At 44.9% G+C, this 142613-nt stretch overlaps 3 protein-coding genes, 1 long non-coding RNA gene and 1 pseudogene across 15 annotated transcripts; 3 read left to right on the top strand and 2 right to left on the bottom strand.

Annotated features, from left to right (window-relative positions):
• Positions 1–18366: 18366 nt before the first annotated feature.
• Pigh (phosphatidylinositol glycan anchor biosynthesis class H) lies at positions 18367–26287 on the top strand. 3 transcript variants are annotated; one of them, XM_071607943.1, is made up of 5 exons: positions 18367–18621; positions 22066–22275; positions 23792–23875; positions 24497–24592; positions 25794–25871. In XM_071607943.1, the coding sequence occupies exons 1-4, from the start codon at positions 18442–18444 to the stop codon at positions 24587–24589; spliced, it is 567 nt and encodes a 188-aa protein (XP_071464044.1). In that variant the 5' UTR covers positions 18367–18441; the 3' UTR covers positions 24590–24592; positions 25794–25871. The 3 variants fall into 3 exon arrangements, with proteins under 3 accessions (XP_071464044.1, XP_071464045.1, XP_027785327.1); XM_071607944.1 differs by lacking the exon at positions 24497–24592 and having other exon boundaries at positions 18369–18621; positions 22071–22275; positions 25794–26287; XM_027929526.2 differs by lacking the exon at positions 24497–24592 and having other exon boundaries at positions 18370–18621; positions 25794–26287.
• On the bottom strand, positions 20846–21266 carry LOC114088060 (ATP synthase subunit g, mitochondrial pseudogene; annotated as a pseudogene).
• A 73-nt stretch (positions 26288–26360) lies between the features above and the next one.
• On the bottom strand, positions 26361–76121 carry Plekhh1 (pleckstrin homology, MyTH4 and FERM domain containing H1). 3 transcript variants are annotated; one of them, XM_071607941.1, is made up of 30 exons: positions 75862–76121; positions 67553–67727; positions 58161–58223; positions 57220–57369; positions 53630–53713; positions 51160–51241; positions 50572–51074; positions 50323–50490; positions 46746–46824; positions 46204–46295; positions 44603–44753; positions 44248–44390; positions 42832–42942; positions 41669–41755; positions 41192–41353; positions 40023–40103; positions 39484–39666; positions 38875–38983; positions 37973–38085; positions 36817–36993; positions 36379–36476; positions 35736–35913; positions 35082–35237; positions 33913–34013; positions 33251–33392; positions 31993–32135; positions 31774–31903; positions 30063–30149; positions 29646–29792; positions 26361–28542 (listed from the first exon to the last, which is right to left on the bottom strand). In XM_071607941.1, exons 2-30 carry the CDS (start codon positions 67676–67678, stop codon positions 28432–28434), a joined length of 3957 nt encoding a protein of 1318 aa, XP_071464042.1. In that variant the 5' UTR covers positions 67679–67727; positions 75862–76121; the 3' UTR covers positions 26361–28431. The 3 variants fall into 3 exon arrangements, with proteins under 3 accessions (XP_071464042.1, XP_027785325.3, XP_071464043.1); XM_027929524.3 differs by having other exon boundaries at positions 50323–51074; XM_071607942.1 differs by lacking the exons at positions 67553–67727; positions 75862–76121 and adding an exon at positions 67014–67083 and having other exon boundaries at positions 50323–51074.
• On the top strand, positions 46504–62979 carry LOC139704698 (uncharacterized). Of its 2 annotated transcripts, none has more exons than XR_011706623.1 (3): positions 46504–46897; positions 48355–48417; positions 59813–62979. It is a non-coding gene; the product is annotated as an uncharacterized lncRNA (long non-coding RNA). The 2 variants fall into 2 exon arrangements; XR_011706622.1 differs by having other exon boundaries at positions 46504–46843.
• Positions 76122–124090: 47969 nt separating the features above from the next.
• Tmem229b (transmembrane protein 229B) lies at positions 124091–137965 on the top strand. Of its 7 annotated transcripts, none has more exons than XM_071607945.1 (3): positions 128457–128495; positions 130312–130390; positions 134456–137965. In XM_071607945.1, exons 2-3 carry the CDS (start codon positions 130349–130351, stop codon positions 134975–134977), a joined length of 564 nt encoding a protein of 187 aa, XP_071464046.1. In that variant the 5' UTR covers positions 128457–128495; positions 130312–130348; the 3' UTR covers positions 134978–137965. The 7 variants fall into 7 exon arrangements, with proteins under 7 accessions (XP_027785342.1, XP_071464049.1, XP_027785344.1 ...); XM_071607946.1 differs by lacking the exon at positions 128457–128495 and adding an exon at positions 129189–129249; XM_027929541.3 differs by lacking the exons at positions 128457–128495; positions 130312–130390 and adding an exon at positions 124091–124176.
• The last annotated feature ends 4648 nt before the right edge of the window (positions 137966–142613 follow it).

Genomic DNA, 142613 nt, shown 5'->3' on the forward strand with positions numbered 1-142613 from the left:
GCCAGAGACCTGAATGAGGAGAAGCCAGACATAAGATGTTCTAGGAAAAGAGCCTTCTAGGCTAAGGGAACAGCAAGATCAAAAGCCATGCACTGTGAGTCAGAGGAAGAACAAGAATGACAGTGTAGCCCAGGTGTGCAGAGCAAGGCAGGTATTGTAAAAAGAGGCAGATTTGGTAGGAGCCAAATCACAGAGAATTTTTTTTTTTTTTTTACATAAAGGCAGGAGAGTAATTGGTCTGAAGCAAGATTAGGAAGTTGGGAAATTTTGGTTCCTTCTTTCTTGTTCTTTCATACTAGGGATAGGGAGAATTAACACAACCCTAGGATAGGGTTAAGGCAAATGCTATCTATGGTCTGAATGTTTGTGTCCTCTCCAAAATTCATACTTTGAAATCTAACCCTTGAGGGATGATATTAGGAGGTGGGTCCTTTCAGGGGTGACTAGATCATGAGATTGGAGCCTTCATAATAGGATGAGTTTCTGTGATATTGTAAAATACAAGCATATTTGGTTTTCTTTCCTGGGTCATGGCTCCTATAACCCTGTAATTTCCTAAGTGGCTACAGCAATAAGAGTATCTTTTGTTAAAATATTTGGCCTTTGTCCTTGGTTCCTGATATATCTCCAAAACTGTTACCAGACCCAAGTTCCACCTGCTTGCGCTGATACAGGGCAATTAAATCAAGACACAGGTGTTAAGGCAAGGAAGGAGACTTTATTTGAAAAATCAGCTAGATGGAATCCCAGCAGCTCAAGCAGCTGAGGCAGGAGGATTGCAAGTTGAAAGACAGCCTCAGCAACTTAGCAAGGCCCTAAGCAACTTAGTGAGACTCTATCTTAAAATAAAACATTAGAAAAATAGGGCTAGGAATGTGGCTCAGAGACCATGAGTTCAATCCCCGGTACAAAAAGCAAAAAGCAAACGAACAAAACAACAAAAAACCCACAGCTAGATGAGATGTCATAAGCTCATCTTTCCAGAAATCAGAATGATTGAATGATTTAGGGGTAATTTTCCATTGACAGATGTTCCCAGACTGGTGGGGAGAGGTGGGCTAGATGATTCATATCTGATTTTTATCATTTAGTCCTGAGTTGCATTTCAGTTCTGCAAATCTTGAGAACAAGATCTTTATTTCCTCTAGTTATTCTTGTCACTGATTAGTTTGCCCAGTAGTAGTTACATATTACACAAAGGACAAGCTAGAGGGTGTAGGTGCCCTGAGGCCCTCTTGCTGTCTGTCAAACTCACTATATTGAACAAAAACAAAACAAAACAAACAAACAAACAAACAAAACCATCCTTAATGCTAGGCTTCAATTCCCCACTGTCAGATGGCCATTCAGTCTTGTTGGATTTGGGTTTATGCCTCAGATCTGGCTATGTACTACTGAATGGAGGCCTCATAAGGGGAAATTGAATGGAACAAATTGACTTTATGGGACTTAAATGCTGGTAGCTGTTTGGTGGAGAAAGTTTTCCATTTTAGTTATAAAATACTTTCACACAGACAGTGTGAGATCATTTGAATGATCCTAAGCACAGTTACACAGATCAAGGAGTCAATCCCAGGTGGTCTTGCTAGCAAGCACTTGGGCTACTTCCCACAGGAGCTACCAGAAGTTATCACAAGTGTTTCTGTTTAACTCCAGACATTTTGCTAATAATGAAAATTCACTCTCATTGGTAAAATAAACCCTAACATAAATGGTATTCATTGGTATAGACTTCATTTTTAAGACTTATACGTATTTCTCAAATAAATATACATATTATATATGTGATTACCTCTCCCATCTCCCATTACATTAAGGTTTCCTTGAAACTGTATGAAATTATTGTTACTTTATTCACCCACAGTTGTGATACACTCCAATCTGTTCTCCTAAACTTCACTTTAAAAAAAAAAATTTCTGTACTCATTCCCAGTTAAGTGGTCCTAACTAGTAGACCCTTTCATCCAATTTAATCAAAATATAAAGACCAAACTTTAAATTGAAAGATCATAGCTTATTTATATTTAGGTTATTTGGATCAGTTTGCAAGTAAATATAAAACATTTGCAGAACAATTTCTTGGACTTTTAAAAAATTCTCACATAAACACACTATATAATTTTTTTTCATGTCTCTCATAAATAATAGCCCCATTTTAACTATGTTGTTTAGCTTTGAGTTGATACCTGAGGATACCTAGATTTCAGTATCAAAACCTGGCAATGGTTTAAAATCCAGAATGAAGCATTATTTTTGCACAAATTAGGATAACCACATAAAACAAATTCCAAAATGGCTGGGATTGTGGCTCAGCGGTAGAGCGCTCGCCCAGCATGCGCGGGGCCCTGGGTCGATCCTCAGCACCACATAAAAATAAATGAATGGAATAAAAGTATTGTGTCCAACTACAACTAAAAAAAATAAATATTTAAAAAATCCAAAACATACTTTTATGGGGATCGAAGCTTAAAGTTATTTATCTCTCAGTTTTTGGAGGCAAATGGGTACAGAGATTTATGCAATGGAAATTTGGACCTAGAAAAAGCAAATTTTGTATACTATTAATTTTTTGCACCTTCTTCCTGGTGGGCAGTTTTGGTGCCATTGTCAATATTGTGAATTCCGCCTCAGTGCCAGCACCTGTTTAGTTGTTACCATGGCATAGCATAATGTCATTGGTGCCCTTGTGAAAAGGTCCTAGTCCGGTTGTTCTAGTAGTTGATCTACCAGATCAGGTCAGCTGTAATGTACTACACAATTTTTATACAATTATGGTTTAAAGCAGTAGTCACCTGAAGTTTACAGTAGCCTGATACTTTCCCATTCTATTAATAATTAGCCAATAGCTATTCTTCTGCTCTAAAAGAGTCATTACCTGGTAGTATGATCCAGGGTAAATTTTTCAGCATCAAGTAAAATGTTACAAGTGGCTCTCAAGACAGGGGCCATCCTTTTACAGTTTGTTCTAGCTGTGTGAATGAATTAATAAGCAATTGGTTGGGGAGCATCCCCGAGCATCTTGGGCAACACTCTGATCCCACTGCCTCCTCTCTCATCCTGCTGACAAGCATGAGCCCATTTTAAAGGATTGAAACCTACAAGGTTTAGGGATTGAAATCTGGCAAAACATAGGAACACCTAGAGAACCCCATAATTGTTGTTTAGTGGTGGGATTTTAGGACAGCAATAACCTTTTTCTTATTGGCAACAAATTTCTTAGGTTCATCTGAAGAAAACTAAGGTAAGCTACTTCTTGCAAATTTGAGCCTTTCTTTTCTTTCTTTCTTTTTTTTTTTTTTTTTTTTTTTTGTAAGATCTTACATCTGCTCTTAGCCGTGGTGTTTTTCAAGCTTTGCTGATAGGTGGGGCTTGTTAATTCGTAGATCATCTAAATTGTAATAACAACTATTCCTTTAGTTTTATCTGACTTGGCTCTGCCCAATCTCTTTCAAAAAAAAAAAACAAACAAACAAACAACAACAAAAAAAAAAACCTGGGAGAGTTTCTGCGAGTTCTTTCCAGGTTCTGTTTGCCAATACAAAGTGCCTTCAGAGTCAAGTCCCCTTCCTGACAGGTGATAAGGGGGTCTGGTTTTGTCTCCAGCATTCCCAAAATGCTGTCACCAACATTCAACTAAAAAGTTGATGAGTTTATTCCCCACTGTCAGTTGCACCCAGGGATCTTATGCAGAAATGTGGCCCTGTAAGGAAAGAACCCAATGAAGGAAATAGAGAGATAGGAGAGGTGTCTCTACTGTAACAGGCTTATTTGGGACAATCCTGCAGGGGTGGGGGTGGGGGATCAATCCAGCAGAGGCTGGAACCATCTTCCCCTTATAGCCTAGGGAAGTTATAGGGGAGTGAGGAAGTGGGGGAATTTTTGCAGTTTGGCCATTGCAGGGGGTTGCCAGGGAAGGTCCTTGTAGCCATCACCTTTATTCTTTATGGTGGTTTCTCTTCCATGTCAAACAAGGTGTTTCTCAGATTTTAGTCCCAGTGTGTGTAAAGCAAGCAAGAAGGACACCTCACCGTCTGCTGCTTTAGTCCCAGATGACAATTCCCTTTCTTGTGCAATGATGGAGTATTGTCTGGAATTTAGATCAGGCTGAGTCAGAGTAAATGTGGGGTGAATTTTTTTTTTTATTTTTTTGGTACCAGGGATTGAACCCAGGGGTTCTTAACCACTGAGTCACAGCCCTTTTTATTATTATTAAAAAAAAAGTTTTTTTAGTTGTAGATGAACACAACACCTGTATTTTATTTATTTATTTTTATGTGGTGCTTGTGATTAAACCCAGTGCCTCATACATACTAGGTAAGTGCTCTACCACTGAGGCACACCCCCAGCCCCCCAGCCCTTTTTTTGTATTTTATTTACAGACAGGGTCTTGCTAAGTTGCTTAGGGCCTCACTAAACTGCTGAGGCTGGCTTTGAATTTGCAATCCTCCTACCTCAGCCTCCTGAGTTGCTGGGATTATAGGCATGTGCCACTGTGCCTGGTGTGGGGTGACTCTACTTCTAAGAAGGAGGATATGTTTCAACATGGCACTGCCTATGTCAAGTTCTCCCTAAAAGCCTCAATTCCCCTGGGCCCCTTAAGTATTGTCCTGCTTTACAATATGAGAAGACTGATACCTTCCCACTCTTACAGGTAGTGTTTTGTTTGTTTTTATAGAACCTGCATTTTATTTAATGAAATGGTCTTCTAAAGCATAGTATAGTCTTAGATTGTCTAACAATGGGGACATGTTAGGTGATTTTTGTGACCAGAGAAGGGTCTGAGGAGTTCTTAGGGGGATCTCAACTCAGGACCAGTGGGGTTCTTAGCATTCATGACAGAAAAGAATTTCAGCATGAGCCGGACACAGGCACAGGCAAAGTTTTATTTAAGAAGGTAGATACACATTCAAGGGAGAATGTGCGCTGTCTCGAGTGTGAGAAGCAGCCCTGACTTGGGCTGAGAGTCCAATATTTAAAGGAGGGCTGTATCAGGTACAGGACCAGGGGCAGATCCAGGGTAGAGCTGCATAATTTCACACCAGTTCTTCTGTACTTGGAGTGTTTCCCTCATTTTACAAGGGTGTGGGGCAAGAGCATGTTGCTCAAGATTTACAACTGGGCTTTCTACATATCAATGTCTATCAGTGTTTTCTTTAAGATTCAGCTTTTCTCTCTCTTTATCCTAAATCTTTATCTCAATTTCATCATTGCGTATCATGGAGTATCCAGAACCAGGTTGACTATCTTGTTACTAGGCAATAAAATCTGTTGTGTTTGTGGTCTATCATTGACCAAAAATGTAATTATGTGGTGTATGACTGTATACATACAGAGAAATAATTTTTGCTGAAGCAGCAGAAAGTAAGGTGTCCTTCTTGCTTGCTTTACACACACTGGGTTTCAAAGTCACACCTGCCTAGATTAACTAGTTGATCTGCAGCCATCCATTGCATTTGATGCCCACATAACATGGACTGCCCATGCTGTGCAGTTGGGTCCCAATGAGAGGGTCAGGGTCCTCCTAAGATACTACTGACATCTCTCAGAGGAGCAAGGCTTCCATTGGTCCCCATTACCCCTACCAAAGCTCTGTGGAATCCTTTTCCTGTTTCCTGCTTTTTGGGTCAAAGCATGCTCTCCTGGATGTGTTGCTTCTTGTGTAAGTTTGTGCTAGAGCTTGATCAAAGTTCCACAACAGGTAATGTCTTTTTTTTTTTTTTGTACTGGGGATGGAACCACCCAGGGGCACTTAACAACTGAGCCACACACCCAGTCCCTTTTATATTTTATTTTGAGACAGGGTCTCTTAAGTTGCTTAGGCCCTCACTAAGTTGCTGAGGCTGGCTTTGAACTTTTGATCCTCCTGCCTCAGCCTCTGGAACAATTAGGATTACAGGTAGGCACCACCCTGCTGGGCAACAGGTAGTATCTTTTACATACAGCAGTATTAAATGCTTTTCAGTTCTCTACATCTAAAGAACAAAGATCATTATGTTACTAAAAGCTTGGTCCTTGTCCCTAATGCTAATCTGTAACAGTGGTCCACCTTATGCTTTGAATATAGCCCTTGCTGCTTGCCACGACAACTTATTTTTAAGACAGATATACTTCTTTCTCTTTCTCTTCCCCCCTCACTAATTGCAGAGAAAACAGGATTACCTACTCCATCATAGGCAGATTTGTCTGTCCTTGAGTACACACCCATCATAGGAACAAAGTAATCCAGACTTTGGGGATGGTACCAGAAGCTCTCCAAAATTACTATCTCCCAAATTAACAACTGAATTACAACTCCAACAGAGAACACATGCAATATAGCCTTTGAATCATCTCTTTACAAGCCCCCTGTTCCTATTGATGGGCAGAATCACAGCCTTTGGGATAGAAGTCCCCTCTTTTTCTCCTTTGCTAGCAAGGCAGTAAACCTTCTTTTTCCTTTTTCTCAAAACCGTGTCCTTATTATTGGATTGACATAAGGGACAAGGATGAACTTTTGGTAACAAATTTGGCAACCCAGATGGGACTCAAGATCAGCCCCTTCTCTGGCTTTTTTGGGCAGGCTTGGCTTTACAAGCAGCCCCACTTTCATGCTGAGGATGCAGGGTGACTGGAGATCTTGAGAGCCAACTCTGGGAGAGTTAGGAGATGGGTGAGTTTTCAGGTGAGTTTGCCTCAGATCGAACCAGGGGAGCTAGTCATGTGAGCAAAGGGAGGGACGGAGGGACCATCCTACCAGCTGCTGAAGTTCCTTTTGCTTTGGGTTATTCCCACCTCCTCTCCCTGAATGTTACAGGTTGCTCCAAGTGGTCCACTTTGAGAAAAAGGAAACCAAACTCAGTAAAGTTGCTATGCCCTTGGCCGTCTGGTAACTTCCCCAGTGTGCATGCTGAGACCCTTGATTCCACATATCTGGTTCCTCTTCATGGGACTATCTGGTCCCTTTTTGTGTGGATATCTGTGGTGCCGCTGGTTAAGCGGGACTTGAGAACCTAGGGATATTTATTCATTTCTGGTCTGTTCTAGGTTCTCATTTGTTTATTGGCTTTGGGTTCAGGAATTCCCTCGGGTTGTCAGTCTGTATTTTTGTTTGAATCTGTTATTTTCCCCTTTTTAAGACATGGGCAATACCACATTGACCTTATAGGTAGTCTCTTGGGGAAGATCTTGGCTGGTATGTTTTAAAGGTTTCTTTCTGTTGGCCATGGTTTTGAGGCTCCTCTCTGGTTGTCTGTCTCTATTCTTTTTTGTACAATCTTGCAATTGGTCTGTCAGAGGTAAAGTAAGTTGAAGGGCCACCTACAGATATAAGCCTGTCTAAGAGAAAGACGTTTTATCATAACACAGTCTGGCCTTTGAATGTTTTTTCTGGATTATTATACAATCTTGCAGTTAAAGTTTGTCAGGGGTAAAGTATATGGAAGAGATTCTGTATGTACAGGCATTTATTCAGTTGCATGACTAGATGTCTGAACAGTCAGGAACTAAGTTGAAGGTGCCAAAAGGCACTGCTTCTTGTGTGCAAGGATAGCAGGACATCAGAAGAAAGGGTTAAAAAAGATTTAAATCCTTTAAACCCAGTTTTGACACTGCCAGCATTGTTTCTCAGCCTGGCCCCAGACAGATGCAGATCATCTCACGTAGGAAAAAAAATCCCAGAAAAGCTGCCTGGGCTATAGAAAAGAACACCTGGCCTCTGCCCTGCCTCCTAGCCCCTTTTGCCCCTGGAGATTGGAGTCTGCTGGCTATAAAATATATTTCCATACCTATAACTTTCTCTTATCTTTTCTATTTTCAGACCCTTTCTTAAATTTATATTCTGAAACAATCCTTATTAATGTTATCAGTGCATTTAATTTACACAATAAATTTCATCCCAGAACTGTATCTAGCTGAGCCTTGTGTAAGTATTATGTAAGAGTTTATAAAACAAAAGTTTATCTAGGCAAGGTAACCAATAAGTGCTCTCTTTTATACATTGTATCTGACATAGAAGGGCCACACTTTCATTTGAAGATCTGTCTTTCATCTGTTTGCTTTGACTAAGTCAAATTCTGATCATTAGCACTGTTTCCTAAATGTATAAGAGATTTAAGGGTATCCTTTGATTTTTGCTAGTACTACTAATCCATGGAGACCTGTGATTATTGTTACAGTACACTATAAATTCTAAATTGTACTTTAGAAGTCAAGCTTGTTAAATGTAAAGCTTAGGAGGGTATTTTATCAGTTTGATGTTCTCCAAACTAAAATTATCTGAAGCAATGGTCTCCTTCAGATTTATATAGAAATAACAAATTTGGTTGGTATTTATTCATGTCATTTGATGTTTTATAGCTGGATAAATGTAACCTGTTGCCAACAAGTGATATATACAATTTTGTGTTATTCTTTATACTGGAATAGAAATTTAAATGTACTTTTGGAAGGTAATAAGGAGGGCCTAGGGCTGGGGATGTGGCTCAAGCGGTAGCGCGCTTGCCTGGCATGCGTGCGGCCCGGGTTCGATCCTCAGCACCACATACAAACAAAGATGTTGTGTCTGCCGAGAACTAAAAAATAAATATTAAAAAAATTCTCTCTCTCTCTCCCCCCCCCCAACTCTATCTTAAAAAAAAAAAAAAAAAAGGAGGGCCTAATCTGTTTAGAGGTCATACTGTAAAACATCAAAGCATTTTGCCACTTTTTCCACAAAAAGAAAGTTAAAAGCTCTCTTAGCCTTTGTTTGATTCGTGTTTCAGATATAATATTGTATTATGTTATTTTTCAAGAGCCCTGCCTTACCTGAAATAAAGCTCTGCCTCCCACCTTACTCCATGTTAAAATGGCTCCAAAATAGGCTAGACTTGAATTCATTGAAAGTTGTGTTCAAAAGATCAATTTTTGTTGTAAATATTACTGTGATATCAAATGGGATACAATACATAACCAAATACAGGTTTATGATTATAAAAACCATGTTTCATGGATCATAGCTATTATACAAACTAAATATGTTTTTGCTCTGTTGATTTTATAACTGTTATAAACTTTATAACTGTTGCCTGTTAGTGTTTTGCAGAGGTACTGCTTCTAACAAATCAACCTGAGTTAATTTGAGATAATCAGCCATCACCTATAGGACAGATAGGAATAATGCTGACTTCCAGTACTAATATTGACCCCAATTAAAGAAAGAGGTAACTGTAAAATTATAGATTTTGAAGTTGTAATCTGTTACTCCCATCGTAAGACTGGTGGAACTGGCCTGCTGGATGTTTAAAACCCAAAACTTGAAGACCAAAGTCAAGGAAATAAAAGGGCCAAGAAAAAAGAAGCCAACATTTTGGCTCTTGTCCTCTAAGGAGATCAAGACAACTCCTTAGAACAGGAAGATAACTAGTGCACGTTCTTCAAAGAGGAGGAAAATTGGAGAGGGAAATGTCCCTGATGCTTCCAAGAGAAGCCACATATGGTCATCAAGACTCTGATCCATACTGGCAGATGGCCCCATTGGTAGAGGAAAGCTTCCAACACTTTCCCAAGAGTGATCTCTGAGCCATCTCAGCTGACTCTTAAGAGTAGCTAGGAACAAGGTCAGTTTTAATCAACTTGGTCTTAAACACCTGGCAGAAGAGTATAGCCTAAGTACAGTCCTACATGGACATTTAAAAATAAAATAATTTTTTTTGTGAACTGTTCTTTTTTTATTATTAGTTACATATGACAGTACAATGATCTTGACAATTCATACATTTGAATCAAATGAGGTATAATTTCTTATTTTTCTGATTGTACAGGTTGCAGAAGATGCACACTTGTGTCAGCCCTACCAAAAGTAAGTAAAGCTGGAGGCTATAAAGAAAGGGTTCTTGTGTGGGAGTGCCTAATAATAATGATCACAAAGGACTAGAGTCCCAAGTTTGTCCTGAGTTAATTTGAGCCTGATCTCATAGATCTACAAATCTTCCTAACCTCCTACATTGATAAACTCCATCTGTTTTTCATTAATATGATTATGAGTTAATGTCTTCATGGTTTTCAGAGACTAGCTAAAATAATATTTGCTTTTCTGCTAGTTTTTACAAAAAAGTAATGATGTGCTGTCTTGTGTATTATTATCTTAGCATGATCCCTGCCCTATGTGTACATTGTCCAGTCACCTGCCATCTGCCACTGTGGACCTCTGGACTGCTTTGATGCTGAATGTCCTTTACTGTCCATGATAGAGGACTTTGGGTTACATCCCCCACCTACACACTCTTTCAACAGGAAGCGGCTTGGAGATGTTGTCGCCCATTTTTCCATAGAAATGGAATGTAGAAATTGACAGTGGAGAAATGTAACAGTAGTCCACTTTATGCTCTGAAAACAGCCCTTGCTGTTCTTCCATTGCAACTTATTTTTAAAATGGACATGTTTATTTGTATTCCTTTCTCTCTCCTCTTTCCTTACCTCTCTCCCTCTCTAATCTCAGGGGAAACAAGATTACCTTTCTTCTCCATCCTGGCAAGGACTGAACTTTCAGTAACAAATTTAATAAGGAGGACACGGTTTTGAGAAAAAGGAAAAAGAAGTTTTATTTCTTTGCTAGCAAAGAAGAAACATATGGGACTCCTGTCCCAGAGGTTGGGATTCTGCCCATCCAGGGATCAGGGGGCTTTTTTTTTTGTTTTTAATCAATATCTTTATAGTATTTTATGTGGTGCTGAGAATTAAACCCAGTGCCTCATGCGTGCTAGGCGAGAGCGCTCTACCGCTGAGCCACAACCCCAGCCTGGTCAGGGGGCTTTTAAAGAGGTGATGATTCAAAGTCTACATTCCACACGTTCTCTGTCAGAATTGTAATTCACGTGTTAATTTTTGGAGTTAGTAATTTCTGAGATCTTCTGGTACCATCCCCAAAGTCTGAATTTCTTTGTTCCTAAGACAGGTTTGTCTTCAAAGACAGATAAATCTGCCCAAAGTGGAAAAGATAATCCTTTTCCCTGAGATTAGGGAGGGGGAGAGATTAGGGAAGAGGAGAGAGAAAGGAAGGGAAAGAAACATGTTCATTTTAAAAATAAGTCACAGTGGCAGAGCAGCAAGGGCTATGTTCAAAACATAAAGTAGACCATTGTTACAATTATTTCCTCAAGCTACTTTTGTCCCAGATTAATTTGACAACTTGAGTTACATATTACACAAAGGACAGGCTGGAGGGGGTAGCTTGCCTTCTTGCTGATTCCCAAACTCACGGTAATGAAGGTAATGAAGAAAATATCCTTGGGCTGAGGTTGTGGCTCAATGGTGGAGCACTTGCCTAGCATGTGTGAGGTACTGGGTTTGATCCTCAGCACCACATAAAAATAAATAAAATAAAGGTATTGGGTTTATCTACAACAACAATAAAAATCCTTAATGCTGGCTTTAGAACACCTCCAGAGTGATAAAAGTGAAAGATAGTCCTTTGTTATTTATAACAAGCCCCTTTCTCTACACCCGAGTTAATGAAGTGATTTTCAGTAAGTCCCTGGTGCTCAGCATGCTGTAACTCCAAACCACACCTCTCTCTTCAGGGAAGGGAAAGGGGCTAAAGGGGATGAAGGTTGTGTTGCTCACTAATGACCAACAATTTTTTGGTAGTGGTGATTGAATCCAGGAGTGCTTTACTGCTGAGATACAGCCCAGTCCTTTCTATTTTGAGACAATGTCTCACTAAGTTGCTGACCAATGACTAGCAATTTAATTATGAAACTTACAAGATGAAGACTCTTAGAACCTCTGAAAAGAATGATTTCAGGGTGCTTTCAGAGGATGAATAATGTAAGCAAAGAAGCAAACAAAGGAAATAGAGAGGAGAAGTGGCTCAACACTAGTAGCACAGGTTTGTTTGGGACAAACCTGCAGAGGTGGGCTTTTGTGGTGTGACCAGCACCCCACCACCGTAATTACCTGCTCAGGAGGTATGAGCTGCCTGGGAAGTAAAAAATCTGAGGTAATTAGTAAGAAATAAAGACAGAGCCAGAAATTAGATAAAAAGGGGAGCGCCTGATAGGTCTTCCAGTCCTGATAGGAGCTGGAACTGAACAACTGAACAAAGGTCCCTGATTCTTTATTTAAGGGGGAGTACATCAAAGGCAAGGATAAGGTTTCAGCGGGAGGAGTCTAGGGTGCTTGCTTCTCGGTGTAGCAAGCGTCTTGCAGTAAACAGGTTGATAGGCATTTTGGCAAGCCACACCCATCGCCAAGAGTCTGTGTGGCTCTGAAGGGTCACCCCATCTCCAATGCTGTGCTGAACTTGTGATGGAGCGAGGTAGGAAATCACGTGAACCAGGCGTTCTCAAATCAGGGTTGCTGCTGGGAGTTCACAATACCACGCTTTCCTGCTTAATGGCTTCAACATGCTCTCAGTTCATACACAGTTCATGAATGGCTTCCCACAGGGGACCTACTAGGAATGGGAACTGTCTTTCACCTACAGCTTGGGGTAGATATAGCAGAATGAGGGAGGGGGGATTAGGCTGTTACTAAGGGGTTTTCAGGGAAGGATCCTTGTGGTGTCATCTTCATAAGGAACTAGGTGCTTTAAGGATTTCAGTCTCAGATAACAATTTCCTTTCATATGATGATGGAGTGTTTGAGGATTCTTCCTATGATGATGGAATAATATCTAGGGGTTTGGGTCAGGCTGAGTCAGAGTGACCTTGAGGTAACTGTGGTTCTAAGATGGAGTATATGTTTCAAAATGGTATTGCCTGTGTCAAATTCTACCTAACAAGAACATATCCAGCATGCATCTGTAATCCCAGTAACTCAGGAGGCTGAGGCAGAGGATAGCAAGTTTGGGGCCAGCCTCAGCAATTTAGGGAGGCCCTAAGGAGCTTAGCAAGACCCTGACTCAAATTAAAAAATAAAAAGGGCTGGGGATATGGTTTAGTGGTTAAGCTGTTCAATATCTAGTACCAAATAAAAAATATATACATGCCAGGAGGGTAGTACACCCTAACTCCGTGTGGTGTGGATGGAAGCTCCTACACTTGGGACTGTTCCAGATGTTTCTTTGCCCTGTATATCTGTCAGTCTGGCTGTTCATTTGCATTGTGAACTTTAAGAAAAAGGAAATCTCCAAAAATGGTCGCAAGTGACTATTTGGACCTAAGTTCAAAATGCAGTCTGGTAGTCATTGCCAGCTAGGAGTCATAAACATACAGTGTGTTCTTGACTTTATGGCCCTTGCCCAGGCATGTTCCTGTTCCATTCGCCAAAATAAACAGCCTCAAGGAAGTTTCTTTTGCCATCTGTAAATTTATTTATTATTATTATTATTTTTAATTTTTTAGTTGTAAATGGACACAATACCTTTATTTTGTTTTTATGTGGTACTAAGGATCCAACCCGGTGCTTCACACATGCTAAGCAGGTGCTTTACCTGTAAGCTACAATCTCAGTCCTCTTTACTATTTTTCTATTTTGTGGTAATGGGTATCAGACTCAGGTCCTGGTGCATGGTAGGTGAGTGCTCCACCACTGAGCCACATCCCCAGCCTTTGCATTCAAATTTAAATATCAACCAATCAGGAGTAAGGGCTTCCTGGCTTGGATACCTCATTTTCATAGAGGACCAGAGTGGGAACCTGGGCTGGAACATTCTCTGTATAAGCCAGCCCCTATCTTTGTTTCTTGGGAGCACATTTTCGTACTGAAGACAACTTCACTCTGGTTTGCAAATTATTATTTTTTTAAATAAGTCTTCCTTTTTTGTCTTAAATTCTTTCTTTGTGAAATTTTGTTGACGTTATCCTTTAAAATATAGCTGGGTATGCTGGTGCATACCTATAGTCCCAGCTACTTGACAGGCTGAGGCAGGAAGATCATTTGATCCAGGAGTTCAAGACCAGTATGGGCAACATAGCAAAACCCCATCTCAAAAAAAAAAAAAAATATATATATATATATATAACATACATGCATGCATATATACATACGCATATATGCATAAATACATATAAATGTATCCTTTATTTTAAACAAGTATATATAATAAAGTATCTTGTTTTGTAAAATACTCTAGCAAATTAATCAAACCTGAGTAGATAGTCAAGGTGAGACAGGGATTTAGGATAATATATAGAGAGAAATACCGAATCTTTAAGGTAATGCCCACAAGCCATTAAGATGCACAAAGCATAGTTGTAAATCTTGAGCAACATGCCCTTGGCCCATGACCTTGTGAAATGAGGGAAATATGCAAGTGCAGGAAAAACTGCCATAAAATTGGGCTGCTCCATCCTGGATCCACCTGCCCCTCATACAGCCCTTCTATAAATATTGGACCCCTAGTCCAAGTCAGGGCTGCTTCTCACTGTTCTTTTTTTTTGAACCAGGGATTGAACCCAGGGATGCTTAATCACTGAGCCACTTCCCCAGCCCCTTCCTTTTTTTAAATATTATATTTAGAGACAGGGTCTTGCTGAGTTGCTTAGGGCCTTGTTAACTTGCTGAGGCTGACTTTGAACTCACCATCAGAGCCACTGGGATTACAGGTGTGTACCACCAAGCCTGGCTGCTTCTCACTCTTGAGACCGTTCACATTCTCCCTTGAATGTGTATCTACCTTCCTAAATAAACTTCTGTCTACGCCTCTGTCTGGCTCATACTGAAATTCTTTTTCATCATGAATGTTAAGAATCCCGCTGTTCCTGAGTTGAATTTCCCCTCTCCCTGGGAGCTCCTCAGACCTGTCTCTGGAAACATCTCTTTTCCTGTGACAGGGAAACTTAGTTTATTGCTGGTCAGTGAAAAGTTTCAGAAGCCCACATATGAGACTGATATCTTGGATATCATCAGTTCAAAGCCAGCCTCAGCAACTTAGCAAGGCTCTAAGCAACTTAGTGAGACCCTGTCTCAGAATTTAAAAAATAAAATAAAATAAAAAGGGCTAGGGATGTGTTTCAGTAGTTAAGCACCCCTGGTTCAATCCCTGGTAACTAACACACACACACACACACACACACACACACACACACACACTCACACAACTTTGAAAGGAGTAGAGAAGACAGACTGGCAAGGGACCCTAGAACCTGAGGAACAAACAGGAGTGCATCCCATGGTTTTTGCTTTTGTCTCATACATCCCAGATTGGATGCTGGAGAAGAGAGCAACCCAGAAATGTCAATAGGCACATACACAAATATGCTCTAAGGAAAGGCTGCTCTTTCTTGTCAAAAATAAGAAATAGCCAAGCAAGATGGGAAACTTTTAAACAGTAACTAGTCCAGTCAAACACCACAGAAAAAAACGGGCTCTGCCCTCATTTCTGCCAGCAAAGGCCAAAACTGAGAAACCTAGACTTGCACTTTCACCAGACAGTAAGGAAGCACCCCACCTTGTCACTGGGGTGCAGCAGGGACTTTCATTCCTGGGAGTGGTAAGGAGCCTCTCCCAGCCCCACCCTGCAGTGTCAGTGGAGAACATGTGGGCCGCCCCAACTTCCACTCCACCCAGAGGTTACCAGGTCTGCCCAGCAGGTGTCAGTGGAGGTCAAGTGGGGAGCCTGGATTTTCACCTGGCAGTTAATGCGCTGGGATTCCTTTTTTCCGGGTGGGGCATGGCAGAGGAGGCCTGATATAAAACAAGATTTATAAGACCTACAGTCACATAGTAAACTAAATGCCCAGGTATCAAATGAAAATAACTCATCATTCTAAGAACCAGAAAAATCTCAATTTGAATGAAAAAAGGCAACAGATGCCAATACTGAAATGACATCAATGTGAGAATTCTCTGGCAGGGATTTTTAAAATGCCATCATAAAAACACTTCAACAAGCAATTACAAACATGCTTCAAACAAATGAAAAAAATAAAGTCTCAGCAAAGAAGATACAAAGATCCAAATGGAAAAATTTTAAAAATATGTATATTTTTTGGGCTGGGCTGTATGAAGCTCAGTGGCAGAGCGCTTGCCTGGCATGTGTAAGGCACTGGGTTTGATCCTTAGCACCACGTAAAAATAATAAAGGGCTGGGTTGTGGCTCAGCGGTAGAGTGCTCACCTTGCATGTGCAAGGCCCTGGGTTCTATCCTCAGCACCATAAATAAATAAATAAATAAATAAATAAATAAATAAATAAATAAAATAAAATAAAATAAAGGTATTGTGTCCAACTACAACTAAATAATAATTTTTAAAAATAAATAAAGGCATTCTGTCCATCTTAAGTACAAAAACTTTTTTAAATATATATATATATTTTTTCTTTCTTATCTGAAATAAGAATCCAATAGGTCCTTTACTACTAAGCTATATCCCCAGTCCTTTTTATTTTGAGACAGGGTCTCACTAAGTTACTGAGGCTGACCTTGAATCTATGATCCTTTTGCCTCATCCTCCCAAGTTGCTGGCATTTGCTACTGCAGCTAACTCCAAACAGAAATTTAGAATTAAAAAACATAATAAGTAAAATAAAAAATCTCAACCTATGAGCTCAGAGACATAATGCAGAGGACACTGGAAAGATTCATTGAGCTTGAATATAGGATAATAAGAATTATCTAATTTAACCAACAGAGGAAAACAGACTGGGGTGGGGGCGGAAATGAGGCCTGCATGGTGGTGTTATGCCTGTAATCCCAGCGATTCAGTAGGCCAATGCAGGAGAATCCCAAGTTTGAGGCCAGCCTCAGTAACTTGGCGAGGCCCTCAGGAATTTAGTGAGACCGTCTCAAAAAATAAAAAAGTCCAGGATGTAGTTCAGTGGTAAAAATCTGGTGAAGTTAATGAAGTTAAAAAGAGTTAATTTTTTAAATGCATAATTAAAATACATAGGATTTCAACAAAAACTAACTGAATTAAAACATAGTTATTAGCTGCGCACAGTGGTACACACCTGTAATTCCAGCAACTCATGAGGCTGAGGCAGGAGGATCCAAGTTCAAAGCCAGCCTCAGGAATTTAGCAAGGCCCTAAGCAACTTAGTGAGACCCTGTTTCAAAATAAAAAATAAAAGGGTTGGGGATGTGTGACCCTAGGTTCAACCCCTACCAACACAAAGTGTATATGCATACATATATGTGTGTGTATACAGTTATTAAAACATCGTTTTAAATGCTATAGTAATGTTTCTTTTTATTGACACATTAAATAACAAGGTCTAGTGGTGCCTCTAATAATTAGTGTTGTTTTACTCTTCTCCATTTATAATAGTATTAAATGTTTTCTCTGCATTCATCAAGAGCCACATCAGAGAGTGGCATAATTTTCACTTCAACCGTCAAATATAACATAGGAAACTCAAGAGAAGAAAAGTCTATCGTGTTTATTCATATTTTTGGTTTTTCACTGTTTCTTCTTGATGTTCCAGGATTCCTTTTTTTATCATTTCCTTCCTGTTTAGAGAGATTCCATTAGCCTTTTTTTTCCAGGTAGATCTGTTGGTGACAAATTCTCTTAGTTTTTCTTCATCTGAGGATGGGTTTATCTCCCCTTCACACATTTGTAGGAGTCATCAATAAGATACCATAAAAAAAAAAAAATCAAATAAAGGAGGTGGGTGCGATGGCATGCCCCTATAATCCCAGCTACTCAGGAGGCTGAGGTGGGAGGACAGTTTAAGCCCAAGAGTTCGAGGCTAGCCCGGGCAAGATGGTATTGTAATACCTTCTGCATCTCCCACTCCTGTTTTCTTTCCAGCCAGGATTTGTTTGCTTACTCCATGTTCCAAGATATGATCCAGAGGAGACAACTCCCAGACTCCTTACTAGGTCTTCAACTACCTCCTGGGTCTTATCCCTACCTACCTCCCCAACTTCCAAGTGTTCTTCTGGCATGCTGACCTTTTCATTCCTCCAGTTAAGTCAACCTTGTTTCTGCTTCATAGCTTTGTTTTTCCTGGTCCTTCTTTCAGGGAAATTATTCCTCCAGAGCGGCCTTGGCAGACCAGGGTGAGGCCTCCTCCTTCTAAGTCCCGTGTCATCAGAGACCCTTCTTGACTGCCTTAATAAAGTCCCCATTCCACCCCTGCCGGTTAGCACATTATTGCCAACATAATTATCTGAAGTTATTTCCATATCGATTCTCCTACAAGAAGCGAAGCTATTTGGGGGCAGAGACCTTGTCAATACCCTCAGCACCTTAAAACTACCTGGCACAGCAATGAATGAGCGGATGAATTTATTCCTGCGGACCCTCTCTTTGGGGCTCACTCTGGCTTATAATGGAAACCAGTCTGTCGAGTGAAAGTACGTTATGATAGGTTTTGATCTGTCCGCAATTGTTGGATCCCTAGGAATTTCTAGAAGGCGACAATTACAGAACAGAATCCCAGCCGAACCAACCCCAACCGGTGAGCAACTGCGGCTGCGCGGAGTTCGGGGTGGGGCGGGGCGGGGCTGATCCGCTCCCGGAAGCGGCTCCTGCGCCGGCGAGACTGCGCGGAACCGCGGGTGGGCTAGAGCGGCGCTGCGGCGTGGAGCCAGCGGCGATGGAGGATGAGAGGACTTTCTCGGACATCTGTGGCGGCCGCCTGGCCCTGCAGCGCCGCTACTACTCGCCGTTCTGCCGGGAGTTTTGCCTCAACTGCCCTCGGCTCTCGCTGCGGTCGCTCACTGCTGTCACCTGCACCGTGTGGCTGGCGGCCTACGGACTCTTCACCCTCTGGGAGGTAATGGCCGGTCGGCTCCTGCCTGCGCCTGGAGGTGGTGTCTGGGCTTTGGAAGGGTCTTGGTCTAGCCCAGAATTCGGGTGGGAACCTCCCACCGTCCTAGGGTCGGAAGTCGGGGACCCACTGGTTCTGGGGACGCCGCTCCGTGCTGGACAGCTCTTTCATTGAGTTTAATGAAGTCTGTGCTCCTGCACATTCTTCTCCCGTGGGCTGCTGCGCCGCTCTGTGGAGTGACCCAGCATTTGTCTAGTTCTTGCACGAAAGCCTAAAACGTTCACACCATGTGTTTTATGTGGCACATGCTCTTAGTACTTTCTTTAAAATTTTTTTTGTAGTTATAGATGGACAGAATACTTTCATTTATAAGTGGTGCTGAGGATCGAACCCAGGGCCTCACACATGCTAGGCAAGCGCTCTGCCACTGAGCTACAGCCCCAGCCCTCATAGTACTTTAATTCCATGAATTCAGAGAACTGTAAGGTGGATTGTCCTCATCCATATCTTTTACTCCTCAGAAGCACATTGCTAATTCCTTACGTGTGGTCTTCCAGAAACTGCCTTTGCTTCCACGTGTGTATGTATATAGAGTTTTATTTGTCTTAACTTCTGTTTTTCAAGGCAATTTAACCCTCCCTCTAACTCCAATTTTCAGGCGTACTTTCTAAAGAATTTAGAAAGTGCAGACATGAATGGTTTCCTATGCTGTTTTCAGACATATTTCTGTTTTCTCTGAGCCTCAGTTTTCACATCTTCAAAATGGAATTAATACCTGCTTTACAATATTGTGAGGGTCAAAAGCATAGCTGTGTAACCGTTCTCAAATTAAAGGAATAATCTGAGTCATGCCCCCTCCCACCTTTTTTTTCCCTCCAAGTACTGAGGATTGAACCCAGGGGGATTATGACTGATATTGGTATATCCCTATACCTTTTTATTTTTTATTTTGAGGAATGGTCTTGCTAATTGCCTGGGCTGGCCTTTAACTTGGGATCCTCTTGCCTCAGCCTTCTGAGTTTCTGGGATTACAGGCTTGTGTTACTGTTCCCTGCCTGAATCTTCCTCCACCCTTACCTGACTATCAGGGATTGAACCGAGGAATGCTTAACATTGAGCCACATCCCCAGCCCTTTTTGTGTTTTCTTTTTTTTTTTTATTATTGGTTGTTCAAAACATTACAAAGCTCTTGACATATCATATTTCATACATTTGAGACCCATCTTGCTAAATTGCTTAGGGCCTCACTTGCTAAATTGCTTAGGGCCAGCTTTGAATTTGCAGTCCTCCTGCCTCAGTCTCTTGAGACGCTGGGATTATAGGCATGCACAATTGTGCCTGGCTGAATCATCTTTTTAAAGTATGTGTTCTTGTTTCAAATATAGTCCTCTTAAATGAGTATATTATTTCAGGAGTGATCTGACTAGAGCTAAGTCCAGCAGGGCTATTTATGTAATTTACATATAGTTTCCATTGCTGCATCCATTAGCTCTTGCCATCAAAGCATATTGCAGAACATAGTAATTTAGCATAGAAATAAGCAGAATTAAGACTGTCTTAACATGTATTTAATTGTAGCTAAAAGTTTCTTCATGGATCAACTAAAATTATGATTAAATTAACTTGAAAGTCCCTCTTAAATTTAATTTATAATATAGTTGAATAATTATTATTATTTTTATTTGCAGTGCTGAGAATTGAACCTTAGGTTTCTAGCATGTTTAGTAAGCCCTCTACCACTACATCCCTACTGCAATAATTTAGTTTTAATACTACCCTGAATTCTAATCATACATATGGTAGGAGCAGATATTCATTAAATACCCACTGAGTACCAGGTGCTTTACTGAATTCCTTACTTCAGCCTTAGAAGAAAGTCAAGCAAAACCCTAACCATAACCCTCAACAATTTTGCCAGGCACTGAGCAACTCAATGAGACCCTGTCTCAAAAAATTTTTTTTAAAAAAGGACTGGGGTGTGGCTCAGAGGTTAAGTGCCCTTGGGTTTAATCCCTGATAAAAAAACAAAACAAAACAAAAAAAAAAAACAAACATGAGGTAGGAAGCCTACAGAGTTTATATGAGAGGCTCATTTGACTCTGGCTCTTTTCATCTTCCTGCTCTTCCAACTTCAGTGTACTCCACTAGACCTTACCATTGCTCTCCACTTTGTTTTGCAGAGGTTATAAAAGTTTCAGGCATCTACACCTCATAACAAGGGGATCTTTATTCCTTAGATTGCTCTTTTTTTTTTAATCTGACACATTTTATTGAGATAGCAATTTGATCACATATGGTCCAAGAATACTGAAACAATAAATAAAATATAATCAGATGTTGGCTATTGATCTTCAACATTATAGCTAATGATGCCATGCTTGTCTATGATCTCTCTAGTATAAAACCACATCCACACTTCATTGGCCATCAAACCATTCAGCACAGCTTCTTTAACTGTGAGCTGTTTAAAGCAACCAGTTTAAGCACTATTGACTTATTTTCAGGCTCTGAATAGCTAGCTGTAGGGATCTCAGCAAGGGTTGGAGAAACGGAGCTCAGCTTTGGCATACTGTCAAAATGGGGCCAGTCGAGGCTTTGAGTGACAGCAGCACTGGGGCCTTCTCTGTGAGGCTGCACATGAACTGGGCCATGGTTCTAGGGTAGAAGGTCCATCACCCCAAAAGACTTAGATTTCTTTTTAAGATGAACTAAGTTTGTCACTCCTCTCAGCAAACCCTCTCTCCAACATTTCATTGGTTAGAGTTGTATCACATGCACATTTCTAGGCTAATCATGATTCAGTCCAAATTTAAGAAGGATGAATGGCTGTTAATCAGGTGAGGAGTGTACTGCTGCTGTGATGAGCATTCTATAGTTGTTCAGTCCATAATTTTGTACTGTATGTTCTGCTGAGGGAGCACATGAGGAAAACATTTGGTCCTTAAGATGCAGTTTTGGAAGTTTTTTTTTTTCTTTTTTGGGGTTGGGGATCAAACTTAGGGGCACTCCACCTCTAAGCTACCTCCAAACCCTTTTTATTTTACTTTGAGACAGGGGCTCACCAAATATAGTGAGGATCTCACTAAAATTCCTAGGCAGGCCTTGAACTTCTACTCCTGCCTTAGCCTCCCAAATTGCTGGGATTATAGGCATGTGTCATTGTGCCTGATAGAATAATTTCTGAGGCTAGTATGATGGGGACATTTTGCTGAAAGTTCTCCATAGACTTAGTCATTAGTAATCTGGATTCATTTCACTATATACCTTTATAGCACTTCAGAGTCTGAATAAAAGTGATTTCCTCTTCTTCCGTGCATGTTCTTCTCATCTTTTTAGCTCACAGCAGAGCAAAGCCTTTTTTCTCAATGCCCAATTGACTTGTCTTATGGCACAGATATACGCAGAGGACCTCTTGGTAATTTTACTGCCTGTGTCTGGCTCTCTCTTCAGAATAGCATGATCCTCTCTGCTGCCATCTCCATCACCCTCTTAGGCTTGCTTGGGTACCTCCATTTTGTGAAGATTGATCAAGAGACTTTGTTAATCATTGATTCCCTTGGCATCCAGATGACTTCATCCTATGCTTCAGGCAAAGAAAGCACTACCTTCATAGAGATGGGCAAAGTCAAGGATGTTGTCATTAACGAGGCTATTTACATGGTAAGTGTTTAAGTAATGAGTATTACAGGTTTCTCTGGAGGAGATAGTCAGTTCATGGGATGTTCCTTCATCTAAACTTGAGTCTTATTACCTAAAGCATTTGATCACACAGAATTATACTTGAGGACCCTCTGGTCCAAATCTTCAGTGTTTCCTTTTTAGCTGGCATGAATATAAACTACAAAAGGGAAACAAACTTCCATTGAAAAGATAACTATCTTTACAGTTGTACTTTTTTTAGTGATGGGATATATTATGAGAAATGCATTGTTAGCCAGTTTCCTCACTGAGCAGACATCATGAAGTATATTTACACAGACTTACACAGTGTGTGTCATTGAATCATAACCGCTGTTTTTTTTTTTTTTTCTTGGTACCAGGGATTGAACCCAAGGGGCGCTTTACCACTGAGCCACATCCCCCAGCCTGTTTTGTTTTTTATTTTGAGACAGGGTCTCAATAAGTTGTTTAGGGCCTTGCTAAATTGCTGAGGCCAGCTTTGAACTTGTAATTGTCTTGCCTCAGCCTCCTGAGTTGCTGGGATTATAGGCATGCGCCACTGTGCCTGGCTAACCATAGCCTCTTGGTGTAATCAAGAGATGTAGTGAACATGAGGTATTGGAGGCTGCTGCCAGCATAACATGGCATATCGCTTTATAGTAAATGTTTTTGTAAGTAGCAATACTCTATAACAACAGAAAGTTAATATAGTAAATACATAAACCAATACCATTTGTTTATTATCATTATTAAGTATTATGTACTTTATATACTTCATATCTACTTTTATATGGCAGCACATATTTGTCTATACCCACATCATCACAAACATATAAGAAATACATTGCACTAAAAAAAAAAAATACATTGCACTATGACATAATGCCACTATGCAATAGGGATTTTTCAGCTCCATTATAATCTTAAAGTCTCACCATCATTGACTGAAACATTGTTATGCAGTGCATGAATGTTTTTAGAGACACAGCAGATTTTCATGGAATCAGCATTTTAACTTTATCTTCTAGCCCAACTTTAAAAATCATCTCTGCTTTTTTTTTTTTGAGACAAAATTTCACTGTGTTGTTCCGCTGGTCTCCAATTTCTAGACACAGTTGGAACTTCAGGTATGCGCTAAGTGCCCAGCTTTTATTAATTTATTTTTGTACTGGGGATTTAACCCAGGGCACTTTACCTGAGCTATATCCCCAGCCTTTTTGTTTTTTATTTTGAATCAGGGTCTCACTAAGTTACTTAGGGCCTCACTAAGTTGCTGAGTTTAGCTTTGTACTTGTGATCTTCCCGTTTCAGCCTCCTGAGCTATTGCTGGGATAGTAAGTACGTGCCATTGTGCCCAGCTTTGTTTTGTTTTTTTAAGGAATGAAAATATACTTCTCCCTCACTTTAGAAGCTATCAAGCATTCTGCTACTTAGAGATAACCATTTATGACAGTTTTGAGCCTTCCCTTGAAGAAAGAAGAACACAAAGTGAGTTATTTGGTTTATTTTCTTACAGCAGAAGGTGATTTACTACCTCTGCATTTTATTGAAGGATCCAGTGGAACCACATATGATATCCCAAGTAGTACCTGTCTTCCAGGTGAGCACAGAACACTTTCCTTTCTCCAATGAAATCCTTTACTTTTCTGCATATCTACTGCCACTTAAGTTCGGTAGGAATGTAAACATCTATTGTCAGAGTATTGGAAGATACCTGATAACTAATTTTAGTGAAAATGAGGATTTTAGTTATTTTTAAAGTTCCCCTCTGAGGTAAAATATTAGGAATTCGTACAAATTATATAGAAGAGAATAATCAAACATATAACAACTCCTGCATACAAATCACCATTCATTAACTTTAACCCTGTCAGTTTAACTAATGTACACTTTTACATAGATGTTAATGATCATCTAACATTCATTTTTTTTTTTACAAAGGCCATTATGCTTATTATTTTAAATAATTTTATTGCATTCTAGCATATTGGAATGTCAATTTACTTAGCCATTTTATTGTTAACTTTTTAAGTTATATCTAGGTAATTTTTTGTTTTATTCTTATAACAACAACACTATGCAACCATGATTATAATAAATTACTTTGTAGGTAAATAATATTAAATCTATATAAATATATGTTGGTATTGAGGAATGAACCCAGGGATGCTTTACTACTGAGCTACATTCTCAGATCTTATTATTTTTTATTTTGAGACAGGGTCTCATTAAGTTGCTGAGGCTGGCCTCAAACTTGCAATCCTCCTGCCTCAGCCTTCCTAGTTCCTGGGATTACATGTGTGTGCCATCATGACTGGTAGTAGTTATATATAATAATTTGCTCTCACTGCCCTTCCCTTTTTATGAAAGATTTAAGAAAGCTGCACAAAATCATTTTGCATAAAAGTTCAAAATTATTTTATTAAACTTTAGTCTTATAGATTTTTTTTAAAAAAATTTATTTTTTAGTTGTAGGTGGACATAGTATCTTTATTTCATTTTTATGTGGTGCTGAGGTTTGAACCCAGTACCTCACATGTGCTAGGTGAGCACTCTACCACTGAGCTACAATCTCAGCCCAATCTTATAGATTTTTATATTTGAAATTGGGCTCTAGAGACTGAACAACTTTACTACTCTGGAATTTGAACTTGTTTTTCTAAAGTCTTGGCAAACAGTGGCTTACCTGTTTTTTAATTTAATGTGTAAGTAGAGGCATTTTAAAGTTATTAAATTTGTATTGCTTTAAAGATATTTTTCATATTTTCTTATAAGTGTGATCACCTATTAGCTCTTATTTTAAACTGTGCATCTCTTCTAAAATCTAGATATTGACTATGCATTCATAACAATTCTTTGTATATTTTGAGCAGCAAACTTTTATTAAATACACTTTCCATATATATATTTTTCACATTCTGTGGCTTTTCTTTTAATTTTGGTTGTTTTCCATTTCATAGTATAAAACGATTTTCTGAATTTACTTATTAAACTGTCCTGCTTGTCTCTGAGGTCTATTTCACAACTTGTGACATTTTTTAAGGTCCATCCTTGTTATTCCTCTTGCTGTCCTGAAATTTAGAGATTTAAAAAACCATCCCTTTTTTTGGTACTGGAGATTGAACCCAGGGGTGCACTACCACTGAACCGCATCCCTACCTGTTTTTACTTTTTTATTTTGAGATAGGGTCTTGCTAAGTTGCTGAGGCTGGCTTTGAATTTGTTCCCCTCCGGCCTCCGTCTCCCGGACTGCTGGAATTATAGGCGTGTACCACCATGGATTAAAATGCTGTCTTTTGATGTGTGCCTTGTACAATCTCAGGCTGGTCTGTGGGGCTAGCTGGGAATTTTCCCAACAAGATGCTCTGAGGTTTCAATTTCTTGCCTCTCTGAGCTCACACCTGTGCAAGTTAGAACCCTTAATGTGGGTGAGAGGTTGAGCTTGCATGTGGATGCAGAACCACTAAGAACTCTCTTATGTTCACCTGACTCTGCATTTCTCCCCTTTGGAATTCAAGAGTGCCAAGCCCCGGCTGGACTGCTTGATTGAAGTGTACAGGAGCTGCCAGGAGATTCTGGCGCACCAGAAAGCCACATCAACAAGCCCATGAGTCCCAGCATTAAGAAGGCCAGTATTATCTTCCATGGGAAATGACTGCTAAGCCATAGTGGCTGGTTTGATTTCTGTACTATAAACCATCAGGTGGACACTGTCTTAGGAACCAGAATGAATGCAGTGAATCTCAGAATTTTGCCTGTTTTACCAGAGGGGAAATTAAGAATTTTGACATGATGTATCAAAAGCATTGTCAGCAAAGAGCATTTTGTAAAATTCCTAATAAGCACATTCAAGTTTAAATTTTGTGTTGAAATTTGTGGAGCAAGATATTGAGAAACTGGTATCAGAATTCACATGAAAGGCATTATTTCTCTCTGCGTAGTATCTCTGTCTGAAAGTTAAGGAAAACCATGAAGCTCTTAAGGTATGGAATAAATGTCCTACAAAAGCCTATTCTCTGCCTACCTAGCTTCTGTGTTCTGTATGGGTTATTTATGATGACTTTCTTAATAAACAACTCTCCTTCCAAAACATACACAGTAATTGCCTGATGTGCAGACAGCTATTTTTTTTATTGACAAACACGATCATGACATTTCAGTCATGGGTGTCAAACACATTGATACTTTTCTGTTATTCAGCATTTTCTACCACTTTTCAGCTACTTTTGCCAAGAGGGAGGAGACAAAATGTAAGACAGAAAATTTGACTTTTGTTTCCAGACATGGTACTCCCAAGTTAAAGAAGAATAAACAAACTCTAGCAGCCTTTGTTTCTAGGACAGTTTCTTGTCTATAAAATTAATAAACTAAAGGAAGATTCCTAAGAGTCAGGAAGTAGGAAAGATGGTGAGGGAAGTAGTTTGACTCCTAGATTCAATATGAACATAATGGCACTTACACTTTCTTTAGAGCTCTATTTTTTTTTTTTAAATGCGCTAGTTAGCTAATATCTTCATTGGCCTTAGAGACACTCAGGATATAAAAGCAGAGATAACTCAGCCTTGGAAGAGTTATCCAAGAGCCTACGTCAGGTGATTTTTTTCGAGGTAGAAATGTCTCAGCTAGACCCCCACCCAAATCCTGGGAGGTGGTGGTGGGTGGAGGGATAGAAATAGCTATAAAACTGTCTGCCTTGCAAAGTCAAATTAAAAAGAGACAGACTCTCATGCCTCTTTTTTTCTTCCTTCTTCACTGTGCTTTGTTAGTTTAAAGGTTGAGAGGGAAAGCATAACAACAGCTGAAGTGATCAGATAAATTAGTTCCAGTCTCATGGTTTTTGCATGTGCAATACCCACATCACTGGGGCTAAAAGCTTGGTTCTTGGGTTGTTTCTGCTAGCCACATTTTTCAGCATTTTGTGAAAAAAATGTTAAGACTACCTTAGAGTTATAAAATAAAACTTCATTTCTCAGATGTTGGAAAATCAGAGTATGAACTCCCCCACCCCAGTGGAAAAGATGTAGACAAAAAACCATTCCCCTGCACTCAATTAGAATGTTTGCGTTGAGGGGGATTATGATGTTCTCAAGAAGGCAAAAGGTGAAAAAATTTTCTACTTTTTATACCTAATGCTTTTAGGCTAAGACAGACATTACATACATGCCCTGAGTCTCCAACTAATTTCCAGCAGAAGTTTGCCAGAAGTCTCAAGCACACCCAGGCCCTGGAGGAGACTGAGGGTCTTCTTTGTTCCTGATTCGCCTTCAGTGCCTCACACAGTAGCTAAAAGTGGAGAGCATTTGCTTGGTCTTTCAAAGAGTGGGGAATAATGGCTACCTTTCCTTCAGTAGTGAGCACAACCTTCACTGAGTCCCTTCCAGGTGCTGAAGTGAGACAGAAGTCAGACTGGACCCACCTTTTCCTGTCCTTGCTTGGACAGTGTGTAGTACTCAGTTCAGTTTATAGTCCAGTGTACATAAAACATGAAATGCAGCAGGGTTAGTGTTTCATTCTGCAAAATTTGGAGCTGCTGCCTCAGAAGGAGCACTGTGGATCCTACTCATCAGTAGAGGGGAAGATAGTCTATTTGTTTTTCTCTAGTCCTGCCAACACCATTTCCATCTGGAAAAGGAAGTCCAGTTTTAATTCTTGGCTTTTGTCAGAATTCAGGTAAATTGGAAATTTTTATCCTATTCTTTTCAGAAAACTTCAAGTATAATTCTCCACACAAAGATCACATACAATATAACAATGATCTTCCCTGAAGGAATCAGTGCAGAAGCCCCAAATACAGCACTGTGACCCTCAGTAACATTGGGACAGTGGGCCATCCCTGTCTATGTTTAGAATCAGATAGCATCCAGAGTCAGTATTCTTATGGGTGGTGGTGGTGGGGAATAAGTGGTTTCTATACTGGGTCTGGATTTGTAAAAGCTGGGCTCTGAAATATTATAAGGCATCTAGAGAGTAGTCTTCATAGACACTGAAATACACATTTCACAGAACTGTGTGCAGGGAGTTCTATTAGACCCATCACAGTAGTACCATATCCTAGGATATAAATCTCTAATCCCAGAGGTGGTGGGGAGAGGGTAGGAGAAATATTCACAGCAATGTTGGCCCCTTGGTGGCACAGGAAACAGAAGCAAAGAACTGTCATCCATCTAGCTCCCATGGCTGGCGGGCTGCAGGTGAGTTGGCAGGTGGGTTCACAGTTGTAGAGCAGTGGTTCATGTAGCTGGCCATGATGAAGGTAGTTTCAGCAATCTAAGGGGGCCAAAGAAGCAAAAGAATTAAGCTAGCCTTTGAGTGCTGGCTTTCTCAATTGGCTGTTGTATTGAGTATATGACGTTCACAGGCTTCAGCTCATCTCTCTCAAACTACCCACCCAAAAGAAAGTGTCCAAAGGGGATCGTTATGAGATTCAGGGACCCAGTGAATGGTCTGGAGTTCCTCCAAGATGTGTGGTGCCCTCCTGAGAAGAGGGCTAATGTTCTGCTCTGGTTATCTCTACGGCCAGGGAAGAGGTCCTTCTTGGGGAAGAGGTCACACATCCTCTCATTCAGCAGGGATGATATCAGAAGGAGGTGGAATTTGGCAAACTACAACTTGAGGATTAAGAGTGGGATCAACAGGGTTTCTGGTTACTATCAGAAGGGTGTTAGGAATAATAAATCAGAACTTAAGTTTATGAGGGGCTGGGGTTGTGGCTCAGAGGTAGAGCACTCGCCTGGCATGCATGAGGCACTAGGTTCAATCCTCAGCACCACATCAATAAAATAAAGATATTGTGTTGACCTACAACTAAAAAATATTTTTTTAAAAAAAGAACTCAGGTTTATGAGCCTTTGTAACTGTTACTTTTGATGGTCAATATTTCCTGTACTGAGTAGGAATAGTGCCTTAAAGCAAAAGAGGTATTTTTGTTGCCTTAGAGATCACAAGGAAGAGGGTGCATAGCAGAGACTGTCCCACTTTGTGGCTAGTGTTGTGGCAGCAGAATGAGAACATGAAAGCACCTTCAAGAGGACACTGCCCTACCCCAGGGCCAGCTGTAGAAAAGACAGACAAATGAGCACCAACTCAGGCCTGCATGGTTCTGGTGTATGTGAAAATTACAAAAGTAAGAGCATAGTAGTGGCTGGATCATAGTTAGTTCCCTCCTGATAGCACCTCTACCTACTAGCTTACCAATGACAGTAAGATACAATGCTACCTAAACCCTCTGGGAAGCTGATTATATATAGGACCTGGAATTTTACCTGGGGCAGGGCCTTCTAGGTTCTATGGTGACCCCAGTTTCCTCTCTAAGCTCCAAGCTAAAACATCCCACAAGACCAGAGTAAAATTTTGTAGCCGCAGTCACTCACCTTAGGAGCAGTCATCCGGAAGATCAACTTCTCAATGTGTGCTTTTCCAGACCCCTGGTCTGGAATGGTTCTAATCACAAGCATGAAGTCATCCCTGTAGCCACCAAAGGTTGTCACTGAAGAGTAGGGGTAAGTGATGTGCACTTGCTGTGGAAAGGAGCCAGTGAGTTCTGGGGAACCTTCACCTGTCTCTTCTAGGCACAGATAGACTTAAACAGGAAGGAAGAACTTTGAAGTGGTCATGATTTGGAATTATACACCTTGAATATCTATAAGCTGTGTCTAGACTAAAGGACAGTGCTGCTTGGACAGGAGGTGAGAGTAAGGGAACCATGGTCATCTAACTCAGACCTTTGAATCCAGAGAGAAGACAAGAGGAAGAGGAAGGATCAAAGCCACCCTTTCCTCTTTCCATACCATAGTGTGGTGGTCCAGGATGCTGACACCATCTTCATTCACAGCAATCCATATCAGAGTGTTCTCCTTGGAAGACAGCTTGGCAGGCTGCAGATCAGAAAAATCCCATCAGACATAATATCCAGGGTTAGAGAATTTGAACCATTAAGTACTTTCTGAGGATAAAGGTACATCCAGGGATCTGCCAAGCAGTAATTTTCAACCTCATCTTGGAAAACACAGAAAACATAATTTGTATAGCATTCGTTAATAAACAGGCAAGAGTGTCTGTGGCATGAGGCATCTACTAACGATCCCAGAGGTGGATGGGATCACATCATCCTGCTGCAAAACACTGGACAGAAAGCTCTGGGCTGCAGAATAGAGGCCAGCCCTATCTTTTGCATGGGGAACAGGCTGTTTCAGATCTCAGAAACGTAGCATTCCGTTCACAGTGTTTCCCAGCTGAAGTGCATCTTGCTTTAACCAATTTCCTAAGGACTTTAAAAGAATGGAAAAACAAGGATGCAATCTTGTAGGCTTAAGCCTTACTAGTGAGAACATGACATGTAGTGGACATTTCCTGAATTTTTATTGCCAGGGCTGCAGTGGGATGATTCAGAAGGTTTTTCTTTCCTACTCAAAAGGCTAGGAGGAGAGGGAGAGATGGACAGGTCACCTTTTCTGAAGCTTTCCCCAACTTCCAAGATCAAGTGGGCCTCTTTATAGATGCCTTTATAACACCCCTATACTTTTCCTTCATATCCCTGTAACCGCTTGTAAAAAAAAATACATACATAAATTATATATATATCATCATATACATATGAAAATATATGAATTAATGATATATATGGATAGGGGTTGAGGGTGTAGCTCAGTGGTAGAATCTCTGCCTAGCATACTCAAGGCCCTGGTTCAATCCCTAGCCCCATAAAATTTAAATAAATAAATATACATGTGTGCATATGTACGATGCGGGAGAAGACAAAAAATGAATATATAGATGATTATTTGGTTAATTTGCATCTCCCCCATTATATGGGAAGCTTCATGAAGGCAAGGGCTGTCTGATTTGTTCAGTTCTTATAATCTTAAACAAGTAGCATTAGATATAGTAGGAACTTCATAATATTTGTTGGATAAATGAGTGAATATCCATTTTCTGAACTCTGGCTTCAGTGAGCAGAAACATGAGCAGCTTAATGTCTGATTATAATGTCTGGTTACAGGATAATATCTGTTTTCTATAAAATTCATGTACTCCAGATGCCTAGTGAGGAAAAGTTCCAACTAAAATTACTACTGGCCTCCTGGCCTTCATGCAGAGGTGAAATTAACTCTTGCCTATGTAGTCTGATTCCCCTGTGTGCCATGTTAAGCTAATAGAGATTTATTTAGGTTATACATGTTTCTTTCAAACTCCTTTAAAATGGAGTATTTTAAGTTGAAATCCTTGTGTGTGAATTCGTTGATCCTCTTCTCTTTCAGGAATAGCATTGACAAGTCTATAATAAACACTTTCATAAAGCTATGAATCACAACTGTGCTCTGGACCATGGTAACCTGGAGTAGGTCAGAAATAGGTGGAGAGAAAGTGACCCCTTGTGGTTGGTAGTGTGGAGGCAGGGGTTGTAGACTGGAGTGGCTCAAACATGACCAGATGGGGAGTGCAGCTCCAGGAGAAATTTAGGATATTCCTGAGGATGTGGCTCCTTCCACTGGCACTTACCTGAGCAGCAAAAAGCTTAGCACCAAAAAGAGGCCATTTCCGGGCCACAGTCAGGTAGATGCGGATGCATTCAGGAGGGGAGCAGCCTTGCAGTGCTGCCCACTTTGTGGTCAGCATATCTGTCAGATGCCTGTTGGGGTGTATGGAGAGAAATAGTGCCCATGAAGTCTCATCACAGCTCTGGGGCCTCCCCACAATACCTCCTTGCAGGCTACCTACCTCAGCTGTTCAGGGGGTGCCCCATGTCTGTAGCGCCTTGGGTAGAACCTATCTAGGACTTGCTGGAGAAGATGATGAGTCTTGGCAGGGGGTGTGCTCCCAGGGCCTGGCAGAATAGGCTTCTCCAAGTCCCCATATTCTACCTATAGCAAAAAAACATAGGAGTTAACAAGAGTCTGGAGGTAGATGGGGCCAGGTGGATGTTTTTGGAGAGGTGAACTAAACCACTGTTTATTTGTGGGGTGTGATTGGATATTAAAAAATACTTGTGAACAGAACCTTTATTTCAAGTTTCATAAACACTACAGAAATAACCTTAGAGTTCTAGAATACTGTAGATTGTCTAGACCAACTTTCATTTTGCAGCTGAGGTAATTACCTTATCCAAAGACAGTTAATTAGTGGCAGACATGGGAAATTATGTGGAAATTCTAGTTTCTAATCAAAGAATATGGGCCATAGAATTGACAATGCTACAGATCCTGAAAGACAGACTACCTAGCTCAAATCCCAGTTCTGTTATTTCGAGCTTTATGTCCTTGATCAAGTTAAACACTCTGAGCTTCAATTTCCTCAACTAAGTGGGAATGAGAACTATGTGGGAAAATACATACAAAATGCTTAGCATAGGGCCCACTATAGGATATCCATGTTGATGTTAATACTTATAAATATCAACAATTATTTCCCCTTCCTTTCCAGCATGTTGATCCAGCCTTTTTCTTATGGGGACCATGGAGGTATCCCACATACCTCTGGCAAGATGGCTCCTACAGGTAATAGGAAGGAGAGTCAAAGTTTGAATGTATGGTCTTCCTAATTCTACTTATAATGTTGGATGCTTTATACATTTTATCTCATACATTATGAGATATTTGTTATCTAAGCATCATACTTAGTAGTACAACCCTGTGGATGCAGGAAGGGAAGTATTTTGTTTTTAGTATACAGAGTAGGAAACTAAAGCATAGACAAATGACATGTCTTGGCCAACATTTCACATGGGAACATGGCTAGGACTCAAACCCCTGTTTTGAATTCCCAGTCCAGCATTCTGGACTGTAGTCCGTCTGCAGTGGGTAAGCTGTCTGTTGTCTGTACCCGGGACAGCATGCTGCCCTCTTCTGAGCACCTCCAGATCTGCAGAAATCTCTAATATTTCAGGCTGCATGGTGATTCCACCTGCCTTGGAGATTCCACCTGGGAGTCCCAAGATGGCCTCCTGACCCTTATATTTCCTGAACAGACAGAACCATACCTGGGCCATCAGGGCCGCCATCTCAAGAGCCAGTTCTTTATTGACAGGAAATCTCCCTGCCACTATCTCTCCACTGGTTTGGAAGGCAAGCAACAGTCGCTCTCGCTCTGTCTCCCCTTTGACTTGACTCCGAAAGTACAGCCTAGAGGGAAAAGAGTGAGAAGCCAAGTTTCAGCTGGGATCCCAATCAGGGATGAGGCTTTCTCTGGATCTTTTTATCTTGATTTCCAAAACAAACAAAACCCCCATAATTCTTTATACTATTTCCTATTGCCCCAGAAACGTAATCAGGTATGACAGAGCAGATACAGGACCATGCAGATCTTATAACCACAGCAGGATGTGGCTAATTCTGAATATACCATTAGACTTAATGGATTTGGTGACAGGAATCTAGCACCTGGAATCAGTGTTTATTAGGGTGTTGGATGAGTTAAGATTCCAGGAGACTAATGGAACTTATTTGCCTGGCTGACAAAGCCTGAGCTGCCCAATGTCTCAGGAGTAGGAGCAGCGCCGGCCTGCACCTCAGCTAATGCCCATCAGGCAGGGTTGGATCTGTGGGCCCGTCTGCCTGTCTAGGACAGGCCATCCAGCTGAGGAGGTGATGAGCTGGCCCCCACTGGCAGTCCTCATGTTTTCCCACAGGCAGTGCTCAGGACCTGTTCTTGTACATCAGCTTCACAACGCGTGTCCCACCCTCAGATTTTCCAGGGTGCAGCTCCTTCAGGGCTTGTTCCCACTTGGAGATGGCATCACAGATCTTGAAGAGGCAAAAGAGGAAAGTCAAAGAAGCCCCTTGTGAGGGCAAAAAGGTCCAGCCCTGGTTGCCTGTACTTAGGCAGAACTGTGAGTGCTCCCATCAGGTGACTGACCTGTGTGGGGCCTCATACTCCCAGGACCTGCAGTGCTGCCACTCCCTCACAAACGGATGGGGAGGTACAACGTGCCCTGGGCATGGTGAGCAGCAAAGCAAGGAACGCTGTCCCACTGCCTTCATAGTCGAGGGGGCTTCCTGGAGGCTACGCAGGGACCCTGAAACCTGTGGCCTCATCTCACTGGCTCCTTTTCCATTCCACGACTGCCATTCTTTTCAACAAATATACCCAATGGCCTTCAGACACTTATGAGGAAGATATCTGGCATATTTTTTTCCTGGAAGTGGTAAGATTAGAAGCCCTTGTCCTGCTGTTGTAAAGACAGATTCTGGAGCCAAATATACTCATCAAGTGCTGCAGCACATTCCCATACACACTAAGACTGTCATTCTAATTCTAGACCATAATACAGATTGGTCTTCAATCCCATTTAAGGGCCTCTAATAACACAGGTACAAGAAGGATCTACTTTGTTAAAACCTATAAGCTAGGGGCTGGGGATGTAGCTTAGTAGTAAAGCAATCCCTACTTATTTTAAATTAATTAATTATTTAATTTAAAATAAATAAATAAATAAAACAACTATAAGCATAGCATAGGTCCTGGTGCATAAGATGGCACACAGTGGGTCCAGGCATACAGTTCTCTGCCTATGAGTGGGCCGATGTAGGCTCAGCAGAGCTTTCCTGCCCCTTTACCAAGCTGAGAAGAGGCTCTTTCCCCTGGATGCTGCAGGGCCACTGGATGGAGGCAGGGTATGGAGATCTTGTCCCCAGAGATGAGGGTACATGCATTTTTGTTCTGCCCACACAGCTACATTTTAGACTAGCACAAAAATGCTGGCCCAGGAAGTACCTTGGGCTCAGCACCAAATGTGCTACTGAATAGTCGGGTGCCCACTGGATGGCACTAGTATTCCTGAGTCTGGGGTGGCTAAGTGGGGAGGCTGTCACCTTGACACTCCCCTGCAGGCAGTGTTCCAGATCCCTGCCAGAAGGATCATCGGTGAAGAGAGCAAAGCCAGAGTGGGATGATTTCCTCATGCCCGTCTCCTGATTCAGCCGCTGCAGGAACTCATCAACTGTGGAGGAGCCATCAAAACCAACCACCTGTGGAGGAGGGGAGGCACTCTGAGCTCAGTAGGCTTGTGGAGGCTTTCTATAGCAGGTGGAGAGGAGCAAGGGTGAATGCAAGAGAACCAGGCAAGATGGTTTCCATATTCAGACACAGAAGGTCAGGGGAAGGAAGCTGAGCCTGCCCACTGTAAACCAGAACAGACAAGCTTGGTCCCTTCTTTACTGTCACTCTTGGGGCTTCAGTCTCATGCCACTTTCCTAGTCATATGTCAGCTTCCCTGTTCATGTGATAGTTAAAGAGATCTACTTCCAGAGAACCGCACAATGAAGTGCTTCTGTGATTCAAACTCCTTTCTCCCTAAACACATGAATTAATGCCCCCTCCCGTGCCAAATTCTAAGCTCATCCTTTTTTCTGGTTTCCCTGTTAAGAATCTGAAAGCCCACAGAGGCTTGGCACTCACCTGGGCCAGAGATGTTTCCTCTAGACAGTAAGAACACTTGGGTCAGAAAGCTCAGCCAGTTTCCTCACCTGGTAAGTCCCGTTGGCAAAGTGCACAGGGATGCTGAAGGGCAAGGAGTGGTGGAAGGGGTTTCGCAGCAAGATGGACACCACTTCCATGCGTGATGGTCTGGCTTCCCGCTCCCCTGACTGCAGAGTTCGCTCCACTGCCCGCTGACAGTAGGTGGCATACTGGCCAGTTTCATTTCTAAAAAGCCAGGAGGATGAGAACACTAGGCACTCTGATCATCCCTGCCTCTGTGGCACCCAGGTGCCTACCCAATTTAGCTAGCAGGGGTAGGTTGTAGGAAAAGCCCTTAAGACTAGAGTATTAATTTGTCATTCATAACCTATCTGTGGTAGACTGCTAGCATGCATGTTTTCTTGCAGAAGCCAGAACAACATAGAAACAGTGAATATTTGGGGACAACTTAGGGGCAATATGGTTTCACATGAACTACCCTACAAAACACCCCAAAACACATGGACTGGTGTGCAGAGAAGCCTAAGCATGCCCAGATCTCCATGTGCCTGTTTGCACAAGATAATGGACAACATCTCTCAATCCTGAGCAAATCTTGGAGGGGAGGAACAATCTGCTCTATCTAGTCTCCCCATCATCCCTCTTAATCATACCGCAATCAGTAGTGGCAGCAGAAACACATCTACTCACCTGGGATCTGCATGGCGTTGGAGCTGCTGCTTAACATACCAGAGGAAATGATGCTGAGGCAGGAAAAGTGGGGCACACAGAGCCAGGAGCTGCCAACACTGCCAGGGGACACATAGGGTGGGCTGTGTGCTGGGTCTGCAGAGCCCCTGCCTTGCAGTTCCAAGCTGCAAAACGTTTGACACTCTTTCCCCACACCAGAACCCCCCAACCTTCTGTGGGAACCGGGTTGGCCAGCTTGGTCAGGCTTTGTTCAGAATGGTGATCACACAATCTGACAATGCACAGACAGATAAGCTGTACTGAGGCAGCTCAGAGCATGGAGGCTGTTTGCTCGCTTGGCACAGAGCACAATTTGCCCATCACCTTCCACTTTTTTTCTTCCTGGGCAGTCCTTGCCAGTGATTCTGTTCAGATGTTCCATCCCCAGGGAATGCTAACCTGCATGAGGGAGTACTTCTGAGGTGGGCGGCAGCTGGTCTGCTTCATGAGTTGGCAGTAGATCTCGCTCTGCAGCTCAGGGTGAACCAGGCACACCTGCAGTGCTGTCTGGGCCAGGGACACGTGGTAGTCCACTGAGGCAGCCTCTACGGGCACATTGATGAAGAGCTGGCAGGACTGGGAGGGGAACAACAGTGGTACAGGCAGAGACAGCACCATGATTATTGTTCTGACAGTGCAATGGTGTCTCTGACCCCAAGCAGAGCCCTAAGGGAGGCTCAAATTCACCACAGACAGCTCTTTCTAGGAAAGAGCATTATTACTGCTTACAAGCATCTATGCTGAAGTGGCTATTCTGGGATAGAATCATTCCTTTTTTTTTTTTTTTTTTTTGGTACTAGGGATTGAATCCAGGACTGCTTTTCCACTGAACTATATCCGCAAACCTTTTTATTTTTTACTTTTGAGACAGGGTCTCATTAAGTTGTTGAGGCTGGCCTTGAACTTATGATCCTTCTGCTTCAGCCTCCCAAATTGTTGGGATGACAGGTGTGTACCACTTCATCTCACGGAATGAATCTTTCCTTCTTTAAAGGTTTCCATTATACAAGCAAGACAAAGTTAGCTTACATAAGAAAATTCATTTAAAAATTCAGATAAGCGGGGCTGGGGTTGTGGCTCAGAGGTCGAGTGCTTGCCTAGCATGCATGGGGCACTGGGTTCGATCTTCAGCACCACACAAAGATAAAATAAAAGTATTGTGTACACCTATAACTAAAAAATAAATATTAAAAAAATTCAGATGAGCACAAAGAACATTTTTAAATAGGTCAAAGTCTCTGAAGTCCAGAAGCAATGTAAACCTGGCCCTTCCTACTGTGGACTATAGGAGGGAATCTTCATCAAGAGAGAGTTTTCACTGGCATTTCTCAAAGTCCTAGAGCTTCCCTCTGCCATAAAGGAAGGTTGCCGTAAAGGAAGCCATTGGGGGACCTTGTGGGACCTTCTTTCCCTTTCTCTCTGGATCCCCCTGTGGGCTACCCTATCTCCTCCACCCATGTTATCACAGCAGTAGGCTTAGGCTGCTCCAGGCCAAGCCTGGGCATGCAGTGTGGACACCACTGGTTGATGGGCCTGGGCTATGCTCTTACTTTACCTTGAAGAGCTTGAGAGCCTCTGTCTGCAGAGCCTCAGAGGGCAGGGTGGTGAGGGAGGTACACAGCCCATCTTTGCTATAGCACAGCATAGGGTGCCTCCAGAGTGGGGAATCTGTCCAAAGCACAGCACCAGAAAGCAGTACAGTTACTACTGAGGAAGGAACTCACCTCCCAGCCCCAACTTTAGTTTGTGAGGAAGACAATAATTTAACTCTCTGGGAAACATGGGTGGTTCTGAGTTTATCAGTCACAGACTACAGGGTATGCAGGGGTGCACTGCATTCACACACTCACAAGTGTGGCCATACAGGAAGGCAGTCAGCACTTTGCTACAGAACTGCAAGAAGGGTGAGTGTGCATGGCTGGGATGCACCTGAGGGTAAGTGTATGTGGGGGCAGGTCTCTGCCTTATGGTGCAGAATTGGCTGCAGGAGCACACACATTACACAAGCCTCACAGTAGCAGTAAAAGGCTGTGCGTGGTGTGTGCCTTGGTTAGTTCCTGAGGACCCTGAGACTCAGTAGCAAAATAAAGACCCCTAAACAGCCCCAGGCTTAGTTTTGCCTGATCAAATTTAGGCTCAAATTATTAATTAACAAAGTCTAACTATAGATTAACCAGCTCCCTCCTTTCCTCAGTCCTCTGCCCAGCCAGCAAAGCTGTGGTCTGAAGAGTGAAACATTTACCCAGATCACTGAACAGTCTGCTTCCCAGACAAACTGCCCCCGAGTGTCTTAGACAGAGACATAGGGGCACTGAAAAGTAGGATGGGGACTCCTGTTCTGAATTAGTTATATTTAGCACAGCTCCAGGGGACCACAGTGCTTTCTTTGGGTTCCTGACCAATAAGCACCTAGCCTCCACCCTCCAACCCACACCACAATGGCCACCCTTACCTTACCTGGGTCTCCCTCACCATCCATCAGTTTCCCAATGAGCTGCTCATAGGCAGTGCCTACCTTGGCACTGCTGCCACCTGCAGCCACTGTGAGGTGGTAAAGCCATGTATCCTGGAAGAAGGTGGGAAGCCATTGGATGTGGGGGAGTGAAAGAGTGGAGGTAAAAGTTCCAAAGAGGATTCCCACAGTGGGATTCAGCCACTGTGGTTGGCAAGAGTCAAGGTTACCAGTTTCTAAGGGGAAAGATTAGGGATCAGGTGAACAGGGACCTATTTCCAAGTTGGTTCTATCTCATGGCCCCAGGGAAGATACTGATCACTGGGAATGAATTCAATGGAAAGCTATATTCTCATTCAGAGAATATTAATTGCCAAAGTATTAAAAGAGGGAAATAAATTTAGGGAAGCTCAGGCGAAAGAGAAAGGAAGGGCTGAGGCTGTGGCTCAGTGGTAGAGTGCTTGCCTAGCATGTGTGAGGCACTGGGTTTGATTCTCAGCACCACATATAAATAAATGAATAAAATAAAGGTCCATACATTTAAAAAAAAAAGAGAAAGGAAGATCAAAATCACAAGTCCAAGTTTGGCCACAAAGGCCCAACTCCTACCTTACCTTTTCATGCTTGGTACCAATGAGCAGGTAGGTAGGACTGTGCTCTGGAGGATGGATCACCAGCGTACAGTGGGAGGAAAGTAACCGTCTGGTTCCTCCAGCCTCATAGTCCTCATCTGAGTCACAGGATCGATCTACTTCTTCTATGCGTGCATCCCGCACAGGCAGACGACCCAGGGGTCGCTGTAGACATGAGCCGTCCATGAGTGGGAGAACCAGGGGGATGAGGGAATTTCCTCTCTCTGAATACTTAAGCTCTAGAGGGTGGGAGTCTTGGATGTGGACAGACGACAGGATGGGAAGCTGGAAGCTATAGCATTGCAGCCAGGCTGGGAGCAGAATGAGGCTTATTTGAGAATAACCAATAGACCACACAGGTTATACATGCTGGCTGCATGCTCTGGAGAGATCTAGCCAGCTGGCTGTTGTACTAGTTGTGGGTTTGGTTGGGTACAGGGTAAAGATGGGGACTGACATCAGGACATGGAGCCACAGCAATGTGGCTTGGGGGAATAGTTGCTGTCAGGAAGTTGAGGTACCTTATCCTCATGGCTCCGGTAATAGTAGAAGGTTTTCCCAACAAGAGCACACCAGACTAGCTTGGAGTGGCCATGTTTTACCTGGAGGACAGAAATGAACTAGCATTATTAGAACCAGAGGGCCCCAGAAAAAAATCCAGGACTGGCAAAAAGAAGCCAAAGAGAAGACTCAGGTCCTTAGTGGAAATGCCAGTCAGACTCCCTACTAATAGAACCCCTTTCAGAGAAAAGACCATGATGTGTACACCAGCCTTCCTTGGGCTATTCAGTGACCTATGACCTACCATTAAAAGATGGATACCTAGGGGCTGGGGTTGTGGCACATGGCAGCGCGCTTGCCTAGCATGTGTGAGGTACTGGGTTCGATTCTCAGCACCACATATAAATAAATTAATAAAATAAAGGTCCATCAAAATCTTAAAGAAAAAAAAAAGATGGATACCAGGACAATCAGATATCCCTTCCAGGAATGTGAACACAGGAAGAACTTGCTAGTTGGCAGAGGCGAGGGTTGTTAGGATGCAAGGAAGGTAAGAGCCAAGGCAGGCTGAAACCCTTGGGTGACCACAGATCATGAGGGAACAGAAACTACCCAGATGCAGAGAATGGCATCAACACAGCCTGAAGGGGGAAGCAGAGGCTGAGAGCCCATAACCCCTGAGACTGCTGAGCACAGCTGCTCTGGCTCTGGGGTGTCTGTTGTCACTAAGTGCTACCTTGTTAACTTCCCTTTCCATGGGTTAGCAAATGGTTCTCTGTTCCCTGCAACCAGAAGAGCCCTAACTAAAATGTCTTTAGGGCAGGCCTAGGACACTGTAGTCTTTGGATGACTGGCTATTCCCAATCTGCCCAAGTCTCTTCTTGACACTGTTAATTCTGAGGCATGGTGGATACAATGTGGGGGCAACCCCTAATGACCTCAAAATGGGGTAAAACCATTGCTTTCCTTCCTGTATTGGGAATACTTGTTCTAACAATCCTTAGCTCTGCTTCCTAGATACCATCACCATCACCTTATGTTGTTAGACCATGTTTGAGGGTCAACCAGCTAGTTACATGAGAAGCCCCTGGATTTAGGAACTGTGGGAAAGGAGGGAGCCCACCACTCTTTGCCCCTCCCACTCCTGGCTCCCGGACTCAGGAGGTTCCTCCCCTCAGCTCCCTCATACCTTGGTCAGCCAGCCCTTCACAGTGGGCTTGGTGCCACCCTGAGGCAGGGCTGGAGGCCCGGTGGCCTGTACCTTCAACAAGTTCTGTAGGACCCGTATCCACTCCTCCAGCAGGCTGGGTGAATCTGCTGTCAGGTAGTAGGTCTTCTTCTCTGAGATAAGCTGTGGAGGGCAAAGGATTGGGGCCAGAGGCAGCAAGACAAGCTCTGAGATGACACAAGACCCTGAATTCACTGGATCTTCCTTATTCCTACCCTGTTGCTCCCTTCCTTCTTTTCCTCCCTATCTTTCCTACCTTCACTCCATTTCACATTGTCTCCTCTTCCTTCCTTATATTCACAATGTAGTACAACATCCTAATGTTGATGTTAAGTTTTTCATTCATGTTCTTTTTGCCCCATCTTTGTCTCAAACATAGTCATATCCAAACCTAGCATCTGATCTGCCTAAAATACCAACTGCTCTGATCAGGTTCACCTGGAATGTCTGTGCACCCTCCCCTCGAACAATTTGGCAATGGGAGTTCAGATCCACTTGACCTTGAGGTTTCCGAATGACATCACTCTGTAAAGAAAGGAACAGAGAGCAAAGCATTGGAGGCTTCTCAGAGCATCATTTACCCTCATATCTTACTCCAGGTCAAAGGCAACGGGAAAAGTTATTCCCAAGCTTTCCTGGTATGGTATGATGGGTAACTTGTTCTAGATTCTGGTTCTAGCTAAATGAAGCTATACTTAGAAGAATGGGTCTTTCCAATACAAGCCTCAATAAAGACTGAGTAAGCCTTTAAAATTGGGTCAGAAGTTACCAAATTATTATTCAATGAAAAAGTCCCTATAAATTCTTTTTGTTAAAGTGGGTGTGGTGGTGTAGACCTGTAGTCCCAGCTACTTGGGAGGCTGAGACAGGAGGATCTCTTAAACTTAAGTATTCAAGGCCAGATTTGGTAGCATAATAAGACCCCATCTTAAACAAAAACAAAACTTTTCACTATATTCTTATATGAAATATGGCAAATAAGTGGCATATATATCATTACTATTATTCTTTCCATTATCACTGCAGACATCAATCAATCAATCATGGAATGCTTATCATAGAGAAATATAGACCCAGAATCCTTAAAAGAGAGTATGGAGTTGGTGACAGCCACTACCAATCAAAGGGGATCTACACAAGAGCAAGGCCGATTTTCCCTCTTCAATAATTAAAATTAGTTCTCTAGGGAGGTTCTGTCAAACTAGTTCCCAACATCAAGGCTCCTTAATTCCAGACAATGGAAGGAAGAGGTGGAGAAGGTAATGGGTTGTCTGTTAGAATAATCCAGATGAAGTGAGGGCAGCCTAGGAACAAATCTTTATAGGACTAAACATGAGAAGCAATCAGCTTCTGAAGGAAGAAGAAATTCCCAAGCCAGCTGGCCAGGGGCTGCCTTGACTGTCTTGTGCCTTATTTCATTGTGAGAAGCCATGCCCAGCCTCATGGTCCCCTGTGTGTCTCAAAGCTTTGAGTGCCTCTCACTGCCTGTCAGATCTCTGTGCTCTGGCCTTGAACACACTGCCTTTCTTTCAGTCCTTATCATACAGTTCTGAGTCTGGACTGGGATCCTTCTACCTCCAGTGCTGGAGGAGGGGTCTCACCGGGGACTTGTAGTACAGAATTTGTCCCTGTCTCAGGACAAACCAGCGCCTCTTCCATGTCTTCACCCGGCTTCCCATTTTCAGCAGGTAGCCTGACTTCTCCAGTGACTCCTGAGGGGTGAGAGAGCAGAGAGGGAGAGGGAGACAGAAAGGGGAAATCACTTGGGGCTCTACATCACACAAGTCAAAATGGTCCAGCTGAATCACTGCTTTGCCATCAATTTTTTTAAAACTTTTTTTTTTTTTTTGGTACTGTGGATTGAACTCAGGGGCACTTGACCATTGAGCCACATCCCCAGCCCTTTTTGCAATTTATTTAGAGATAGGGTCTCACTGAGTTGCTTAACACCTCACTTTTTGCTGAGGTTGGCTTGGAATTCACCATCCTCCTGCCTCAGCTGATCTCCCAAGCCGCTGAGATTACAGGCGTGTGCCACTGCACCTGGCAATTTTTAAAAAACTTATTAGGTGCCTATTCCTTGTATTTATTTTCTGGGCACCATACCCTGTTGGGGGTTCAGAGAGGAGTAGAAAAGCCAGGATGGTCCTGCAGGGGAGGGCTCCCACATGGCTGGGGAAGATAACTCCTGGTCTGCCATGAGAAGGTGGCAGATCAGGGGCTCAGGCAAGAGGGCGGCTAGGAAGAGCTTCAGGAAAAAAACAGACCTGAACAGGTCTCTGGAAGAATGATGAAATTCTTCAAAGAATTTGGGAGGCTGAGAGGGCTGGGGTTGTGGCTCAGCAGTAGAGCCCTCACCTAGCACATTCGAGGCCCTGGGTTCGATCCTCAGCACTACATAAAAATAAATAAAATAAAGGTGCTGTGTCCAACTACAACTAAAAAATAAGTATTTAAAAAAAATGCTGAGGAGGAAGGTCATTCTAGGCGGCATGGCATGAGAGGTCAGGCTGGCCTGGGGAACAGTGGGCACAGGCCAGGGTAGAGGGTTTGTGGAGTAGAGTGGAGCCAGGGCTGGGGAATTAGGTCTGGATTCACTGCTGGCCCTGGCATGTAGTGCAAGTCGGAACCTTAAGTGTCTCATCCCTAAGACAGGGTAATAACCCCAAAACAGGGCACTAATCCCAAGAGGACTACAAGGACAAATGAGATGTGAAGTGCGAGCACTGAAGACTATGCCTGTAAAGCACAATCTGACAGCTCACGTCAGCATCCGAGGGTCAGTGTGGAGATAAAGCAACAGGTGCGAACCCCTCACAGGGTACCAAGGAGCTCTCTACGCTCCTCCTTCCTCCCTCCCCCGAGCCTGGGGTCTGTGTGCATCTGCTTTCATCAGTGGACACCCCCAGCCCACTCTCCAGGATTGCCTCCCTCTCTGTACCAACCCAGGGGCCTAACCCACTTAGCCCAGGCAGCCTCTGCTGTAGGTCTGTCCCACTGTGCCCTCTGTTGCTCACCCCGCCTAGGCCCAGCCCATCGGTGGAGTAGGACGAGGTGCGTTGAAGTTTGTGCTCAGGCTCTGAGTAGTCACTGTCCAGCGAACAGGCATCAGGGGGAATGGCGTAGTCACCCTCGGAGCTCAGTGAAGACATGGAGACCCCTGGCCACCAGAAGAGGAATCAAGGTCTGGGTCCTACACCTCCCAACTCACATGGCCCAGGGGCTACAGGGTCTTCATCACAGACCTGGGACCTCCAGTCTGGGGCTAAGGGTAGAGCTGTTGGGGATCCCAAGTACAGATCAAGTAAGGTCCCCCATGGACAAATCCCATGGAAAGGGGTGAGGGGACCCTCCTGCCCCCCTTCTCTGTACCTCTCTTGATGGCCCGGGGACTGCCTAGTCCGCTGGTCTTCCTACACTCAGAACAAGGGACTGATATTCGGAAACTGGCCTGAGAGCTGCAGTCATCATCAGACCCAGAGGAGTCGTCAGCGAAGGGCACATTGCTGATCTGCATGGCTTTCTGCAAGACAAGTCCCCTTCCCGACTGAAGCTCAGGCTACAAAACAAGCCTTTCTTACCCAACAGCTTATACTTGGATTCCAAGTGCCCAGGCATGGCCTTCACAGCCTGTCTGGGGCAACACAGGGGCCATTCGCTCATCACTGAAAAGACAACTGTCCCAAACAGTCAGGTTCCTTCCTGACTTCACTCATGTTCTTACCTCCATGACGTTCCTCCCTCCTATACACATCATCTTCTATGGTCCCCAAAGAGCTATCCCATCCAGACTGCACCCTGCCTGCTGTGTCCCTCGCTCCCTCCACCAGGGGGAGAGAAAGCCATGCCACAGGTCAGGTGGAGTGAGGAACAGGAGTGAGAGATCTTCTTGAAAGGCAAACATTTAAAAAGACTGATTATTTATCTCAATGTTGGTGAAAGTTTGGGGAAATAGCAGGAGGTTGGAATACTCCAGCGTGACAAAGTCTATTTGTGTGTGTGTGTGTGTGTGTGTGTGTGTGTGTGTGTGGTGCTAGGGATCAAACGCAGGGCTTTACACATGGCTGGGCAAGTGCTCTGTGGCACTCCCAGCCCATAAGGCATTTTTAAGAAAATAATGTAGCAGTACCTGTCAACACCTAAAACACTCATATAATCTGCCCAGAGATTCCACCTTTAGAATTCTGTATATTTAAGTACAAGGATATCTATGTCAAGAGAGCAATAGAGGCATAGAATGATGTGTATCATGTACCCTTTGTGAGCATATGTAGGCATGCATGTGTGAAAGAATGAGGAGAGAGGAAAAGAGGGAGAGAGAAAGAGAGGGCACGTACATATTTATAAGTGCATCTGTAAATAAATGCAGCAGAGGGCACAAAAGAATAAACACCAAACCATGAATGATAGTTCTCTCTAGGGTTAGGAATTAAAAATAACTATGACAGGAAACTTCATTTTTTTATTCTTCCATCAGAAGTTTTATCAAACTTTTTATTATGATTCAAAAACAAATAACAAAAAGACAAAATGTGTATGGAAGCATCCTGTTGCAGTACATCTGATTTTTGCTTAAAATGAGTAGCAATGTTAGCAGCGTCATGGGAGTGTGTGTAAACATATATAACCAGTTCTCGAAGGAGAACTGCCCTCTGGGACCACTGCCCTCTGGGACCTGGGAAGTGAGAAAGACACGAGAAAAGATGGGAGTGGAATTGGAGCAAGCAGAGGTCTAACCTTTAACTTCTTGTTTTGCCACATTCTTACTGGCTCAGATTTTTATAAATGCAGAATTCTTATAATCAGAATTATAAATAACAAATCAAAATGACATATGATGGGTTGAGTTCACTATTCAAGGTCACTGCATGCAGGTTTCTGGCCCTCAACACTCTCCCCCCCCAAGTCCCTGCATGCCAAGCCCAGGGGCTCTACTGATGGGGATGTCCCTTCTTTGCATAGTCCTTTCTTACCCCTTTCAGTGCTGTGTAGACAGGCACAGTGACATTCTTGTAGACAAGGCCAGAGAAAGACACAGGGGATGCAAGGGCAGGAGGGCTTGAAGCTGGGGGAAAAGAGGGATGGGATGAACTAAGGTGGCAGAGAGGTATGTTGGGGAGGCATCTTCCTCCTTTCCGTTCTCCTTGACTTCCTTTGGGGACCACACAGAAGAGGACCTACCACAATGAAATCCAAAATTCTTGCCCTTTAATCATTTACCCCTCCACATGGTTTGCACGTGTCCCACTCTTGCCATGTGTCCATGGCTCCGATCACTGTGGGCATGCTGGGGCTGGCCAGTAACTTTGGAGCCTGCAGTCAGGGCTGAACCTGCATAACTTCTTTTCCCTCTTGCACAGCCCGGGCCATGGGACCGCACCTGAACTGCTCCTGCCGGGGACGGGCACTGGCACCAGGCCATCCCGACCCTGGATATTGCTCAGTCTCCACCTCCCTACTTGCCCACTCTGCCCACCAGTGGCATTCAAGCCCTTTGAGCCTTGCTTGGACTCACCACAGCAGGCAACGTGACTCCGGGAAGACACATCTGACAGCTGCATGCCCGAAGTGGCCACTGCATAGATCCGGCTCTCCTGAAATGAGAGGTCCCAGGTCAGCGCCCAGGACAGTACCTGTCCCCGGCAAATGGAAAACATGGCTTTGGAGGTGGGCAGACCTGGGTGGGCCAGTTACTGTCTAGGGGATCTCAGCCAAGTTTCTTCATTTCTGAGCTTCATTTTCCTTGGCTCCAAAATGGAGACAATAATACCTCTTCCAGGAGGCTGGTGTGGAATCAAGTGATTTTTTTTTTTTTTTTTTTTTTTAATTATAGGAGAAGTTAGAAGTGTTGATAATGAGGAAGTCAGAGCTACACGGGGAGGGTATGCTCTTTGGAAAGCCAGCCATTTGGAACCTAGAACATGCTGGCTTCCTATAGCAACACAGTTAGGCCTTAGGGACAACCTATAAAGCCTATTTAGCCCAACAGGAATTCAAAACTCCAAAGTCAAAGACACTCATAGAGAATATGGGCCCTAAGGTCTCCCATCCCCTTGGGGCCTAAGGCAGGCCCCTGGGTCTTGGGAGGTTGGTTGTCCTAATAAACCACAAGGCCCTGCCCAGGCTATTCTAGAGCTGTTTGCTCTGCTTACCCCACAGGGAGAACAAAGGCCTGCTCAGGTGACATGAGTCACAGGGGCTGGAGAGGAAGGTCAGTCAGCTTTGGGAGGAATGCCAGCCTGGCCCAGGGAGGCAGCTGGGGGCCAGCTGGGCTGGGGACAGGGCTGGGAGGGAGTAGGATGCACACCGGGGTATAGCTCTAGAGGCAGGCAGTAGCATGGGGGCAACTAAGATGAGAGGCTAGTGATGCGGGAGGAGATGCGGAGGTAACTGGAGCCTTGGCAAGACAAGAGGTGGCGGGCAGTGAGAAGGACGACCACAGGGCGCTGAGGCAGGCAGGGGATTCCTGAGCTTGCACAGTGTAGATAAATCAGGTGTAAGCCATGAAATTAGGCAGAGAAAAGAGGATTTCTTCCAGCAGTGATCACGGAATCAAATCAAGTTTATTCTAACTTCACAAAGGAAATGAAACTCAAGCTTAAGGGATTGAGGTACTATTTGGCAAAAGTGTATCTAATGCCTACCTCACAAAGTTGTCACAAGGATTAAGAGAAAAAAGGCTCTACAGACTCCAAAGGCAAATAAATGTATTTGACTCCCTCAGAGTAAAAAATGTCCTCCTCTAATTCCCAGCCCCACCCCCTCAGATGGTCACTGCCCAGGTCCTGCCTTAGAGAGGGGCTAAGCCCTCTGGCGGTCATGGGACAGGGTGATCCTACCTCAGGGGTCTTGGATGAACTGACACGGTGGCATTAAGTCTTGTTTTCCTCAGGAGCAAGTTACAAAGAGGACTGACAACAGGAGACAAATTCTCCTTAAATTGCATTGGCCAACTCTTTGGGTCCCTGGGACCCAGCTGAGAGAGAGAGAAAGGTCTGCAGAAAGATTTGATGCTTCCCCTTAAGACCTGTACCCTAGAGTATAGCGATGTTCACTCAGGCAACAGGGTCTGAAGCATTTTATTGTTTTTGTTTTCTGAGACTGGGTCTTGCTATGTTGCCCAGGCTGGACCTGAACTCTGGGATTAAAGTGATCCTTCTGCCTCTGCCTCTGTCCTGGGACTACAGGTAGGTGCCATCAAAGCATTTTATATATTCTATCCTCTCCTTTCTCCCTTCCCCATCTCCACTCTCTTTCTCTCTTTCACACACATACACACACACTTAATATGAACAGGCAGAACACAAGAGCCACTCTTAGTCACCATGGTAGATGATATATGGCAAAATGATCAGTGTAAGCAACACTTTTCTGGGTTAACACCTGCTAAGCTCTCCTGCTCTATCCCTTCTCCGATGTTCCCTCGGCCCACCTGTGCTTTAGGGCTCCAGGGCAAGACAACAATGAACAAGAAGAGCATCAGCAGCCATGGCTTGAAGGATGGTCAGCCATGGGGCCATGGCACTTTCCCATCTCCTGACATTCTGTATAGCCTGCTTTCTGCTCAGCTTTGTCCCCAGTTTGCAGGTGCCACTGTAACCATCAGCAACTGGTCAGCGTTCGCTGCTAAGGGTGCAGGCAAAAAGCCTGGACAGGAGCCTCCCTGATCCAGCGCTCCTGAAATTAGGGATCTCCAAAGTAGTGGTGTGGGGAGACAATTCCATCCCAGGGCACCCCATTCCCTCTGCTGCCAGGAGCCAACACTCAGCTGTCCCTCATAGTGCTGCCTCACATGGTAGCATCTGGTCTGATCATGAGTAAGAGACTTGACAACTGCCCAGGCCATGTCCCCCGGACGCTGTACAGCTAGACTGCTGGTGCTGGGCTCTGAAGGCAGTCGACACTCAGTTCAAAGCCTGACTCTCTCACTGTCCCCATAGGACCATGGGCAAAAAACAAATGGAGGGGACAGCAGTTTCCAAGTGTGTCAAGGGGAGAAACAGCACCAATTCCTTGCACAGCTGAGAATCCCTCCCACATGCGAGGCCCTGTACTTAAGCCCTTTACAACTCATGCCATCCTCACCACTAACCTAAGAAATGTTAATAACACCCCACCTACTCTATTTTTACGTTAACATTTTATCACAGAAAATGTCAGACACAAAAGTAGGGAGAACAGTATAGATAATGACCTGGTACCCATTGCCCAGCTCAACTATGTACTCATACAAGGCCGGTCTTGTTTCATCCATGTCTCTAACTCCACCCAAGGTCATTGATTCTGAAGTGATTCCACCAGACATGGTGTAAGTTTATCTAATGTTACAAGTAAGGAAGCTAAGGCTCAGAAATGAAAATATCTAGATGGTATGGTGGTGCACCCCTGTAATCCCAACTATGCGGGAGGCTGAGGCAGGAGGATTCAAAATTTGAGGCCAGCCTGGGCAATTTAGCGAGACCTTGTCTCAAAAGAAAAAATAAAAAGGGCCAGGGATGCAGCTTAGTGGGAGAGAACTTGCCTAGCACATGTGAGGGCCTGGGTTCAACTCCCCAGTATGCCAAAAAAGTAAAAAAGGAAAAAAAAAAAAAAGAAAGAAATTAAAAAAGAAATAAAAATACTCAACACTTAATGTATCATTTACCACTTGCAAGGACTTATTAGATATCAACACATTTAATTATCAACACATTTAATCCTCACAACAGCCCTATAAAATAGTGACTATTATCCCCAATTATGTAGGGAAACTGAGACACAGAGTTTACTAACTTGCCCAAGGTCACACAGTTAGCATTTTAACCCTAGTGGTTTCTTCTTAGGACCTGTGCTCTTAAACCCACACTCAAAAAGTCACAAAGATGAAAAGAGAAAATGTGCACAAAGCACCCAGGTTGGCATGTGGCACTTAGTGAGGCTTGAGAAATGACTGCCAGCCACCATCCACATCACTTCAGATCTGGCTCTGCCCCCACCCCCCCAGCTGGGTTGGTTGGTGAGGCCCCTCAGAGTGCAGTAGGGATGCTCAGTGTGTGGACTGTGAGCCTATTGATGGCTCTGCCCCTCTGTCTGGCCCCAAGGTTGCCTCTTACCCATGATGGAAACCGGTGTAGTGGAGGTGTGGGTGGTTTATTCTCCAGTTCTTTCTCTAGCTCAGGTCTAGGGGCCTTCAGGTTCTCTCCTTCCTCCTTCCCTGCTGGAGGTGACGCCTCCATTTCCATCTTCTCTGGTTCTTCCCGGAGCTCAGCTGGGGGCTTCAGCTTAGAAAGGACAGAGGGGTGGAGTGCTGCCAGGGCTCCAACCTCAATGTTCACCACATGATCAAAGTGCCCAGGGCCTACCTGGGGCTGGCTGTGGTGCCTTTTGGCCACCTGGATGCTATTCCAGGGGGCACTGGAAGCCCGTGCCTTTGGTAGGGTTAGGCTGCTGCCAGGGCCACCTTCCCTGGCAGAGGTCTTGGTCCCAAAGAGTATCCCTCCACAACGAGCAGTGACCAGGCCCTCCCCCAAGGAGGCTGAGCCACATCTTGCGGAGCCAGGTATCACACCCAGCTGGCTGGGAGAGCCCTCTTTTCCCAGATGAGGTGGAAGGGTCTTGGCCTCTATTTCCTCGGGGTGGACCATGCTGCATCTAGAATCCTCCACTGGGCTTCTGGCTTCAGGCACAGAGCCCTTGCTCTGCAGGGCACCCAGATAAGGTCCAGGCAAAGCCACCTTCAAAGCCTGGGCCTGAGGACCACTATCTTGTGCCACAGGCTGAGCTCCTGGATCTGAAGGGACAGGATTCTCCTCTGGGGCTTCTTGGGGGGCCACCAGCAGCTTCCCTGAAGGTGTCATCTGAAGAGCTGTGATTGGGGCAAAAACAGGCGTATTGAGAGCTCCCTCAAATCAGCACCGTACTCCACAGCACACACACCCAGGCCTGCCTACCTTTCAGCGCATCTTGAAGGGCTCCCACCTGCTCCACCAGGCGCTGATTACAGTTTTTCAGATGCTGATTCTCCATCTCAAGCTGGAAAAAAAGAAAATGAAGATTTAGAGGGGGCAGGGATGTATCTCAGTAGTAAAGTGCATCCCTAGTATGCTCAAGGTCCTGGGTTCCATAGAAAGAAGGAAAGAAGGGAGGGAGGGAAGGGATAGGGGCAGGTGTAGGGAGAGAGGAAGAGAGGGGGTAGAGGGAAGAGGAAGAGAGGGGGAGAGGGAGAGAGGGAGAGATAAGGGAAGTTTAGAAAAGGGAGATTTAGGATACTCAGCTCCTATAGGTTCAGACATAGAACTCTAAATAAAATTAAAAGCCCAAATCTTTGAAAAAGAGCATCCGGTGTCCCACCAATCCAGTGCTGACCCTCTACTTTGACAGCCCCCATGCTTCCTTTTCTAGTTTTGTTTGTTTGTTGGTGCTGTGACTTGAAACTTTCACTATGTTTATCCTTCTGAAAAGTGTGAAATATAACCAGGCACAGTGGCACATGCCTGCAATCCCAGCTACTCAGGAGGCTAAGGCGGGAAGATGGAAAGTTTGAGGCTACCTGGGCAGCAACTTAGCAAGGCTCTGTGACAAAATAAAAGATAAAAAAAATGGGCTGAGGATGTAAAGTGTCTCTGGCTTCAATTGCCGTGCTGAAAATAAATAAATAGATAGATAAATAGATAAACAGTGAAATATAACATATACATAGACAATTGCATCCTGCATCAATGAACAGATTCACAAATAATTCTGAAATTCATATGCATGTGACAATTGCCCACTTAACAAATATAAGCTAACTGGCAGCACCCCAGGCAACTTCCTGACTCACCCCTTCACAATCACAAGCTCCTTATTTCCCTCCTAAAGGACACCACTCTTTTAAGTTTACTGAATTTGCTTCCTTGCTTTTTGGGACTTACCATCTCAGGATGCATCCCTTCACCTTGGTTTTCCATAGTTGTGCCCATTTCTGTACTTTAGATAAATGCAACTATACAGTATGTACTTCTGTGTGTCTGATTTGTTTTGTTCAACAAAACACATATGAGATCCAGCCTCATGGTAACTGCATTTTTTTTTCTTTGTTTTTGCAGGGGTGGGGGGCCGGTATGAGGGATTAAACTCAGGGGCACTTAACCACTGAGCCACATCCCCAGCCCTATTTTGTATTTTATGTAGAGACAGGGTCTCACTGAGTTGCTTAGTGCCTCACTTTTGCTGAGGCTGGCTTTGAACTCAAGATCCTCCTGTCTCGCCTCCTGAGCCACTGGGATTACAGGCATGCACCACTGTGCCCAGATGCATTTTCTTTATAAATTAAATCCAGCATACTTTCATGGAGCATCTCTTTGAAAGGATCAGCTGGGGCTATGGGAATATGGAGGTAAACCAGTCCTTAGTTCTGTCTCCAAGAACTTGCAGTCTATCATGTGACCTGAGATGAGCATCTAAAGAAGGGGAGGGGTGCAAAATGAGAAACATGCTCCCAAAGGAGGGACCATGTGTCTCTGGAGGACAAAGGAAGTTTGTTTGGACAAGGATGAACTCCAAAGATGGAGTTCATCCTTGTCCAAACTCCCTATTCTTTTCTTTAGAAGGAGGCTGGGTTTTGTTTGTATGCTAGCAGCACTGATAAGCTGTAGCACGTGATAACCACCAAAATGCATACCCAGAAAGGAAAAGGGGAGTAGAGGTTTCTAGCAGCTGGGGAAAGAGAGCATTTGGAGGGTACAGAATTTTGGGGGGTGATGAGAAGTTTTGGACACAGTGGTAATTGGCTACTCAACACTGTGTGTGTATTTAATGCCACTGAATGTACACTTAAAATAAGAATTTGGTAAATTTTACATGTTTCATCATAATTACTTTTTATTATTTATTAATGTTTGCCACAAATTTTTTTGGGGGGGGTATCCAGGATTGACCCAAGGGTGCTTAACCACTGAGCCACATCTGCAGCCTTTTTAAATATTTTGTTTAGAGCCAGGGTTTAGCTAAGTTGCTGAGGTGGGCTTTGAACTTGCGATCCTCCTGCCTTAGCCTCCTGAGGCACAGGCATGTGCCACCATACCTGGATTTTTAAAAGTTGAAAATGGAGGGGACAGAGAAGAAAAGACGGTGAGTGGAGGATGGTCTGAGTGTGCTCCTTAGAAGGAAACTGAGGGGACTTCTCAAAAGTGAGGTTCTTTCCTTCTTCCCAAACTTAAACACAGCACAAAGCTAGTAAGGAGCTCCAGGGAAACTGATCATGACAAAAGGAACAAGAGATAAAGCCAGGTGCTACAGAGTTTAATCTGAATGCAGGACAAATGGTTAACAAGATGAAGGTGAGCAAGCTGCCACCAAGCAGAGGAGGCAGGAACTTGGGAAAAGGCAACCCCAGCCTCACCCCCAGGCCAGGCCCGCCAACATGAGCTCTCCACTCACCTCTGCTAACTTTAGCGTCACCCACTCCTTGATCTTTGCAGCTTTTTCTTGAACAATTTTTGCTTCCTCAGCTCTTAGCTGCTTCTGCAGGAAAGACAGGGCCTTCAGTTCATTCCCAAAAGTGGAAGCTGGGAGAAGGGACAACGAGTGACTGGATGGGGGGGACCCAACAGAAAAAAATTTAATTCAGTTAGGATTTTTTAATATTTATTTTTTAGTTGTAGTTGAATACAATACCTTTATTTCACTTATTTATGTTTATGTGGTGCTGAGGATCAAACCCAGTGTCTCACGCATGCCAGGCGAGCGCGCTACCACTTGAGCCACATCCCCAGCCCCAGTTAGGATTTTTTTAAAAAACATTCTTAAAAAGTGGGAAGGGCCTTCCTAAGTATAATGGAAATCCCAAAAAGCTATGAAGGAAAGACTAATCAATCTATATCATCACTATCAATTACTATTATGACTAAAATAAGAATCCCTTATACAAAATCAAAAGACCAACTGGGGAAGGATTTGCAACACAGAAAGTCCACATACAAAGGGCTGTTTGAATTGAACAATCCAAAAAACACATGCAAAGGACATGAACAGGAAATCAACAGAAAAAGAAAGATAAAGCCATGAAAAGCTGCTCGACCTCACTCATAATTTCAAGTATGTAGATAAAAAGAAAACATTATTTTTCTCTAGCTGACTAACACAATTTAAAAGTCTGATATTACCCCCAAACCATCATGAATGCTGGGCATGACCTCTCTTATACAAATTGGCAAAGCCTGTGAGGTGGCAATTTGATAACATATGTCAACATTAAAAGTGTACATTGACCTAAGAAAGCCACAGCTCAGGAGTCATTTGCTGCAATATTACTTGAGAAAGTGAAACACCAACTAGAAAACTCAGAACTGGAAACAGTCTTAAGTGTCCACTACCAACAACACATTGTTTCAATACGTGGCACATCCACAGAATGAAAGCAAAATGCCATGCTTTGATACACAAAAAAACATTAACAGCTAGGAGTGGAAATAAAGGGTTGGGAATAAAGGAAAAATATTATTTGTCATTTTAGACCCTACTGGGTTTTTTATGTGTCTATTTTTTACTATAAGCACATATTACTTTTTTTTAAGTTATAGATGGACTCAATATCTTTGTTTTATCTATTTGTTTTTATGTGGTGACAAGGATTGAACCCAGTATCTCCTGCATGCAAGGCAAGCGCTCTACCACTGAGCTACAACTCCAGCCCAGCATGTATTACCTTTACAGTTAAAAAAACAAAACCAAGGGGGTTATAGCTTAGTTGGTAGAGTGCTTGCCTCACATGCACATGGCCCTGGGTTCAATCCCAGCACCACACACACACACACACAAAGTCTAAATTAGCATATCACTAAGGATAAAAAGGAAGTTTGTATCTAAAAAAAGCAGCCTAGAATAGAATGGAACATGGGCTTCCATCCTACATGTGAGCTTATTTGATATAATAACCTTCTGTGCCTACACTGGCACCTCTAAAATGGGGAATGTGGGCCACTCTGAGGATGGAGAGAGAAAGAAAGTACATAGCACCAGGTATCAGCCAGCTCTCCAAGACCTGGACCCCGATCTAAAAACCAAGGAGCAATAAGTGTCTACTGAGTAGCTGAGTGACCAGTAATAAGGACTTTGATTATGCATGTAGAGAAAGACTGCCAGACAACTATTAGGAGGACAGACATAAGCTCCAAACAAGGGAAATGAGATGAACCCGGTGTCTCACATGTGCTACGGAAGTGCTCTGCCACTGAGCTACAGCACCCCTGCCCATGCCGCCTATTTTTTGTAAACAAAGTTTTGCTGGAACTCAGCCATGCACGTTCATTTATGGATTGTTTCTAGTTGCTTTCATACCACAACAGCAGAGTTGAATAGTTGTTACAGAGACTCTGGGGCCCACAAAGCCTAAAATAGTTATTCTTGGGCCCTTTACAGAAACAGTGGACCCTAGGGGCTGGGATTGTGGCTCAGCGGTAGAGTGCTTGCCTAGCACCGGTGGGACCCGGGTTCGATCCTCAGCACCACATAAAAAAAAATAAATAAATAAAGGCATTGTGTTGAGTCCATCTACACCTAATAAATAAATATTAAAAAAAAAATGAAACAGTGGACCCCTGACCTAATTTAGTACCCTCTTTGTATAGCCATGGAAACTGAGGCCCAGGGATGAAATGACTGGCCTCTGTCAGTTTGTAGCAAAGCTAGGACTCAAACCAGGTCTCTTGACTCACAGAAAAGTATTCTTTCTCTTCTAATCTTGACCTATTGATTGTAATTGTAAAATATTTTTCTGACTTAAGGAACTTTAGCAGGAGTCATTTTGCCCATCAATCCCCAGAATGTTGCCACATCCATAATCCCACTGAAAGAGAAGCTAGGGTACCTCTAAACTTAATTAGACATTCCAAGTGTAAAAACTGTTTTCCCATGATTGTGCAGGAACACACGCTGCCCCACGGCATATAAAGGCACATCCAGTGAGGGAATGTTCAGTGAATGCTGATGAATGATTACAAATTTGCCCACGATGGTTGGAAGATACTGCCAGAATTAGCTGGAAACTTCATGGAGAATGCACATGCAGAAATTAAAGTCACCTGACCCTACTGTGGGGTCCACTGTTAGAAATAGATGGAGCTCTGACACCAGGGGGAAGTTGGCCACATAAAACCAATGGCCGAGGGAAGGGACAGAGCTGGGATGAAGTTCATGAGATTGACAAGGGGAGGAGGCTGGGTATAGGTACTGGTAGTGGGGCATTCCAGAAGTCCTCTGGGGAGCAAGGGTGCTCACTATAGCTGAAATGCTGAGCAGTGCCTCCCACATACTCAGGAAGGGAGGCCTTGATTTTCAGAGAAGGTAATAACTTAGGTCTCTGTTTATTCAGGTTAGCTGAGAAACTGGCTAAACAGCTCAACAAGGTTGACTGTCCAGCCATATGCTGTTCTGGTTACACTCCAGACAAGTATCGTGTAGCACATGTTGGCAAGACATGGGCCCGCGTGGAAAGGGAAAAGGTCTCCTTACCAAGCACTGACCATGTATCTGATACTATATAGAGATTACCTCCCCTAATCCTCCCAAAATCCCTATGAAGTATTATGACTCCTATTTTATAAATGTGTAAACTGAGAATCACCAACTTATGTAATTTGCTCACAGAGAACAGCAGGTACAGAGGTGAGATTCATACCCAGATCATCTGCCTCCAAAGTCCTTTTCCCTATCTCCTCTCCTGACTTCTAACAGTGTGGGAAGGAATCTTCCAATAATTAAATCTCCTTATAAAACAACAGGTTCATCATTATGGAACAAAGCATGGGTCTTTCTAAATATAATTTTAAAAATACTACATGTAATGTAACATCCCATTTATAATTATATATCTGTAGTAAATAAAATCACTATTTCAAAGAGAGAAAAAACAGGCTCATGAGGGAGTGAGTTTCCATCATTTCATGCCTCAAGCAGAGGGGCTCAGAAGCTGGGGGCCAGCTAGAGCAGATGTTGAGGGAACTGGTGCTCTGTTGCAAGTTAGCCCTTACCTGCTTCTCCAGTTGTGCCTCCAGGTGGCTGATAAGTTCATCTTTGCCCTGCATGACTTTCAGCAATTCTTGGTATTTTCGGTGCAGGCTCCCTGTGGAGTCCACATTCTTCAGATTGGACAGTTTTACCTTTTCTTCCATCACACCCACCTGAAAAGTACCAATGCTCTCATGAGGTCTCACATTATTCAAATCCACGACTCTCAGGCAGAGCCCTTACCCACAGCAGTCTGTTCCAATTAATTAAGTGGCCATTTATTAAGCCTTTATCTGGACAAAAGGAACTGACAAGCAAGACACTCAATTTGGCTACTTTGAAAAGACCAGCTAGGTTCTGGCCCATCTATCTCTGGGGACCCTACCAGGGATAAGCTGGATATGACAAATGGCCCTGAAGGGCACTGTTCCAAATCATGAGGAGAGGTACTTACTGTTCACTGAATACTGACATGCTTCTCCATATTTCCTAACCCTCTCTAGTTAGATGGGGCCACATAATTCATCCAGCCAATGGAGTAGACATGGCACATCATTTCTGGCCTGAAGCATTTAAGAGCTGGTGCATAAGCATCCAGCTCTTTCCCTGCCACACCGAACCAAGAGGAGCAGCTATAAGGCAGGGGAGGTACCTCCAGCCTGGACCCCTGAATGACTGTGGGAGCAGACTTGCTGGTGAACCCTCAATGGATGGGTTCTATACATGAGAGCTAAATGTGACAAATCACTGAGACTATAACTTAATTTATTCCCACAGCACAGCAAGGCCTATTGGACCAACTATACTGACCTTACCCAGACCACTTCATTCTCATACAACACTCCCTGCACCTTCACACGTTCAGGTCCAGCAGTTAGTTTTTTTTCATTTCCCCCTTGCAAAGAACTCAGTGTGATGATTGTGCCCACATTTCCATACTTGAGCTAATCCCCTTCCCCATTACCTGGGTCTCTGCATTCTCTGCTCTCTGCTCCGCCTCCAGCAGTCTCTGCTCCAGCTCCTGCATCTGTACAGCCAGACAGAAAGGGGAGATACAGGTGCTGTGACCCAACTGAAAATGGCACTGGGGCACTCAAGCAAAGTATACAGACGCCACCCTCAGGTCAGATCAGTCTTCAACTGCCATCTCAAGTGGCTCAAGGGTGTCAGAGTAAAGATTTTCCTGGCAACTCTGGATTCCCTGATCCTGAGTTTAGTGGGTAGGTAAAGGGGCATGGCTGCTGTCCTCACAGCTGAGGGAGCGAGCCTAGCTCTTTTTCCACTGTAAAGGGTGCTGAGGTAGCAGTGTTACATCTTTCTTCCTGAGCACTCCTGCCCCCATCCTTTCTTCAGTCCCCTCTTCCTCTCTGCACTGGGTCACAGGCAGGGCCATACCATTGCTCACCCACACGCCCAACTTGGCCATGATCCTACATAAGCCCACCTCAGTCATCAGGAAGAGACTGTCCTTCCCTACCCAGAATATCTCACTGGCTGGGTATAAATAACATTCATGACATTCTTAAATTTTAAAGAAATAGAAAGGCTCAAGTCCTTTTTTTGGTGCTGGGGATTATAATAAACCTAAGACTGTGTGCTTACTAAGCATATGCTCTACCACTGAACACCAGCCCCTACATTTTAAAAATTCTGTCTTTGGGCTAGGGATGTAGCTCAGTGGTAGAGAGCTTGCTAAACATGTTTGAGGCTCTGAGTTCAATCCCCAGCAATGCAAAATAAATAAAAAGAAAAAATGTCTATCTTGCTGCCAGGAAAAGCATGTCATTCGGGTCTGAGGAACTCAGTAATTCTACCAAGTGGCCCAAGCAAAGGAACTGATGGTCTTGCATACGGAAATTCATCAGGGACCAGATCAAAACTGCAGCCTAAAGAGTTGCTCATGAGCCCACGGCCATGGCAACATTCTTTGCAACTTCATGAGCCCAGACTGGCGAGAAGAATGTGGGTTGGACATCAGCTCCCACTCTCCCCATGCCAGGGCATCACCATGTGCTGCCCAAACTCACACTAGCACACAGAGGTCCTAGGAGGAACAGAAAATTCATACAGCCTACAGTCAAATGTCAAATGCCATGTGCCTGGGCCTGGCTAATTTCGCCCCAGGCCTGTCTTGCCCCAGGGCAACCTGTATTCATTACACACATACTTGATGCATATCCCTGCAGTCCTCCATGATGCTGGGCAGGATCAGGGTCCCTTACTTTTCATGCTCCAGACCAGCCCTCACTTACCTAATGTGCGGACCTCACCTTTTCTCTGGCTACTCCACTTCCTCCCCTTGACTTGAACTCTGGCTTGAAATTTACCAATGAACTGAGCAATTCCTCTCAGAGCCAGGCGCACTTTCCCAAACCAAATGGCCCTAGGGCCTGTCCTGAAGGAGCTCCATGACCCTTAGCCAATGGACAGACAATGGCACAACACAGATCTATACTATGGTTATAGGGGTGTTGCCCAATGTAAAAGGAATTCCACTTAGTGATATGGGAGACAAGGACTGGATGATACATAGTGGTGGCTCCCAGATCAGTACTAAATATCCCTTCCCCCTTCAGCATCAGACCTGAGCAGGCTGACCAGGTCCTTTCTCTCCAGGAATTTGAAACCTGCAATCAAGAGACCAGAAACTGGAGCCAGTGACCCACACAGGAAAAGGCACGCAAGTTTTACCAAGTCATGGATGTTGGACAGAAGTGGGGTTCTGTGAGGTACTCCAGGAGCCCCCGTTTGCTTGAGTTTTGCCCACGCAGGAAGAAAGTAACTAAGGCAATGACTGGGAGCATTTTCTTTTTAAAGAATACAATGAAATGTTAAATGAGAAGGCCTTGGACACTAAAGAGATTTCCTAGATTGACCTTCGGCTGGATCCCTTAGTTCTAATATCTGCTCTGCAGCTTAGAAAATGGCCTATGACTTCCGTAAGAAGGCCATACCCATGACCTTCTGCAATAATTGTCTGACTTTTTCTAATACATCCATTGGAATATTTGTCTTCCAATTTTGAGATGGAGACCAAGGTAGAATAAGGAACAAACTTGAGTCTTACCTCCCAGCTAGGCATTTTCATTTGGATCAAGAGTGAGTGGTCAATGATACTAATCAGAGCCAGAAATCACTTGTCATGGGCAATGCAGCAAGAATTTTTCCCCTCAAGATTTTGTTATCCATCCCTTTAAGGTATTTTATTATCCATCCCTTCAAGGTTTTGCTTTACCAAAGCAAAAGAAATGGCAAGGAACTGTCCAGGGCCAGGGTCTCCTCCCAGCCAGGGCTGCCTGCTTCAAGGCTGCCAGGTGGTCCCCACTGTTGCCAACCCTCCCAGTCATTCTTATCTTCCTGGCAAGGACACTTGACACTCAAAGCATTTTGTGTTTACCCTTTTATGCTGAGGCATTCTATTTCCTCTAAAACTAGTTTCTGAATATTGAAAACATTTTGAACAACCAGACTTTTTAAAAAGAGAAAGCATAATCCTATATTTATGCTGCTATACTCAACAATTACTAACATCCCACTGTTCTTGTTTGAAAATATCTTTAACATTTTGTTTCTATCTGTTTTTATGAAAGTATACTTTCTCTTTTGCCGCTGGAGTACTCGGTGTGTCATTTTGGGAGTTTATAGGCTTCCCTTTTAATCCCAGTATCAACACTTCATGCCTAGATCCTTCTTCTCCACATTTGCTTAAAGGGTCATACCTGGAGCTCTGGAAATCTGGCACTTTAGGTGGGCCTCCCTTTATTTGGGTTCTGTTCCTTCTCCCACAGGCCTTGCCAGGACAATGTCCTCAGCTGTCCTTAGTTTGCGGGTCTGGGGTGACACACCAACCAAGGAGGTGTCAGGTTTAGGTGGCTGACAGGGATCTACTTTCATCAGCTGCACGTAAGATGCATAAACTGTCCTAGAACTGGCTGCAATAACCTGACGAAATGCACTTGGCACCAATCTGGTATTCAAGCCCCATGTCCACCGTTCCTTATTCCATATGGCAATGCTGTGAAGCAGCCCCACGTGGCAGAAGCAATGAGCATTCTCCTGCAGCCCAGAGTAGTCCTGCCATGCCAAGCAGAGGCCTGAACTGAAAGCCACACCATCCTCAGTCTCCACTATTTCTCTGAAAAGGAAGTTTTAACTTTCCGGCCACCACCTTACATCCACTGTCACAGGTGAGAGCCAAGGCTCTGGAACCTGGCTGACTGTGCTATGGTGTAGTTTTAGAGAAGTTCCTTAACCCTGTGCCTCAGTTTCCTTACCAGCAAAACAGGAGAGCAGCAACAGCATCTCTCTGCTAGGGTTGTTAGAAAGATGACACAAAGTACCCCCATAGAGCATTTGCTGGTTTGTAGATAAAAGCTGCTTACTGGTGCTTTTCTGTACAAAGATGGCACTTAGGACCAGGGGGACCAGTTTGCTGGGGATAGTCTCACCTGCTATCCCAGCACAGTTACTAACAGAGCCTCCTTTCATTTCTCTTCAGAGTGTCCTGGTTAGATTATAGATTACATGTCATCCTATTTAGAATTCATCTACATAAAGAATGGGTTTAAGTCAAAACTTGCCAACTATGAGTCTAAAGAGTGCCTCCATGACATATATAGTGGTGTGGGTCTTTAGCCTACATGTACATAGCTAAACAGGGCCACTTGCTGTGCGTCTAGCACTGTTGTAAGTAGTCTTAACTCATTTCAATTTCTTTACAAAGTCAGGTACTATTCGTGTCCCTATTGTACAGGTCAGGAGACTGAAGCAGAGAGGTAAAGAAACTTGCCCAAGGTCACACAGGTATTAGATTCACAGCCAGGATTCAAACGCAAGTGGACTGGTTCCACAGTTCATACTGTCAGCCACCATGCTATATAGTCTCTCACATTCAAATCTCAAATGACACATAAAAGTCCAGACACCACAAACAATTCTCAATTTCCAGCTTCTATAAAAAAAAAAAAATCAGAAGATCTGGCCACACCAGGATGACGTTTTCTTATGGCAATATGTGGCTTAAGCCCATGTCCTTGAGTTCTCCCACAGCCCGCCTGGTGCTTTTCACTTTACCTTTATCAAAGTTACCTATGAGCATTTGGGTTTGCAATACCAGTTTAGTTATTAAACAGTTCTAACTCTGTTGTAATCTAAGACAACAGTTTTTTGCTTCTTTTTCATAGCTGCAGATTTTATGTTTGATTGAAATCATATACTTAGTCCCAAATATATAAAATATACAAGTGTGGAGCTGGGATAAGAAATAACTGTACAAAACCTGGAGAACTGTTTTGCTACTGTTTTGTTTTTTGCAGTGTTGAGGATTGAACCCAGGGCCTTGTGTATGCTGGACAAGTACTCTACCACTGAGCTGTATCCCCAGCCCTGAGATTTCTTTACAAAGGCAGGTACTATTCATGTTCCTATAGTAAAGGTCAGGAAACTGAAGCAGAGAGGTAAGGAAACTTGCCCAAGGTTACACAGGTATTAGATTAGGTATTAGAACACTTCTCGTAGTTTTTTTTTAATTACATAAACTATGTTGTACTCTTCTGATATTTTTTGTCCAATATTGGTTTTTGAGATTTGTTGATATTATATATGTAGCTCTACTTAAGACCTTTTTAAATGCAATGTAGTATTCCAGTGTATAAATATGCTCAATATATTGATCCAGCCCCCTACTAAGACATTTAGAATATTCACGATTTTTTATATGTCAGTACTGCAATATGTATTCTTATATGTGTCTCCTGTGACCAATATATTTGGAATTACTTCTACCACTGCATTTTGTTTCTTACTATATATTCTGTTTGTGTTGTTGTTGTTGATAGGTACCAGGGGCATTTAACCACTGAACGATATCTCCTGCCCCTTTTTGTATTTTGTTTAGAGACAGGGTCTCTCTGAGTTGCTTAGGCCTCACTAAATTACTGATGTTGGCTTTGAACTTGTGATCTCCCTGCCTCAGCCTCCCAAACCGCTAGAATTATAGGTGTGCACCACTGTGTCTGGCTTGTATTCCTTTTTCTATTCTTTTTTTTTCCTGTTCCCTATCTGGATTTAAGACTTTATTTCATTTTTCCACACTACTGATTTTAAAGTTATATGTACTATATTTCTATTTGATATGACTCTTATTATTGTATACTTAAAGACAGCTAGTTGTTTCCCATTATGTGTTCTCCTCTTCTCTTTTTTCTATCTTAGACTACTCAACTTTTAGCTGAGCACATGACTGGTGAGAATAAAGAATATTTCCTGGGGCTAAGTTGTAGCTCAGTGATAAAATGCTTGCCTAACGTGTGTGATTCCCTAGGTTCTATCCCCAGCACCACAAAAAAAAAAAAAAAAGAATATTTCTCAACCTTCCTTGAAGCTGGGTACAACCATGTGACAAAGATGTGGTCAGTGAAATATGAGCAGAAGGAACACAGGCACCTCTGGGAAAGGGAACTGGAAGGAATTTGGATACCATCTTTTTATTTTATTTTTTAGTTGTAGGTGGACATAATACCTCTATTTTTATTTATTTATTGTTATATAGTACTAAAGATCGAACCCAGTACCTCATCCATGCTAGGTGAGCACTGTACTTCTGAGCCACAACCCCAGCCCAGGAAACCATCTTTAAACACGTAGAAGACAGGATTGCTTATGTTTGAAATGCTACAGGAAAAAGAAAGAAACATCTGTCTAGTTTGAGCCATTGCTGTTTTGGGTTCCTTCTCACAGCTAAAATAGTATACACAGATTTTTAAAAATTTATACTGTTTAGGTTTCTGCTTTCTGAATCTGAGGCTTCAGATCTTTTATCAAGTTTGGAAACATTTTAGCCATTACCCCTTCAAGTAATGCCTCTCCTTCATTCTCTTCTCCATTTCTGGAATCCCGCCATCCTGGCATCCATATTTCAGCCTCTATATCTTTATTTCTCTGTACTACATTCTAGATGACTTCCTCAGGTCTATCTATTCACTAAGTCTCCCTTCTGGGCTGGGAGTGCATCTCAGTGATAGAGTGCTTGCCTAGCATGTGCAAGGCCCTGGCTTCAATCCCCAGTACCCCCAAAAGAAAACAAATTCAATTAAAATACTTTCTCTTCTAGAATTTCTATTTAATTTTCAAGTTGACCTGACCTTTTTGGATACTGCCTTGTTCTTGTCTCATGTTTCCAAGTTTCTGCATTATGTCTTCAATAGTTTTGAACTCGTTTATTTTATTGTCTCTTGCCAAGAATTCTATTATCAGAAGACTAATTGTTTGTCAGGTAGGTGAGTTCTCACTCATCGTAAATTATTCCTCAAGCATTAGTCATTTTAGATTATATACTCACCTTCATTGAGGCTCTTCTTCCTGTGAGGATCCTGTGTGATCTGGATTGAGGTCTTATTTCTTCAAAGAGGTTTTGTATCTGTTTTCTACAAACTTCCCCAGTGTTACCCCTGGCCCAGAACTTAGGCTTCTTCAACCACACTGGTGGTAGAAATCCTAACATTGAACTAGTATTATCATCAGGTTCTTAAAAACTTCTTTTTCTTTACTTTTGTTTTTTCTACCCAGAGCCTTACCTAAGTCTGAGAAGCTATTGCCATCTCCTTGTGCTGATGGATGATTTTCTTGTCATCTACCTTTTTATTTATGGTGAGCCCTTTGGTAGTCCTGACTCCATGAGGAAGACTCTATTTCAGCTTCAGATCCAACCAGCCAAACCTCATCTCTGTCTCCACAGAACTCAAACCTGAAACCTTACATTCCTAAAAGGAGGCCACCCTCTGCTCCCCTCCCTTCCCCTCCCCTCCCCTCACCTCTCCTCCCTTGTCCTCCCCTCTTCTCCCCACACCACTCAGCCACCAGAGGTGAGCTCCACCCTGGTTCTTCCCTCTTCTGCTCCCTAAGGAGTCCTTTTATTATTTTTTTTCCCAATGTTCATCTCTGTGTTTAGAAGGATATTTAAAATATTTCATCCAGCATTTTAGTTATTTCATAGTAAGAATTTTTAAAAGGTGCTGTGGTTGTGGCTCAGAGGTAGAGCGCTTGCCTAGCATGTGTGACGCACTAGGTTCGATTCTCAGCAGCGCATATAAATAAATAAAATAAAGGTCCATCAAAACTAATAAAAATATTTTTTAAAAAATTTAAAAGGTTATTTTGTGGCCCTAATTACTGGTAGAAACAGAAGTGTCCTTCCTCTGAGGTATTTCAGGCCACCTGGCTGAATGTATTCCTACCTACCCTTTCCTTGCCTCCTACATGCCCCTAACACTACAGCCTAAGGCAAGGTTCACCCACTTTATAGTACAAAGCCATTTTCTGGGAGCTTGTTAAACACAGAGATTACAGCACCCTGAAGACCTGGATCAAGAGGACTGGGGTGGGGCCGAGGACAGATATGCTTAACAAGTGCGTGCTTAACAAGTGATTCTGGCCAAACTTTGAAAACCACTGTCTAAGACCTGTTGTCCTTTTCCTGAAGGGGCTGAGTTCTTTCCTCTCCATTGGCACCACCTGGCAGGAACGTGCAGGGCCCCTGTTCTTCACAGTTTGAACTCAAGGACAGCAATGCCAATAGAGCCAATGTTCAAGAATTCTAGTCCAGACTAGCCCAGGGCACTCCCCCTGCTTTGGAAATGCAGACGTGAGGCCACTGACTTGCCTTCCTGGGCTCCAGGTTACAGGACTATCAATAAAACAGGTTGCTTACTCATCAAGACTTTGAATTACTTGAAGAGGGCTAAGCTGGATTTTACCTTTGTTCTATGAAAGAAAGGTTTCTGAGCTGGGGGCAGCAGCTCACACCTGTAATCCCAGAGGCTTGGGAGGATCCAGAGTACAAAGCCACCTCAGCAACTCAGTAAGGTCCTACGTGCCCCTGGGTTCAATCCCCAGTACAAAGGGGGGGGGGGGGAGGAAGAGAGAGAGAGAGAGAGAGATTTGCTAAACAGATTGATACTATATAATCAAAACTACAGAAAGAGTGATTGATTCACTTAAGATATATAAAGATATAGATATGCATATATGTATATGTATATATATGTGTATATATGTGTGTGTGTATATATATATATATATATATATATATATATATATATATATCCATCTGTTTACAAACCTGAAAAACCAGCTACTGGGGAGGCTAAAAAAGGAGGATTACAAGTTTGAGGCCAGCCTCAGAAACTTAAGGAGAATTGTCTCAAAATAAAAAATAAAAAGGGCTGAGCATGAGGATATAGCTGGGTTTGAACCCTTTAAGGCCAGTACTTCCCCTCCCCCACAATATATACAGAATGAATACATATGTAAGTTTGTATGTGTGTGTGTGTGTGTGTATGTATGTATGTGTATATATATATATATATATATATTTCTTCAGTGCAAGTCTCCACTCTCTACATGAGTTTTGCTGTACAATGCCTCTGGAGGTCAGCAGAAACATTATGAAAGGTGGTAAGTTTCCCACACCAGCCCACCAAAGCCTATAAAGATAAAATTGTTCCTATTTAAGACCCGTTCTATGCGAAGACCTCCATATATGTGAGGTAACTCTCAAACTAACGTCTGAGAGGTGGACATCTATCTCCCTGCATTAGTGGTGAAGGGGACCTGCTCAGGGTCACATAGCTAGAAATTGGTAGAGCCAGAAAGGTCTCCAGTGCCTGTGTCCTTGTCCCCAGAAAACCAGTGGCTCGTGTGCTTAACAAAAGGTGAGCGGTAGGATGGATACATTTGCATTCTTCTCCTAAAACAATATCCTGCCCACAGTGAAAAAGAAATGCTAAGGGGAACCTGGGCATGGTGGTAGGGCACACACCTGGAATCCCAGCTCTTCAGGAGGCTGAGGCAGGAGGATTCAAAGTTCAAGGCCAACCTCAGTAACTTAGTAAGATCCTATCTTGAAATAAAAAAAAATACAATAATAAAATAGAGAAATAATAAAAAATAATAAATAAAAAATTTAATAATTAAAAAAATATCTCAGTGGTAGAGTAGCCCTGTGTTCAGTCACCGTACCAAAAGAAAAGAAGAAATATTAAGGGATAATGGAACATAGGAGCCACAAGTAACCAAGAGGTTATAAAAGACCAAGAAGAATTCTATCATTTCTTTGGTGTACCTATGAAGAGGTAGAGCAGGGAGAAATGACAGGTGACAGGGTAGTAAACCGCTAAGTCTGGTCTTAAAATAAGAACAAAACCAAATAAACAAAAAGCTACCTTGGGTTTTATTTTGCACGTGTGAAAAGCATCTCTTTGAAAGTTTACTTTCACCAACTCTCCCCCTTTGACTCTGGCCCTCTCTGACAATGACCCCCGCAGTGAGGGGAGGCAGCCCCTGAACTCCAGGTCTCACCTTGTCAGCCAGCAGCTCCCTTATCTTGCTGGCCTGGAGGCGAAACCTGAAAAGCTGTGTTTCCAGGGCCAGGCAGCGCTTCTGCCAGTCAACACTGGCCCGGCTCTCCACCTTGAGTTCGGCCATGATGGAATCAACTTCTGGCTTTTTCCAGGGAACTCTAAGAACCAGCACACTGAGAGAAGAAAAGATAAATAAGTGTGTGAGGAGTGGATGTACGGAAAAAAGAGGAGGAAGAAGAGACCAAAAGAGAAGATGAAGTTGGGAAATGGAGGAAGTCATTGTTCACCTGTCCCATCCCATCTTCCTCAGCTCAGTGTATTCCACTCCACCATAAGCTGGCTGAGCAACTCTGGGAAGTCACAGAACCTGAGGAAACTTAAGGAGAATCTGGTCTAATTTTTACCAAACTGAGAAGTAAGGCTCTTTGGTGTTTATCCATTCAGCAACCATTTATGTGCCAGACCCTGTTCTAGGCAATGGAGATAAAAAAGTAAAGAGAGGTCCTTATCTTTAAGTTTTACAAGAAGCACTCAGGAAAGTCTAATTACAAAATTAAAAATGTCATCACAATTGCCAATTGATATTTGGATAAATGGGAGCAAAGAAAGGGGCAGACTGTGAGGGGATGGGAGAGGCTACACTGTAGGAAATGCTTCAAATGGGTAAGGTCACAGAGCAAACTAGAGGAAGAACCCTGGTTCCTAGTGTAGTTCTGATTCTACTACACATTACCGATGTTAGGTGGGAAAACTAAAAAGGTAACACCATGCTTTAAATTTCCCTGATGATTTTCTATTTAGCTGGGGGTCCTGTCTATTGTCATTAAATCATTCTGCCTTGGAACAGAGTCTTATTTCTTCTCCTTCAAATTGTAAGAATCTAATCAGAAAACTGCTAGATATTTTGCTCCAACCCTGGGAGAAAGCCACAAGTCTTTGGAAAAAAAACTGTGTACAAATCAAGTAGACACCTATAATCTCCCTGGCCAGGGGAATTTACCCAGAGACCTCTTGGGCAATTTTGAGAGAAGAAAAACTGGGTCAAGGATGAGCAAAGGAAGAGGCATGTATGAATCTACATGAGAGAAGAGATAGAGGCACAGTAAGCTGGCAGGAGAGAAGGCTAGAAGGCATAACCAACCACCAGGATCTGCAAATCCCCCTTTTAGGGCATTGTTAATAATTATTTTTGACAACAGCATAAATTTGGTCTGCCCCAAACCATGACATATGGTCACCCTAGTATTAGCTCATTTTAAAGAATGAGTGCTAATTTTTTAGGTTGATAATCTTTAAAATTTTTCATCTATTTGAGATACATATGATTTACAGGTGAAATGATATCATGTCTGGGATTTGCTTCAAAATACTCCATGGCAAGGGGTAAGGAAAAGGAGATTTATAAGATCTATTAAGATGTTGACTTTGGGAAAAGGGCAGTGCTGGTGACAGAACCCAGGGTCTCATGCATGCTAGGCAAGTGTTCTACACTAAAATACATCCCCAACCCCAAAATATTATAATTTTTAAAGCTGGTTGATAGGTTTATGGCAGTTCTTCATACTGGTCTCTCTACTTGACTATACACCTGGAATTTTCCATAATAAAAATATACTGTGTTTTTAAATCCCCTTTTCCTTCCTCAGAAACCTCAGGACTTCAGAAAACCCAGGCTAAGAAAACCCAGCCACCTCCTGTGCTGTTGCCAAAAATTACCTCGAGCAACAGTTTGTCTCTTTGGTGGTAAATCACCAATATTTCTTCTCTTACACCTGACTTTTCATGAGTACCTTTCTCCCATTACATACTATAAACAGCTATCATTTATGAGAAGACACTGAGGGACAGAGAGGCTAAGTAACTAAAATGGACAGTTCTACAGCTAGTAAATACTGAGGTGGGATTCTGGTTCTAAAGTCCTTGTTCTCAGCCACAGTGCTCTTAACACATCCAAAAAGTGGAAAGAGACTGGGGATGTGGCTCCTTGGTAATGTGCTTGCCTAGCTTTATGAGGCCCTTGGTTCAATCTCCAGCACAGCAGGGGTGAGAAGATGAAAGAATTCTGATTTTGGAGTGAAGTAAGTTGTTAAGAATAAGAGAAACAATTTATAAAATCTTTCATAGCCCTTAACACTAAGGTGAACCTATATCCCAGATTCTCCAAAGCATCCTGGCCTCAAATATTCTGCCAACACAATTTTCATAAGCATAGACACTTAATGTGTCCGCACTTTTCCTTGAAAAAATAGGGCCAGGGGCTGGAGTTGTAGCTCAGTGTAGAGCTCTTGCCTAGTACACGTGAGGTACTGAGCTTGATCCTAGCACCACATAAAAATAAATTAATTTATTAAAGGTATTGTGTCCATCTAAAACTAAAAAAAAAAAAAAAAAAAATTCAAGAAAAAATAGGGTCAGTAGACCTGGAGAGAAGAACTCAACAATTACACCACTGATGGGCCTAATGTCTGATTCTTGTGGTTGTCGGCTTCTCAGAATACTGGACACAGGACCTCAGCCCTGCTCTCCTAGAACTGTCATCCCAAACAATGGCACATTGTGACCTCCCAGCAATCCCCACCTCAAAAGACTGGGACCAACTGGAACGGGCAGGAAGACAAAAGACAAAAACAAAACATGACCTTCTCTGAGCTAAGATCACAGCTGAGAAGACAAAACAGAACCTTGGAGGGCCTCCAGGGAAGGCTGGGAGACTTCATGTTTGATTTTCTTTGTCCTTTAGGGGGATTTTGCTTTCCTTCCTATGAACAAAAAAGTGGCAGATGTGAGACTAGGATTTGGGAGTCTTGCAACCTAGCCCAGGGCTGAGAACAACCAATCAAAGCACCCAAGTAAAACCAAGGGTTGAGGAGCTTAAACTTCTGTGTAGCTGAAGGAGTCTGATTAATTTTAAATCCCTCTTGTTGATTTTCAGAACTACTACTTAGATTCTAAGGAGAGAGGGAAAACCCAAATTACCAAAGTCTCTGGGGACTCTGGAAATAAAATATCACTGGTCTCCACATACCCTTGAAGTCTGAGATTACATCCAGACTTTAGGGAGTGCTTTCTCTAATCAAGCAAACACCTCCATGACATGGTTTAGGAGTACCAAGTGGTCTGATTAATCTTCTCACTGCTTTGGGGATGCTGGCAAGTTCCCGAGAAGGCTGAGACTCGTGCTAGGCTTGCCTCGGCATGTGAGGAGAGCCAAGAGGTTTGGAAACAGATCTGGAGTAAGGTGCCTGCTGCCAAGCCCAAGGCCTGGAGGCTCTTCCGGCAGAGGCAGGTGGTCAATAACAGCTATAAAACAAGGGATGTTCAGGGAAGATACCAGTGAGTTAGACCTCGTCTGCTAAGTCACCTTGCATCTGTATTTCCCATAAAGAAATTCAAGAATCAGTAGCAATAAATTCTGCAGAAATCATTCTTAACTTTTCAAGGCATCGCAACAAGTGCATACACTTGTATCTCTGACACAGAGAACAAGTGCAAATACATTGACAATGAACAGATTAGATAAATCATCACATGTGTGACTGGTTTAGAGACCCAGAACTAAACGGTGGGTAGTGGAGATGGGTCAAGAATCCTGATCTCCCAATATCTAGAATTCTCTTTCCATCAGGATGTTCATAGACATCTCGTGCTACAAGGATTGCCTAACACAAATACATCATTAATGGTAAAATTAGATAGCCAGTGGGAGAAAGCTTGCCTAGCATAGGTTTGATCTCCAGCACTAAGGGGGAAAACAGATGGGAAAATAAAAAGGAGAAGTGAACTGGATACAAAACCCAGCTCAGTTGTTGTTTTCCTTTTGTTATGTTGGAAATTTGCAACATACATAAGAAGTAGTAGTAAGATAAATCCCTGGGTGCTCCCCACCCAGCAACAATTATCATAAGCTCATGGCCACTCCTGTGAAATCCAGTTCCCTTGATTCCATTAGCTTTTTAAGCCCAGAATGCTAAAAAGCTTGGCAGGTGGGTCAAATGATTGTCATGGTCTTGATAACTGTTTTGAAGCTCCCCCAAATCTTTCAGTCCTGGTTCAAAATGCCACAGAGGTCAAAGCCTTGTGGGTAAGACAAGTAGTGGGAAAAAGTCACAGAGAGTGACTTTATACTCAGGGCCTATATCAGAGAAAACACAAACTTGACCTGGGATCTCTCTGGCAAGTTTTGGGATTTGACTGGAAACTTACAAAACGAAGAGATTAAATGTAATGCAACCAACTTTTGTTAATACCATGTGCAAGCTTGAGGACATAGAATAAAGATCCTCTGGCTTGGAAACCTTAAGTCTGTTGCCATGGTATCTTCCTACAAAGGGAATCAATCAACACAGGAGCCTAAAAGAAAGAGGTCAGAAGTCACTGCAGGCACAGGACAGCAAATTGCTTCCTTAGAAGGTATAGGAAGTATCAGAAGATAATGGACTTCTAGCCAGGCATGGTGGCATGCAACTGTCATCCCATCAGCTCAGAGGCTAGGATAGGAGGTTCACAAGTTGGAGGCCAGAGTCAGCAACTCAGCAAGGCCCTAAGCATAAAAAATGGGTTGGGGATGTGGCTCAGTGGTTAAGTACCCCTGGGTTCAATCCCTGGTACCAAAAAAAGATAATGGGTGCCATGGCACATGACTGAAATCCCAGTCCCTCGGGAGGCTGTGGCAGGAGGACCATGCATTAAAGCCAGCCTCAGCAAAAGCGAGGCACTAAGCAACTCAGTGAGACCCTGTCTCTAAATGAAATACAACATGGGGCAGGGATGTGGCTCAGTGAGGTGCCCCTGAGTTCAATCCCCAGTATCAAAAAAAAAAAAAAAGAAAGAAAAATAATAATGGGCTTCTGTACAATTTCCATTGGGCTCCCTCATGTCATCTCACTATGGACCTTTTGTGACTTCCACTGGCTAGGATGAGCTATCACTATCTTCTCAAAATTGCTGTGCTAGACTAGGCTAACCACCTGCCCAACTATGGGAAAGGAAGAACTTTGTGCTTCCTTCTGGGATGAAGCTGGGGGAGGGTGTGAGCAGACACATAACGACCCCTTTGATCTCAGCACTGTCACCGGATCAAGTCAACAACATGCATCCTGCCTCTACTGGGTGTGAGCATCACATTCCACACACACAACCTTGATGGAGACAGAAGAAGGTGAGCATGTCCCAGGAACTGGGGATCTGATAACATAAGACAGGGACAATACAACTAGGTCCTCAATAACAAAAAACAGTACAGAAACAGAGCATAGTTCTTAAGATCCCTGTCTGGCGCCAAACAGGCCTGAGTTTGAATGTTGGCTTAGGCATTAAATTCTGTCACCCTAAATCATTTACTCACCTTCTGTGAGCCTCAGTTCCATTTTGAAATTGAGGGCAATTTTTTAAATGAAGGCAATAATATTAGGTCGAACCATACAAAATTGTCTACATTTAACCACTTTCCTAATCTTTAAAAATGGCAATTTCAAAACTGGTATGGGAGTACACACCTGTAACCCCAGCTACTCAGGAGGCTGAGACAGGAGGATTTCAAGTTTGAGGACTGTCTGGGTAGCTAGGGAGAATGTGTCTCAAAATAAAAAGAGCCAGGAGTAGCTCAGTGATAGAGTACTTGCCTAGCATGCAAGAGGCTTTGGGTTCAATCCCCAGCACCATGATAGCGGGGCACAATTTCGAGGTCAGGGGTGAAGGTCAGTGGGACAGCACTTGCCTAGTATGCATGAGGCCCTGGGTTCCATCTTTAGCACCAGGTGGAAAAAAGGCAACCTCAAAGATTACATCATGCAGGATTCCCTTAAGAATTAAAGGAGACGGAGGATACAGCACAGTTGGTAGAGGACTTGCCTTACGTGCACAAAGCCACGGGTTCAATCCCCAGCACAACAACAAAAGAATTAAAGAAGACACTACAAAAGCCTGGTCTCTATCTCTAGTAAGCATTCAGTGACAGCTATTGTTACTATCAACAAATACAAGGCAAGCCAGCTGGGCCCTGAATGTACAAGATGTGACTCATAGATGTGCTCCCTACCAGCACCACCTCAGAGAGGAGGTCATGTTCCTTTTAAAAATTATCTTATCTATTTGTTTTTGAAGATTGAACAAAATGATATAAGCTTCAAAATAAGACTCCTTCCCACCCCTATACTTCAGCCATAGTTCTCCCCAGAGGCAACTATTGTTAGGGTGTTTTGTGTTCTTTCAGGGAGATCCAGGACATATGCAAACATTCATGTACATTCTGCACACACAAATGGTGCCACACTATACACACCATACTTAACAATATAACTCTGAAGTCTTCATATATTAATATACATCTCTGCCACATTCTTCTTCCATACTGCACGACAGCTTTAATGTATTCTACTGGATAGCTATTACATGATCTTCTTTAAGGATCCTTTATTGATAGTCACTTGGGTTGTTTCCAACCTTTTGCTAAAATAAACAATGCTGTATTGAATATTCAATGAATATGCATCATTTCATATACATCAGGGTATATCTTCAAGGGCAGTCCCAGAAATGAAATTGTAGGGTTAAGTGATGTGCATTTTAAATTGCCAGATAGTCCAAAGTGCCCTCCCTTGAGGCTATCCTAATTCATACCTCAGCCAGCAATAAGTGCCTGTTTCCCCACAGAAGAGGGCAGTTCGAACTAGCTTGTTTTCTTTCTCTGTGTCTCTTCTCTTCTCTCTCTCTCTTTTTTTTTTCTTTCTTTCTTTTTCCCCCAGTACTGGGGCCTGAACCACTGAGCTAAAAAGCTGAGGCCTTCTTTAAAATTTTGAAACAGGATCTAATTAAGCTGCTAAGGCTGGCCTTGAACTTGCTATCCTGCCTCTGCCTCCTAATATAGCCTGAACTAGCTTTTGAAAGGGCAAGAAGGCACAGCTAGGCTTACCAGAGAACACAGGATGGTGGTTCAGCACAGCCTTCTGTGAAGTCACCCAAAGCAAGCATGAGGGAATCCCAGCACCTTAACATTCACCTCAATAAAGCATTCTCCAACCTCTATGGAGCACAGAGGTTTTCTTTTCTGCTTGGCTGACCTGCCCCCAGGAGTCAAACCTGACTCCCAAGAGAACATCCACAAATCACATTAGAAATAGCCTAGAGATAAGGAGAATAGCAAAGAAGAAAGCACCTTGGGGGAGTGGAACATTAACTGGAGGGACACACTTCTTTCCTGAAGAGGTGACTTCTGAAGAGGGCAGAAGGGGCACACTTGGGCACATTTTTTTTTTCAGCTGAGATATTAGTTTAAATGTGCTTGGGACAACAGGGTGCACCCTACCATAACCCAGCTCTGGGCAGTTCCCTCTGTAGCCTAGAGGGAGGACAATGGATAGTTAACCAATCCCCATATTTGGAATTTAGAAGGCTTAGGTCTAAGTCTTGCTTCTTCCACTCTAGTTGTATGACCTTGGGCAAGTCATAATTTACTTCTGAGTCCTAGTTTTCTCTTTTATGAAGTGGGGATAATAATATGCAGCAACACTGCAATAAATGATCTATAAAGTATCACTGCCATACATGTCTGGCATAGAAGAATCCAACAAATTTGATGATGGACCTGTCGACTGTCTCACTGAGAACTGTTTCAATGATTTTTCAAGTGTCTTCCTGGAACCAATATTGTTGGAAAGTTCCTGGTGAAAGCTTATGGAGGGGATAGCTGGCGGGGAGCAATACACCAGCGAGAGGATTCTACTTCCAGTTGAAGATCTTCAACTGCCTGTCACCCCAAAGGCCCCCTGATCCCTGGGGACTGATTACAAAGACGCCTAGGATACAAAGCCCTTGATGTAACTGGGCGCCCAGCCTGTTTTCTTTTCTGCTTGGCTGACCTGCCCCCAGGAGTTGAACCTGACCCCCAAGAGAACATCCAGAATCACATTAGAAATAGCCTAAAAAGAGGTGGGGAGGGGAGGGGATCCGGGGGTAGGGGGGGAGGCGAAAGCGCGCCGAGCACCAACCGACAAGGTAGATTGATGCCTGCACGTACGTCCGGAGGGCCCTTCCCGGGAGCAACTGGATCGAGCCGGTCCCAAACTACAAGTCCTCCAAGGAGGGCTAGCTCTGGCCTTGCGGCGAGGCTCTCCAGGGGCTCCTGGCTCTCCAAACCTGACCCGCGGCTCCCAGCGCAGCCCGCCGCTGGGAGTTCGCTTCCAGGTGGGGAGGCACCTGCTCCGGAATCGCAGTCCCGGTCGTGGGGAGCAGGTCCCCTCCGCCCGGCCAACCGCCCTCCCGGGTCCGCACACCCCAGCCCGTTCCTGGCCAGGGAGAGCCAAGCCTCACCTTCAGGTGGCCGGCGGGCGTCGGCGCCGCACCTCCGGCACTCGGGCGCCCTGGGCGCGTTGCCGCCGCTGACCTTGCGTCACTCTCGCCGGAGTCCCGAGCGGCTGCCGGGTCTCCGCTCCCCAGCAGCAGGGGTCGCGGTGGGCGGGGCGGAGCGAGGCCGGAGCCGGGAGGGTGCCCGCGGGCTGGCCGCACAAAGCCCGGCCGCGCCTCGCTGCGCCCCATTCAACGCTCCGCTGGGCTCCCTCCGCCCCCTGCTCCCTCCCGCTCCTTAAAGGCCGGGTGCCGGGCTCGGCTCCGCAGGCAGCTAGCGGAGAGGCACAGGAAATGACCTCAGCAGCCTCCAGCCTCCCACTTCTCCGCACCGCCGGGCTTGTCCCGGGCCGGCGGGGACCGGGGGGGGGGGGGGGGGGGGGGCGCTGGGGTCTGGGGGGCTGCGGTCCCGAGCTCCCTGTGGGGGCCACGCCAGCTCCTGCAAGGTGTGCTCCGCCCCCAGATAGAGTGGGACTCTCGCAGGACGGGGGACAAGACCTGACCCTCCCCCCGAAGAAGGTTCCAGCGTTTGTCTGGCCACCTGTGAGAATGTTACGCTCGGATATTTGGAACAGAAGTCCTAATTTCCAATGGTCTGCCTCCTGATTTGTAGTTTAGAGAAAGAGATAGAAAGCAAGTCACCACAGCCCGGAGGGTAACTTAATCGCTCACGGACGTTATTTATTTTAAAGGAGAAAGGCAAGCAGGACACTCAATCAATGAGACTTGGTCCCTCAGGCATTTGCAGTCCTTCAGTTATATGATCCCATACCCAGATGGATCTGGACACTAATATTTATTTAGGTGGGTATGGGATGAGGAAAATGGAAACGAACGAAAGAACAGCTGTCTTGGCTTGGGGTGTACTTCAGAGGTAGAGCGCATGCTTAGCATGCACAACCCCTGGGCTCCATCCCCAGCACCAACAAAACAAACAACAACAAAACCCACAGAGTTTTCTTCCCCAACCCTGTAGACTGTATCTCAGCAAGGCCTGAACAGAAGCAAACACCACCAGGACCTGTTTCTCCAAGTGGAAGAAAGTGAAAAGGCATTAGTGAAAAGTCCCTGGCCCCACCCCAGGTTTGAATGTGAATCCCCAGGGGTGGGACTGGTGAATTGCCCAAGAAACAAGCAGCGCAGGCCATTCTCACGCACAATTTTGAGAGTCCAAATACCAAGGAAAGTTGTCAAACTGGGCCAACAGGACTCAGAAGGGTGAACTTGCAAATGGCTTTATTGAGATAGATCAAGGCCCTATTTTGTGGGGAGAATGTCCTCTGCTGTCCCCTTCAACAGTTAAGAATTTGCTTCAGCTGAAAAGCAAGTCCTGTGGATTTGGGGAAGGGGAGATTCATTCATTTTTTTAGCTTTGCACATAGTATGAATTTCAAATAATACAGAAGGCTAAAAAAGAAAAAGTCTTTCTTCTATCTTGTCCCTTGTCTCTCAGATCACCCCTTTCCAGCAAGGCTACTGTTTTTGTTTTTGTACACATAAGATATTTTATGTGTACCTAAGTATTTTGTATTTATATGTGTGTGTGGATGTGTATTCCATATTTGTGTGTATATAAAACATTCGTGTATATGAATATATTTATGTATTCACATTCACCTTTTAACACTCAGGAAGAAGCAGCCCTTGTTTTTTGTCCCCTCATCATTATCATCTGTTGGCTATAAGGGTAGCACTGTAAGAGCTGCCTTGTTTTTTTGATGGTTTCCTAATATTTCTAATGAAGAATATTTAAGATGTTTCCAACTTTTAGGCTTTTATATACCTTGCTATGATGAACACCTTTGTACACACTTCCTGGTCATGTATATGACATTCTTTTTGGTTTAATACTTAGAAGTGAAATCACTGGCTCTAAACATAACATAAATTTTAAATTACAATAAGTGCTGTCGAATGGCCCTCAAAAAAACCTGCACCAATTTACACATCTATCAACATGTTCCAGTTCCTGTTTGTTCCCTCCAACCTGTGCCAATGAAGTGATTTATCACAAAGCACAAACTTTTCAAAAGGGAACATTAGATGAATTAGTGTATGTGAAGGGTTGTAAACAGTATTAGCCCATAGGAAGATTCAAGAAAGCCAGAGAGTCCACCATGTGACTTCCTCCTTGCTTTGAGCTCTTTTTATCTCAGCTCTGTAAACTTGGGCAAATACCTTACTCATTCTGGGACTCAGTTTCCTTATCTTTTTTTTTTCCCCAGTCAGTTGTTTTGTTTTGTTTTTTGTTTTGTTTTGTTTTGGTACTGGAGATTGAACCTAGCAGTGCTTTACCTCTGAGCTACATCCACAACCCTTTTTATTTTTAATTTTGAGACAGGGTCTCGCTAAGTTCCTTAAGGCTCCCTAAATTGCTAAGGTTAGTCTCAAAATTGTGATCCTCTTAGCCTCCCAAGTCCCTGGGATTTCAGGCATGTGATACTACTCTAGGCAGTTTCCTTTTTTTATTTGAAAATTTCAAACTTATAGAAGTTGCAAAAATGGTACATTAAATACTTATGTACCCTCATTGAGATTTACCAATTTTTAACATTTTGCCACATTTACTTTTACATATCTGTATATATGCAAATATATATATATACTTGTAAAAGGGATATATATATATATATATATACATATATACATACATATACATATATATGTGTGTGTGTATGTATGTGTGTGTGTGTGTGTGTGTATATATATATATATATATATATATATATATATATCCCTGAACTATTTGAGAGTTAGTTATACACATCATAATCCTTTACCTCTATTTCAGCATGTATCTCCTAGGAACAGGGATGATCCCCTAATATTATCATATTATCATATTCAGAAATTTTAATATTGATATAATCCTATCACATACTACATGGGCCATATTCAAATTTCCCCAGTAGTTCCAATAATATCCTCTATGGTGGTGTTTTGTAGCGTTAGTCCCTGCCTGGTCCTCACCAGAGTGAATGGATGTCTGCAGGAGAATGGGCTTGTCTCCTTTTCTGCTCCACAGGGAGAGAGACTCCAGAGGTCCACAGCCTGGACCCTGGCATAACAAGGCCAGCAGGGACACTTGAAGAATATTCTATTCCACCAGCCTTCTTTGCTGAGGTTGCCCCCTCTGCCTGACTCCAGCTACTCCATAATGGCATCCCAGAAATGTTCTGCCTGCCTCCCTCCCAAGGTCCTCTGGCTACCTCCCCCATTGTTGATCTGTAATCAGCAGAGGCAGCCATTCTGGCACTAGAAAGGTCTAGGGAACCCTCAATTACAGCCCCCCACCACCAGTGCACCCCAAGTATTCATCCCTGTGGACCTCTAAACTAGCCCACCTCTAACTTAACCCTGGAATTAAGAGTCTTTAGATTTATTATTTATTTGGTCTGGAGATCCAACCCAAGGGTGCTCTACCACTGAACTACTTCCCCAGCCATTTTCATTTTTTATTTTAAGACAGGGTCTCACTAAATTGCCAAGGCTGTCCTCAAACTTGTAATCCTCCTGCCTCAGCCTCCCAAATTGCTGAGATTTACAGGCATGCACCACAGTTCCTGGCTCAGACACTGTGTTAAAGCACATTTCATATAAGATTTCCATGAAACTGAGACTACTGGCCATATTGAGACAATAACATCAACTGACATTGATGTTTCTCTCTTATTCCCTCTCTTCCTTTCATTCATTGAGCTGGAAAAAACCACCTCCTTGCTTCCTGCCTGCTTTGTCTTTTAAAATGGAAAAATTATGTCCTGAGGTAGCTACCCTTGAGGGCAGAACATTTAAGAGTTGGAGATAGGGGCTGGGGATGTGGCTCAAGTGGTAGCACGCTCACCTGGCATTTGAGGGATGCTGGGTTCAATTCTCAGCACCACATAAAAATAAAGATGTTGTGTCCACCGAAAACTAAAAAATAAATAAATAAATATTTAAAAATTCTCTCTCTCTCTCTCTCTCTCAAAAAAAAAAAAAAAAAAGAGGTGGAGGTAAAGACAGGATTATGAGGGAGTCACCACAGCAGAGAGGGAATTTGCAAAGTCAAAATAAAGAAAAAGGCATCTTGAGTACCATCTTTGGTTGATGCTGTGGTAGGAGATGGAGGACAACAGGTACAGTTGGGGTGAGTGCCGGGGACCTCGGACATCTGTTGGAAAGGCCCCCAGAGCCTTCAAAGGATCCTTGGAGAAATGGTATTCACCACCACACCTGAAGCTCATTTCTGTTGGATGTTAGCTTATTACAAGTGACCTGCCAATGGAGATCAGAGAGATGGGAAGAATGTCCTTACTGCTCTGGTAAAAGGATCAGTTGGAGTGCTCTTGTGAGAGGGGGATGAGGCATCCAGTGCCAACAGGTCTGAACCAATCTGGCCCTTTGGTGATAATATAGTTCTTTCATTAGCAGTTACAGGAAATGAAAGGTGAGTGAAGGCCATTTGTTTTCTCTCCTCTTACCTCCTACAGGTGGGATATTAAAAATTTAAGTCTAAGGCCAAATTCTGCCAAATGTGCTTATATTGGTCCAATTCTTCAACTTTATTCTTCCAGGGCAGTAGAACCCAGATAATCTCCCTGGCCAACTCCATATTGTGGAAACCACTTATTTCACCAATGAAAGTTTATTTCTAGTATCAAGCATGTTAAGCTCTCGGGTATAGATGATGGCCTTTGAAGTGCTTATGTAACCAAGCTCTGGAGAGCAGATTTCTGATTAGGCCACTTCAGATGCTAACTCACCACTCTAGGGGTTAGAGGAGGAATCAGTTTATACACACACACATACACACACACACACACACACACACGGCTTAAGCTGGAACGTTAAAAAATAAATAAATTCCTACAGAGTCAATATAGCAGCATCCTAGTCTGGTCTGGTTTTGTGGACAGCACTGAAGGAAAGAAAGGGAACCAAGGAACTAGCCAGACCTCAGTTCAAGTCCCAGCTTCATCACATAGATTGTGATGTGACCTTGAGACAGTTGCTTAAATTTTCTTAATACGTAATTTGTAAACTGGTGATAGTAATAATTCTTGCTACTTAGGGTTGTTGAAAGAACTAAATGAGATAATGTGGTGTCTGGCATGTAGCAGATGAGCTATAAATGATAACTTTTGTCATTCAGTCTTTGAACAAATATTTGCTAGAGGTCTAATATTTACCAGAATATTCTCCTAGGTGACTGGGAAACATAAAGATTGTCAAGAACCCGATATCTGCTCTCAAGGAGCACACTTTGTTGCAACATTGCAATAAATAGTCAGGTGGCTGGAGAGATATGAATAACTCCAGAGAGAACTGGTGAAATATTTGATGATATTCCATGAGACTCCACTCCCCAGCCCTGGTGTTTCCTCTGAGCAGGGCTCTGGTCTATGAAGACTCCTCCTGCTTCACCAAACCCTCGCAAATCAAAGTAGACTTCCTTCTCCTTTCAGAGCCTGGTTCTGTTGGAAGAAGAAAGGGGAGGAGTGGGAAGAAGAAAAGGGAGGAGAAGGGAGAGGGATCTCAGACTCCCAGGAATCCTGGGACAAATCCCGTTCCAACCTCTGCCTCAGAGCCAGGGGCAGAGCTTGGCTACCCTTGGGTCTCAGAGAAGTCCTCAGGAGGTTATTTAATGCTGAATCTCTGGGGGCAGCCAGGGTAACACATGGGTCGGATCAGAGAATCTCGGGTCACCATCTCAGTAGGGCCAGGAAGGCAATGCTTGGACATGCAGAGAAGTACAAGGTAGGAAACTGAGAACCCAGAGATAGAATCGTGTGTGTGTGTGTGTGTGTGTGTGTGTGTGTTTTGAGGATAGGTGGGAGAAGGTGTCCTAACTTTCGTCATTCACTCTTTTTCCATTTATTCATTTAGTTACTCACAAACACAAATTTATTGAGCATTTACTATATTTCAGACCTGTTGGCACTGGATGCTACTTACTAAGGCATAGGCTTTAGAGCCATACATGCCTGCCCTGGAATCCTAGCTTCCCAGTAGGGGACACCAGGGCCAGTGAGGGGGGGCTGGATATGGAATTGGTGCAGTGACCACGTGTATGAACTGCAAATGATCCATACATTGCAGCTGTGGAGCCAGAGAGAGCTAGGCAGAGAATGGGGAAGGCAGGGGGTTTTCCTCTGTTAAACAGGAATCAGAATTCTTTAAAAGGTAGAGATAAAATGAGTGCCCCAGTGCCTGGTATATTATAGATACCCAGTAATGGTTATTAAATGAGAAGGGATCTTGACGGTATAAAGGCATGAAGAGACAAATGAGGTGCCCAAAGATTATGGAATTAGAAGGTTACAAAGAGGAGAGGGATGGAAGGAGGGTCTGCCTGGTCAAGAAGGATTCCAGTAAGGAGACAAGACAGCCATTGCAATCTAACCCCATGTCATAAAACCCTGAGGGTGCTGATTGAAAATATAGATTCCAGCGGGCGCAGGGGTGCATACCTGTAAACCCAGCAGCTCAGGAGGCTGAGGCAGGAGGATGACAAGCTCAAAGCCAGCCTCAGCAAATTATCGAGGTCCTAAGTAACTCAGTGAGACCCTGTCTCTAAACAAAACATTTAAAAAGGGCCAGGGATGTGGATCAGTGTTTAAGTGCCCCTGGGTTCAGTCTCTGGTACAAAAAAAAAGAAAATACAGATTCCAGGCCCCAACCCTGGCCATCCAGATTAGCAGACCTGGGGAGGGGGGTTGATTTTGTGCCCCTTAGGACCTATAGGGAATCTGTATTGACCAGTATGCCATAATCATATTTTTTGTGACACTTCAGTCATCTTCTTGGAGAACAACAGCGCCAGAGGGGAACGCAGGGTAGAACTCATGTAATCACAGCATATATCAATACAAAATGATCTGTGCAGTGCCGCCTTGGGCTCCCCAGGCAAGAGACAGAGGTAGACAAAGGTCGCTCAGGTGGGGACAGGAGAGAGAGGGAGAAGGGGAAGCTGGGTTGGAGCTGGTAGACCTGGGGCAGTGGGTCCAGGTAAATCCAGCCCTCCACCTGGAATTCTAGATCTTTTAGAGCTTGCAACATCATGGTTTTAGGCCAGCTGTCTTATTTCTCCATCAGAGATTAAAATCATGGCTGCTTGCATCAACTGGGGGAGGGAAGGACTGGGCAGGGACCAGGTCCAAGTCAGTGGCAGGTTCTCCAGAAGCCTGGGAGGCCAGTGTGAGGAGATTCTGGGGTTGTAAAAAACCAAGGGATCTTGCCCAGTCAGGGAGCTGGCAGTGGCCTTTGGTTCCTTCTCTGTGACACACATGTGGCAACACCTGCCATGTGGGTTTTCAAGGTGACAGTCTGTGGCCTCTGGGGACCCACTTCCAGAGTTCAAACTGCAGCTCTGGAACTTAGTTCAGTTTGGGCACTTAATAAGTACTCAATAGATGCTAGCCATTATTGTTACCTCTTCAGCTGGTGACAAACCTAAGCTGAGAGAAAAAAGTCTTTGTAGTTGGGCACAGTGGCGCACGCCTGTAATCCTAGCAACTTGGGAGGCTGAGGGAGGAGGATCGCAAGTTCGAAGCCAGCCTCAGCAACTTAGACATTCTCAAAATTTTAAAAAAGGCTGGGGATGTAGCTCAGTGGTAGAGCCTCCCTCCCCAGGTTCAACTCCCAACACAACACATCCCTACCCTCCCTTTCTTCCATCCCTACCTCATCCCCAGTCAAGTCTCTACTTGAGCCCCACTAGCTTATCACATGGTTGAGCTAAAAGTGTGAGGGGCTGGCAAGCTAGGGCTCAGCTATCATACTTCAACACATTTGTTGGATGTCCACTGTGGGCAAGGATGTAGGAGAGCGGGAGTGTGGAGGAGTAAGGACTCAGTCCAGGGCAGCTGGACCTCAGAGGCCCTCTTCATGCTGTTTGTCCTCCCTTCCTCTGAGCAACAGTTTTCCTTGACCATAAGGGGCCTATGGTCTGGGGTGGGGTCCTACACACAGGGCTGTGTAGGTTCTTGCTCAGCTACCTCTTGTGATCTGAGGATGGTCTCAGCAGGTTCTTGTGCCTCTGTATGTTCAGCTGTAAAACAGGAGTGGATCCTTCATGGCTGCTTTCCTCAGTATGTGGGTAAAGAGCTGATGGACACGTCACTAGTGCTCTGACCTGGAAAAGGGAGAGCAACCACGGTGGGAGCACATCTTTGGCTGGTGTGAGAATTGCCAGATGGGAACAGAGGCCACTTCACCAAACATACCTAGGACACAGCCAGCTGTTCCAGGACTCTGAGAAAAAGTAGACTCTCTCTAATTTTCTCATTGAAAAAGAAAACATCTAAAGCCAATATTTATTGAGGGCCAGCTAAGTTCTAGGTACCTGTTAAACATTGTAGAAGGAAATATAAAGCAAGAATAAGAACATGAAAGAGACAGAGAAAAAAGAAAAACATTGTATGAGGACTGATATTAATTTTCACAATCTCTGGGTGTAAAGCTATTTTTATCTCCTTTTTAATAAATGAATAGACCAAGGCTTTCAGAAGCTTAGTGACATGGCAATGCTCAGGCAGCAAGTAAGCCAAGCCGAGACTCAAACCCTGCTCCGCCCGTCTCCACAGACCATGTTTTTAGCAGTCGTGTTTCAGGTTTTAGCTTCAGGCATGCCTGCATGCCCTGCATGGCACCTTGCAGGTTGAGTGGTTGCAGTCAGAGTGGACCAGGTGCCCCAGGATTCACAGAAAAGGGAAGATGTGACACACATGGACAGAATGAGAGACCCTGGCCATGGCAGCCCTACCATGTCTTAGCCTCAAGCCAACTGGTCTGCTATTTCCTCTGATCAGCAGGATTTCACCTTGTACTTCCTGTTCATTGTGCTCAGGCTTGGGGTTTTAAAGAGAAAACCCTACTCCTCTTTGTGAAGGGGGGTTAGTTCAGATGATCTAACCTGTCTTCCCTCTCAAAGTTCTGGGTATGATCTGTCAAGAGATGGGAGGCTATCTCTCAGCACCATCTAGTGGCAGGATGACTAGTGTGATTTCTTGAAGGACCCTGAACCCCAGCCTTGACTCCCAGTCATACCTAGGGGCCAGATCCATTCCCTTCTGATCTGACCACTGCATGCTTTGGTCATCTCAAAATGTGGTGGTTAGTGGGGCTTCAGCTCTGCTTAAAATGGAGACTTTAGCTATAGATATCCTTCCTGTTCAATTTTGTATAGTTTCAGGCAAGGGGACAGGAAAAAGTGGTATTAAAAGTATAGGGTATGGTGGAGGATTGCTCAGTGGTAGAGCATGTGAGAGGCCCTAGGTTCGATCCCTAGTACTCCCAGAAAAAGACTAGGGTGAAGTAGGGAAAGATAAAAAGAATATCCACCGGCTTCCTAGCTCCTGGCACCTGGTTCCAAGCAATGTGTACCTCCTTCTATTTGGAAAGCACAGGACCTAAAACAGCATGCCCCAACCATCAGCTGGGAACTGATCCAGGTAGATGTGTCACCTAGCCATGTCACACAGGTAGGGAACAGGAAGAGATTTCTCTGCACAAAGTCCAAGCTGCACATTAAGGATTATTTCTCTGCCAGGTTAACTGACGGGGCGCTGAGCCGGAACCAGACTGCTTTACTCCAGCACTGTATCAGGGGCTTTGCTCGGGTGGAAGTGAGCTTTAGAGTTTTCAGAGAGCTGGTCTGAACAGTGTACTTTAAAAAAATTTTTTGGTACTGTGGATTGAACTCAGGGACACCCAACTACTGAGCCATATCCCAGCCCTATTTTATATTTTATTTAGAGACAGGGTCTCACTGAGTTGCTTAACACCTTGCTTTTGCTGAGGCTGGCTTTGAACTTGAGATCCTCCTGCTTTAGCCTCCTAAACTGCTGGGATTACAGGCATGTGCCACTGTGCCCAGCATGAACAGTGCACTTTTCAGAAAAGAATTTCTGCATTTCTAGGCCCCATCCAGAAGAGGAATACTAGTCTATTTTCTTTATAGAGTGGGCCAGCCCAAAGGAATCTAAAACACAAGTAAGGAGGCTAGGGGTGGAGCAGAACAGACTGATTCCTAGGAATGAACTCCGGGAGGCATTGTTCTGGAGGTCACACAAGGTACCTGCTCCTTCCAAACATGTTGCCCCATTGTCCACTGGGGAAACTCTCGGATGACTTCTGAATGTACAAATTTCCTGGCCACAAGGGTCTTGTATTTTATATATACAAAATACACTAACAAAATACACTCCTGGGAAAAATGTATTTTTTGGTGGGGGGGAAGCAACAATTTTAGTATTGAAATAAAGCCACTGCAATACTTAAAATAAGTTTCCTCAAATATATTTGCCACTCAAGCCAGTGGAATAGTAATAGACATATGTAGTAACGTGCATAAGACTGAAAGCCCTTTATAGCAGTAAGTATCAAGGAAATTTTTCTAAGATCTTTTCCACTCCAAATCCCTACTTTCACAGACATAGTATATTTTATGATTCTTGTCCTTTCTTGAGCTACATCATTGAATATTTCTTATAAGTCACGTTAAGAGGTTGAGAATACCCTCAAATATTTATAGCAGCAAGTGTTATAAATGTAAAAAGGATACAACCTAAGGGTACATCAATTGGAACCTAGTAAGTCATGTATTATTATGATGATTCATACAGAAAATAAAAATATTTTGCAGCCATTAAAATTTGAGATGAAGAATTATATTTATTGACATGGACAGGTATTCATTACTTAATGTCAAGTGAAATAATTTCTAGAAAAGTATGTAGAATATCACTTATTTTATATAAAACTGTATATATAAAAACTATATAGCTGGGCATGGTGGCACATGCCTGTAATCCCAGCAGCTCAGTAGGCTGAGGCAGGAGGATTGCAAGTTCAAAGCCAGCCTCAGCAACATAGCGAGGCCCTAAGAAACTCAGTGAGATCCTGAGTTGGATGTGGCTCAGTAGTTGAGTGCCCCTGAGTTCAATCCCTGGTGCCAAAAAAACAAGCAAACAAGCTAGCAAACAAACAAACAAACAAAAACCTGTATATAGATATAACTTTATGCATATTTATATATAGAAATATTGGTAGAATATATTTTTCTCTCAAACATTAACAGTGATTACCTTTGGGTATAGAAATTTGATATAAATATTTTTAGTTTCTGCTTTGTACTTTTCTGTATTATGTAAACATTTTACAAGGAGTATGAATCATTTTTTCTAATAAAGCTATTAAAATGTTTTAAAAGTATTGATCTCATGAGTCAGGGAGAAAGTTGAGATTCAGGGAAGTTGATAACTCAATAAAGCTGCAACCTTCCAGTCCAAGAGGCAGAGTGTACCCCATACCACCCATCCCTCAAGTTTAATGCCAACCCTTTGAGTCCTGCCTCTAGCTGGTTAAGATACTGGGGAAGGATATGGCAATGGGGACCTGGGGGAGCTGGAGACCAGCATTCAGAGCAGAGGGGACTCCCATACTTCTGATGTTGTCTGAATCCCTATTATCTCTTCAAAGCAATTAAGCTATGACTACAACATTACCGGATCCCTATTATACAGCATGTTCTTGTGGGCTGGCAGTTGTCCAGGTCTTGATGGAGCAGACACAAGTCTGGGGACACAGTTAAGTTGAACTCCTTACTTCTCATCCAGGCCCATTTCCCATCCTGCCAGGGAAATGACGTTTTCAATCATGTTCTCCACTTGAAGTAAGGAGGAATGGGAAGCTAGCTGGGTGCAGTCCAGAGCCTGAATGCATAAGGTACTGGGTGGGAACAGCATGGCTAATGATCTCCAGGAGGAAGTCCTGAGTCTGTCTTCCTTCTGTCTTCCCCTTTTGGCCCTCTCTAATCACCCACCCACATTTGTCCACACTTCTAACTGTAGCACCAGAGATCCTCACAACCCTTCCTCCAATACTCCTAGAGTTCTGGGGCACCATCAAGCTCAATTCAGCTTGGTGGAATATTAGCATTTAGGGCAGAGGGTTGGGGCCCCTGAGCCAACTGCCTTTCTAGAACACAAATTTGGATTTAAACAATAAATCCAAGAATACAGTAGAATATTAATCCCCTATTACTCAACTACAGGGCATTTACGGGGGGGGGGGGGGGGTCAATCAAGATGGACCCCTGAACAACCAGTTCCCTTCTTAGTCCACCCACTCTGAACACAGACACAGATTCAAAGCGCAAAGGGCCCATTTCCTCATTGGAACCCCCTACCATTCTTCTCTCCCTGACCCCAGAACCTGCTACTGTATTCCCTGGGAATATTTACCTGAAATTACTACTCATGGATATGAAAAAAGTGCCATCAAACACATCACTGTTCCTTCCTGATGTCTATACTTTGCAGAAGGATGAAGAGAAAGTAGACCCTGACCTAAACTGTGGGCAAGAAAGAGGGGCAGGAGGCTTTTGACAGAAAGAAGTATATGGACTTACAAATACTGGTTAATTCTGAGCCAGAGAGTTTACAAATGAAATGTGGTAGAGTCTTGCCATGGAATCAGGCCCCTTGTAGAACACAAATAATCACAGAATTTTTACCGTAAGAGAGGTACAGAATTAAAAGCAGTCACTTGGAGGGCTGAGGGGTTGCTCAGTTGTCTAGTGCTTGCCTAACGCATTCTTGCTTAACTTGTGAAGCATTAAGTAATGCTCTGTTACAAACCATCTTGCAATATTCTCATCTTCCATATGCATAGGTCTCCATCTCTGTTTCCTATAGGACCCTAATCCTTAGCACAGTGTGTGATATATTAATGGCTAAGTGAAATAAGTTCCTCAAAACAACACAGTGCTAGGTAAGAGAAGACACTCAGATACTATCTGGGACTAATGGGACACCTCAACCAAACTAATTCCCCAAGACAAGACAGAGTCCCTGGGATCATCAACCCCTCAGGCCTTTTCTGATGGTGGCCAAGTTCTAGAAGGGTCAGAACAAGGAGAGTAAAAAGAGGAGAGAGACAGGTTGTACCCTACCTTCTGCGATGCAATCTGCACACCTTGACGCCCAGGATTAGGCTGCCTCTCAGCCAGATCCTCTGGGAGAAATCTTTTGACTCAGGTCTACAAAAGGAAAGATTTTTTTCCACTCTACCCTATCCCAGTACCTAATGGGCTAAGGAGTGGGGCTTGGATGAGATATTGTGATAGAAATTCTTAAGCTATTAATGTTGCCAAGTCCCAAGATATCCTCCTGCAATCTCCGCATCTGGCTGAAATTTCTCTTTGAACTGATATGGTGAAGTTGGGACAGGCACACGGTGTCCCCCGGGGGGAGAATGGTTTAGATAGCAGCATAAAAGCTTTTAACTGCAAAGCCTTCTCATAACCAGGCTCCCCTTAACAATACTCCTTTGTCCTTCCTCAGACCACTAAGCTTCTTGTATCCTGGCAAAGGGAGGCACAGAGGGGAGGTGACCAGATTGGAGTTTGGCTTTTAATCTCCAAGGCAGAAATTCTTTTAAATCTGACCAGCACCTGGGCTGGCTGCTGAGTCTGAAATGAGAGCAGTGGAATGGGGGTAGGGAGAGAGGTGTGTATGTGGAATGGGCTCCCCAAGTTTCCTAGTAAACTCTATCCTCAACAGATTTATGACCTTCATAGTTAAACCCACATTTAGAAATATGAATTCGTGTGGTTTCAAGGCATGTTCATAGTCTCACTTTGATTTCTTTAGCTTGCACCTTTTCCTCTCTTAATTTACAGCTAGTCTTAAGAACCTGCACTAATTTTTGGGACTGAAACTGCACACACATTAATGTCTTTTTTTTTTTTTTTGGTAACAAGGATTGAACTGAGGGGCACTCAAACACTGAGCCACTTCCGCAGCCCTAGTTTGTATTCTATTTAGAGACAGGGTCTCACTGATTTGCCTCGTGCCGTGCTATTGCTAAGGCTGGCTTTGAACTCCTGATCCTCCAGTCTCAGCCTCTGGAGCTACTGGGATAACATGCATGCACCACCAAACCTGGCACATTAATGTCTTTATCTTTATGGATGAATTTACATTATCATAGAACTGTGAGTTCTTTATTTTCAGGCTCAACGTGTTCATGAGTACTGCACAGTTCTCATCCACTGCATTTTTTTAAAAGTGAAGATGAAAAAATAGAGGGAATATGATTTTTAAATATCCCCAAGTAGGGCTGAGGATGTATCTCAGTAAAACAGAGCATGTGCTTAGCATGTGTGAGAACAGAGGTTTGATCCCCAACATGAAAATAATAATAATAATAAATTTAAAAAATACATATCCCCAAAGTAGGAAAACACATTATTTTGAAAGCTATGCTAAAGTATATAAATCCCTTTTTCAATGGACATAGACAGCAAATCTTCTAATAAACCTATGGTTAACTTGATCATACAAGATCTGGGTCTCTTGCATTGGTACCTTTTGCCATCTCTCTATGATATTTTGTAATGAAATCAAAGAATCAAAGAATCCGTGATAACCTTTGCATGTACTTCTCCTTTCTATCACAATTCAATCATTCTATATCTGTTCAAAGTCCAGAAAAAGTCTGCCTTATAATTGTAACCTATGGACTTACCCTACGGTAAATAATGAAGTTTGGACAATAACAATACCAACCCCTGCAAAAAAAAAAAAAAAATGGTAGTATCGTTCAGCATCTGTGTCTTCAGAGCCTCCCACTGCTTTCTTGAGATTCTATTTCTCTCTTCACCTTATCTCATACCTGAGAACCTTATGAGAAACGCTGAGATACTACTCCACACCTATTATAATGGCCCAGATCCAGAGTATTAACACCACCAAATCTGGTAAGGATGGGGAGTTCAGGAACTCTTAATCATTGCTGGTGGGAATGCAAAAATGATAGGGCCACTTTAGAGGACAGATTGGAGATTTCTTATAAAACTAAACATATTTTTACCATAAGATCTAGATATCAGGCTTCTTAGTATTTCCCCACGTTGTTGACAGCTTATGCCCACACCAAAATCTGTACAGTTTGTAGCAGTTTTATTTATTTATTTATTTTGTGGTGCTTACACATTGTCCTTACACACAGTACTGTGGTACATCTAAACAATGGAATGTTATTTAGTGCTAAAAGGTAATGAGTTGTGGAAGCATGAAACAACATGGAAGAAGTGTAAATGATTATTATAAATGAATGAAGTCAATCTGATGAAAAGACTATAAATTGTATGATTCTATCTATATAACATTCTGGAAAAGGTAAATCTATGGCGACGGTTAAAATATTAGTGGTTGCCAGGGGTTAGTGGGAAGGGAGAGATGAATCAGCAGAGCCCAGATTTTTATGGCAGTGAAAGTATCCTGTATGATACTATAATAGTGGATACATGTCTTTATGCATTTGTCCAAGCCCATAAAATGTACAACATCAAGAGTGATCCCTAGGGCTGGGGATGTGGCTCAAGCGGTAGCGCACTCGCCTGGCATGCCTGTGGCCCAGGTTTGATCCTCAGCACCACATACAAAGATGTTGTGTCCGCCAAAAACTAACTAAATAAATAAATAAAATAAAAACATTTTTTTTTTAAAAAAAGAGTGATCCCTAATGTAAACCGTGGACTTTGGATGCTAATGACACATCAACATGGGTTCATGAATTGTAGCAAATGTAGCTCTCTGATGGTAGGATGTTGATAACTGGGAATGTAATGTGTGCATGGAGTCTGGGAGCATATGGGACTCTTCTCATTTCTCTTTCACTCAGGTTGTTTTCCTATAAAACCTCAGTACTTTCAGTTCAATTTTGCTATGAACCTAAAACTAAAAAATAGAATCTAGACTAAATGTGGTGGCATGCATCTGTAGTCCTATGTAGTCCTGGCTACTCAGGAGGCTGAGGCAGAAGAATCCCAAATTGGAGGGCAACCTCAGCAACTTAGCAAGACTCTGCGTCAAAAACACAAAAAGACAAAAAACACAAACAAAAAAAGACCTTCCAAGGGCACTGAGTCAGGTATAAATTTCCCATGTGTTTAGGGGCTACTTTGTAGTGTTTCCCTTCCTTTTGGTACAGCCCCTTAGCTATTTTCTTTTTTTTAACCAGGGTTTGAACCCAGAGGCACTCAACAACTGAGCTACATCCCCATCCCTTTTTATTTTTTATTTTGAGACTGGATCTCACTAAGTTGCTTAGGGACTCACTAAATTGCTGAGGCTGACTTTGAAACTTGCAATCCTCCTGCCTCAGGCTCCTGAGCTGCTGGAATTATAGGCATGTGCCACCATGCTCAGCTCCCTTGGCTTCTGTTTTACTGCTTTCCTCTCAGTCATGATGTGTGGGCCTGGTAAGGCTCACACCAGGGGGATCTACTGGGTCCTTTCTTGGCCAAAAAAGAAAGGTGGATGCCTGACTCAGGCACTTGGTAAAATGATTAGAATCTAGTTTTTCTGACAGCATAAAGACTTGAGGAGACTCTCACTTACTGGCCATGTCCTAGACCCCCAAAGCTGGCCTGCTCCTAGTCTTTTCAAGCTTGTTTTTATCAGCATTCCCTTTGAGTCTGAGAACCACCTGATCATATCCTTCTAATAAACTGTCTTAGACTTTAGGTAACTAAAGCCAGTTTCTGTTGTTTGTGGTCAAAGAATCCCGAATGGCACAGATTTGCATTCCTTAGCTTCTTTTCTTCCTTTATTTCTCTCTCTCTCTCTCTCTCTCTCTCTCTCTCTCTCTCATTTTTTTAAAACAACACTGGGGATTGAACCTAGTGGTGCTCTACGACTGAACTACATCCCCAGCCCTTTTCACTTTTTTTTTTTTTTTTAAATTTTGAGACAGAATCTTGCTATGTTGTTGCCCAGACTGGGCTTGAACTATGATCCTCCTGCTTCAGCCTTGTGAGTCACTGAGATTGCAGACCTGTACACCATTCCTGGAGCTTTCCTTAGCATCTTTTTGCTCCCTTTCCTTCCTATTTTAAGAAGGAGCTATGGTAGAGACTCCCCATATTTTCAAATGCAGCATGTTACTGCTTACCTAGACTGTACGCCCCTCTTCTCATTTCTCTTTCACTCAGGTTGTTTTCCTATAAAGCTAATCCAAATAATTCCAAATTCAACATTGCCTTCAATATTGTGTGCTTCCTCTGCTTCTATGCCACTTCTCTTGCTTGTCACAGCATCTGTGACACACTGTATATTGTCCTTTCTTGATCTCCAATTTTTGTGCTCAGCTCCCTCCCAGACCCTTTCTCATCTGGCTGCAGGCCAGTCCCTTCACGAAATTACTCTTGAGTCACATCTCTCCTGAATTGCGGTCAGAGGGCAATCCCTCTCTAGCAAGCCTAAAGAAATCTTTCTGATTCTCTTTGAAAGTCATCAAGAACATTGCTTATGGTGGAGACAAGAGCAAGCCCTTTATGGATGGTGTGCTTTGGAGGAAAGGCAGAGAAGTTCTTATCCTCAGGAAAATATACCTAAGAACTGAACATGTTCAAGGCTCTTTAAAGACTACAAAGATACTTGGAAGACTTTTCTTTCCCTGTCTAGTGGCAAAAGGGAGGGCTGAAGAGAACTAGCATCAACTGCCTCCTATGGCAGGGACTTTCTATGTTGTGTGGAGTTACTGCCATTCATTACCTACACACTATGTGCTTGGCATCAAAGAATGCTCCTTATAAGCATCACTTTATTCTCACATCAGCCCCAGGGATGGGTGTTATTGACATTTTCATTTGGCAGATGAGAAAACAGGCTGAGAAAGGCTAAATGAACTACCTTAAGGATGTCCAACTAGGATATGGAGTCTGAACTCAAATCCGGGTCTGAGGTACACTCATTCCATTTTACAGAATCTAGAATTGAAAATAAAGTTATGAACTTTAAAAAGAAATCCCACTCTGCCAGAGCCAAATCTATCTCTGTTTTGCTACCATACTGCTCTACTTGCTTTGGTAAGACCAGAAGGAAAAAGAGGGGCGGGCATTCTTTGGTGTGTATTAGTATAGGGGGCTTGGTTTGTCCTACTTTCAATTTGTCCTGGAATCGCTATAACCATGTTGACTGTGCCTACTTTGACAACACTGTGTGGGTCTCAGTATTCTTTGGGTGGAAAGCCAGGGGACCACTCCTGGGTACAGATGCTATTTTTAGGTCCACTGCTGCAGCAGACTGCTCTTCCCAGTACATGCCTGTTTTTATTTGAAATCTTGGTAGAGATGGAAAGAACCTTGGATGGATTGCCAATAGACCTGAGTTTGAACTGCATTTTGCTTTTCCTAGAAATCTAACCTTAGCCAAACTATACAACCTTTCTGATCCTTGATTTTCTCATTTATGTAAGGAGATAGAAATAGTTTCCCTACCCAAAGAGAGAAGATATGCCAATCGTAAGGCACTATACAATTTGTTAGAAAGATCCCTAATGTAGGAATGAGCAAAATCCTGATCATGTTGTTAAGCCTAGAAGACAGCTGGAGAGAGATGGGATGATGTCAAGCCTTGTATCTTGGTTCCTAATTCTTCCTTCTCTCTGATCCTGTAACTGACAACTTGGGTTACTATACTGAGGATAAAAATATTAATGTTATATATGAAAACCTTTTCTTTGACTTCAAGCCTTATTTTTTTGCCACCAATTTTAGAAGAAATTCGTGTCTGTGGGCCCCTAAAAATGTTTTTGGCACTAGACATTGACCTACAGTGCCTAATGGACAAGTTGCGGGAATTCAGTTCTTGCTAGCTTCCAGCCCATTACACCTTCCTCTGCTCAATGCTGCCTCCCAGAGCCCAGATGAGAGCTGAGCCTGCAAAATATGCAGAGAACTAGAGTGGGAGTCCTATTCTTGGCAAGGGGATGTCCTTCTTCCTCAGCTGGACCTTGCTGCTAGACTTAATGAAGCTGCCTCTTGCCAAGGTGATCCTAGAGGGGTCTCTATCCTGTCTGACAAAATCTTAGGCACAGCCCACGTGGCTGCTTGTAACCCTGACCCTTCTCCCTTCTCCTTGCCTTACCCCCAGCAAAACAGTTTCCTATTATTGAAAGCCTACTGTGTGCTCAGAACTTTAAATGCATTATGACATTGGGTCATCACAGTATGCTTATGAAGTAGGTAATATTATCTCCTTATACAGAGGAGAATAATGAGGTCAAGAGCTCTTAGCAATAGCATCTCAGGGCTGTCTTTCCTATACAGGTTTGAGGAACCCAAGATAACTCCCTCTGTCCCCATTGGAAATTCAGTGCTTTTCTTAGAGAAAAATGGGTTGGCTACCTCCAATGGGCTTAGAGCTCCCAGTCCACATTGCCCACACTCAGTTTTGGGATGCACCTTTGTGGATCTTTCAATATCTTGGCCAGGGATAGGAGGTTAATGGAAAACCCATGTCTCCATCAGGCAATTAGGGGAAGACATAGGATCAAATTAGGTTCCAAAAGTAGGAAAGCTGCCTAGTTTCTTGCCCAGAGTGGGACACGACCTGCTGGATGAAAGTCAGGTTCATCCTGGAAGACTTCATGTGACTTCTGAGAGCTCTGTCCCTGTGGCATGTTATAAAAAGGATAAGGACTGCAGCCTCTCTGGTCATCCCTCTCCCCATTTCCTCCCTCCAGGTTGTGTGTGTGTGTGTATTGAAGGTTGAATCCAAAGCTTCCTGCATGCTAAGCACTTGCTTTACCACTGAGCTACACCCCCAGGCTCAGGGAAGCAGCCATCAAACCCCTCAGAGGAGGTCTAGGAACACATAGGGTAGACACACAATAGGGTATGTGTGTGAGAAGTAGAAAAGGGCAACTTCTCTGGCTGGGTTCTTTTTAAAAAGGACCCCTCTGGGTGACATGCCATTTTCAAAGATGTCCCTTCTTTTTGACTGAAGTACCTAACACCAGAACCCAGGACTAGTATAGGGGGCTTGGTTTGTCCTACTTTCAGTGGGAATGGGGGATTTCATTCCCATTCCCTGCTCAGCCTTTCTCAAGACCCAGGACCAGTTTGGGGACCTGATATCGTCCTCTCCTCCTCCTCTCCTCCTCCTCCACTTCCTGGGCTTCCAGGCTATCTATTCCCCACGTTCCATGTTGGGGAATCTCCAGGCTTTCCAAATGACATCCAATATTTTTCACCTCCCAATAGAAGAATCTAGATTCTCTTCAGAAAGAACACATTGTTTAATCTTTGTGTGTAAACCAAATCGTAGACCTTGGTGGCACAGGACTTGCCTTAGGCAAATTCCTTAGCTTCCACAGGCCTCAGTTTCTTCATCTTGGAAATGGAAATCATAAAAAATGAACTGGTAGGACTGTTTCAATGAATGGACTGAACAGAGCACAATGCTGGCTGGCACACGGTGCATCTGCCCCACCACATGAACTGTCACCCTTAGGTAGCCCGGGCCTGCACGATGACCACAGTGGATACTGTACACGGGTCCCCACAACTCCTGCAAGCAGGGAGGAGGGGGCCTCCGGCAGACACCTCCAATGCAGGAGGGATGGCCTAGGCAAGGAGGGCCAATGAGCCCTTCCTGGTAGCTCCCTGCGCTGCCAGGGACCGGGGCGTGCTTCTAGGCGCCGAGGTCAGAGCTGACTCCCGGCTCTGGGAGGCGGCGGGGTCGGAGGGGGCAGCCGGGCGGGCGGGCGAGCGGGCGCGCAAGGAGTTAAGCAGGGCCGCGGGCTGAGCTCCTGTCAGACGCGAGCATGTGCAGTTTGCAGCGCATCCGTACTATGGGTGAGTGCCGCCGCCGCCGCCGCCGCCGCCGCCTGGGGATCCGTTCTGCCCCGGCAGCGGCGGTTGTAGCCCTCCAGCCCCCGCGCCGCCGCGGCGGGCGCCGACACACGATGCGGGACTAGGAGCGGCGCGGGCTAGCGAGTCGGCGTGGGGGAGGCACGGCCGGCAACTCGGAGCGGGGGGAGCCCGAGCGCCGGGCGTGGGGGCGGGGAGCAGGCGGCGCAGGAGAGCGCCCCGAGTCCTGGCGCGGGAGGAGGAGCGGGAGCCAGCCGGGGAGACGGCGCTCCCGGCCGCACCTGCGCCCCGCGGGCGGCCGGCCCGGCCCTGCCCTGCCCCTGCCCGTGGCTCTGGCCCCGCATCGGTAGGTGCCCCCGATGCCCGCAGAGAGGCCTTTCCGCCACCGAGAGAGGTGGCCGAGCGGGGCGAGCAGCGCAGAGCGCTGGGGGCGCGGGCGATGGGGGGCTGTGATGGGGAAGACCGGGCGACCGTGCTTGGGGGCAGTGCCGAATCCCGCTTCCTCTTTGCTTTCGGTTTCGAAGCGGCTGCCCCAGCTGGAGAGCGAGCCGCAGATTAGATGGTGCGCCGGGGCTTGGATTCCCTGCGGGGGATGGGCGCACAGGGGGGCGTGTTGGGGAAAGGGGTGCACATTGGCAACTTTCCCCGCCTGAAACAAAGGGGACTCGAGGAGAGGCGAGGGTGAAGGATCCGGCGGGGGATTTCGGGCAGCGGAAGGTTGACACCTCTTTCCCTCGGCAGAGAGCACCCGGGAGGCCGCTTCGAGAGAACAGAGGGGGGCGCCAGTCTAGGTAGACGCTGGGGAGTCAGGACTTGGGAGTGGGAACCACGGACCCTCCTGAGTTTGAGACAGGACTTTGCTGAAGAGGAGGGAGCCCTTTCAAAATGATCCTGATGCCTCCCCCTGGGGATGCATACCAATCTGGAGAATGGTGGGCTGCACAACTGGGCGTTCTCGATTGCCCCCGTGCCCATCCAGGATCAGGACCCCAACCTAGCCTCAGACCGCCAGCTCTTAATCTGCCCTCCTGATCTCTGGTCCTTGGTGGAGGTGCAGGGCCGGGATGGGGAGCCATACAACCCTGTTCCTGGCAAGGACAGGGAGGCATTGGCATCTTTCCCAGGTGTCTTCCTTCCCTTTTTCTCTGCCCAGTCAGAAACTGACCCTCGTTGCTTCTTCCTCTGTCTCCTTTCTTTCTCCAGGGTTTCCTGCGGGGTTATGTTTGGTTGCTCAGGTGCAGAGCTGGGAGTGGCAGGTTGTTCTGATGCTGCTTCAAGACTCTTGCAGGAGGAAAAGAGCAGGACCCTGGGGAGCTGTCTGCCAGCAAAACCTTGGGGGCTCTGCTAGTGCATTCTCATGTGGTCTCAGCATCCCAGTAACAAATGAACTGTTACTGTGGCCTTCAGGCTTGGATCATGGGGAGCCTAGGTTTCTCTATTTGCTGTGACAGGAAAAGGGTCAAGAGAGGGGCTGAACAGCCTTCCTTGGGGGTGGTACAGCTTCTTTCTCTCTAGAAAACAAATGGGCCAGTTTCCAGGTCCCCAGGCCCTGACCTTGTGTCCCCAGGAAGGAGGTGTCTTGAGCTCCCAGCTGGCTTGCATGTGACCACTGGCTCCCATCCTGTGGCAGGACAGCCTTTAGGGAGCTCAGGTTTTTCCCTGGTTGGAAGGCAGACCTGCTTGCCTGTGGAGACGGCAGTCACTGGAGGGCTTTGAGCTTCTGGGTGACTCTTCTCCTATCCTGTGAGTGAACTAATGATACAAGTATCTGGGCTAGGGGTGGGCCTACTTAGGACACCTGACTTTAGAGACATGGATGCAACTTTGTGTTTGGAGACAGAGATGGGGTGTATATGTGAATTGTGGGGTGGGGGAGCTGGTCCTTGGAAAGAAATGACAAGCTAATTTGGCCACTTTTAAGATACTGGAGCGAGGGAGGTTCCAGGGCCAGTGATGGTTAGCTGGAGAAAATGAAGTGCCCTGAGCTTTAGATCTATGTTCCTGGAACTTGTGGTTGAAGTCAGGTGCAGACCCTGGACCAGAGAGCCCAGCTGGCCTGCTTCTGTAGACCTCTCCGCTCTAACTGAGCAGGGTTGAGGATTGCTCATTTCCCCATTGGGTTTATCCCAAGCTGTTTATTCATAGCTGAAGATGATGTTATGGAGGCCTGACCTCCCACCCCAGGGGTGAGAGAGTGGGCTCTACTGTGGACTGTTTCTCCTATGTTCAGACTATAAGATGAAAAATGATACTCCTCTGACTCCCTCTTTGAAAGTGATGAGGCATGAATTTTTACATTTATAAAGTAATTTAAGAGTCTTGGGTCCTTGAATGAAAGAGATTAGCTTAGTTAGTGAGCTTCATGCCGTGTTTATTTCAGTTATATTGGATTTGCATATTGTTTTTAAAGGGAAAAGTGTCACTTTACAGGAAAGGGCGAAATTACAACTTTTGTGATAGGGAAAGCTTAGTGTTGGGTTTAAAAGTGTAGTTTTTATCAGAGAAGCTGTTGCTGTCGTACACAGGCAGTGTGTCTTTTCTGTCTGCCTCTGTTCCTGGGACATCTCGGAGCTCCTCCCTGGTAGGATTTTTCCTGGGGTTATCCGGCCTGGACATTATCCGGCCTGGACCCTCCAGGCTCTAAGAAGAGTCTCCTATGATGTTGGGGGCTCTGATGTCATAGGGAGAGACCTGGGTACAGGCAGTAAGGAGAGGCAGCCTGGCCTTATCAGCAACCCTATCTGATCTGGCTGTCCTTGAGGGAGGAAAGGGATAGCTAACCCTCCCCCAGCTGGATGGCTCTCAAATTTGTATCTCTTTACTCTCTCCTCCCTGTTCTCTCCACCCCCAAATTATAGACATGGTAGTTTGGGTTTTAGTTTTTGGTTTTTTTTTTTAATTTTAGGAACATTCATTTTAAGGTGTGTATAACTTCTGTCTGGCAAACTCAGCCACTTTTGTGACAGTACCTGGCCAAGGAGAGAATAGGGAAAGCGATTTGGATATTTTGTCAGGAAGAAATCCAGCCTTACTAGCCTGATTTTCTGCTTATTCTCCCCATGCCCACCACCTCCAAGAAATTGCAGGGTTTGTATTTGAAAAGTAAAGTATGAGATGATTGGGGGGAAGGGATACCCAGGGGCATTTTCAGTTTTGGTTTCCCTTGAGGGAAACTGAGTCACACAGAGAGTCAACACACTGGCTGTGCATATGCTGGGAGGGTTTCCCTTCCCTTCCCTGGGAGTTACTGAGAGTGATTCGAGTCAAGCATTCTATGAGATCTGTAGGTTAGACCTTTCTATTATGAAATAGAGATGCATGAAGAATTTAGGTACCAGTGTGTTTGGTTCAAGATGTATGATGGCCCATGCTGCTGTGATTCAAGGAAAAGGAAGTGGCTTCTATCCCTGAAACAAGTATCCATAGAGAACTGAGGTGGAATGAGTAATCCAGCACATTCCCAGGATAAAAAGGAAAACCTGCCCCTTTTCCTTTGTTCACATGCCTCGGGCTGCATGGTGGACTCCTGGCTCCCAGGGATTTTGACATCCGTTCAGGGCTCCTGGCTCCTATCGTGGCCGGTATTGTAGGATGAATAGCATCATTGAAATGATGATGCAGTCTACATGGGCAAGACTTGGGTCTTCAGTTTGCACCTTCCTCGAGAAACATGGCACCATACAAGACTTCACCTGCCAATTATTATAGGAAGATCTAGTAGATAAGGAGATATCAACTGGGTACCTCTTGTACACCTATAATCTGAGCCACTCCAGAGGCTGAGGTAGGAGAATTGCAAATTCAACACCAGTCTGGGCAACTTAACAAGACGCTGTCTCAAAATTTAAAAAATAGTAAAAAGTCCTGGGAATGAAGCTCAGTGGTAGAGTGCCCCAGTGTCCAATCCCCAGAACAACAACAAAAAGTAAGGAGATATAGTTGGAGAGAGCACTTTCTGACAGTGCTTTCCTCTCTAGAAGCCTTGCATTTAGAACATAGTAGATTTGCCACTTCTGACTGCTTTTGCAGTTGGACTTGGGTGAGAAATGCTTTCTAGCTGGTTCATTCATTCATTAGCTCAGTTTTTAAGAGGCACCCCTGTCATGAGATTCTGGAATGGTTCATGTTCATCAGAAAGGTCAATTACCCTGAGTTTTAGTAAGGCCTTGACACCAGCCCCAAGGAACTAGGGAATCCAGCCAAGGAGATTGAAGGGCCACAAAGAGAGGATTCTTTTCTGGACTTCTGAGGAGCAATTCATGCTTTGAGATAAAATGTACTTCCTGGGGCTCCATGATTTCATTGCTGGCACAGTCAGTGGAGGGGAAGGCCCTCGTCAGCAAGAAGCCCACCTTGTGGAGAGTAACTGCCATTTTTAGGGACATTGACAGGGACCTGTTTTCAGCCTGTTGGCAATCCCCATCACCTTTCTCATGACTATCTGTGGTCTCAGACCCCATCTTAGTCTCTAGTCCTTAGGATCTTTTCCCCTGTTGTTCCTAATCAAAATAAACAAACAAACAAAACAAAAACCTTTCCAAAGCCAGGACATTGGCCTTTTATCTGCCATTTTAAAACAGATATGGGCAAGAAATAGTGTTACCACTGGGCAACATCAGCAGTGGTTCCAGGTTTATGTCTTGTCTTTTTTTAAAGTTGTCAATGGACCTTTATTTTATTTATTTTATGCAGTGTTGAGAATCAAACCCAGTTCTCACACATGCTAGGCAAGTGCTCTACCACTGAGCCATAACCCCAACCCTTGTCTTGTTTTGTTTTCTTGCTATAAGTAGTGAGCTGACCTTCTTATGCTGACATGTAGATGGCTTAAAGCTTTCATATGGCCACACAGTTTCTAGTACTGCACGTGCTTGTTAAATCACCAGCTGTGATACTTCAATGTGATCACTTACCCAGATTTCTAGGTCATTGGGCATTGATGCTATTTGTATGGGAGCAAATGATTGGCAAAAGTTTCAGGAATCAGGAAATCTGGGACCCCTCCTTGATTTACTCTCTTCATTGCAACCTCTGAGATATAATTTCACAAATGGAGTTTCAGCTGGCTTCAGTGATCATAGCAATAACAGTTGACAGCCACCATTTATTGGATGAGAACTATGTACGAGGCATTGGGCTAAGCCCTATGTCCTCCTCCTCTCTCAGTAATGAGAAACTGAGTCTCTGTAAGATAAAATGACTGCACTTATCATACAGCTAATAAGCATCCCAACTGAGATTTGAACTGAGATCTGATTCTGTTGTGTTCTTTATCCTTGGATTGGGTGATAGAACAGATGTTGGGGAGAGGGTAAATGTGGAGGTAGTTAACATATAAGGAGAGTTGATGTGGATTGGGCACATTTAGTAAAGGGAGATGAAAGTACAGATTCTTATTTGAAAACAAGCATCCCAGTGAATGTTCGGGAAGGAGGGAGAGGTCTGTACCCTGCAGTGGGGAAGCAGACCAGATGGCCTGGGAGTTCCTATAAGGAGAACAGGCTTTTTGCTTGGCATGGGAATGTGTTTTATAAACCCCATTTTATTTTGATGCCAAAAATTTCCTCTTGATTAACAGGCTCCGGGGCAACATTTTCCTTTCTGTTATATTACTACACCAGGCATAGCAGCTTATCTTTGCAGATGCTTTGACTCCAGTCTTTGCCCACCAGCCCAGTTTCTGTTCCTTCCCCTGTCCATAATTATAATGCAGCTGGGAGACCTGATTATGTCTTGGGTCCCAGGTACACTCTACAAAGTACAGAAAGTTTTAGATTGCCAATCCTTCTAAGAAAGTATTTATGGATGCTGATTACTTCATTTAAAGATGACTAGCTAGCCAGGTGCAGTGGTACATACCTGTAATCCCAGTGGCTCCGGAGACTGAGGCAGGAGGATCACAAGTTCAAAGCCAGCTTTAACCATTTAGTGAGGCCCTAAGCAACTTAGTGAGCCCCTGTCTCAAAATACAAAATAAAAAGGGCTGAGGATGTGACTCAGTGGTTAAGCACCCCTTGGTTCAATCCCCAGTACCCCCCCCAAATTAAATTATTAAATTAAAAATAATGACTAGCTAGTTTATTGAGATCCACACTTGTTTACTCTATATACCACTTTGAGGTGTTTGTAGAAGAAGAGTAAAGATTGAGGTTGTGGCCTAGGGGAGGTGAGCTGACCCCTCTTAGAGTTAGCATGATGCTACAGTTTGCTAGAGGCCAGGAGACTTGGGCTCTTGTGTCCGCTCAGTCACCCTGGGCATGAAGTGAATTTTTTGGCTTTTAGTTTCTATATCTATAAAATAAGAATGTTGGACAAGGTGTTCTGTAACTTCCCTTCTGCTGATTGTGCTGGATGGTCCAGAATCTAGATGATTCTGGCCTTTCTCAGGTAAAAACTTAGCTGGTCTGGAACTGTAGGAAGTCAGAGTTGGGAGAGCAGAGAGAGAGTTGAAGGAGAGAGAAGCCGTACTGGAAATTAACAGTCAGAGCTGGAGTGAGCCCCTTCTTGTGAGCGGAGCTGGGTGAAGTCATTCCTTCTTTGACTGTTTCAGTGGGACAACTGAGAGGTGGCCTTTGTATATCTTTCTGCTCACCATTTCCTTCACCATGGGAGGCACCTTTTGTATCTTAAAAAAAAAAAACTTCACCTCCCCCTTCATCCTCTGACTGTCCCTAAGGGAGAAGCCCCCAAGCAAGGCAGCAGTAAAGTTGTGCTTTTAGTGTATGTTTCACATTCTGCACTTGGATTTGGCCTACTTCAGCCCAGGGTTCTATCTCCCCTGACCTGCCAGACTTCTCTTGCATGTGGCCCATATTAGTCCTGGGAACCAATCATACATCCTTTGGTACAGTGAACCTGGGTATGCAGGCTGACCCCCAGCTCAGTATTCTTTCTTGGCCTTTGACAACTGATGGCTGGTCTGTGTCTTACCCTCTGAATGTGTCAGGTGGTGATCAGAATCCAGTTCACCCTGTCCTCCTAGTTTCAGGAAGCAGTCATCAAGTTTCCTGAGCAGTCCTGTTGTGGCTCTTCTCAACAGCTTGCCTTCAGGATGGAGGTAGGGTAAGATCACCAGACAGCAACAGCACTCCCCAAATTTCTCTGCAGAGGTGCTCCTCCAGCCTGCCCCTTGTGACACACCCTCACACTGAGAAGGGCATTTGTGTCTCTCTTGACAATGTGCGTCCTTATCTGGTGTCACACTGGGCAGCATTATACCTACCCTATCTTGGTGCCTATGTCAGAATTTTGATTTGACATCTTATTATATGTGTATCATCAAAACTATAACTGTCACAATGAGTCCATGATGTCATGGATATTATTGCTTAGGATGAGGCTACTATACATATTTAACTAAAAAATTGACTGAAATAAAGACATTGATGAGAACAATGAACATTTATTGAGTTCTTATGCAGTTAGCCCTCCATACTCATGGGTTATGTGTCTGTGGATTCAACCAACCACAGGTCAAAAAGACTCAGGAAAAAAAAAAAATTGTGTCTCCAACTGAACATGTACAGACTTTCTGTTTTGTTTTGTTTGTTTCTGTAGTACCAGGGATTGAACCCAGGGATACTCCACCATGGAGGTACATACCCATCCCTTTTTATTTTGAGACTGAGTAAACTGAGGCAGAGAAATTTAGCAAGTCACCCAAGGCCACACAGTTGACATCAGAGTCAGGATTCAAATAGAATTAATCTGACCCCAGAGTGTCCACTTTTTTATAATTGTTTCTGTGCTGGAGGTTGAACCCAGGGACACTTGACCACTGAGCTAACTCCTAGCCCTTGATACTTTTTATTTTGAGACAGGGTCTTGCTAAGTTGCTGAGGCTGGCCTGGAATTTGTGATCCTTCTGCCTCAGCCCCCTGGGACTACAGGCGTGTACCACTGTGCCTGGCTGAGTGTGCACTTTTGTTGTTTTGCCATACTAGGAATTGAACCTAGGTGTCATGTGGGCTAGGCAAGCACTCTACCACTGACCTACATCCCCCAGTCCTGAGTGCACTAGTATGGCAAAACAACATCTTCTCAGGTCACACCCATCTCAGGTGCTATGTGGGATCTTTGGCAGAGCTTGAAGGGGAAGTTCACCTGCATCAGGCGGTCAATCCCTGTGGGGGTGCCACAGGCAATTCCCACTGCCAAACTGATTCCCCGCATTAGGCTACAATGTGAAGCATAGTCCACACACAGCCCACGGACTAGTCCCTGGGATTACAGGCATGCACCTCCACACCCAGCCTGAGAATGCACTTTTAAACACGACACTCTGTCACTTCCCATAAGGGTAGCAGGAAGCCACGGCTAGTCATGAGAGTGGCATGCAAATGCTTGGGAAACGCCGAGTTAGGAGGTTGCTGCAGATCCTTCACTCTGATTCATGTTCTCCACGCACATTCTTGACTTGCTTTACCAAACAACTCTTGCTCCAACATTTCCTACCATGTCTTTTACCAAAGCCTAGTCCACTTGCACAGGTGACCTGGTTTGCACACGTTCATCCGGCCTCACATTGTTGAGCTGCCTGGAAGGATCTCTCTGCCCCACTGCCTACCCACATCTACTCCTTTTTAAAGTCAGAGGGCACAAAGGTATATTTGACCAAAACCACTGTACTAGGATCTTTGAAGTCTTGACATTCCATCACTAAGCTGCAATTATTACATGCTTTTATGCAAAAGACAGTGAACATACAGTTAGAAAATACAGATTCTCTACTTTCTTTGCCAGAGACTGAGAAAGGAGGATCACAAGTTGAGGCCAGCCTCAGCAATTTAGCAATACCCTGCTTCAAAAAAAAAAAAAGGAGGCTGGGGATACACTCAGTGGTAGAGCACCTGTGGTTGCAGTCCCTATTACTGAAAAAAATGTGGATGTATATTAGATCTCCTCAATTTTCAATAATGTGTGATTTTATTTTTCTTTGTTCCCACTGACTTTTAAGTTCCTGAGGGTTCAGCAGTCTTCACACAGGTTTTACACACAGAAGGTATTTAATAATATTAGTTGTTGACTGGAGAAAAATATGCAATAAGTCTGCTAACTGATGTCTAGAAACTGCCTTCCTCTGGTTAATCACCAGCAAAGACTTAGCAGTACTCTTTTCAGCATTAATTTAAAACAAACATTTTGTGTCCAATCTGCTGCTTTTTTAAATTTATGTGATGCTAATTAGGCCCACGATCCTTTCTTGGCAAAATCAAAATCTGAGACCTCTCCTCCTTCTCCTCCTGTTCAGTGCTGGGGATTGAACCCAGGATCTCCCACATGCTAGGCAAGCACTCTACCACTGAGCCACACCCCTGGCCTTTTTTATTTTGAGACATAGTCACACTAAATTGCCCAGGTTGGCTTCAAAATTTCGATCTTCCTGCCTCGACTTTCGGAGAGGTTGGAATTACATGCGTGAGCCACTGTACTGTCAGAAAACTTTAGCTCCATGATAGCAAGAGCTGACCTGAACTAACAAGGCCATCGATGGTATTTTCACCTGGCAGAGTAGTCACAAATGTTACTGTAAAAAATGTTAATGTGTTTGACTGAAGGACTTTGCTCCAGACTTCGCTATGGTGATTATGTATTTTATTATATGGGCTCTATATTGCCTTTTAAAAAAATCCAAAAAATTCTGAATTCCTAGAGTTTGTGATAAGGCCTTGTAGTGCTGAATGACATTTCTTAACAAAGCTGATGTTGGCACTGAGGGTGGGATAGGTCTTTGGGTTTTGTGGGGTTTTTTTGGTACCGAAGATTGAACTCAGGGGCACTTGACCACTGAGCCACATCCTCAGCCCTGTTTTTCATTTTATTTAGAGACAGGGTCTCACTGAATTGCTTAGCACCTGGCTTTTTGCTAAGCTGGCTTTGAACTCCCGATCCTCCTGTCTCAGCCTCCCGAACTGTTGGGATTACAGGTATGTGCCACTGTGCCCGGGGACGGGACAGGTTTTTGGATTCTTCAAATATCACAGAACCTTACATAGCCTTTGGCCACGGTTTATTGATTTGATTTTTAAAAATATTGCATTAAAATATAATTTATCTTGATTTCTAAGGTTTTTGTTTGTTTTTGTATTGGGAATTATGTACTGGGATTTGACACCTCTGTCCTTTTTTATTTTGTGATTGGATCTCGCTAAGTTGCTGAGGGTCTGGCTAAGTTGCCAAGGCTGGCCTTGAACTTACGTTCCTCCTGTCTTAGCCTCCTAGGTCACTGGGGTTATAGGCATGTACCTCATTGCCTGGCTTGATTCCTGTTTTTTGGTACCCTCTTAAGTTTTGGGCTTGTGGTGAGAGCCTTTCTTGCCTTACTCTAGCACTGGCCTGTTGCTCCATCCCTGCACAACTCCAGAACCAAGGCTTTTCATTTTCCCATGACTCTGGGATGAACCTGTGCCTCCTCAAAGCAGTGGGGGGACATACCTGCTGGAGGTGGCATTTGGTATAATATGGTGGGGCTCCGTTGCCCTGTGGCAGAGTTAGTTCATGCCAAGAAGCTTGATGCCTCCTGGTTATTGCTTTGGAACCCAAGAGAGCCTCGTTCCTCCTCTTCTGTCTGGGAAGGGATGCAGCTACTCATATGACCGTCAACTTGCTGGTTAATTCCTATAACTGCTTTGATCACACATTTTAAAATAAAAAAAAACATACAAATGTTCATGGAAAAACATGCAAACAATAGAGAAATTCATAATGATGGGATTTAAGTTGTTCTGTTGTGTTTATTTTATTTTGATGAGGCAACTGAGAAGAGCAGTGATTCAAAGTTGTGTGTGTCAGTGGGCAGGCCAGGCTAGCAGAGCCCGGCTTCTGGACCTTCCATGATACAGGAGGCCATTCCCTCCCCTTCCCCCCAGGCCCTCGGTGTCCTCTTATTGCAGAGGACACATAAATCAGCTATCACCTCTTAGTCAAAGGGCACATCTTTTAAAATTTGTACCCTTTGTCCCTGTTTAACAGCGATGGCAAGGCTTGCGGGAGCTTAGGTCACCTCCACCTTCCCTCCACCATTAGATAACCAACCCCTCTCAGCCTGAGTGGTGAATATTTCTGGCTCTGCCACTTTAACTGATTGGAGGGCCTTTGGGATGCTTACTTCTCTATCCTTATTCCTGTCCATGATTCCTCACGATATAGCATTTTCCATAAATATCCCTAAGCATCCTCTTACCTACTGTTTACTCATCTTCTTGTGCATTAAGGAAGATATTCCACAGACCAAGCCTGGCACCTATTTCTTTGGCTTCCTTTAAACACATCCCTGCTCCAGACATTGAACCATTTATCATTTCCTCGGCCCCTCCAGATGACTTGAGATTTTCTTCCTATTGTCATGATGCTGGAAGTGTTGAGATAATTTGAAATAATCAGGGAAATGAAATTTCCCAAAGGTACCCGATTGAGTAGTTTTTTTAGCCCCCATGGGTTGACCACAATGTCTGTGTACTCACCATCCGGGAGCTTTACATTGATGTCTGTAGAAGACGGTTGTTGAGCAGGGTGTCTCTCAGCAGTACAGCATTTGCCTAGCACCTGTGAGGGCCTGGGTTTAATGCCCAGCACCCAAAATATATAAATAAATGAGAAAAGACCCTTGTCTTTATCCTATGGGATTGATGACTTGAATTCACCTAGTTCTGTTTGCTTTCTTGTCCCCGTTAGCACTGATGTTTCCCTTGCTTTCAGGGCACATGATCTGCAATGGTATTTCTCTTTAATTTAGCAAATATTTGTAATGACTCCTAATTGCTCTGAATAAAACTCATAGATACTGCAGGACTCAGTGGTACACATCTGTACTCCCAGTGACTTGGGAGGTTGAGGCAGGAGGATCACAAGTTTGAGGCCAACTTGGTGAGACCCTAAATAAAAAAAAAAAAAAAAAAAAAAAAAAGACTGGGGAGCTGGAGATGTAGCTGAATGGTAGAGCACCTCTGGGCTCAATCCCAGAACCATAAAAACCAAAAATCACAGATACAGTGACCTACCTATATACATACATTTTAGTTTTTTTACTTTGTTCATTTATTTTTTGTGGTGCCAGGGATCAAACTCAGGGCCTTGAGTGTGCTAGATAAACGGTCTACAGGTGAGCTACACCCCCAGTCCTTTTTTGTTGTTTGAAATAGGGTCTTGCTAAACTGCTGAGGCTGGCTTTGAGCTGGTGATCCTCCTGCCTCAGCCTCCCAAGTAGCTGGGATTACAGGCATGTGCCACTACTCCCAGACATTTTTAAAAGTCAGTGCAATAGAATACCTCTAATCTAAAAGAGAAATAGAGGCAAAAATAATTATAATGAAGTATCATGTACTATAATACGTAACTGCTTGGACATGGCCACATAGAAGACAGAAGGATGCCATCAGATGCTGGCACCTTTACATAGAATCATCAAGAATTAGCCACCACAAACACCCATGAGCTACAGGTGTGTTGTGTAGGTGACTCAGACACCAGGAAAAGTGTTTCTGGGGGGTTGATTTGATTTTCCAAAACGATGAACCTGTCTTAGTAAAGTTCCAAAGAACATAGAGCATGGTGTCCACTCAATTTATATACTAACAGCATTCCTGGACAGGTCAGCATACATTAAAACCATGCAAAAAGGGCTGAGGGTATAGCTTAGCCTCTGAGCAGGTGGACCATTTGCCTAGCATGCAGAAGGCTCTGGGTTCAATCCCCAGTTACACACACACACACACACACACACACACACAAAGCCCAAATACCTCATCTTTATTTCAAAAAGAGAATTAGGTTTTGGTAATGAATTACAAATGAACTTTTCACTTCTGTGTTGTCCAGTGGAACATTGTCAAGTCACATAGGAGTTTTTTGGTGGGCTGTGTAGGATTCGCACAATATCAGGCATTCCAGGTCCCCACCTCTGAGTACCTGCAACATTCCCCAGCTACCATGGTGCTGTCTGTGCTGACCACCCTTCCCTTATACTGGTCTGAAGAAGGGCAGACGGGCATAGAACTAGGCCCTTCTGTGTAAAGGGATGACACATGTGGACTGGGGATGTAACCTAGTGGTAGAACACTTGCCTTGCATGTGCAAAGCCCTGGGTTCAGTCTACAGTGCTGCAAAAATAAATAATTAAATTAAATCGAAAAATAAAGTGCATGTTTGTCCTGCCTGCCCTGGGACTGTGGCTCACTGTGCTCTCCTCTCCCAACCTCAAGACAGCCCAGGGCCTCTGTGTGTACCCCACAGTGTGCATCCCCTCCACGACCCCTCCCCCAGTATGATTTCTTCTTAGCACTTAACATCCTTAGATCTCTCATAACTTGAAAGAGAAAGAGGAAGAGAAGGGGAGAGGGGAGGTGGGGAGAGAAGAGCAAGGGGATAGGGAAGAGAAAGAAAAAGAGGTAAGAGAAGAAGAGGGAGGATATCTCCTCATGTCTAGTCCTCCTCCAGCAGCTTCTCTCCTCCTCTTACCAGCTGGTCTCTCGAGGTCACTGCCTCAGTTCCTCCTTTTGCAGCCTCTCCTTCTTAAACGTTCACTGAGACCTTGTGCGGCTGTCTTTCCAGTCCCTGTGCAACTTACTTTTGCAGTTGGCCATAGCCTCTGCTACTCTCCTGCCTCCACTTCCCTGGTGTCCCAGGGCCCTTTAGTGGGTGTCCTTCCTCAGCCGCCTTCTTGGCGCCTTGTCCTCCACCGGCCCTGTATGTCACCTCATATGTCTTCTCCCCTGCAGGCTGCTCCTCCGCAGCTCCATCTGGGTTCCCCACCCATCTCCAGCCTCCAGCTGGCCACTCTGTGTGTCCTGTTGGCATCTCAAACATAAAACATCTGACATGCGGCTCAGCCTAGATTCCCAGACTGGTGCCTCTTCTTGCATCCACTTAGGGAATGACACTGCCACTGCCAGGTCAGAAGTCTGGGTATCATGCCCAACACCTCCCCTTAGCTCCTCCTCCCATAAATCACTCACGGAATCCTTTCCGTTCTGCTTTCTTACCAGCACTGCACTAATTGTGTTGTTTCTTCATAGTCATCACTAATTTTTCTTGGCTGCTTACTCTTGTCAGCATTTAAGATTGCAACCCCTAATTTACTATTCAGGTTGGATTAAGACCTTTAGAGGCCCTGGGTGCTGATGTCATTAGGATCTCACAAGTTACTCAAAAGAAATTAAAGCAATTCTAAATTATGATATAAAAACTGTTTTTAGAAACAACAAGATTTATGTGTGTGCTAAAGCCTCAGTAGCTTCTTTTTATTTTCTTTTTTTCTCCCTGCATGGTGCTGTGTATTAAACCCAGGGCCTCCCTTGTGCTAGGAGCCACACACACCGCCCCTTCCTTTCTTTCTTTTGAGACAGGGTCTTGCTATGTTGTCCAGGTTGGCCTAGAACTCCTAGACCCAAGTGATCCTCCTGTCTCAGCCTCCTGGGTACCTGGGACTAAGGTACAGAGAGCACCCCCAAGTCTGGCTCGAATTCTCAAGATTTTATCTGTGATTTTTTTTCTTTCTCCTCCCCTCCCCCCTCTCCCCCCCCCCCTTTTTTTTGCAGTTTTGGGATCAAGCCCAGGGCTTCCTGCTTGTTAGGTTAGTGCTCTACCAGTGAGCTACATCCCCAGCTCCCCAAGATTTTATATTTCCAGTGTTTTCAAAACAATCATCCCACTGGGCTTCATGGCACACACTTGTAATCCCCAGCAACTTGGGAGTCTGAGGTGGGAGGATCACAAGTTCAAGGTTAGTCTGGCAGCTTAGGGGACCCTGACTCAAAGTTTAAAAAAAATTAAAAAGGGAGAGTTCCCTGATTTCAATCCCCAGTACCCAAAACACCAGATAAATGAAATAAAAATATAAAAGCAGCTGGACCCATTTCTGTGCTCGGCACTCATATGCCAAACTACTTAGCATCCAGTGGTCTGTACATAATAGATGGCGTATAAAGGATTTTGAACTAATAAATAAATGAACTTGTACAATAGATGGTTTCCTCAATTCCCTTTAGCCCTCAGTGAGTCTCTTTAAAGACTTTTTCAGCTGTCTGTCTGCAAAGTGGCCACATACAGCTGGGAGACTGAGCCTGAGGAGGGAGGGGGACAAGTGCTTGTGTCTGGGATGGGGGTTATTTGGAATTAGGTGGTAGGAATGGTGGTGGGGAGTTGGAAATAGGGCATCTGCCCCAGAAAGCCTGTGTGAGATCTCAGAAGGGAGGATCCTGAAGGCCTAAGGCAGTGTGAACAGGACTAGCAATGAAACTTTTTGAAATGCAATACCTTATAAAACCCAGAAGCTGTGGTTTAACAAGTAGAGCCTGACTCATTAATATGGGCTTGCAGACAAAACAGCTTCAAAAGACATCCTCTACATGTAGCAGTAGACCCCAAAGTTTTAACCCTGTCTTCTGGCAGTAAGATGGAGGCCTCCTGGGAGATTGGGAAAGGGAAGGACTAAAACGACAGAGAAGCAAGAAAAGGGAAGGCCAAATTAGGAGAGAAAATGTGAAAAAGGTAGGAATCCCAGAACTGGAATTTTTGTGCCCAAGAAAACATCTGATGACCATCATTGTTCTCCTTGGATTTGCCCTTTATGTCTGTTCCGGTGCCATCCCAGTCACCCACTTAGAATTCCCAGGTATTTCTGGCCAGGCCACGGAGTGGGAATTCAAAGCTCTCTGAGACCAGGAGGTCTATTTTGAGGGATACTGTCCAAGTGGAAGAGCATGGCTATGTCAGCCAAGCCCTGTTGAGTCACCTCATCTCCATGATTATTTTCCTCTTCCCACTCCCACCAGAAACAGAAACCCATTTGTCATTCATGTAAGAATGTTATTGCAAAAGCCACTCAGCTTTATTGGGAACAGTGGGGTATAAAAAGTCTAGTGCCCTCTCGGTGTCCTTAGACTGCCTGTGATAAAGCTGCAAGACAAGACTTGGACTCGTTGAAAGGTAAGGGACATAGAAGTTGTCAATATTGTGACCCCAAAGCACAGCTTGACCTGAGCTATCCCACGATCCTGGAGAATTAGGTGCCTTTAGGAGCTTGGAAAGAGGGATTATGGTGGGTTAAGAAGGTTGCAGGGGCCTTTTGCTAAGGAGGGCAATTTTTTTTTTTTCCTGTTTGGGAGGATAATCTTTGAGTGAGCACTGGAGGACAGGCAAATGTGGACAATTATACAGGAGGGACCAGGACATTCCAAATGGAGGGAATTCTGTGAGCAGAGACCCAGAGGCAGGAGCATGTGTTTAGGGGCCAGTGAGTTACAGACCAGCCTTGGTAGGGCCAAGGGCTGGTGCCAGGGGCAGCATCCACTTCCTTTTTCTTTGCAAAGTAGTTCACTTAACAAAATCTTATTGGGCATCTGTCTTGTGCTAGGTATTTAAAAAAATAACTTGCTTCTGTGCTTGGCCTCCAGTTAAAAGGGAAATAAAAACTTTCCTAATTCTGAAAGTAATGCATATTCAGTATAGGGAGTTTACTTCCTTCATTTCTAAGACATTGAACTTTTCTTGGTTTTGTGGATTCCGTAGCTTCTCTTGTTCCCCAAAGGATACTAATAATACTTCTTAAAGCATCCCATTCTGTTGGCTCTTCTGGGTTTTTTCTAGCTAGAACTTTTTATCTTATTAAATTTGGTGCTTCTTTTACAGCCTCAGTTTTTGTCCCGTTTTGAGCAAATTCTGTATGCTCTGCTCCTGGTTTTCTGGTCACTTCTCTGTGAAAATGTTGATTCTGTGCACTACAGCCAGCCCCCACTGGCTGTGGATAGGAGGCTGGACGTGCCTGCTGGGCAGTGGCAGGGGCTGGCCTAAGTCTCCCTTTGCCTCTCTACCCCAGTGTCCAGGGCACAGCATGGAGGAGCGGTGATGGAGGGAATGACTGACCAGGCTGCTGCAAATCCAGTCATCCCATCTCAGGGCCCCTCCTGTGCCCTGATCTGCTGCCTTGAAACGTAGAGTCCCGGGGGCTGCTCCTCTGGCAAGCATAGAATCCACAGCCATGGTGCTTGGGTTCAAATCCTAGCCTTATTAGTGCCGAAACCTTGAGGAAGCCCGGTAACTACTTTAGGTCTTCTTTATAAGGTGGGGATAATAATAGTCTCGATCTCAAACAATTCTTGTTAGATTTAAATGAGATATTATAGGGCAAGTTCTTAGAACAATGTCTGTCACATACAGGCACAATATGAGTGTCAACTGTTATTTCATGTTTTTATTTTGGGGGAGATGGTTTCTCCACCAATTTACTCCTACCTGCTTTCTCTTTTCAGGGAGCCCAAGTCATTCCTTCTTTTTTCTTTTTTTAATATTCTTTTGGTTGTAGATGGATATGATGCTTTTTTTTGTTTTTTTTTAATGTGGTGCTGAGGATGGCCCCCAGTGCCTCACATATGCTGGGCAAGCGCTCTGCCACTGAGCCACAACCCCAGTCCCCAGTAATTCCTTATTGTTTTCTGTTGTTGTATTGGATTTATTCTCCCTAGGACATGTCCTTTATGTCATTTACAGGGTCTTGAGGGAGGCAGGTGTACTCTTGGCCTGCCCCCTGAGGGCCTTGCATTTCTCTCAGGTTTTCTTTCTCGTGTCTCAGGTGTTATTAGTATCTGTGGTGGATACCCGGTGTATCCTTGTCACACGCAAGCACTCACCGCCTGCCCAGGCCTGCCTCAGGCTGGATCTAGGCCGTCCTAGTCCTAATGAATGTAATGGGTCCTGTTTCCTTTGTCAAAAGGAATGTTAATTATTTTCAACAGTCTAATTACGAGGCTAATGAGAGACTGACTGAGATAACATTCCCTTTAATTACTCTTGCCTAACTGCTGTTTGGAGCCATCCTTGAGCCTGTTGCAAGGCGGGGTGCTCTGTCAGTGGAAGGAGCTGTCCAGCAAGAGGCTGAGTGGAGCCAGGGTTGCTGGGCTTGAGGCTCAGGGCGGAAGTGCCAGGTGTGGCTGGCGTTGGCGCTCAGCCAAGTGCGGGCCAACCTTTGTCATGGGCCATTAGTTGAAGGAAAGGGGCAGTCCAGGCCCAGTCAGGTAGAGAGCAAACACTGCCCCACGTCAGCTGTCATTCCTCAGTCTTCCCTGCGGTCCACCCACCAAACACCTCCCTGAGGGGCCAGGCTCCCTCACCCTTGAGAACCTGCACCCTCCCCCTCCCCCACAACCAGTTTGGCAAATGGATACTCTATGTCAAGTACTACCCAGGCCATGACCATGCAAAGATAGGGAGCCAATGGTCTAGATAGCTTTCTAAAATAAATTTTGGATCATACCCCTCCTCCTCTCCCTGGGAGAAATGCCACATGTCTGTGTTGTGACCCCTACCACCTTCCCAGACTGCGCTCTGCTGTGACCTTCCTGTGGTGTCTTTGAAGAACTAGGCCTGGATGAGCAGACCCTGGAGGGCCTCTCCTGAACCCATGGAAGGACTTGAGTAGGCTATAAGGGGCAGCTCATAGGAGGTTGTCTTCCACGAGAAACCAGGCGCGGTGGCACATGCTTGTAATCCCAGCAGATTGGGAGGCTGAGGCAGAAGGATCACCACCCTCTGCAAAAATGAGGTGCTAAGCAATTCAGTAAGATTCTGTCTCTAAATAAAATGTAAAATAGGGCTGAGGATGTGGCTCAATGTTGAGTGCCCCTGAGTTCAATCCCTGGTAACCCCACCACCACCCCCCAAAAAAGAAATTACTATGAACTGAAGATGGCCCATTGCTTTAGGCCAACCAGATCCTGCTAGTTCCTCTCTCCGTCCCCCCATCCCTCATAAATGGCATATGGGGTAAAAGCCCTGGGAAGACCTTGGCCCTCCCATTTTCTAGCTTTGAACTTAGGTAAGTCCTTTCATTGAGTTTCGCTTGCTTTTGAGCCAGCTGGCGCTCATGCCTGTCCTGGGCTTGAGGAGGGACTGATGAGATGGCCTGTTGGAAGCCACCTGGCACAAAGAAGGTGACCACTAAGTGTTGTGGAGTTTTTAAACCCTCCAAGCAGCACCCCCTAGTCTGACCTATAACCAGAGACCCGGGAGCTGGCCTCATTCACCAGGAGCCAGGGCCCTCTTCTAGCCTTTTGGAGACAAGTCACTATTCAGAGAGTAGGTAGTGATTTTTATGAACAAAGAGTAACCCTCCCCTCCAGCTCACAACAGCAACCTAGGTTACCTAGACCTGTGCCTGTGGGAGGGAGAGAAGGCAGGTGCGTCTTCAGGAGCGGTTTCTCAAGCACAAGGGAATAGAGCTCAACTTCAGGTTTATGTCTTTGGTGATCTTCTGGTCACCCTTATCGAATTCAAGAGCAGCCGTGTCCAGTAGAGTTTTCTGTGATGATGGAAGGCTTCATCTCTGCCCCGTCCAATGCGGTAGACACTGGCCACGTGCAGCTGCTGACTACTTGAAAGGTGGCTAGTGCAAGTGAGGAATTGAGTTTTTTATTTTATTCACTTTTACTAAATTAACATTTAAATTTAGGGAGCCACAAGTGACTGGTAGCTATCCAATTGAGTAGTCCAGTTCTGGAGGTTCTTAAAAAAACAAACAAACAAAAAAATCGATTTGCGCATTACCTGTTCTTGGATTGTGCCTAGTCTTGGGTCTTCATAAGTCCTGTTCTCAGGAGATAGTCCAGGTGTGCTGGTTCGCTGGTAAAGGTCAGGTGAGTCATCCTGTCTACCAAAGAAGAAATGGCCCAGTCTGAACAGCAACCAGAAGGGAGAGTTGGAGTCCCTGAGGCAACAGTTCGGGTTGATCCACCTTGCTTGGAATCTCACCGTACTTATTCTGAGTTCCTCCCTTCCTGTCCCCAAGGGAAAGAGCCACTGGTTTTTATAGCAGCAGAGGTGGACAGGTGGTGTTCAAATATGTGATCCTTGTGCCAACCAGATGTGTTCCAGATGGGGGAAATCACCTGCTTTAGGATGCTCTTGATTACAAGGGGCTCATTGGGCAAATGCTGTGCCACTGAGCTATGTGGCTTTACTATGGTTCGTATTATCTCTCACCTACTTTTGGGTCTTTTCACTTATTGGTCCCTTTACCCACTTTCCCCAAAACTCCTTGCATGGCTTCTTGTTAGTGGGATCAAATGTCCATGCTGCTTATCCTGAAAAGTGACCAAAATTCAGGCAACAGATGTTGGTGGATAGGAATTAGGTTTATTCAAAGCCAGCCCTGAGGAAGACAGAGGCTCTAGCTCCTCAGAATGCCATAAGTTTTTATGGGGAGGGAATGAAGGCGGTGAGGCTGCCATCTGGGTGGGTCTTTGTCAGTTAGGTTGTGTATGTTTATGCAGTGACTTTTACTTTCTGCACTGGTTACTAAGGAAGGAAGGGTGTTACAAAGGTCATCTGGGGCTTAGCATTATAGGTAGCACACACCTGTAATTCTAGGCACTTGGGAGGCTGAGGCAGGAGGATTGCAAGTTCAAGTCCAGCATGGGCAATTTAGCAAGACCCTATCTCAAAATAAAAAGTAAAAAGGACTGGGAATATAGCTCAGTGGTAGTGCACTCCCGAGTTCAATCCCTAGTACTGCAGAAACAGAACCCAAGGCCATCTGGGTTCTATGAATCTAAAGAAAGACTTAGCAGATAACATCCAGGTGGAGCTTCTCTTCACCCGAAGATCAGAGAGGGATGGAAGGGCAGAAGGGAGTGAGAGAGAAAAACAATCTCAAGGGAGCCCCTGTTGCATCCTCATCGTTCTGATTTGGGCCTGAATGCTACTTCCTTCCAGAAGTTTAAGACTGCGTTCCGAGTCCAGTTTCTTTCTCCAGTTTCTTTCTCCCCCCTCCAGGCACTTTTTCTTTATGCCATAATATCAGATATTCTAACACGTGTGAGAGTGCTTATTTGTTGTCTGTCTCCCACTGGCCCTTGAGATCCAGGGGTAAAAAGCTTTGTGTTATTCACACCTAGTACAGGGCCTGGCCTTTCCTAAGTACTGCCAGAATACAACAGCTTGAGTAAACAGGACCTCTTGGACTAGACTCCCTGGTTGTTTGGAAATCCCTGGGGTGGCTTGGCTGTGGAAGTCGGTGAGAAGCAGAGCACTGGTGTAACACTCCGCCCAGCCTTGTCCTCCACAAGACCCTCTGGACTTCTTTCTGCCTGCACTGAAGTCAACCAAAGGCAGGCAGAAGTACACCTTCATGTTGCAGCTGAAGGCACAGTGTGGTGGGTTACCTGGGGTACATTACCTAAGAATGTGGGCAGTCATGGGGGAAACTTAGATAAATCCCTGGTCACTTTGGGGTGAGGCCACCATCTTCTGGCTGACAGGAGGCTTGTGGTCTCATGTGATGAGGATTCCAGGGCTCCTGGTTGCTGTCTGATGGGATCTGCAGAGAGGATTATTGATGAAGGGGAGGTGAGGCAGTTCCTTACAGTAACACATGCCTCACTCTGGGACAGTGGCCAGGCAGCTAATTAGAGAGCCCAGCAGCTGTCCAGCCTTTTCAGGCAACATGCAGCAGCTACCCAGTGCCAGGGAGTGGGATGGCTGGGAAGGGAAAGAGGCGGAGGTCCAGGGACCACCCTCCCCGGGGCAGGTATTGAGCAATCAGATCCATCAGTTGTACTCAGAGGGATATGGGAAGGGACATGTAGGGTACAGGAGCTGGATGGGAAGGAAAAGGCAGGAGAAGAGGGTGGCAGGACAAGGTGGCCTCTGAGTGAAACAGAAGATAGGGCAAGATGTCAGGCAGCCAGGGAAATCAGGCCCACGCCCGGAGGGAGGCTGCTGTGTGGAAGACAAGGTCAAGTGCAGCTGGGGGAGCTGCTGCCATCCCCACCCACTTTCCTGTGCTCCCTCCTTGCTTCCCAGGGAGATCTGGATGGACAAGGCCTTCCCCTGGGGGGAAGCTACTCGTGGTCACTCCTTGGTTTGGGAAGTTGCCAAATCCACTAGTGCTTAGGGTTGGTCTTGCCATAGGATAAGTAAAAGCAATTGCTTTGGGTCCTGTGGGAAAAACTGGGAGACTCCCTAAAGGGTCTTTGGGGCTCATTTTATTTTGTGGGCACCTGGGTACAGGGAAGTGTATATAATATGAAATATATTCATTATTTTTCTGATCCCTACAGAACCCTAAAACCTTTGGAATCTCCTGAGTGATAGGAAAGTCTTTTGTTATTTATAGGAGCCCCTTTAACAACACCTGGTGGTGCAGGAGGATAGCAGATTGAGGACCAGTCTCAGCAACTTAGTGAGACCCTGTCTCAAAAACAAACAAACAAACAAACAAACAAAGCACCACCACCAAGGACAACAACAAAAGGCTAGAAAGGTAGCTCAAGGGCAAAGTGCCACTGGAGCTTATGCTGATAAGATACTTGGGGTGGGGTCTCCTAACTGGCCTCTGGATTTGAGAGCCAATCACCAAAAACCAAAAGATCAGAAGATTAAAGGATTGGAACTTTTAGTCCCATCCACCAACTTCCAGGAAAGGTGGGGGGATCGGGAGGGCTGGAGATGAAGCTCTATAAAAACTCTTGAACAAAGTTTAACGAGCTCCTCGGTTGCTGAACACGGAAGTTACTAGCGGGGTGAACTGTACCTTGCTTCTTCACCTGACTGTCCTGCTTAAGGTATGTGTTTCCATGAGTTCTGTGAGCCATGCTGGCAAATTAATCGGACCCAAGCAGGAGTCATGGGAACCCTAGTTTGTAGCCAGTTGTATTTATGACAAGTCGGGCGTGGTGGCTCACACCACTTGGGGGGCTGAGGCAGGAAGATCACAAGTTCGAGGCCAAACCTCAAGAACTTAGCAAGACCCTGTATCAAGATAAAAAAATAAAAAGGGCTGGGGATGTGGCTCAGTGGTAAAGCCCTCTTGGATTCCATCCCTACTACCAAAAAAGAAAAGTATAAATGACAAACTAAGTTTGGTTGGCATCTGAAATGGGGGCAGTCTTGTGGGACCGAGCCCTCAAAAGTGGGGCCTAGTATTATCTTGGGTTAGATAGTGTCAGAGTTAAAATGAATGGTAGGATAAGTACTGCTGTCCCCTGGAGAACTGTGTGGTGGTGGGGGAGGGGACAGGGCAGACATCCAGTCACAGGTATTCTGTGTCAAGTGTGAGTATACTTTATTTTTCCCTTTACTGGGAGATTTGGCGGTGGGGGTGGGGGGTGTTAAGGAAGAGGAGGGTGGGAAAGAAAAGAGGATGGCATTTGCTACACACTTTCCTGCTGTAGTCTTAGGTTCCAGGCCATGGAGGTAGGAGGGGCCAAAGGATTTGGGTTCCGGTCAAAGAAGCAGAGACTCAATCCTGCAAGCCCAGCTTACCCTAAATAGTTACAGAGGAGAGAAAACGATGCAGAGGGAATTTCCTGCCAGCAGCTGCTGGTTAAACCTCTTTGGGAAATGAATCCTCATGCGTGAAAACTGGCTGTGCCTTTTGAAAGTTGTAGCAATAACAGAGTAGGCATTGTTATTCTCTGGCCTGGCCCCCTGCCCATGTAGGAGCCTGCAGTGTCTCTCAGGATGCCTGCTTTGTAGACCCAATCTTATGGTGCACAGCGGGAGTGAACCTTTCTATGATAGCACCCTAGGAATCAGAGATAAACACCAGACCTTGCTAGGCTTGGTTAATAACACTGGATGACTCCATCACCCAACAATCTAGCTGGACCCTCCTCCATCTTGTCTATCTATCCAGCAGAAGTTCCGTAGTCTCTAGGAATCCGTCATCTGGTAAGGCATACAGTCACATACGAAATAATTTTCAGATGGAACACATGCCAAAGGAAGCATGGTCAAAGTCCAGGGGGAGCATCCGGTGATGGGATGAGCCCCAGGTTGTGGGACGGCTTCACAGGAGAGTGAGGTGCAAACAGGGTCTGGAAGGAGCAGGAGTGGGTGGGCTGCTGAAGAGGCAGAAGATGACAGGGCTTGACACCACATGTGGTTCCTGCTGCTTCAAGTTCTCAGGAGCACCTCAGGCATTTGATGGAGAAGCTGGATAGAAAAAGTCAGCTGAATGTAAAGTAAGAGACTGTCAGACTGGGCGTAGTGGTGCACATCTGTAATGCCAGCGGCTCGGGAGGCTGAGGCAGGAGGATCTCAAGTTCAAAGCCAGCCTCAGCAAAAGTGAGGTGCTAAACAACTCAGTCAGACCCTGTCTCTCAATAAAATACAAAATAGAGCTGGGGATGTGGCTCAGTGGTTGGGTGCCCCTGAGTTCAATCCCTGGTACCAAAAAAAAAAAAAAAAAAAAAAAGACTCTCAGGATGGACTGAGTGATCACATTGAATGAAAGGCCTGTGCACTATATTACATTAGACAAAATATGGCCTCTTCAGAAATGGTGCTGGGAAGCCTGGAAATCCATATCTAGCAAAATGAAATTAAACCCCTATCTCTCACCTTGCACAAAACTCAACTCAAAGTGGATCAAAGACTTAGGAACTAGAACAGAGACACTGTGCCTAATAGAAGAAAAAGTAGGCTCAAATCTTCAACATGTTGGTTTAGGAACTGACTTCCTTAAGAAGACTCCTAAAGTGCAAGAAATAAAAATCAAGAATCAATAAATGGGATGGAATCAAACCAAAAAGCTTCTTCTCAGCAAAGGAAACAATCAACAATTTGAAGAGAGAGCCTACAGAATGGGAGAAAATCTTTACCACAAGCACCTCAGATAGAATACTAATCTCTGGGATATATAAAGAACTCAAAATTTAACACACACACACACAAAAAAAAATCCAAATAATACAATCAAAAAGTGGGCAAAGGAACTGAACAGACACTTCACAGAAGAAGAAATTCAAATCTACACCAAGATTTCATTTCACTCCAGTGAGAATATAAGTTATCAAGAATACAAGCAACAATAAATGTTGGTGAGGATATGAGGAAAAGGCACACTCATACATTAATGATGAGACTGCAAATTGGTGCAACCACTATGGAAAGCAGATGGAGATTCCTAACAACACTTGGTATGGAACCCTCATTTAACCCAGCTATCCCATTTCTTGGTTTTAACCCAAAGGACTTAAAATCAGCATATTATAGTAATTCACCCACATCCATGTGTATAGCAGCTCAGTTCACAATAGCTGAACTATGGAACCAACCTAGGTGCCCTTTAACAGATGAATGGATAAAGAAAATGTGGTATATATACACAGTGGAATATTACTCAGCCTTAAAGAAGAATGAAGTTATGGTATTTGCCAGTAATGGATGGAGTTGGAGAATATCATGCTAAGCAAAATAAGCCCATCCCAAAGAACCAAAGGCTGAATGTTTTCTCTGATACGCAGATGCTAATTCACAATAAGGTGGGGTGGGCTAGGGAAAAATAAAAGTACTTTGGATTAGGCAAAGGGAGTGAAGGGGAGGAAGGATGGGGTAGGAAGGTTAATAGAATGAATCGGACATTATTACTCTGTGTGCACATATGACCAGGGTAATTTTACATCATGTACCATCAATCAGAACAAGAAGTTATACTCCATTTATGTATGATGTTTCAAATGCATTCTACTGTCATGTATAACTAATTAGAACAAATTTTAAAAAAGAAAAGATCTATGCAGACAGGTGCCTTAAGGATGAGGCTTGGGTAGGAAGCAGTTTGGAGGCATACTGTACAGGGAGAGGGGTGACTAGAGCATGGGAATTGGGGTTTGAATCAAATGTATGAGTTAGGACAAGTCTCAGTGTTTTCATCCCTAGAATGGGGGGGCCATTTCTGCCCTTCCTGTCCCACAGGAGTCCTGAGAGAATCACGAGAGGTGATATACTTCAAAAAGCCTAAGTTCTGCTTATGTGAGTTGCTGAAGGGCTCTTCACATATTTGTGTGCCCCAAAAACTTCCGGCTTTGTCCCCTACGGCCTGCTCTTGAGGGCCAGGGAGTGTCAGAGGGAGCTGGGACAGCTTGTGCTCTTGCAGGGACCCCTGCTACACTAGCATCTTGTCCACCCCCACTGGGGAACTGGCAGCAGGGGGGCTTCAGTCCAGGAAGCAGGAGGCTGGCTCCTGGAGGGACCTGCTCTGACCTTTGGGGCTTCATCTGCCAGGGCAGCACCTCAGCCAGCAACCAGCTTCCAGGGCTGACTGCAGCCCCAGCCAGGCTCTGCTGGCAGGATGTGGTCTTTGGTTTCTGTTTCTCTTTTGACTTGTGGTTTACTGTGGGCTGCTTAGGGCTCAGGGAAAGGGAAGTTGCCCATGGGTGATTGGACACCCCAGGTGGTGGGCCATGGCATTGCTGGTAGGAGGGCGTATCTGACACGCCCCATTAAGGCCCTTTCCTGGAGGTGGTAGGTATGTGCCTGGGTGACCTCTGCCCACCATCAGGCAGGCTGGGAGAGGGGAGGGGGCTGGACAGGTGGGGGAGGGCTGGAGGTTCTTGTTCCTGGAGGACCTGGGGAGGGACAGGCAAGGCAGAGCACAGCAGCCCAAAGCATGTCACCTGTGACGCCTCGGCCTTTCACTTTCCTCCAGTGCAGTGGCCCTGGGGGAGACCCAGTGGGGGCCCCCACAAAGCACACTTACAGGGGGTGTTTAAGTTTCCCAACCTGCCCTTGCCCTTACACTTCTCAGATCCCTTGCTGCCTTCTAAGTTGTCAGCTTAAGGGACAAAGGGAGAGGATTTGCTGCTCTCAGAGCCAGGGGGAGGGGAAGGGAGCCTGGGTGTCAGTACAGGCTGGCACCTCTGTGGTCCACCCTGCTTGGGTGGTCAAAACATGGGGACACGTGAGAAGGGCCACATACTGTTCTCAGCTTCTCTTGGCAGCCACCCTGCTGGGCCAAGGTCCTGTGCAGACAGTGCTATGTCAAGGGGATTTCCCAGGAAGCCTTAGCACCTTCACATTAGAACAAAGAATCTGGGCATCTGTCTGTCTTAGATGGTCAAGACTTGGAGATATTAATAAAAACATTTATGCAGCAAGAAACCTTACAAAGTAAGATTTATACTAGCTTGTAGCCAGTTGTCAGTGTTCATAGGAAGGGCCTCAACAATAATAATGAGATAAATATTGGAGAGGTGGGTTACAGTAAGAGGCTTAGCACACGTTTTGTTTGCCTGTTTTTCTGTGTTGTTGTATTTGATCCCTAAAACGCTAAAACAAACGCCCTACCTTGTCTGCCTTCTGTGAGGTTCTCAACTGCCCTTGGTAACAGATGTCCCCACTGCAGGGTGAAGGTGACAGTGTAATTGGAAGCTGAGAATGGAGCTGGATTCTAAAATTATATCCCTTCTGAGATTTACAAGTGTGCACACATTCATTCACTCATGGCCCAAGAAGCCCTCAATTCTAATCCCACACGTGAATTACGCAGGAAAGGTCCCAGGCTCTCATGGCTGGATTAACCAGACCTGAGCACACAGGGCAGTAGAGGTGAGATGGTAGGTTCTAGGTTCCTGGTGACCTGGTACAGAGCCCTGAGCCTTGGATTTAACTCTTGGGCTGGCCTGGTGGCTCAGAGCTGGGGCAGATTAAGCTAATAAAGGCCTCCTCTTTTATTCCCAGGGACACAGGGAAGCTGCCCTCCTACCAGCCAAGGATCAGCTGAGCCCTGGGGCTGATGCCTGCCCACATTGCTGAGAATGGCACCGAGGCCCAGTCTGGCAACAAAACAAAGGTTAAGCCGGGACACTCCTGCACAGTGACCCTGATGCCTGTTATGAGCTACACACTCAAGGGTGTGATAAGTGAGTATGTTTTAGGTACCCAGGGGTCCTGCCCGACCCTGTCTGCCTGCCCAGCATCCCATCAGCATGGATCTGGGGGTTCTAGTTCTAAGCCTGCTTTCCATCCAAGGGGATGGAAAGCCCTGTCACAGGGCTACAGTTCTGGAATTGTAGGGGAGTGTTGAGCAATTTCAGGCCACGTCACTGTTGGAGTCATTTTATAGCCCCGTGGCCTCCCAAAACTGGGCCAGACCCAGATTGGTTGAAGTGAGTGAAGCAAGAAATCCAGCACCTGGAAGAGGGCATCTCCCTGCAGTCTTTCTTATCATTGGCTCCTGGAGACCCTGAGCGTCAGGTTTTACCTCCCTGCAGTAGGAGCTGTGCCTTAACTGGAATTCGGATTCTGTCTACACGCCGCGAATTCAAGTGGCGCCACCCACCCAGAAGGCCTTGGATAGAACATCCAGTGCCCTGGCAGGTGAGGGAATTTGTGGAGCTGACACTGTCATAAAAGTGACTCCCAGGGAGTCAGCAGGGGCAAGTCCTCTTGCTTTCAGCAGTATCTCTTCCTAGGTCCAGACAAGCCCCACAGAAGGTAGGAGAAGGTCCTTGACTGTGCAGCCTCAGCTGGACTTATCTCCAGTTTTCCTTGATGGTACTTTAAAAAATAACCATCGGCTGCCTTCCAGAGGTCTGTCTGACCTGAAGGCTGTTATGCTCTGTGCAGAACAGACGATCCAGTGGTGGGCTGGGGGACCAGCAGGAAGGGAGCCCCTTGTAAGGCAGGCAGGCAGAGCTGGAGCTTTGGCAGTCTTGATTGGATAAGCATTTAGGAGCTTGTGGGATGGTTCACGGGGGCCCAGCATCTTAGATTCCATGCAGGAGTTTGCAGAGAGAGGTAAAAGAATAACCAGGTATTTCTCAGCTGCAGGCAGGTCTGACTCTCCCAGTTGAAAATTTACAGCTCAGGGCCAGAATCTGTTTCCCATGCAGCTTGGGCTTGGAAAATCAGTTTGTGACTCATGGGCTTTTCAGGAAGGTGTTGATTTGTAGCTGCGGTAACGTGGGTGAACCTGGACTGGAAGAGGGAAAATGGGTGTGGGGAGACGGCCATGGAGGCCACTGGAAATGTAGTGACCCAGATGGTAGACCTGTTCTCCCCGTGAGACAGGCTCCCTGAGCAATCTACACTATGAGCCTTAAGGCTTTTGTACCCTTTGGTCTAGTGATTCCATTTCAGGAATTGTTCACTCTGAAATCTTTCATTAGCAAGTAGTCTCAAAGAAGAAAATGGCTAAATTCTTTTGTTAACAGGCATAAAAGATATTTCTGGAATGTCATCTGTAATAGCAGAAATGGGGCATAATTGTTTCTTTGCTGAACATCTTGGTTAAGTAAATTGTTTTTCTTTCCACTTGGTGGAATATTACATAGCCACTCTAATTATAAGCACATATGGCTACAAAACCACTTGGAAAACAATGTTGATACAATAAGTGAAAATGTCTGGTTATAGAATGAGTACATTATGGTAACTTGTAGAATACGCACATGGGGAACGATTGCAGTGGCACGTGATGATGGTTGGTTGGTTTCATTAGGAATGCTTTTCCTTTCTATGATGCATGGATCAGCCTCTTTTAAAACCATTCAATTTGGGTGACTGAAGAATATACCATTAATAGTGACCTTCTTTAAAATGTGGGCTTAGGAGAGGTTTTTGCTTGCTAAGTCACATGCTTGCTAGGTGAGTGTTTCACCACTGTGCTACATTCTGAGCCCCCTAATAATATATTTTTAAATACTAGAATTAAAATTTTCAGTGTGGGCCTGTTTGTGCTCATGCATCCATCCCCCATCCATCCCTCATAGGTCTTATTGCAGGATCTAGGCAATGATTACCCAGCAGTGAAAACAAAGCCCAGGGCCTCAAGGAGCTTTCATTCTAATTGGGGAGGAAAAGACCATAAATAAATAGTGAAAGTTCTATGAAGAAAATAAAACGGGATGATGTGAATGGCAGGGAAGCTATTTTGCTTCCTGAGCTGTGGATCCATTCCCTTAGCCTTCTTGCCCACCTCGCTCCCCCATGCCTCCCAGCTAGGATTTGCTGAGCATTTGAGCCTTCTGAAAAATCCTCTGTGTGGAATGTTTCTTTCTGACACTGGCTGCTGCTGCTCTGGGCAGATGGCTCCTCTGGGCCGCCTGTACACGGGCCGCTGCTCTTGGCTGGCATTTCCGTAGGAGAGCTGGGCCATCTGAGATGCTAGTAGCATCAGGGTGGGTCGGCAGTAAGGAACACTGCGTAATGTGTGCCTGGTGAGGGGTCTTTGAATGGTTCATGCCTTGAAGCCCTGAGGGATGGTCCTGTGAGGGTCAGCTTTGACCTTCAAGGATCTTTGTGTGTGTTCTGCCAGAACTTGCCTGAGGAAGGGACTGGGAGCCTTCAGTAGCTCTGACAACCAGTTCTGACCTTCACTGATTATCCATCTATCAATGTGCATCCTTCTGACTTCCTATTGATTCTCCAGATGCCATCCCAACTATCCAGAAGCTTGGAAAATGGTAGTGTCCTTAGAGTGCCTGGAGACGGCCTCTGAGGAAGAACAGTGTGCTGATTAGGGATGAAGACTCTGGAGCCAGCCTTGTGGATTTTGAATCCCAGAGTTGTTTTTATAGCCATTAGGTATAGGCCAATTAGCCTCTTGCTTCCTCACTTTCCCCATCTGTAAAACAGGCTGGAGGACTATCTGAGTCAATGCGTGAAAAGCGCTGAGAAGAGCATCTAGTTATTATTGTGACAGGAGGTGAGGAGAGGACCCCATCTAGGCCTGCAGTGTCCCTGATTTCAGGGGGTCATCCTGGGGGGATGCCCACAGCAAGAATGGTCGAGGTCAGGGGCATCTGAGCCCACCAGTGACCACGAGCGTTTCCTTCTGCTTGCTTTCCTTCTAGCCCTGAAGCAAGCCTGGGTTTTCCTCCTCTTACCCTGAGGACTGTAGGGAACGCTCAGGATGATCTCAGGCCTTACTTCAGACGGAGAGAACTGCCCTCTCCTCACTGACTCCACTGATCCTCGTGTGGAGTCCACCTGGGGACAGGATCCAGAGTCTCAGAAGCTTTGCCCTAGGGGCCTCCTACAAGGCCTATGTGTCTCCTCAGAGGATGGATTTAGGTTCCTGGGGACAGGGAATGAAGCTTGAGAAGCAAATAGGGTGAAAGAAATTCTGTCCAACCTGGCTGTGTGGGAGGAGAGGCTTGATTTTTCCAGCAAATTGCTTCTCTGGACAAAAATTCCCAGAGTCATTATGCTGTGGCACCTTAGTTTCCTGGAATTAGATGAGAGTTTTTGGCAAAACCAAGGGCAATCATTCCATCTGGCATTGCCTCCAGCCCATCTCAGTCTCCTATGGCAGTCTCTACCCTTTTCACCTGCTCTCTGAACCTGAGCCACCCTGTGGATGAGCTCAGCAGGCTCTGAGAGAGCAGCAGGTGAGACCCCTCATCTCACCTGGAAGCAAGTGTCTGTCCATGCACACACAGGTGGACAGGCCCTCTTTCACCCTTTCAGAGCATTTCAGAGCAGGACACTGAAAGCCTCCTCTCCCCTCCCCATCACCTGTTCCTGTGGACGGTAGTTGGCTGCTCTGGCCAATCACCTTGAGCCCTTTGCAGGAACACTGTGTTCCTAGGCCCTTCATCATCAAGCATGAGGGCTCTTGGAATCGAGTGTTAGTTCCCAAAACCCTACTTGTGAAACCATCCACTCCTCTCCAAATGCTTTTTTCATGCTTCTAGTCCTGACCATGCTTGTCCTCTTTACTCCACCCTGAATTTTCTTTCCTGGGCTGTCCTGACTTTGTGTCGCAGTCCTCGGGATGGTTGTGTTTGTCACCAGGGAAAAGAGGCCAACATTCGTGGAGCTGCTGGTTCTAGCCGCGGCAGGCTCTCCCAGGGCTCTGGTTCCAGGGCTGAGCAAGGAGGTATGGGAATGGGCCCAGGGGCAAAGGGGGCTGGGGGGGGCAGGGCAGGGAGTTGGGGCCTGTGGGGTCCAACAGAGGGTGGTGAGCTTGTCTTGGCTCCAAGGTTAGGCACAGGTCGTGTGATGATAAGGAGTGGGATTGGGTGTGGAGCTATGAACTTGAGCCCTGCCCTGCGCCTTATCTTATCATCTCCCACCACTCTGAACTGTATCCTCCCAGTGACACTGTCTCATCTTCATTTGTCTTCACTCCTATCTTCTGCCCCCAGCCAGGTCTTTCAGTTGCCCCCATCCGTCTTGTGTGGACCAGCTGTGTTCTCCTGACACAACCCCTCGGACAAGGTCTGACCTTGCCTAGGTATGCCTCCCCCTGCTCCCACCTACCCAAGTGCTTCCTGCTGCCCAGAAATAGAGTCCAGTCCTGGGCTCCCCCTGTTCTCACCTCCCAGCCTCTCTTCTGTTCAGAGCTTGCCCTCTTTCACCCCAGGTTCCTCTCTCCCTTTGATGGCTACCCCTTTCATCTTGCTTCTGCTTACAAGGTTTTGGGGTCCCATTCTTCCAGGTCACCTGGGATCCTCTGGTTTGTTCCTAGCTGGAAAACCATTCTTGGTCACCCCAGGAAGATGAGATCAGAGACAAGGAGAGCGCGGTTTAAAATCAGCACGAAGGTGGGGGGGGCTGGTAGGAGAGGAGATCCGGGAATGTCAGGAGTGAGAGCCCCTTTCCTACCCAGGATCCCGGGCTGCCCTTTCCTCCTGCTTCAGGGGGAACAGGGTTTGTGTGCAGATCAGGTGGGCAGGACTGAGTTAGGGCAGGAGGCCCAGGGGTCTCTGAATCATTGTTCCTGGGCCACCCACCTCAGGGCTATCAGCCTTTCTTGTGTTTCCCTAGAGCCTGAGTCTGTTCTCTGCTCACCTGGGGAGTGGGGGTTCAGGATAAAATGAGAATGTACCAGGAATGTTCACCCTTTTATTCTACCTTCTCTTCAAACCTAATCCTCAGAGAACTGGTTCTGATGCCCTTCCCTTTTAATTCAGCACCCCACCGCCACAGGTCGCTGGAAGCTCCCACTGACTGTCCTAAGCTCTACGTGGGAGTTTTTGCGCCCCGAGGTAGTGATGTATGTGGGATTATTGTTTTCACATGGTTTCTTAATTCATTGGCTTGGTGCTCTAGATAGGGGGAAAGATCTAACCTGCTTGGCAGGTGAGGGCTTGGGGCACAGAGATCCTGCCTCAGGTAGGAGATGGCTCTTAAAGCAGAAGGGCCTGTCCAGAAGCCTGTCTCTGTGCCAGAAGGGACAGCTACACTTTCTGGAGTGTTTGCTGTATTAAAGAAGTATGTGTGATTACCCTGTTTATTTATTTTTATTTTTAGCTCTACCACTGAGCTATATCCCCAGCCCTTTTTATTTTGTATTTTGAGACAGTGTCTTGCTAAATTGCCAAGGCTGGCCTTGAACTGGACAATCCTGCCTTAGCTTCCCCAGGGAGTACAGGCATGCACCACCATGTTCTGCCAAGTATTCCATATCTAGCAGCTCATTCATCTTCACCGTAGCCTGTGATCGTTACTCCATTATCCTCCTTTTATCTGTAAGGAAGCTGAGGTGTGGAACAATCAGGTAACTTGCCTTAGATACCTCAGGTGGTGAGTATCAGTCAGAACTCGGACCCAGGCCCTTGAGCTTAACCCCACACCACATTCAGGCCTGGGTCGTAGTTTGTTGTTGGGAAAGACTCAGGAGGGAAGAATCTGCATTAATTTTACTGACTTCAGAGATCCTGAGGTCCTTTTGTTTGGCAAATTTCTTGAACATCTTTTGTATACAAGATCCAAAGAATATTAACAAAGTTTTTATTTTTTTCCCCTTCAGTGCTAAGGATTAAATCCAGGGCTTGCACATGCTAGGCAAGCCCTGTATCGCTGAGCTACATCCCCAACCCCAGCAAGCATTTATAAGATAACATTTTATTTTTCCTTGCTTCTTAGGAAACTTTTTAAGAGCATACAGAAAAAAAAATACAAGGAAGAATCACATATGTTATTACCATCCAGAGATGATTTTTGCGGATTTGGGTGGGGGGAGTATTTACATGGATGTACACCTTTGCAAAATCAGTCATGTTAAATACTCAGTTTTGAATCCTGCCCTTTTCTTTTAATATTATAAGAAATGTTTCTCAAGTGGCTACTCAAGCTGGGCTTCAGATGAATCATGACAAAGCCTGGTGCTTCTGTAGCCACAGACAGGTGAGCAGAGAGGGCAGCAGACAACTCTGGGGTCTTGGGGAGGATTGTGGGTTCATGGGCCATGGCGGATGATGGCAGACGGGAAGAGCATCCCAGGGAACAAAAGCAGCAAGGTAGAAGATTCAGAGGACAGGCTCGAAGGCAGTGTTGGGTTGTGAAGGGCTTTGCTAGCCATCCTCAGGGTTGGTGATGTTGGTAGGTTTCAAGTGGGGAGAAACCTCAAGTGGCATTTGAGACAGATTGATTGCTCTTTCTATACACATCAGTCCTGTGATTTGAATTGGGAGGGGGCAAAGTGGGGAGACTTTCAGAGTTATCCAGGTGAGACATGAGGAAGGCTTGAACCAGAGTTAGCAGCAATGAGAAGAGAGGAATGAAGAGGAGACTGATTCCAAAGAGATGTAACAAGTAGAAAGGGCAGGAATTAGTGGCTTTGCCATAAGATCTGCCTTGACCAATGAGATAGCGGGATGTCTTAATCAGGCTTTAAAATTTGGATTATCTTTTTGTTGAGATTTTAAAAAGGATTTTAATATTAAAATTGTTTTGAATTGACACATAGTAATTGTACATATTTATGGGTTGCAGTGTGACATTTTTTTAGTTGTTGATGGACCTTTATTTTATTTGATTATTTATACGTGGTGCCTCACACAAGAGGCAAATGCTCTACTGCTGAGCTACAACTCCAGCCCCAGTGTGACATTTTAGTACATGTATACAATGTGTAATGATCAGGTCAGGGTAATTGGTATATCCATCACCTCAAATATTTATCATTTTTTGAGAACATTCAAAATCCTTTCTAATAGCTGTTTTGAAATGTATAATTACTTGTGGTCAACTACAGTTACCCTTCTGTGCTACAGAACATTAGAAATGATTCCTCCTATCCTGCTCTACCCTTATACCCATTAGTCATCCTCTCTCCCGCTATTCTTTTCCCCTCCTTGACCAGAGTCCTGATAATGTGTAGTTGGGCTTGCTTGCTCTTGTGCTGCTGTCCTTACCTAGAAGGGTATGCCCAGCCTAGTCTAGTTGGCCTCGCAGGAGGACGAAAGATTGGTGGAGGACAGCCACCCCCTAAACCTCCCAGCCAAGCATAGAACAGAGACCCAGATGACTCACAGCCTCATGATCAAGGCCAGCCAAGATCTGCCAACCCACAGAGCTGCAATAGTAAATGATAGGAGATTTAAGCTAGTTTGGGAATGATTGTTAGGTGGCCATTGCTAACCAATTAGAAAAAGTCCTTATTCTTGTGTCGAATGTGCAACTGGGTACCGGGTACCATGCCAGGGACTGGGATGGCAGTGCTGAACCCACAAATAACCTTACTCAGAAACTTGGGTTGGGGGTTGGTGGGGGGTGGGGGATGTGAAAGGGGAAGAGAGAGTGATTCAGGGCCTCTGGCTTCTAACTGGGTGCATGGTGATGTCATTAATCAGAATGGGGTTAGAGGAGGAAAATAGGTTTGATGGGGGGGAAAAGAATGAGTTTGATTTAGGAAAGGAGACATTTAGGTGGAGGTGTCCAGGAAAGAGCATGATATAGCCAGGTGCGGTGGTGCACTCCTGTAAACCCAACGACTTGGGAGGCTGAGCCAAGGAGGATCACAAGGTCAAGACCAACCTAAGCAATTTAGCAAGACCTTGTCTCAAAGTAAAAAATAAAAAGGGTTGGGGAGGTAGCTCAGTGGTAAAGTGCTCCTGGGCTCAATCTCCAGTACAAACACACACACATACACACACACACACAAAAATGCTAGGAAGAGCACAGTGCAATGCATAAGGGGAAGCAGGTATCATTGCAACATGGCCTGTGTTATCTGAAAGATGAGGCTGGCATTCCCAGACAGGTGGGAAAACTGCAGATATCATTTTGTTAACCTCTCAGTTCCCTGGCCCATCTTGGAAAAGGGTTGACACATGTTAAGCCAGGAATTCTTTGGAAGCTGGCAGAGTTTTTCCTACTCTTTTTTTTGTATCAGAGCCTTGAGCATGCTAGGTAAGCACTCTACCACTGAGCTACATCCCCAGCCCTTTTTACTTTATTTTGAGACAGAGTCTCACTATATTGCCCTGGCTCACCTTGAACTTATGATCCTCCTGCCTCTGTCTCCGGGATTGCTGGGATTAGAGGTGTGCACTCCCATGCCTGACCAGAGCTTCCCATTTTTGTTGTAATCCTGAACTCTCCCATATCCCCCTCTGCCTAAATAGGACATATCATTTAGAAAGTTCTGCTCAGGAGAGACCTGTGCCAATGATCGCAAAATGGGACTGAAAAACAGCCACTGCTCTCAAGGAGTTCACAGGCCAAATCACAAGGGCATGCACATCAAAAAGTAAAAAAGGTGGCATCTGGTAATGGGCCAAATCAGTGGTCCAGACACTCTCTGGTAGAAGAAGGGAAATCTGAGAGGCCTGTGGCCAGGCCAGGCTTCAGGGAAACAGGATGGGATGAGAGCCAGTCCCTGAAGGCTGCTGGGGTTTTAAAACAAAGGAGGGAGATGGAGAAGGAAAGGGGAGCACTCTCTCAATCCACTGGTTTCCCCTCAACATTGAAACCAAACTCCAAAATTCAATTTAATGTAGCAGTTAAAGACAAAATATGACCATAATGGGTATTACTTTAGGTGTCTTGTTAGGATGGCCATTATTGGGGAAATAAAAACAAACATTGGCCAGGATGTTGAGAAACTGGAACACTTGTGCACTGCTGCTGGCAATGTAAAATGTGAAGAATGGTGTGAAAGTTCTTCAAAAATTAACCATAGAATTACCATATGATGTAGGCATTCTAATTTTGGGTACAGACCTAAAAGAATTGGAAGCAGGGTCTTGTAGAGATGTCCAGACACCCATATTCATAGCGTTATTTATAGGAGTCAAAAGATGGAAGCAACCTCAGTGTCTATGGACAGAGGAGTGAACAAACAAAATGTGTTCCATATAGCTGATGGAATTTATTCAGCCTTAAAACGGAAGGAGATTGAGACACATGCTTCATTATATGGAAGACATTATGCTCAATGAAATAAGCCAGTCACAAAAGACCAAATACTGTCTGATTCCAGAGGAGGATATGGGAGAGTTCAGGATTACAACAAAAATAAGAAGGTGAGGTACCTCCAATTTATGGAGACCGAGCTGAGGGAAGAAGGAATGGGAAGTTAGTGTTTCATGGGGACAGAGTTTCTTTGGGATGATGAAAAGGTTCTGGAGGTAGATGGTGGGGATGGCTATACAATAGTGTGAATATGCTTAATGCCACTGACTTGTACACTGAAAAGTGGCTAAAATGGTAAGTGTTATAGATGTGTTATGAAGAGAGAGAAAGGTGATAGTTTTCTTAGATTTCAGAAGTGTGAGTGACATGGGGCTATTTGAGAAGTGAGAGAAGACATGGGATCCCAGTGGATGGACCTGGTGAGAAATGAGCTAGTAGCCTAGAAGTGGGAGTGGGTGGTGGGCCAGGACAGACAACACTTCAACTGATTACAATCAGTCAATCAGTCAATCAATCAATCAATCAAGTTTAAGTGTAGTAGATACCCCCGAGGAGTTGTGAAGAGTTGATCAGAGGAAGCCAGTGAGCTGGGTTGTTTTTTCCATTCATTTCTCATGCCCACTGCCTAAAGAAGAATAGGCAATACAGAAATGAACATGGAGTAAGGTCAAGAAGACAGCAGGTTCCCAGGGTGGTGGGGCCCGCCTGTAATCCCAGCCTAGGAGTCTGAGGCAGGCAGATCCCAGTTTGGAAGTCAGCCTTAGCAACTTAGTGAGGCTGTAGGCAACCTAGTGAGATTCTGTCTCAAAATAATAAAAAACATAGAGGGCTCCCCAGCTCAGTGATTAAGTTCCCTTGGGTTCAATCCCTGATACCAAAAAATGAAAGAAAAAGAAACTGACAGAAGACGGTAGGTAACCAAGGAGGAAGGGAGAAAGGCAGGGGCAGGTGTGATGAAATCCCCTCCAGCTTGATCACCCCAGAGGCGTGGGCTGGGCAGTGGGAAGACAGCAGCAGGGGCCTCCTCCTTCATGCATCTCCTCTGTGTCCCAGGAGCAGGCTCCAGGGGGCACCATGTCTGCGGAGCCGCTCACGGCGCTGTCCCGCTGGTACCTGTACGCCATCCACGGCTACTTCTGCGAGGTGATGTTCACGGCCGCCTGGGAGTTCGTGGTGAACTTTAACTGGAAGTTCCCGGGCGTCACGAGCGTGTGGGCCCTCTTCATCTACGGCACCTCCATCCTCATCGTGGAGCGCATGTACCTGCGCCTGCGGGGCCGCTGCCCGCTGCTGCTGCGCTGCCTCATCTACACGCTCTGGACCTACCTGTGGGAGTTCACCACGGGCTTCATCCTGCGCCAGTTCAACGCCTGCCCCTGGGACTACTCCCAGTTCGACTTTGACTTCATGGGCCTCATCACCCTGGAGTACGCCGTGCCCTGGTTCTGTGGGGCCCTCATCATGGAGCAGTTCATCATCCGAAACACCCTCCGCCTCCGCTTTGACAAGGATGCCGAGCCTGGGGAGCCCGGGGGGCCGCCAGCCCTGGCCAACGGCCACGTCAAGACTGACTGACTGTCGGGGAACAAGTGGGAGGGCTTGGGGGAGGTCTCTTATGGAACCCAAGGACAAAGAGACCAAGCTGTCAGGGTTACCCCTTCTGTTCAGCACAGCCCCCCCCCCCCCCGGAGCTGGGCCTTTTGCTCGTAGGGCACACACAGCCCCATACCCTCCAGGGTGGGATGGTGTTAGGAGGTGGGGTGTCTAGGCAACAGAAGGACATTGGTAAGGTACATGGATCTTGGCCCCAGTCCAGGGGCTGGTAGCAGGAGGCTTCTGGCTGGGCAACAGTTGGACTACATGGTTGGCTTTTTTGGAAGAAGCAGGATCTATCCTGGCTAAGGGTCATTGAGAATGGGGCAGCAGGTGGGAGGCAAGCTCTGAGGAGGCTTTGGGCTGCTGCTGCGGTCACCTTCCTCCCACTTGCCTGGATTTATTTGGGCTTTGGCTGGTTCCATTAGGCAATATTCAGGTGCTTGCTTGCAACCAATACCTCCCTGGGGGCCTGCTGAGCTGCAGCCTAAGAGAGACTGAGCAGCCAGGAGGCTGCTTGGCTACCATGCTAGTCTGCAAGGGCTGGGAAACCTTTCCCTGGCTCCTCTCCCCTCCCCCAGGGTCCTGCTCTGCTCCCTTGGCCTTCTGGGGGCCCCCCGTGGTGCTGGATTCCCACCAACCTTGGGCTTTGGGAGGTTTCAATCCCTGTGTGTTCGGTGGTGTTTCCCCTTTTCTTTCTTTCTCTTTTTTTTTAAAGCCTTTACCACTAGTACCCCTTTTATCCATGTCAGCCACCTGCCCCATTCCCAACTTCCTAACCAACACAGCAGTGGCCAGAGGTAGAACCCTGACATAGACTTTACCTGCCTTCTCTGGGTCCTGCAACCACTGCTCTCACTGGCCTGATGACTGGGGAGGCCCAGTCACCAGTTCTGCCTCCCTGGCTATTGTCTGATGAGCAGTGTCCCCCTCCCTGCAGGCGCCCTGCTGAAAATGAATTGTGACCCCCAGAATACAGTTGAGCCCAGAGGGGCCTTGTGTATCCACATTGGAACCTAGAGGCAAATTAGCTGAATGGGGAGTGGCGGAGGCTGAGCTCTATCCTGTTTGCTGTCACTGGCTTATGTTCTAGGTAGTCTAGCTTTCTGGGGGGCAGGTATCCAGTGTTGGAGACCCGTGGAGAATGAGGAAGGAAAAGAGGACTGTGGAAGGCTCTCTGGATCTTCTTTCATGGGTCAGGACTAGTTCTGGTTCTGCTGTGGCCCCAGCTCTGCAGCTAAACCTCAGGGCTGCCCCCGCCTCCAGCAAGGCTGACCCTTTGAACTTGCTCCTCACAGTGTTAACCCTGCCATGCTTGTGGGTATCGTCATCTTGATTCTCTCTCTTTCCCCCTGCAACAGGTCCATTGCTGGCAGTGGACGGGTGAAATCCTCACTCCAGGCCTCTCTGACTCTGTCTGCCTACACTCTGAGGAGAGGGGTCCATCAAAAAACAAACCATTCCATGGGACATGGTTTCATCTTGACCACTAGGACCGAAGTAGAAATTATCCTTCCCCTTCTTATAGACCATTAAAAAGTGGCTACCACCTGGGGAGAGAAATTCCTCTTGGTGGCTGTTCCCCTGGACTGTGCAGACAGCAGGGGTGTTCTGGGCTGGGAGATAGTCTGGTAGCCTTTGTCTGAGTTTGTCCCGTCCAGGGCAGGATGTAAGGTGTTTCCATGTCTGTTTCCTGTGCCGGCTCCTCAAATTGAGAACTGCATCCTGTGGGTGATGGTCCTATTATTGTGGCCCTAATTCTAGGATTTTGGGGGTTACAGGGAGTCAGACTTCCAGTGGGGGTGTATTGCTGTCCATATACAGATGGTTCCTTATTGCCGGACACTCATTTCCTTGGTCCCCCCAATTCTATGGTGTCTCATTCTCCTGCACCCTAAAGACCCTCCAGCCACCACCTTTACATTCCCCTTGTACAACTGAATTCAGTGGCCAGAGACCTCAGGGTCTCCCAGCACAAGCCCTCCTTACTTGTCAGCTAGAGTAAGCCCTTAGATGGCCTGTCAGGTCTCACCACTCTAGATGTTGCCTTGTGGGCATTCCCTGGTCCCATTTTCTCTCCTGGTCCTATAAATATCAAATGCAGGAGTTCCCAGAGTGAGCATGCATCCCTGGCACCATTCTGCATTGTGGGCCTAAGTGTCCCATTGCTCCTATGTCCTCTTATAGGGCACAGAGCCCCCAAGAAGAGAAGGCTACAACCCGCAGCCTGACCACAGAATCTGCAAAGTTCAGATCTCACCAGGAATAGTAGAAGAACTGTTGCTTTTTTGGGGGGCGGGTATCTTCAGGTGTCCAATCCTTTAGTGCTCAGGGCCTTAAAGTTTGGGTAATCCTAGCCCTGCCAGGCAGTGAGGGTGCTGGTGGGGAGTCTGCTTGCTCTTTAGGAACCTCTGGTGTCCTGGGCCATTCCAGACTATGGCACCATCTCTCAAGTTAGACTGCAGATGTGCTGCTTCTCACAGTTGAGCTGCTTTGAATGTCTGCTAGGTTTCCTGTGCTGTCCCTCCTCAGTGCCAGTGAGTCACAATGGCCTATGCTTATTCATAGCAATAATATTTAGGGGGTACCCATGAAGCCCTTTTGTCCTGGTCCCTCGCTCTGCATGGGTCTCCTGGTGAGGCAGCTGCTGAGTGGGTCAGCTCGTGTGACAGCCTGTGCTTAGGAAGCTCTTCACTGCAGAACACGTACCAGGGGAGGCAGGCTAGGGACAGGCCTAGTCCTTTAGCTCTGGCTAAGGCAGGGAGAATGCCTTCCCCCCTGAGGCCACCCAGACTCCGAAGAGCTGCAAAAAGGGGCTGTTGAAGTGGTTGAGACTGTCTTCCCATTGGGCAGCTCCTGAGAAAGACACATGACTGGTTTGTGTGCCCATTGCCTGCTGTGTCTCCGTTGGTCTTTGTCTTTTCCTTTTCATATCTAAAAACAAAATATACTGGTGTTTGTGTTCCAGAACTGGCTCTTGTCCCTTTCTTCTACAGAGGAGCTCCTTTCCCAGAGGTTACTGAAGGCCTGGCCCTGACACCACACTATCCTGAATCAGGAGGGCTGATGTGGGGGTGGGGGTAGGTGACACTCCCTGCTGGTCCTTTTCACTGGCTCTGCTCTGGCCCTCTCTAGTAACCTGATTTCACCCCTGTGCACCCTGCCTTTTGTGTAGCATGATTCTGGTCCTGTCTTTTGTCCCAGGCCATGAGGCAGATGAGGAATACTGAGAAATACACAGGTTGCTGCACTTGCCCATGAGATGAGCTTCTCTTGAATACACTGGCCATGACCTGGAATGTCCCATGGGTTGGAGGGCCTGAAGGAGGAAGCTGAGGGTATCCCCAAAGAGCTAAAAGACCATAGCTGCTTTGCATCTCATTGAAAGGAAACAGTTGTGCCCTCCTCCCTGACAACTCTGCTTTCCCTGAGAAGCACCTTTGTGGCCGGTGGCAAATCCTCCCCGAGGCAATATTTAGTTCTGGCCCCTCCCCCACCAGGCCCTTCCCCATTGACCTATGTCCAGGAAGAGGATGGAGGGTTCAGAAGCTGCTCAGTCCCTCTAACTAAACCCCAAAGGCCTGGACCCCTGCTATCTTGCACACTCATGTGGCCTCTTGCCAGGCTATAGAACACAACCATATGTGATATAAATCACCGAAAAGGCCCTCTGTCCCTTGCCCATTTAAAGTATTCACTGCTTTGAAAGCTTTTCCTCTTATAAAATGAGATTGCAGAAAGCCCCAGTAGTCACTTACATGTCAATATACACAAATCTGTAAGGTGATTTTCTTAGAGTAGGATTTTTTTTTTTGGTTTTTTTTTTTTTTTTATGATTTTTTTTTTTAATTTTTTATTGTTGGCTGTTCAAAACATTACATAGTACTTGATATATCATATTTCACAATTTGATTCAAGTGGGTTATGAGCTCCCATTTTTACCCCATATACAGATTGCAGAATCACATCAGTTACACATCCATTGATTTACATATTGCCATACTAGTGTCTGTTGTATTCTGCTGCCTTTCCTATCCTCTACTATCCCCCCTCCCCTCCCCTCCCCTCCCCTCTTCTCTCTCTGCCCCCTCTACTGACATTCGTTTGTCCCCCTTGTATTATTTTTCCCCTTCCCCTCCCTTCCTCTTGTATGTACTTTTGTATAACTCTGAGGGTCTCCTTCCATTTCCATGCATTTTCCCTTCTCTCTCCCTTTCCCTCCCACCTCTCATCCCTGTTAAAAGTTAATCTTCTTCTCCTGCTCTTCGTCCCTACTCTGTTCTTAGTTACTCTCCTTATATCAAAGAAGACATTTGGCATTTGTTTTTTAGGGATTGGCTAGCTTCACTTAGCATAATCTGCTCTAATGCCATCCATTTCCCTGTAAATTCTATGATTTTGTCATTTTTTAATGCAGAGTAATACTCCATTGTGTATAAATGCCACATTTTTTTTATCCATTCATCCATTGAAGGGCATCTAGGTTGGTTCCACAGTCTAGCTATTGTGAATTGTGCTGCTATGAACATCGATGTAGCAGTGTCCCTGTAGCATGCTCTATTTAGGTCTTTAGGGAATAGACCGAGAAGGGGAATAGCTGGGTCAAATGGTGGCTCCATTCCCAGCTTTCCAAGAAATCTTAGAGTAGGATTTTATAGAAAGACAAACACAATGGAACAGAGTTTACTTTATGGAGCTTCTGAAGAGGCAAGAGGCAGGGCCTGGACTGAGTGTGGACCCAGATGGCTTCTTTTTTTTTTTTTTTTTTTTTTTTGGTACCCGGGATGATTGGACTCAGGGGCACTTGACCACTAAGCCACATCCCCAGCCCTATGTTGTGTTTTATTTTGAGACAGGGTCTCATTGAGTTGCTTAGCATCTCACTTTTGCTGAGGCTGGCTTTGAACTTGAGATTCTCCTGCCTCAGCCTCCCGAGCCACTGGGATTACAGATGTGTGCCACTGGGATTACAGGCATGTGCCACTGTGTCCCACTCCAAATCTCTTCTTAACTAGCCAGGCTCAGTGAGTGCCTTCTTTTCTCAGTGTTTTTCTTCCTCCTCCATCCCTCCTTCACCCAGTCCCAAGGGACCTTCTAAAGACATTTCACTGACAGAAATGCCCCAGGAGAGAGCTAATGCCAAGGTTCTGTATATTCTGAAATCTGCCTGGTCTTTGCAAAAACCAAATGCTTAATAACTGTGAATAAGCCAGGAGTAATATTTCCCACCTGTGATCTCAGAAGTAAGGCAGGAGGACCACAAGTTTGAGGCCAGCCTCAGCAACTTAGAGAGACGCTGTCTCAAGATAAAATAAAAGGGGCTCGGGATGTAGCTCAGCTGTGGAGCACTCCTGGGTTCATTTCCCAGTATCTCCCAAAACAAAACAAACAGTGGAAAATGACCATAACCTTGACTTTTCCTCCTGGGTGGCTGTCTCAGAAAGGTGCATTGTCTATACTGCATCCTGGTGCAACCATGGAACTGGTGGACTGCCTTGGTGGGCAGGAAAACAGGTACAGGAAAGAGGAGCCACTGGCCAAAGGTGAGAGGAGCCAGGTCCTGTTTTAACTGTGGCTGTAGTTCCTTCCACTGCTAGCACTGTGACCACAGGTACTGTGACTAGGCACTGTGCTGAGTGGTCTATATGTATTCTCTCATTTCCAATAAAAAATCATTATGTCTATATATTACAGAGGAAGTCTGCTGGCAATCAGTTTGAAACCTTGGATTTATCTCATTTCTTTGCAAATCACCCTTTCCTTTGCTTGAGATGAGGTCTCATATGTTGCCTAAGTTGGCCTTGAACTTGGGATTCTCCTGCTTCAGCCTTTCAAGCAGCTGGACTATCAGCATGTGCCACCTGCACCCAGTTTTGCAAATCACTCTGGTTTCAATATAAACAGAAGACCTTTCAGGGAACCTTTGTGACCAGTCAGATGCCCTTAGTGCTTGATGAAATTCAGGATGCCTTTACAGTCCAACTCACATGCTATTTGCAAAGTTTAAATGATACGGATCCACCAGGTGGTAAAAGGCCCTGAGTGAGGATGAAGCTTCTTAGATAGAGATCGGGGTTTCTTTAGTTTCCCAAGGCTGTGGTAACAAATGACCACAAATCAAGTGGATTAAAACAAGAGAAATTTATTGTCTCATGCCTCCAGAAGCCAGAAGTCTGGACTCAAGGTGTCATCAGGGCCACATTCCCTGAAGAGGCTCCAAGGTCCTTTGCCTCTTCCAGCTTCTGGTGGCTGTTGGGGATGGTTGGCCCCTAGGCTTATGGCTTAGCATTCCAATTTCTGCCTCCACACTCACATGGCCTCTTCCTCTTCTCTTCTATCTGTTTTTCCCTCTTCTGTCTTTTATAAGGACACTTACTGCCTTAGTTAGCTTTTTGTTACTCTAATAAGTACCTGGGATAATCAATTTAAAGGGAGGGGGCTGGGGATGTAGCTCAGTGGTAGAGCACTTGCTTGGCCTGGCATGTGCAAAACCCTGGGTTCAATCCCCACTATGAAACAGACACACACCACACAGAGGAAAAGTTGATTTGGGCTAGCAGTTTTGCAGATTTCAGTCCATGGTCTCTTGGCCTGTTGTTTCTGGGCCTGTGGTGGGAGCTCATGGTGGAGGAAACTGCTCACCTCCTGGCAGTTAGGAAGCAAAGGAAGAGAACAGAAGAGGAGGGGCCAGGATCTCCACATCCCCTTTAAGGGCACGCCCCTCCATGACCCAACTTCCTTTCACTGGTCCTACCTCTTAAAGGTTCTACCCGCTTCCAACAGTGCCACAGGCCTAGGACCAAGCTTTCAACCTGTGGGCCTTTGGGGATATTCAGGATCCAAACCACAGCACCGACCGTTGGACTTAGGGCCCATCCAGGCCATCTCAGTGATCTCATTTTAAGATTCTTAACTTTTCCAAAATAATTCACAGGTTTAGGGAATTTGGGCATGGCTATCTATTGGTGAGGTGGTGGGGAGGGTCAACTCGTGATAGGAGTGAGGAGATTTCTGCCAAAGCTCCTGCTTCCTGCACCCTCTTTGGAATTCCATTAAGAGCAACAACTAGAAGTACACAGTGAGACCATCTGGGAGAGGATGTGGGATTTAGGTTAGGACAGAGCTCTACATCCCGAGAAGCATCTTTTACCTACTGTGGTTTTCTGTTTCAATGCAGATCTGACCATATCACCACCTTCTTCAAACTCTTTAAAGATTTCCCATTACCCATAGGCTCAAGCTCACCACCTTAGCAAGACTTACAAAACCCTTTGTGGTTTGCCTTAACTTCTCACCTCCTCCTCCTCAGCCCTCTGAAATCCAGGGAGACTGACTTGTTGTTCCTCCTCCAGCTCCAGCTCACTGCTCTGGGCCTCCAGCCCCTGTGTTCCCTCTTCCTGGAACACTATTATTCCTTCTCTTAGCCCAACTAGAGACTGATGAGCTCACATAGAGGCAGAAACGTTAGTCCTATTGACGGGGAGCCTTCTTGGGCCCAGCTCCGAGGTTACTTCAAGGCAACCTCAGGATGGGGGTTGTCTCCCTGGAAACTCTCATGAGATGGTCACCAGCAACCGTAGCTCAGCTGTCAAGGGAGCAGCCTTCAGTTGATGATGTT

This window comes from Marmota flaviventris, chromosome 2 (genome assembly GCF_047511675.1).
Source record: "Marmota flaviventris isolate mMarFla1 chromosome 2, mMarFla1.hap1, whole genome shotgun sequence".
Taxonomy (NCBI): Eukaryota; Metazoa; Chordata; class Mammalia; order Rodentia; family Sciuridae; genus Marmota; species Marmota flaviventris.

Coding starts and splice junctions, on each gene's coding strand:
- Pigh (XM_071607943.1), top strand. CDS start 18,442: ATGGAGGATGAGAGGACTTTCTCGGACATCTGTGGCGGCCGCCTGGCC. Junction 18,622..22,065: donor GACTCTTCACCCTCTGGGAG/GTAATGGCCGGT, acceptor CTCTCTCTTCAG/AATAGCATGATCCTCTCTGC. Junction 22,276..23,791: donor TTAACGAGGCTATTTACATG/GTAAGTGTTTAA, acceptor ATTTTCTTACAG/CAGAAGGTGATTTACTACCT.
- Plekhh1 (XM_027929524.3), bottom strand. CDS start 67,678: ATGGCCGAACTCAAGGTGGAGAGCCGGGCCAGTGTTGACTGGCAGAAG. Junction 46,825..50,322: donor TACACCGGTTTCCATCATGG/GTAAGAGGCAAC, acceptor CTCTCATTTCAG/GAGAGCCGGATCTATGCAGT. Junction 44,754..46,203: donor TCTACACAGCACTGAAAGGG/GTAAGAAAGGAC, acceptor CTTGTCTTGCAG/AAAGCCATGCAGATCAGCAA.
- Tmem229b (XM_071607945.1), top strand. CDS start 130,349: ATGAATCATGACAAAGCCTGGTGCTTCTGTAGCCACAGACAG. Junction 130,391..134,455: donor GCTTCTGTAGCCACAGACAG/GTGAGCAGAGAG, acceptor TCTGTGTCCCAG/GAGCAGGCTCCAGGGGGCAC.